The sequence below is a fragment of the Bombina bombina genome, chromosome 1, assembly GCF_027579735.1.
Source record: "Bombina bombina isolate aBomBom1 chromosome 1, aBomBom1.pri, whole genome shotgun sequence".
In the NCBI taxonomy this organism is placed as follows: domain Eukaryota; kingdom Metazoa; phylum Chordata; class Amphibia; order Anura; family Bombinatoridae; genus Bombina; species Bombina bombina.
In genome coordinates, this window is record NC_069499.1 from 1,183,177,708 (window position 1) to 1,183,321,886 (window position 144,179).

Sequence of the window (144,179 nt, forward strand, 5' to 3'; positions counted from 1 at the left end):
ATAGATATACTGTATAGTCCTCTCATACATGTTCTGTACAGTCCTCTCATGAATATATTGTACAGTCCTCTCATACATATACTGTACAGTCCTCTCATGCATATACTGTACAGTCCTCTCATACATATACTGTACAGTCCTCTCATGCATATACTGTGCAGTCCTCTCATGCATTTACTGTACAGTTTTCTCATACATATACTGTGCAGTCCACTCATGCATATACTGTAGAGTCCTCTCATGCATATACTGTACAGTCCTCTCATACATATACTGTACAGTTCTCTCATGCATATACTGTTCAGTCCTCTCATACATATACTGTACAGTTCTCTCATGCATATACTGTACAGTCCTCTCATACATATACTGTACAGTTCTCTCATGCATGTACCGTACAGTCCTCTCATACATATACTGTACAGTCCCCTCATGCATATACTGTACAGTCCTCTCATGCATATACTGTATAGTCCTCTCATACATATACCGTACAGTCCTCTCATGCATATACTGTACAGTCCTCTCATACATATACCGTACAGTCCTCTCATACATATCCCATACTCTCATGCATATACTGTATAGTCCTCTCATATATATATATATATATACTGTACAGTACGCTCATACATATACTGTACAGTCTTCTCATGAATATACTGTACAGTCCTCTCATACATATAGTGTACAGTCCTCTCATGAATATATTGTTCAGTCCTCTCATACATATACTGTACAGTCTTCATGCATATACTGTACAGTCCTCTCATGCATATACTGTACAGTCCTCTCATACATATACTGTACAGTCCTCTCATACAAATACTGTTCAGTCCTCTGATACATATACTGTACAGTCCTGTCATAGATATACTGTATAGTCCTCTCATACATGTTCTGTACAGTCCTCTCATAAATATACTGTTCAGTCCTCTCATGCATATAGTAAGTCCTTTCATGCATATACTGTTCAGTCCTCTCATACATATACTGTACAGTTCTCTCATGCATATACTGTACAGTCCTCTCATACATATACTGTACAGTCCTCTCATGCATATACCGTAAGTCCTCTCATACATATATTGTACAATCCTCTCATGCATATACTGTACAGTGCTCTCATGCATATATTGTACAGTCCTTTCATACATATACCGTATAGTCCTCTCATACATATACCGTACAGTCCTCTCATACATATACCGTACAGTCCTCTCATACATATACTGTACAGGTTCTCATACATATACTGTATAGTCATCCAATACATATACTGTTCAGTCCTCTCATACATATACTGTACAGTCCTCTCATACATATACTGTAAGTCCTCATGCATATGCTGTACAGTCCTCTCATGCATATACTGTTCAGTCCTCTCATACATATACTGTACAGTCCTCTCATGAATATATTGTACAGTCCTCTCATACATATACTGTATAGTCCTCTCATGCATATACATTACAGTCCTCTCATACATATACTGTACAGTCCTCTCATGCATATACTGTACAGTCCTCTCATGCATATACTGTACAGTCCTCTCATGCATTTACTGTACAGTTTTCTCATACATATACTGTAGAGTCCTCTCATGCATATACTGTACAGTCCTCTCATGCATATACTGTACAGTCCTCTCATACATATACTGTACAGTTCTCTCATGCATATACTGTTCAGTCCTCTCATACATATACTGTAACGTTCTCTCATGCATATACTGTACAGTCCTCTCATACATATACTGTACAGTTCTCTTATGCATATACCGTACAGTCCTCTCATACATATACTGTACAGTCCCCCCATGCATATACTGTACAGTGCTCTCATGCATATACTGTATAGTCCTCTCGTACATATACCGTACAGTCCTCTCATGCATATACTGTACAGTCCTCTCATACATATACCGTACAGTCCTCTCATACATATCCCGTACTCTCATGCATATACTGTACAGTCCTCTCATACATATACCATACAGCCCTCTCATGCATATACTGTACAGTCCTCTCATACATATACCGTACAGTCCTCTCATACATATCCCGTACTCTCATGCATATACTGTATAGTCCTCTCATACATATATATATACTGTACAGTCTTCTCATGAATATACTGTACAGTCCTCTCATACATATAGTGTACAGTCTTCATACATATACTGTACAGTCCTCTCATGCATATACTGTACAGTCCTCTCATACATATACTGTACAGTCCTCTCATACAAATACTGTTCAGTCCTCTGATACATATACTGTACAGTCCTGTCATAGATATACTGTATAGTCCTCTCACACATGTTCTGTACAGTCCTCTCATACATATACTGTTCAGTCCTCTCATGCATACAGTAAGTCCTTTCATGCATATACTGTTCAGTCCTCTCATACATATATTGTACAGTTCTCTCATGCATATACTGTACAGTCCTCTCATACATATACTGTACAGTCCTCTCATGCATATACCGTACAGTCCTCTCATACATATATTGTACAATCCTCTCATGCATATACTGTACAGTGCTTTCATGCATATATTGTACAGTCCTTTCATACATATACCGTATAGTCCTCTTATACATATACCGTACAGTCCTCTCATACATATACCGTACAGTCCTCTCATACATATACTGTACAGGTTCTCATACATATACTGTATAGTCATCCAATACATATACTGTTCAGTCCTCTCATACATATACTGTACAGTCCTCTCATACATATACTGTAAGTCCTCATGCATATGCTGTACATGTTCTCATACATATACTGTATAGTCATCCAATACATATACTGTTCAGTCCTCTCATGCATATACTGTTCAGTCCTCTCATACATATACTGTACAGTCCTCTCATTAACAGATAAACCTAAAATAGTTTTAAAAAAAACAAGAAATTTTAAAAATATTCTGGCACCAAGCACTTTCAAACCCCCAAGAATAAACACCTCAGATGTGGACTTAAATGGACAAAAAATAGAAGGTTATTTCCCGTGCATATCTTGCAAAGCATGTAAATATAGCAGTAAAAAAACAAGTGTAAAATCAACAGTGACACAAAAAGACTATAAAATTAGAGATGTAATAAAGTGTTCTGATAAAAATATTGTATATCTAATTGAATGTCCATGCCATAAACAATACTTGGGGGAGACCTCACGCATGTTGAGGGACAGAATTAGAGAGCATATCCTAAACATAGAACATGGATATGAAAAACATCTGCTCTCTAAACATTTTAAAGAAGAACACAACCAAAACCCTAAAGGCCTAAAATACTGGGGCCTGAGGAAAATAAAACACGACTGGCGTGGGGGAGATATAAATAAAAAACTTTTAAGAGCTGAAGCAGAATTAATTTTTAATTTTAAAACCCTTACCCCTCTAGGCCTAAATGCTGAGTTAGATCTTAACCCTTTTCTATAAAAATGTTTTATGTATTAAATGATTTTATAAAGGTACATGAATTAGTTCTTTATATATTATATATATTTTTTAGATATGATGTATTTTACTACTTCCTCCCATTTATGATTTATTCATTATTATTATGAGCTTTTAAAATGAACTTTTAGAATAGTATTTACATGTTGAGAAAAGAAAAGGTCGACTATAGATGAAAGTAATATATGTTATTCCAGATTAAATAGAGGTTATTTTGCACACACTGGGTATAGAAATATGTATATAGAAACACTAAATCACTTGAAATTTAGGATAAAACCTATTATTTTAGACTATATTTATTATTGAATTTTAAATTTCATAGATTTTGTATTTTATTGAATTCTATTTTACAAAACTAGTGGACTATATAAGTTATTAATTATTAGACAGTTTTGAAAATTTGAATATATAAATATGGATTGAATAGAATTTGATGGAATTTTTTTATTAACATATCTTTCTATTTATATATAACTAGTTGCAATCAATTTTAACTACATATTATTATTTTCAAGATATTCATAGCTTAAAGACTTAGTGCTCAAAAATCATAAATTATAACCACCAGAAAGATCATAAATAAAAGAGAATTGAAAGAAATCAGTTGTCCCTTTAAGAAAAAGAAATATTTTCCCTTTAAGGATTCCGGTATAAAAGACCTTCTGACAGGATGCAGTTCATCTTGATAAAAGCATCTTTGCTGAAACGCGTAGATGACCCAGGACAAGATCCGTTCAGCTGGCCAGCCTTTGTAACGGTGATTTTCCCTGCAATTCCTGTTCAGCAGTACCCTTGGAAGTGTCACTGTGGGTAACGGAACATCTGGGAAAAGGACAAGTTGAAATCTAACCATTGAGGATATTGTGCTCCTGGTAGCACTTTGCAAATATCAAAAGAAATTACATTGCTGTTTTGAAAAAAACACTCACCGGCAACCCGGCACGGCTATTGGAGCGGCCAAGAAGTCACGTGGAGACTTACACGTCACAGCCAGGTAACGGCTGATTCAGGAACGCCGATCGCTGCCGCGAAGAAATAAGCAGGCACGGGGAAAGGTATTACAGATCCATACCCTTTCGTATTCTGGTGAGTGTAGTTATACCTATTTAATTTTGGGACAAAGGATTTGATATTCAGACTTTTATACATTAACAGAGGATACATTGCCAAATAACGGTCAAACCGGCACTTGGTCAATAACTGTCAATTTGAATATAACAGTAATCGCCAGTTTAAGGGGTACCCCGCGAACAACTGACCTTTCAATTGTTTAAAGGTGCACCTTAGTAACATATTGTTTTTAAATGCATGAGCTGTGTAATAAAGTTTAATAGTGTTGATATATATATTTTTTACACTCGTATTGCTTTTTAATTTTTCCATCTGTAAGATATTTGTCCATATTTATTCACCAATAAAGTACTACTTGGCTACAGGTAGAGCTGTTTAGCGCACTCTAATTTTGTATGTTTATTAATATTTCTGTGTGGGCATTTGGGAAACCACACTTTGTAGAGTTGCATATATCTACCTTAAAGGGTCTATACCTTTTGTTTATCCTCTCATGAATATATTGTACAGTCCTCTCATACATATACTGTACAGTCCTCTCATGCATATACTGTACAGTCCTCTCATACATATACTGTACAGTCCTCTCATGCATATACTGTACAGTCCTCTCATGCATTTACTGTACAGTTTTCTCATACATATACTGTACAGTCCTCTCATGCATATACTGTAGAGTCCTCTCATGCATATACTGTACAGTCCTCTCATACATATACTGTACAGTTCTCTCATGCATACACTGTTCAGTCCTCTCATACATATACTGTACAGTTCGTTCATGCATATACTGTACAGTCCTCTCATACATATACTGTACAGTTCGCTCATGCATATACTGTACAGTCCTCTCATACATATACTGTACAGTTCTCTCATGCATATACCGTACAGTCCTCTCATACATATACTGTACAGTCCCCTCATGCATATACTGTACAATGCTCTCATGCATATACTGTATAGTCCTCTCATACATATACCGTACAGTCTTCTCATGCATATACTGTACAGTCCTCTCATACATATACCGTACAGTCCTCTCATACATATCCCGTACTCTCATGCATATACCGTACAGTCCTCTCATACATATACCGTACAGTCCTCTCATGCATATACTGTACAGTCCTCTCATACATATACCTTACAGTCCTCTCATACATATCCCGTACAGTCCTCTAATGCATATACTGTTCAGTCCTCTCATACATATACTGTACAGGTCTCATAAATATACTGTATAGTCCTCTCATACATATACTGTTCAGTCCTCTCATACATATACTGTACAGTCCTCTCATGCATATACTGTTCAGTCCTCTCATACATATACTGTACAGTCCTCTCATTAATATACTATACAGTCCTCTCATACATATACTGTAAGTTTTCATGCATATACTGTACAGTCCTCTCATGCATATACTGTTCAGTCCTCTCATACATATACTGTACAGTCCTCTCATGAATATACTTTACAGTCCTCTCATACATATACTTTACAGTCCTCTCATAGATATACTGTATAGTCCTCTCATACATATACTGTACAGTCCTCTCAAACACATACTGTACAGTCCTCTCATGCATATACTGTACAGTCTTCTCATACATATACTGTACAGTCTTCTCATACATATACTGTACAGTCTTCATACATATACTGTACAGTCCTCTCATGCATATACTGTACAGTCCTTTCATGCATATACTGTACAGTCCTCTCATTCATATACTGTACAGTCCTCTCATTCATATACTGTACAGTCATCTCATACATATACTGTACAGTCCTCCCATACAAATACTGTTCAGTCCTCTCATACATATATTGTACAGTCCTCTCATACATATACTGTACAGTCCTCATGCATATACTGTACAGTCTTCTCATGCATATACTGTACAGTCCTCTCATGCATATACCGTACAGTGCTCTCATGCATATACTGTACAGTCCTCTCATACATATACTGTACAGTCCTCTCATGCATATACTGTACAGTCCTCTCATACATATACCGTACAGTCCACTCATACAAATGCTGTTTAGTCCTCTCATACATATACTGTACAGTCCTGTCATAGATATACTGTATAGTCCTCTCATACATATACTGTACAGTCCTTTCATAGATATACTGTATAGTCCTCTCATAAATATACTGTACAGTCCTCTCATACAAATACTGTTCAGCCCTCTCATACATATACTGTACAGTCCTGTCATAGATATACTATATAGTCCTCTCATACATAAACTGTACAGTCCTCTCATACAAATACTGTTTAGTCCTCTCATGCGTATACTGTACAGGTTCTCATGCATATAGTAAGTCTTCTCATGCATATACTGTACAGTCCTCTCATACATATTATGTACAGTCCTCTCATACATATACTGTACAGTTCTCTCATGCATATACCGTACAGTCCTCTCATACATATACTGTACAGTCCCCTCATGCATATACTGTACAGTGCTCTCATGCATATACTGTACAGACCTCTCATACATATACCGTACAGTCCTCTCATGCATATACTTTACAGTCCTCTCATACATATACCGTACAGTCCTCTCATACATATCCCGTACAGTCCTCTAATGCATATACTGTTCAGTCCTCTCATACATATACTGTACAGGTCTCATAAATATACTGTATAGTCCTCTCATACGTATACTGTTCAGTCCTCTCATACATATACTGTACAGTCCTCTCATGCATATACTGTTCAGTCCTCTCATACATATACTGTACAGTCCTCTCATTAATATACTGTACAGTCCTGTCATAGATATACTGTATAGTCCTCTCATACATATTCTGTACAGTCCTCTCATACATATACTATTCAGTCCTCTCATGCATATAGTAAGTCCTCTCATGCATATACTGTACAGTCCTCTCAAACATATAGTGTAAGTCCTCTCCTGCATTTACTGTACAGTCCTCTCATGCATATACTGTACAGTCCTCTTACATATACTGCACAGTCCTCTCATACATATACTGTACAGTCCTCATGCATATACTATACAGTCCTCTCATACATATACTGCTCTTTCCTCTCATACATATACTGTACAGTCCTCTCATGCATATACTGTACAGTCCTCTCATGCATATACTGTACAATCCTCTCATACATATACTGCTCTTTCCTCTCATACATATACTGTACAGTCCTCTCATACAAATACTGTTCTTTCCTCTCATACATATACTGTACAGTCCTCTCATACATATACTGTACAGTCCTCTCATACATATACTGTACAGGTTCTCATAGAGTACATATACTGTACATTCCTCTCATACATATACTGTACAGTCCTCTCATACAAATACTGTACAGTCCTGTCATAGATATACTGTATAGTCCTCTCATGCATATACTGTACAGTCCTCTCATGCATATACTGTACAGTCCTCTCATACATATACTGTACAGTCCTCTCATACATATACTGTACAGTCCTCTCATGCATATACTGTACAGTCCTCTCATACATATACTGTACAGTCCTCTCTTGCATATAATGTACAGGTTCTCATACATATTCTGTACAGTCCCCTCATATATATACTGTACAGTCCTTTCATACATATACTGTACAGGTTCTCATACATATTCTGTACAGTCCTCTCATGCATATACTGTTCAGTCCTCTCATACATATACTGTACAGTCCTCTCATGCATATACTGTACAGTCCTCTCATGCATGTACTGTTCAGTCCTTTTATACATATACTGTACAGTCTTCATACATATACTGTACAGTCCTCTCATGCATATACTGTACAGTCCTCTCATGCATATACTGTACAGTCCTTTCATGCATATACTGTTCATTCCTCTCATGCATATACTGTACAGCCCTCTCATACATATACCATACAGTCCTCTCATCCATATACTGTTCAGTCCTCTCATACATATACTGTTCAGTCCTCTCATACATATACTGTGCAGGTTCTCATACATTTACTGTATAGTCCTCTCATACATATACTGTACAGTCCTCTCAGACATATACTGTTCAGTCCGCTCATGCATATACTGTACAGTCCTCTCATGCATATACTGTACAGGTTCGTATACATATACTGTAAGTCCTCTCATACATATACTGCACAGTCCTCTCATGCATATACTGTACTGTCCTCTCATATATATACTGTAGAGTCCACTCATGCATATACTGTACAGTCCTCTCATTCATATACTGTTCAGTCCTCTCATACATATACTGTACAGTCCTCTCATAGATATACTGTTAGTCCTCTCCTGCATATACTGTACAGTCCTCTCATGCATATACTGTACAGTCCTCTTACATATAATGTACAATTCATCTCATGCATATACTTTGCAGTCCTCTCATACATATACCATACAGTCCTCTCATGCATATACTGTACAGTCCTCTCATGCATATACTGTACAGGTGTCATAAATATACTGTATAGTCCTCTCATACGTATACTGTCCAGTCCTCTCAGGCATATACTGTTCAGTCCTCTCATACATATACTGTACAGTCCTCTCATGCATATACTGTACAGTCCTCTCATGCATGTACTGTTCAGTCCTTTTATACATATACTGTACAGTCTTCATACATATACTGTACAGTCCTCTCATGCATATACTGTACAGTCCTTTCATGCATATACTGTTCATTCCTCTCATGCATATACTGTACAGCCCTCTCATACATATACCATACAGTCCTCTCATCCATATACTGTTCAGTCCTCTCATACATATACTGTTCAGTCCTCTCATACATATACTGTGCAGGTTCTCATACATTTACTGTATAGTCCTCTCATACATATACTGTACAGTCCTCTCAGACATATACTGTTCAGTCCGCTCATGCATATACTGTACAGTCCTCTCATGCATATACTGTACAGTCCTCTCATGCATGTACTGTTCAGTCTTCATACATATACTGTACAGTCCTCTCATGCATATACTGTACAGTCCTCTCATGCATATACTGTACAGTCCTCTCATGCATATACTGTACAGTCCTCTCATGCATATACTGTACAGGTTCTCATGCATATACTGTACAGTTCTCTCATGCATATACTGTACAATCCTCTCATGCATATACTGTACAGGTTCTCATGCATATACTGTACAGTCCTCTCATACATATACTCTACAATCCTCTTATGCATATACTGTACTGTCCTCTCATGCATACACTGTACAGTCCTCTCATACATATACTGTACATGTTCTCATACATATACAGGTGACCCTCGTTTTACAACGGTTCAATTTACACCGTTTCAGAATAACAACCTTTTTTCTAGTCATGTGACTGCTATTGAAAACCATTGAGAAGCAGTGCATTGATTAAAATAGCCAGTAGGTGGAGCTGTCCGCTTGTGTTGCAGCAAAGCCAAGCAAGCTGAAATTAATCAATTTAACCAGACCTGAGCTATCGAGCAGATTTGAAAGGAACAAGATCTTCCTGTCTATAAATCAGTCCAGATTGGAAAGCATAGAAAGAACTGTTTGCAGAAAAATGCAAGTGAAGTCTGTGTTGTGTGATTATTTTATTAGGTTTATAATGCTGTTAAGCAAATGTTTTTGTTCATTTAACTTAGTTTAATTATATATTCTGTGTTGTGTGAATATTTTATTAGGTTTATAATGCTGTTTAGCATTTAAAGTCTTCATTTCAAAGCTTTAAAAATAATGTATCAGGTGTTACTTATGACAATTTTGAGAGGAGCCTGGAACCTATCTCCCTCACTTCCCATTGACTTACATTATAAACTGTATTTCAATTTACGACGGTTTCGATTTATAACCATTCCTTCTGGAACCTAACCCCGGCGTAAACTGAGGACTACCTGTACTGTACAGGTTCTCATACATATACTGTACAGTCTTCTCATACATATACTGTACAGGTTCTCATGCGTATACTGTACAGTTCTCTCATGCATACACTGTACAGTCCTCTCATACATATACTGTACAGGTTCTCATACATATACTGTACAGTCCTCTCATACATATACTGTTCAGTCCTCTCATGCATATACTGTTATACTGTACAGTCCTCTCATGCATACACTGTACAGTCCTCTCATACATATACTATACAGGTTCTCATACATATACTGTACAGTCCTCTCATACATATACTGTACAGTCCTCTCATACATATACTGTACAGTCCTCTCATTCATACAGGTTCTCATACTAATACTGTACAGTCCTCTCTCAAAAACTCCTTATATATGTTTTTCTCTTTCTCTCAAGCTCCAAGCTATATCTCTTATGTTGCTCCAAGGCACTTATGCATTGTCCCCTTTCTTACACACACGTTACAGCTATGTATTTCTTGTACACCCATCATTCTGTCTTCTCTTTATGCCAAATCTCGTTTTTTTTTTACATTCTTACCTTTATATATTACAGAATGCTCTATGTGTACCTTCCCACTTTACTTGTAAGCTTCCTGCAGGGCTTAATCCTTGTATTACTTAAACCACAGTGCACACTGCAGGTCAGCCATGGTTTTGTGCTTCTCCTCTATTCCTATATAAAAACAACTAGAAACCTGTGCAATTACACAATGGTTAGCAGAGTAATTGCCTATAAATATGTTTGCAAGCAATGCTGCCCTATATATTTTTTTCTAAATATTCTATCAACATAATATTGTTTTTATCCTTGTCTCTGAAACCTGTGATCTAAGTATAAAATGAAGTGGGTGGAATGCAGATGTAAGTTTGAAGTTAACTTGATCTTGAACTTGACCTGCTACATTTTTGCACTGTTTCAAAGCAGACCGATTTTAGAAAAAGGGACATGATGTGTCATGTTTGAAATCACTTTAACTTCACAATGAAGTAAAATATATTTGGCATCTCACCCTTTCTCTAACTATGTGCAGCTGCACAGTGACTTACGCCTCCTCTGTTTTTATAAATACTAATGGCTGTGCGGAAGAGATACTGTAGCCCCCGCAATGATTTTGAGCCTGCAGTAGCCCTATTGGCTTCAGTCTTCCTGTAAACTCAGCCTCTGCTGGGAAATTCTGTGAGCCAGTAAACCAATCAAACACTGAGCAGGGTCATTGTGTGAAAGGAGGGGGGACAAATGTGGGTGGAGTATATGATCTCATCAAAGGGGAGGGAGTCAGTTTTGTGGCAGCTGGACGGAAGAAGCTTGAAAGCCAAGTGAAGAGGGGAGAATGAGAAAACTGGAGGGGTGGTTAGAGGAGACAAGAGTCGTGGAGACTGCTGGGGAGAAAAAAAAACGGTGAGGAGTGTACATGGGAGAGCAGGAAAGCCTGTGAAGACTGGAGTGAAAAAGAAGCCAAGGAAGCTGAAACTTAGGAGAGAAAAACAAAAGAAAGGAAAAAGAAAAGTAGCTGGTAAGCAAGTTTTGGGCCATGAGAAAGAAAGAGGAGTGGCAGTTTGTTAGAAACTGTGTGCAAATGGGGGAGTGTTATACATTTACATCTGAGCTGTGCCCTAATGTAAATAGATAGATGTGTTTACAGTAGTTTAAAAATCCTGTGTGCCAGGGCTTTGGACTCCAGAAATGAAATGCACCATGCCTAGCTCCCAGGAATGACATAATGTGCTTACCCCTGTCTGTATCAGGGTGTGTACAAGTGTTTAGTACACACACAATGACACTATGCATGTGTGTATACATAGGCTTACCATAATTTTTAGAGGTGAAACTGGGACCACCTGGCACTGTGCCAGTGGTGGTGTGGTCAGGGGCGTGGTTAAGGGGGTGCGGCAATTGTCCACCAGAACTAATTTTCCAAAAAACTCACAAATGCATCATTTAATTTCTTTAAAAATAGGCTCTGACTGAAATGGAAGGTATTAATAAGTGGCACTAGATCATTCAGTTATATGAAAGTAGTTAGGGTTGGAAAAGTCAGAAGTTAAAGGAGAAACTACTCAGATGGTGAGGATATGGCTATGCAAATTAGTATTTCTACATATATAGAGGAATTATATTATATTGAATAATATACATGTTGGCATCTGTGTTTGCAGTGTTAATTGTCATTAGTCTGACCAATGCAACAGCATGTTGCACATAAGGAGACACATACAGGCAATTTACAGGGATGGATGTAGGTACCGTGATATGGAAGCATTAAACTGCTGGTCTGTGTTCATGACCAGATTTTAGTAATAAAACTGAATGAACAGTCAGTAGTTGAAGAGCAGGGGCAGAATGCTCATTGATGGGAGGCTACTGCTTGGCCAGTCTGGGGCATAACTAAAGAAACTCTAGGCCCCATAGCAAAATGTAAAAAACTGAGCTCCTACTTTACACCCTTCCCTTTTATTTTTCACCCATATAAAAGAGTAGTCATTTGATCTGTTGCACTTGAATGCTTCATTCGGGGGGACATTTTTAAATCTCTATTAAACCTCTCTGCGTCTGTTGTATAATAGAAGGAGAAGAGACAGAAAAAGATGTCTTATGCTGCTCCATAGTGCTTTGGGAGGGATAACAACTAAATTCCTTGCATCCTAATCGATAAGCCTATAGTAACTAGAAGTCATTAGTGGTTAACGGTTGTGGTTGAGAGGTCAGCGCTAGTCTAGTGATGGGAGGTTAGAGTAGAAGCAGTCGGTAGTGAATTATAACTATTCACAAAGTATTCATGGTAAGCACTGACCCAAACAGTGAAAAGATTACGATTTCACCATTTACTGATGGGAGTTGGAGACTGTATCAGTAAAATAAGAGAGTCTAGTTTTAGGAAATTAAATGAAGTAATTGTTGCTCCCATAAATAAATACCAGTACTGGATAATACTACACCAAGATCCCAGTTGGTTGCATTTATTATTTTATTTCCTAGTTTCAACGGGTCAGTCCTTATTAGACTATGACCCAAATGAATGATATTCACTGCTTGTGGCACAATGATGACTGCCGATTCTGATTTTACCAATTTACCGAACCGATTATGTTGACTCTGAGGGGAGGCATGGTAGTGTGTACGGGAGGTAGCTTGGATATTCCTGGTTTTATTCGCTCCTGTTCTGCCCTGTGTGCCTTGGTGCCACGGTTATGATTAACTCTTTCCTGGTCCTGCTTTGCTTCCGTTACTGACTCGCTCCCTGTCCTGGTTTAGTCTTTTCTTCCATGATTATTACCAGTTCCTTATAGCCCTGGTTCTGCCCTGCACTCAGTGTTTTGACAAATGACACCTTAAATTCCTCTCACGGCAGCGCGTTTTTGGATTGGATGAATAAAGCTATTTGGGCATGTCACTGAGTGTGGCTTTCAATCGGAGGGTTGCGTGGTACTTGCAATTAATTTTGAGTTCAGAGGGGGCATTCGGGGGCCTACACAGTATAGCATTTTGTGATAATACTGCCCATGAAAAAAACGGCTTTTGCATTGCCGGTATTTGTAATGCCGGCACTGGCTGGGACAGAATGAACAATCGGGTGGGACACTGGGACAGCGCCTCCAAACAGGGACAATCCCAGTCAAACTGGGATGTCTGGTAAGCCTATGTATACATGTTTGTATACATAGTAGACAGAAAGAATCTAATGCTAGCGCTGACACAAATATCGGTATTGATTACTGGTTAAGAAAAAAATGTTGCTTGTCTGAAGGGAACAAGTTACTAGTCTCTTCAAAGTTACATACAGGAAGAAGTCTATAATATCAAAGTTGTTTGCTGCAACCCATACCTGACAATCTGCTTGATCGCCTGAAGCAGAGTTGCTTTTTATCTAGTGAAACTTCTCCAGTTCCTACTATAGTCTACAGGCATATTCTATATTATACATAGTACTCACTAAAATATGTATTAAAAATGTATTAGCCAGACCAACCTCTCTTCATTTAATACCCTTGAGATTACACAAATCTCTCTGAGGTTTCCAGTCTGGCCCATCTTTTTCTCCAAAGAAGACCCATTGTCAGTTATAAAGGCCCAAATAACAAAAAAGTATTAGGGTGATGGGTCCACATTAGGGCACCATAATTACCAAATGTGTGGTTAAAGGGACACTGAACCCAAAATCTTTCTTTCATGATTCAGATAGAGCATGCAATTTTAAGCCACTTTCTAATTTATTCCTATTATCAATTTTTCTTCGTTCTCTTGCTATCTTTATTTTAAAAAGAAGACATCTAAGCTGGGTTTTTTTTCATAACTCTGGACAGCACTTTTTTGTTGGTGGATGAGTTTATCCACCAATCAGCAAGAACAACCCAGGTTGATCACCAAAAATGGGCCGGCATCTAAACTTACTTTCTTGCATTTCAAATAAAGATACCAAGAGAATGAAGAAAATGTGATAATAGGAGTAAATTAGAAAGTTGCTTAAAATGCCATGCTCTATCTGAATCACGAAAGAAAAAATTTGGGTACAGTGTCCCTTTAAGGTTACATACACATACAACTTTAACTCCTCCTCATAGTAGACAAACCCCGACACATCCACTGTTTTGTACCACTAAACACCTGTGCTCCTTTATTGCTCCCCTGTTTTAAGTGAAATCATTTTTCTTTGTTTCACCTGAACTGAAAATGAATACACTTTCTTTCCTGTGGGCATCATCTTCGACCAGTAGAGCTGTGTGTGTATGAGCTTCTATCTCACGAACATTGACTTCTTATTTGTTTTAATATAAACAGCTGTAAAACTTCTTTTATATTTTTAAAACGTTTAAATAGTGCTCTTACATATACATGTTTTTTTATCTTTGTTCAATGTACCTTTAAAGGAACGTTAAGGTAATTTAATGCATTATATATATATATATATATATATATATATATATATATATATATATATATATATAGTGGGGCAAAAAAGTATTTAGTCAGCCACCAATTGTGCAAGTTCTCCCACTTAAGAAGATGAGAGAGGCCTGTAATTGTCATCATAGGTATACCTCAACTATGAGAGACAAAATGTGGAAACAAATCCAGACAATCACATTGTCTGATTTGGAAAGAATTTATTTGCATATTATGGTGGAAAATAATATAAATAAATATATATATATATATATATATATATATATATATATATATATATATATAAATACACAGTCGTATGCAAAAGTTTAGGCACCCCTGACAATTTCCATGATTTTCATTTATAAATAATTGGATGTTAATAATAATAATAATTGGATGTTTGGATCAGCAATTTCATTTTGATCTATCAAATAACTGAAGGACACAGTAATATTTCAGTAGTGAAATTAAGTTTATTGGATTAACAGAAAATGTGCAATATGCATCAAAACAAAATTAGACAGGTGCATAAATTTGGGCACCCCAACAGAAATATTGCATCAATATTTAGTAGAGCCTCCTTTAGCAGAAATTACAGCCTCTAGATTCTTCCTATAGCCTGTAATTAGTGTCTGGATTCTGGATGAAGGTATTTTGGACCATTCCTCCTAGCAAAATATCTCCAGTTCAGTTAGGTTTGATGGTTGCCGAGCATGGACAACCCGCTTCAAATCACCACACAGATTTTCAATGATATTCAGGTCTGGCCTGGGGACTGGAATGGCCATTCCAGAACATTGTACTTGTTCCTCTGCATAAATGCAAGAATAGATTTTGAGCAGTGTTTTGGGTCGTTGTCTTGTTGAAATATCCAGCTCCGGCGTAACTTCAACTTTGTGACTGATTCCTCAACATTATTCTCAAGTATCTGCTGATATTGAGTGGAATCCATGCGACCCTCAACTTTAACAAGATTCCCAGTACCGTCACTGACCACACAGCCCCACAGCATGATGGAACATCCACCAAATTTTACTGTGGCTAGCAAGTGTTTGTCTTGGAACGTTGTATTCTTTTGCCGCCATGCATAACGCCCCTTGTTATGACCAAATAACTCAATCTTTGTTTGATCAGTTCACAGCACCTTCTTCTAAAATGAAGCTGTCTTGTCCAAATGTGCATTTGCATACCTCAAGCGACTCTGTTTGTGTCGTGTGTGCAGAAAAGGTTTCTTCCGCATCACTCTCCCATACGCTGAATTGTTGAACAATGCACAGTGATACCATCTGCAGCAAGATGATGTTGTAGGTCTTTGGAGGTGGTCTGTGGGCTGTTTTTGACCATTCTCACCATCCTTTGCCTTTGCTTCTCCGATATTTTACTTTTGGCCTTAACAAGAACTGTGCCTGTGGTCTTCCATTTCTTCACTATGTTCCTCACAGTGGACACTGACAGCTTAAATCTCTGCGATAGCTTTTTGTAGCCTTCCCCTAAACCATAATGTTGAACAATCTTTGTTTTCAGGTCATTTGAGAGTTGTTTTGAGGCCCCCATGTTGCCACTCTTCAGAGGAGAGTCAAAGAGAACAACAACTTGCAATTGGCCACCTTAAATACCTTTTCTCATGATTGGATGCAGCTGTCTATGAAGTTCAAGGCTTAATGGGCTCACCAAATCAATTGTGTGTTCCAATTTATCAGTGCTTGGTAGTTACAGGTATTCAAATCAACAAAATGACAAGGGTGCCCAAATTTATGCACCTGTCTAATTTCGTTTTGATGCATACTGCACATTTTCCGTTAATCCAATAAACCTCATTTCACTACTGAAATATTACTGTGTCCTTCAGTTATTTGATAGATCAAAATGAAATTGCTGATCCAAACACCCAATTATTTATAAATGAAAATTATGGAAAATGTCAGGGGTGCCTAAACTTTTGCATACGGCTGTATGTATATATATATATATATATATATATATATATATATATATATATATATATATATATATATATATATATATATATATATATATATACAGTATCTCACAAAAGTGAGTACACCCCTCACATTTTTGTAAATATTTTATTATATCTTTTCATGTGACAATACTGAAGAAATGACACTTTGCTACAATGTAAAGTAGTGAGTGGGCAGCCTGTATAACAGTGTAAATTTGCTGTCCCCTCAAAATAACTCAACACACAGCCATTAATGTCTAAACCATAGGCAACAAAAGTGAGTACACCCCTAAGTGGAAATGTTCAATTTTGGCCCAAAGTGTCAATATTTTGTGTGGTTACCATTATTTTCCAGCACTGCCTTAACCTTCTTGGGCATGGAGTTGACCAGAGCTTCACAGGTTGCCACTGGAGTCCTCCTCCATGACGACATCACAGAGCTGGTGGATGTTAGAAACCTTGCGCTCCCCCACCTTCCGTTTGAGGATGCCCCACAGATGCTCAAAAGGGTTTAGGTCTGGAACCATGCTTGGCCAGTCCATCACCTTTACCCTCAGCTTCTTTAGCAAGTCAGTGGTCGTCTTGGAGGTGAGTTGGTCATTAAGTTGACCTGAGGAGAGGTGGAGACAACCCCCAGAGCAACAGTTATGGATGGGTGGTATCCGTATTTAGCGAAGAATGGTGACATTTTAGAGGTAGAATTTACAGCATCGTTAAAGGCAAATTCTGCCATGGGTAGAAACTATACACAATCAGATTGGTGATGTGAGCAGTAACAGCGGAGGTACTGTTCTAACCATTGGTTTAGACGTTCAACTTGACCATTGGTTTGCGGGTGATACAGTGTGGAGAAGCGATGATTGATCTTTAACAGCTTACAAAGTTGTCTCCAAAAGAGAGAAGTGAACTGGGTTCCTCTGTCGGATATCAATACGGGTGGAATACCATGGAGCCTTACGATGTGCTTTATAAACAGATCTGCAGTCTCGGATGAAGTTGGAAGTTTGTGATACGGTATGAAGTGGGCCATCTTCGTGAAGTGGTTGATTACAACTAAAATAGTGTTTCGATTTTGTGATATGGGGAGTTCGACAATAAAGTCCATGCCCACATGTTGCCAGGGTTTCTCAGGGATCTGAAGAGGCATAAGGAGTCAATATGGGAGTTGGGTCTCAGATTTAAAGGTGGTACATATGGTACAGGTTCGTATGTACTCTTTCACTGAGGATTGCAATCCGGGCCACCAGAATCCCCTTGTAACCTTTTCCATAGTACGTTTCACCCCTTGGTATCCAGATAACGGGGAGTCATGATATAGCTGTAGAATCCGTGGTCTGAGAATGTTTGGTATATACAACTTGTCATTGTGGTAATAAAATCCATCAGGTTTTATAGTAACTACGTTGTGTGATAAGTCGGTATCATTTTTTTAAAGCCCTTGTTAGCTCCTTGGTTGCTTTCTTAAAAGGTAGGGTTGAGTACAGCGTGTGAGAGATAGATTTTAGGCTGTGGTTATGTTGCAGGGCGAACACAAGAGTATGACTTCTAGATTCTTGACACGCTGGTGCAGAGAAGGTTTCACAGATCCTTGTTCCCGTAATAGTGAAAATTATATTTAGAGGATGAGATAAATCCTAAATTAGATAGTAGTTGCTGTTTGGTGAACAATGCAGTTGTAATCCGTCTGTCAATAGATTCGATACAACCTTCCTGCTCTGGCTCAGCTCCAAGTTTGTCTGACTAAACAAATTACTAAGCACTATGTTTGCAGCTGAGTGAATCCTTTTAAAGAAGAAGGGGTGGGGGGGTGATCTTAAGCTGAATCCTGACAGATATTAAGATGTTATCTTGGAAGGTTTTGTTTCTGGTGGCTATTTCTCTTGTAAGATGTATCGAGTCCATGGATTCATCCTTACTTGTGGGATATTCTCCTTCCCTACAGGAAATGGCAGAGAGAGCACCCACAGCAGAGCTGTCTATATAGCTCACCCCTTAGCTCCACCCCCAGTCATTCTCTCTTCCTGCTTAACTGCTAGGAAGGGCAAAGAGCTATGTGATGACTAAAATGTTAGTTTTTTTACTTCTCAAGCAATAGTTTATTATTTTAAATGGTACCGGTGTGTACTATTTACTCTCTGGCAGAAAAGGGATGAAGATTTCTGCAAGGAGGATGGTGATCTTAGCACTTTGTAACTAAGATCCACTGCTGTTCTCACAAGGCCTGAAGAGTATTGGAAAACTTCAGTTGGGAGAACAGTTTGCAGGCTAAGCTGCATATGAGGTATGTTCAGTCTATATTTTTCTAGACAGACTGTGTTAAATCTAGAAAAGGCTGGCAATATCCCCATGAGGGAAGGGTAAGCTGTATTCAGATACTTTAATAGGAATTTCAGCTTGCTTGAAGGGCTCATTAGTTACTGGTGACACTGTTAGGAAAAAACGTTTTGTTTTTTTATGCATTTATAACGTTTTTTGAAGGGACTAAAGGGGTCATTGTGGCTTGGTTTTGAGTTTTGTAACTCACATGGTTAATTAAGAGACACTTTGGTGTTTCTCTGATAGGCCTCAAAACATCGAGTGAGGTGGGAGGGGCCTATTTTCGCGCCTCAGTCGCGCAGTTTCCTTTCCTTTGAGACATATTACTGCTTCTCCTGTCGTTTCTGCTATGTTTGAGGGTTGTTAAAGAAGTTTTTTTCCCCCACAAATCGTTCTGAAGGGCAGGAAGGAGCCACAGCAGAGCTGTGGCATGGTGCTGAAAGTCTTTTTTTACTGGGTTTAACGTTTTTTCAATCCGTTTTTGCCATTAAAGGGTTAATTGTTAATTTGCATAGCTGTGCAAAGTTACTAAGCCTTTATAATGCTACTGTAAAAATTTTGTTAAGTTTACTGCTTTTTTACACTGTTTTGCAGAACTGGTGCAGCTTTTTTTCTCTTAAAGGCACAGTACCATTTTATTTCTAAGTGTTTTTTACTTTGATTACAGTGTTTTCCAAGCTTGCTTGTTACATTACTAGCCTGTTTAACATGTCTGACACCAAGGAAAATCCTTGTTTAATATGTTTGGAAGCCATTGTGGAACCCCCTCTTAGAATGTGTCCCAATTGTACTGATATGTCTATAAACTATAAAGAACATATATTAGCACTTAAAAATAGAGCAATAGATGATTCTCAGTCAGAAGTAAATGAGGGTTCGCCATCTAGCTCTCCCCAAGTGTCACAACCAGTAACGCCCGCACAAGTGACGCCAAGTACCTCTAGTGCGTCAAATTATTTTACTTTACAAGACATGGCTACAGTTATTAATACAACCCTCACAGAGGTTTTATCTAAACTGCCTGGTTTACAAGGAAAGCGGGACAGCTCTGGGTTTAGAAAAAATGCTGAGCCATCTGACTCTTTAGTAGCCATATCTGATATGCACTCACAATGCTCTGAAGTAGGGGTGAGGGATTTGTTATCTGAGGGAGACATTTCTGATTCAGGAAAGACGCTTCCTCAGACAGATTCTGATATGAAGGCCTTTAAATTTAAGCTTGAACACCTCCGCTTATTGCTCAGGGAGGTATAAGCGACTAGATGATTGTGACCCTATAGTGGTTCCAGAGAAATTGTGTAAAATGTATAAATACTTAGAGGTTCCTGTTTACACTGATGTTTTTCCAGTTCCTAAGAGGATTGTGAATATTATTACTAAGGAGTGGGATAGACCAGGTATTCCGTTCTCTCCCCCTCCTGTTTTTAAGAAAATGTTTCCCATATCTGACACCATGCGGGACTCGTGGCAGACAGTCCCTAAGGTGGAGGGAGCTATTTCGACTCTGTCTAACTATACCTATCGAGGACAGTTGTGCTTTCAAAGATCCTATGGATAAAAAATTAGAGGGTCTCCTGAAGAAAATTTTTGTTCATGAGGGTTTTTTCTCTTCAACCTATTGCGTGCATTGTTCCTGTAACTACTGCAGCCGCTTTCTGGTTTGAGGCTCTAGAAGAGGCTCTTCAGATGGAGACCCCATTAGAGGAGATTATGGACAGAATCAAGGCCCTTAAGTTGGCTAATTCTTTTATTACAGATGCCGCTTTTCAACTGGCTAAATTAGCGGCAAAGAATTCAGGTTTTGCCATTTTAGCACGCAGGGCGTTATGGCTTAAGTCCTGGTCTGCTGATGTGTCAACCAAATCTAAACTTTTGAACATCCCTTTCAAAGGAAGGACCCTATTCGGGCCTGAACTGAAAAAGATTATTTCAGACATCACTGGAGGGAAAGGTCATGCCCTTCCTCAGGATAGATCAAATAGGATGAAGATCAAACAAAATAATTTTCGTTCCTTTCGGAACTTCAAGAGTGGTTCCGTTCGGCTTCCTCTGCTGCAAAGCAAGAGGGGAATTTTGCCCAATCCAAGTCAGTCTGGAGATCTAACCAGGCTTGGAACAAGGGTAAACAGGCCAAGAAGCCTGCAGCTGCCTCTAAGACAGCATGAAGGGGTAGCCCCCGATCCGGGACCGGATCTAGTAGGGGCAGACTCTCTCTCTTCGCTCAGGCTTGGGCAAGAGATGTTCACGATCCCTGGGCTTTAGAAATTGTGTCCCAGGGATATCTTCTGGAATTCAAAGACTCCCTTCCACGGGGAAGATTTCATATTTCTCGATTGTCTGTAAACCAGACAAAGAGAGAGGTGTTCTTACGCTGTGTAGAAGATCTGCTTACCATGGGGGTGATCCGCCCAGTCCCAAAAGAGGAACAGGGACTAGGGTTCTACTCAAACCTGTTTGTGGTTCCCAAAAAAGAGGGAACTTTCAGACCAATCTTGGATCTCAAAATTCTAAACAAGTTCCTCAGGGTTCCATCATGCAAGATAGAGACCATTCAGACTATTCTGCCTCTGATCCAGGAAGGTCAATATATGACTACCGTGGACTTAAAGGATGCGTATCTACACATCCCTATTCACAGAAATCATCATCAATTTCTCAGATTTGCCTTTCTAAACAGGCATTACCAGTTTGTGGCTCTTCCCTTCGGGTTAGCCACGGCTCCAAGAATTTTCACAAAGGTGCTAGGGTCTCTTCTGGCGGTTCTACGACCTTGGGGCATAGCAGTGGCGCCTTATCTAGACGACATCTTAATTCAGGCTTCGACTTTTCAGCTAGCCAAGTCTCACACGGACATTGTGTTGGCTTTTCTGAGATCTCACGGGTGGAAGGTGAACATAAAAGAGTTCTCTCTTCCCTCTTACAAGAGTTTCCTTTCTGGGGACTCTGATAGATTCAGTAGAAATGAAAATATTTCTGGCGGAAGTCAGAAAATCAAAATTCTTAACCACTTGCCGAACTCTTCATTCCATTCCTCGGCCATCTGTGGCTCAGTGTATGTAGGTAATCGGACTCATGGTAGCGGCAATGGACATAGTTCCTTTTGCCCCCCTACACCTCAGACCTCTGCAACTATGCATGCTCAAACAGTGGAATGGGGATTATGCAGATTTATCTCCTCAACTGCATATGGACCAGGAGACCAGAGATTCTCTTCTCTGGTGGTTGTCTCAGGACCACCTGTCTCAGGGAATGTACTTCCACAGGCCAGAGTGGCTCATTGTAACGACAGATGCCAGCCTGCTAGGCTGGGGTGCAGTCTGGAACTCCCTGAAAGCACAGGGCTTATGGTCTCGGGAGGAATCTCTTCTTCCGATAAACATCATAGAACTGAGAGTGATATTCAAGGCGCTTCAGGCATGGCCTCAGCTTGCTGCAGCCAAATTCATCAGGTTTCAGTCGGACAACATCACGACTGTAGCTTATATCAATCATCAAGGAAGAACAAGGAGTCCTCTAGCGATGATGGAGGTAACCAAAATAATCCGATGGGCAGAGGATCACTCTTGCCATCTCTCGGCAATCCACATTCCAGGAGTAGAGAACTGGGAGGCGGATTTTCTAAGTCGTCAGACTTTTCATCCGGGGGAGTGGGAACTCCATCCGGAGGTATTTGCTCAGCTGATTCAGCTATGGGGCACATCAGAATTGGATCTGATGGCGTCGCGTCAGAATGCCAAACTTCCTCGTTACGGGTCCAGGTCCCGGGATCCCAAGGCGGTACTGATAGATGCTCTAGCAGTACCTTGGTCCTTCAATCTGGCCTACGTATTTCCACCGCTTCCTCTCCTTCCACGTCTGGTTGCCAGAATCAAGCAGGAGAGAGCTTTGGTGATTCTGATAGCACCTGCGTGGCCACGCAGGACTTGGTATGCAGACCTAGTGCGCATGTCCTCGGTTCCACCGTGGACCCTGCCAATGAGGCGGGACCTTCTAATCCAAGGTCCGTTCTCACATCCAAATCTAGTTTCTCTGCGTCTGACTGCTTGGAGATTGAACGCCTAGTTCTATCAAAGCGTGGGTTCTCTGAGTCGGTCATTGATACCCTGATTCAGGCTAGAAAGCCTGTCACCAGGAAGATCTATCATAAGATTTGGTGCAAATATCTTTATTGGTGTGAATCCAAAGGTTACCCGTGGAGTAAGATTAGGATTCCTAGAATATTGTCTTTTCTCCAAGAGGGTTTGGAGAAGGGATTATCAGCTAGTTCTCTAAAAGGACAAATATCTGCTTTGTCTATTCTACTACACAAACGTCTGACAGATGTCCCAGATGTTCAAACTTTTAGTCAGGCTTTGGTCAGAATTAAACCTGTATTTCAGCCTGCTGCTCCGCCTTGGAGCCTAAACTTAGTCCTTAGAGTTCCTCAAGGGGTTCCGTTTGAACCTATGCATTCCATAGATATTACATTTCTATCTTGGAAAGTTTTGTTCTTAGTTGCTATCTCATCGGCTCGAAGAGTTTCTGAGCTTTCTGCTTTACAGTGAGATTCCCCTTATCTTATTTTCCATTCAGATAAGGTGGTTTTGCGTACTAAACCTGGTTTTCTTCCTAAGGTTGTTTCTATTAAGAATATCAATCAAGAGATTGTTGTTCCTTCTCTGTGTCCTAATCCTTCATCAAAGAAGGAACGTCTGTTGCACAATCTTGATGTGGTTCGTGCTTTAAAGTTCTACTTACAAGCAACCAAAGATTTCCGTCAAACATCTTCATTGTTTGTTGTTTATTCTGGTAAGCGGAGAGGCCAAAAGGCTACGGCTACCTCTCTTTCCTTTTGGCTGAAAAGCATCATCCGTTTGGCCTATGAGACTGCTGGACAGCAGCCACCTGAAAGAATTACTGCTCATTCTACTAGAGCTGTGGCTTCCACATGGGCTTTTAAAAATGAGGCTTCTGTTGAACAGATTTGTAAGGTGGCGACTTGGTCTTCGCTTCATACTTTTTCCAAATTTTCCAAATTTTATACTTTTGCTTCTTCAGAGGCTATTTTTGGGAGAAAGGTTCTACAAGCAGTGGTGCCTTCCGTTTAAGGTCCCTGTCTTGTCCCTCCCTTCATCCGTGTCCTAAAGCTTTGGTATTGGTATCCCACAAGTAAGGATGAATCTGTGGACTCGATACATCTTACAAGAGAAAACATAATTTATGCTTACCTGATAAATTTATTTCTCTTGTGATGTATTGAGTCCACGGCCCACCCTGTTTATTACGACAGGCATATATATTTTTATTTTTTAAACTTTCAGTCACCACTGCACCCTATGGTTTCTCCTTTTTCTTCCTAGCCTTCGGTCGAATGACTGGGGGGTGGAGCTAAGGGGGGAGCTATATAGACAGCTCTGCTGTGGGTGCTCTCTCTGCCACTTCCTGTAGGTAAGGAGAATATCCCACAAGTAAGGATGAATCAGTGGACTCGATACATCACAAGAGAAATACATTTATCAGGTAAGCATAAATTGTTTTCTTCGGCTCGAAGAGTTTCGGAGCTTTCAGCCTTACAGTATGAATCACCTTTTCTTATTTTTCACTCTGATAAGGTAGTTCTGCGTACTGCCTTGGGTTTTCTTCAAGAGATTGTTATTCCTTCTTTGTGTCCTAATCCTTTTTCTCATAAGGAGCGTTTGTTGCACAACCTGGATGTGGTTTGTGCATTGAAATATTATTTGCAGGCGAATAAGGATTTTTGCCTGTCTTCATTTGTTGTCTTTTCTGGGAAGCGTAAGGGTAAGAATGCTACGGCTACTTCTCTTTCTTGTTGGTTGAGGAGTGTTATTAGCTTGGCATATGAGACTGCTGATCAGCAGCTTCCTGAGAGAATCATGACTCATTCCACGAGTGCTGTTTCATCTTCTTGGGCTTTCAAAAATGGAGCTTCTGTAGATCAGCTTTGCAAGGCTGCGACTTGGTCATCTTTGCATACTTTTTAAAAAATTTACAAATTTGATACTTTTGCTTCAGCAGAGGCTTCTTTTGGGAGAAAGGTTCTTCAAGCAGTGGTGCCTTCTGTTTAGGTTAACTGTCTTGTCCCTCCCTTATCATCCGTGTCCTCTAGCTTGGGTATTGGTTCCCAACAGTAATTAAGATGATCCATGGACTCACTGTGTCATTAGAAAGAAAACATAATTCATGCTTACCTGATAAATGTATTTATTTCTTGACACGGTGAGTCCACGGCCCGCTCTGTTTTTGAGACACTTTTCTTTTCTATGAAATTCAGGCACCTCTGCACCTTAAATTACTTCATTTCTCCTTTCCCTTTGGTCAAGTGATTGGGGATTGTGGGTAGGGGCAGTGGTATTTAACAGCTTTTGCTATGGTGCTCTTTGCCTCCTGCTGGTCAGGAGTGATATTCCCAACAGTAATTAAGATTATCCGTGGACTCACCGTGTCAAGAAATAAATACATTTATCAGGTAAGAATAAATTATGTTTTTTATATATTGCACCAAATTTTCTTTGAACTTTATCACATTTATTATCACATTTTATATTTTTACTGTGAGTTTATTGTATATTTATTATATAACCTTGTTTGAAGTAAGATCTTAAGTCCTGGGTGTTTTTGGACTCTAACAGAAGTTATCTCTCTTTCATCACTACACTAGATATCTGTTGGTAAAGTCATTAGCTGGAGAGGAAAACCTTTTTGTATCCCTATCAGGCAATAAAAGCCTCTGACATTTGACATCTTTATAAGAGGAAAATTTATAGTACAGCCCTTTGATACCTATTATTCATGAGTAATTTTTTTTTTTTCACATCGAATGAGGGATTCAACTGGTAGAAAGCTATAGAAGTACTGGAAGATTTCATGTTGTGTAACTTGAGCGTAACCATTGGGTTGTTTACTACATGTCAGTGGAATATATTTCTGGAAGCATTAAAGTGGTTCCTAAAAATGTAATCCTGTGGGATCGAGCAGATTTCAAAGGAACAAGATCTTCCCTCCAGATTGGAATGCATAGAAAGAACTGTTTGCAGAAAAATGCAAGTGAAGTCTGTGTTGTGTGATTATTTTATTAGGTTTATAATGCTGTTTAGCAAATGTTTTTGTTCATTTAACTTAGTTTAATTTTATATTTTGTGTTGTGTGATTATTTGATACTGTTTATAATGCTGTTTAGCATTTAATTTCAAAGCTTTTAAAATAATGTATTAGGTGTTACTTATGACAATTTTGAGAGGGGCCTTGAACCTAACTCCCTCACTTCTCATTGACTTCCATTATAAACTGGGTTTCAATTTACAACGGTTTCGATTTACAACCATTCCTTCTGGAACCTAACCCCGGCGTAAACTGAGGGCTACCTGTATATGATGATCGGTAAATTTAGTTTATGAGGAGCAGGTGAGTCACATCCTTTGTGACCCTTCTAATTTGGGACTGAATGCTAAATTGAGATGAAACTCTTTATGTTGCATCTTCTTAAATGGTTTACAGTTCCGTTTGTGGAGACTTGTTGCTGAGTTACCCTCTTCTTAAAGGGACACTGAACCCAAATGCTTTCTTTCGTGATTCAGACAGAGCATGACATTTTAAGAAACTTTCTAATTTACTCCCATTATCAAATTTTCTTCATTCTCTTGGTATCTTTATTTGAAATACAAGAATGTAAGTTTGGAAGCCGGCCCATTTTTGGTGAACAACCTGGGTTGTCCATGCTTATTGGTAGATAAATTCACCCACCAATAAAAAGTCCTGTCCAGAGTACTGAACCAAAAAAGCTTAGATGCCTTCTTTGTCAAATAAAGATAGCAAGAGAACGAAGAAAAATTGATAATAGGAGTAAATTAGAAAGTTGCTTAAAATTGCATGCTCTATCTGAATCACACACAAAAATGGGTTCAGTGTCCCTTTAAAGTGACAGCTAGCTGTACAATATACATGCCAGCTGATCTATACTGCCCACACTTTGATGGCTGCAAGACAGAGCACTTCGGTGAGGTCCCTGCCAGTAACAAGCAAGCAATGTAGCAACAGTTAACCTAGAAAATAATATACACATATGCTCTGTCTATCTCATGATATTAAAAATGGAAGTTGACCAACAAACAAAAAATAATGTATTTGTCCTGTGGGAGCTGGGAAAGGTGGGTACAGATATGGCTGATCATGGAGGTGCGATGGTACGCAGGTCAAAGCAGGGGTAAAATTCGGTTGTTCTAGCGAGGCAGGCTTAATTGAAGCAGAAAGGCCCGGAACTAGTACAGAAACTTTCCAGTTAAATTCACATATTTGACACTTTAGCTAATGTATACTGAACTAATAATAGTATAAAAAGAGAGGAAGTCTTATAAGCTTATTGTCCTATAACAGCAACAGCCTATCCCACTAATTGCACTTCTCACAAGGTGCGACAATATAAAAACATAAAAAGAAACACAGATTGTGGGTGGCGCCAAAAGGCAGTCTGTTAACACTATTATGAAATACTTCAAATTCAGCTACGTTTTATAAAATGTGTTACTGACACATAAAATATTATCACATAAAATAAAATTCTAAAGACACTGGTGCCTCAAATTCAATTTTTTTTTACATTAATATTTAGAAAAACATTCGCAATAGGTAGAGTTGTGACCCTTTATAATTTGGAATCTATACATATAGATATTTGAGCTATTGGGAACGGTTACTAGTTGGCAATTTGACATATGTTATTTGTTGATATTAGTTAACAATTCAGCATACAATCTGACAAGTATCTTTGAATGTTGATAACAGTGTAGCTAATTTATCTCACTGAGATCTCATAGATGATTGGGTAAGAAGAAAAACGTACCCCAATGTAACTTCCAGTATCTGAACACAACTCGGTAAAAACGGGGAACGCCAGTAGCGGCGAGACCAACAAACAAGGTGAGCCGAGACCCGCACTAAGAATAACGGAGATAGATACTGAACACATTCTAGATAGAAATAGTTACAGCTGGTAAGGTAAGCTGTCCTAATGCCGAACTAACGAGACATTATCCTGAGCTCCTCAAAAGGTGAGCAATAATCCTTCACACAGTGTGTATAAACCACACGGATAAAACATCTTCACAAGCTTGTTATATGCAATTGAGATATGGATAACTGGATAATATAAACTGTAAATTAACAGATTTCAAATCCATTCTGGACAATAAGTATTGGTCTATTTGGACATAATCTTTTACTAAATGATAATACAATTATAAATAGCTACACTGTTACCAACATTCAAAGATACTTATCAGATTGTATGCTGAATTGTTAACTAATATCAACAAATAACAAATGTCAAATTGCCAACTAGTAACCGTTCCCAATTGCTCAAATGTCTAAATGTATAGATTCCTAATTATAAAGGGTCACACCTGTACCTATTTAGAATGTTTTTCTAAACATAAATTTTTTAAAAAAATTGAATTTGAGACACCGGTGTCTTTAGAATTTTTATTTGTGATATTTTATTTTATGTGTCAATAATACATTTTATAAAATGTAGCTGAATTTGAAGTATTTCATAATAGTGTTAACAGACTGCATTTTGGCGCCACCCACAATCTGAACTAATTATACATTTGAACCAATATCAGAAAAAAAGTATTTTCTATTTAATAATAGCTACCTCAGAAGTCAGTTGTAGGGCAGGTAACTAAAGATAATCTAATGATCTACCAACCTCAGCACCTGTGAGGAAGCAGTGCATGGCAGGGCACCTCCATCAGCTTCCTGTTTATCTTGTGAAACTTTCTAGTTTCACTGTAAAAGCAATTCTTAAGAAATACATATTTAGAGTGTGTATGAGAGTGAAATGGCTTAAAGATAAGGAATATGAAAGGCTGTGGGTGTAATAAACTAAGTAAAGGAGGGGAAAGGAGGCGTTATAGGCTGACCAAAGAACCAGATTTTGAGGAAGCATAACTGGTGATTTGACAGTTTTATGCATAATCCCTGTCCGTGCTATACATCTCCAGATCACAGTAAGCATTCTTTCCCTAGAAAAGGGAAGTAACATTTCAAAATGTGTATTGCCTCTTTTAAAGACTTCATTTAAATATTTTAAATATTTTTCTTATATAATTTTGTGAAAATGTGAGATACTGATTTTGGTTCAAATAACATTTTAGTTTTTTTGAATTCTTCTTATTTTTGTCCCACACTCACTAGAGAGGCCAAAAAACAAAATCTGTCCATTAGGTTCTGAAAATGCTGCAAATTTGCAATGTGTTTTTACCCTCTGTAGGAAAAGTGATGCATTGCAATATTTTTACACGAAGCAAGAGTGAGAACTGAATAGCAGATCAGTGCATTTGATAGTTAAATAGAACCATTTTGGAATATAGATCTTCTTGCAAAAATGATGCTTTTAAATGTTATTACAGATTTTGTGATAACATTTGCTGTGTATGTGAACCACTAAATACAGTGATAGGTTGTGTGCACTCACTTTCTGCTCATGCAATGTTTCTTTAAAGGGACAGTGTACAGTTACTTGTTATATTGGCAGCAGAGTGTATTATTTGTATACCAAATCCCTATACTTAGAGAAAACAATCAGAAATAAACATTTTATTACTTATCTCCTACCATCTCACCTGCCTCCCACTGGGAGTGTTATTTCTTCTGCCGGCTGTGTTTACATAGCTTTTTTATAGCCTATACTTAAGTATACAAACTCAGTATAGGTAGGGATACCATAGACAAATTCAGCTATTTATACTGCTAATATAAAGGTAAAGGAGCTATTTGTTAAGTGTAATACACTTAAGGAGGTAAAATGGATAATTAGGAACAAATTATATGGGAGAAAATGTTAGGGTAAACTGTCCCTTTAAAGAAACAAGCTTTGTAGTTTTCAGTAATCCTGACAGTGCTATATCTACTCAGGCACCAGTCTACTCTGCTTTTTCTGACACATTTCATAACAACAATGCTAACCATAGTGATAATGTATCACTGGTGATAAACATTGTTGTAAAATGTTTCTGTAGCAGCAGTAAAGATAGAATGTTTAAATTTCCGAAACAATGCTCCATTTCTACATATGTCAGTTTTGCAAATATCTTTACTCTTCCCAACTTCATCAATATTTTCTTTATGCAAATGAGGTTGGGAGATACAGACAGAGATTATTTTAAATGCAGCATAACACATTTGCACTGCTCTGCCCATTCCCTTTGTTTGTATCCTGCACTTATACAGGGAGTGCAGAATTATTAGGCAAGTTGTATTTTTGAGGATTAATTTTATTATTGAACAACAACCATGTTCTCAATGAACCCAAAAAACTCATTAATATCAAAGCTGAATAGTTTTGGAAGTAGTTTTTAGTTTGTTTTTAGTTATAGCTATTTTAGGGGGATATCTGTGTGTGCAGGTGACTATTACTGTGCATAATTATTAGGCAACTTAACAAAAAACAAATATATACCCATTTAAATTGTTTATTTTTACCAGTGAAACCAATATAACATCTCAACATTCACAAATATACATTTCTGACATTCAAAAACAAAACAAAAACAAATCAGTGACCAATATAGCCACCTTTCTTTGCAAGGACACTCAAAAGCCTGCCATCCATGGATTCTGTCAGTGTTTTGATATGTTCACCATCAACATTGCGTGCAGCAGCAACCACAGCCTCCCAGACACTGTTCAGAGAGGTGTACTGTTTTCCCTCCTTGTAAATCTCACATTTGATGATGGACCACAGGTTCTCAATGGGGTTCAGATCAGGTGAACTAGGAGGCCATGTCATTAGATTTTCTTCTTTTATGCCCTTTCTTGCCAGCCACGCTGTGGAGTACTTGGACGCGTGTGATGGAGCATTGTCCTGCATGAAAATCATGTTTTTCCAAGAAGGATGCAGACTTCTTCCTGTACCACTGCTTGAAGAAGGTGTCTTCCAGAAACTGGCAGTAGGACTGGGAGTTGAGCTTGACTCCATCCTCAACCCGAAAAGGCCCCACAAGCTCATCTTTGATGATACCAGCCCAAACCAGTACTCCACCTCCACCTTGCTGGCGTCTGAGTCAGACTGGAGCTCTCTGCCCTTTACCAATCCAGCCACGGGCCCATCCATCTGGCCCATCAAGACTCACTCTCATTTCATCAGTCCATAACACCTTAGAAAAATCAGTCTTGAGATATTTCTTGGCCCAGTCTTGACGTTTCAGCTTGTGTGTCTTGTTCAGTGGTGGTTGTCTTTCAGCCTTTCTTACCTTGGCCATGTCTCTGAGTATTGCACACCTTGTGCTTTTGGGCACTCCAGTGATGTTGCAGCTCTGAAATATGGCCAAACTGGTGGCAAGTGGCATCTTGGCAGCTGCACGCTTGACTTTTCTCAGTTCATGGGCAGTTATTTTGCGCCTTGGTTTTTCCACACGCTTCTTGCGACCCTGTTGACTATTTTGAATGAAACGCTTGATTGTTCGATGATCACGCTTCAGAAGCTTTGCAATTTTAAGAGTGCTGCATCCCTCTGCAAGATATCTCGCTATTTTTGACTTTTCTGAGCCTGTCAAGTCCTTCTTTTGACCCATTTTGCCAAAGGAAAGGAAGTTGCCTAATAATTATGCACACCTGATACAGGGTGTTGATGTCATTAGACCACACCCCTTCTCATTACAGAGATGCACATCACCTAATATGCTTAATTGGTAGTAGGCTTTCGAGCCTATACAGCTTGGAGTAAGACAACATGCATAAAGAGGATGATGTGGTCAAAATACTCATTTGCCTAATAATTCTGCACTCCCTGTACATACACACCTAGATTACGAGTTTTGCGTTGTGGTTTTTAACTCTGAAAAAATGGCAATTTCAGCATAAAAGCAGGAACGCACTATTAGGAGTCGTGTCGGTAAAGCTGTACCACAAGCATTTTAGCCTATAACGCAACGTCAATCCTGCACTCAAAAAAATTATGTTTTTGTGTGGAATTTCCATAGCGCCAGTATTACAGGTTGTGCGGTGAGGCTAAAATGCTTGCATTACAGCCTATACCGACACAATCCATACCGCCATCTGAAACCAGTAGCTTCTCAGCTTTTTTGAAGCCTGTTTCCTCTCAGAGTACAGTGAATGTCAGAGGGATGTGAAGGGAGTATCACCTATTGAATGCAATGGTTTTCCTCATGGGGATCTATTTCATAGGTTCTCTGTTATCGGTTGTAGAGATTCATCTCCTACCTCCCTTTTCAGATTGACGATATACTCTCATATACCATTACCTCTACTGATAACTGTTTCAGTACTGGTTTGGCTATCTGCTATATGTGGATGGGTGTCTTCAGGTAAGTATGTTTTTATTACTTAAAGGGACACTGTACTGTAATTCAGAAAGAACATGCAATTTTAAGCAACTTTCTAATTTACTCCTATTATCAATTTTTCTTCGTTCTCTTGCTATCATTATTTGAAAAAGAAGGCATCTAAGCTTTTTTTTGGTTTCAGTACTCTGGACAGCACTTTTTTATTGGTTGATGAATGTATCCACCAATCAGCAAGGACAACCCAGGTTGTTCACCAAAAATGGGCCGGCATCTAAACTTACATTCTTGCATTTCAAGTAAAGATACCAAGAGAAAGAAGAAAATTTGATAATAGGAGTAAATTAGAAAGTTGTTTAAAATTTCATGCTCAATCTGAATCACGAAAGAAAATTTTTGGGTACAGTGTCCCTTTAAGACACTCTCAGCTATGGTTTGGCACTTTATGTATTTATATAAAGTTTTAAATATATGTATTGTACTTATATTTGCCATGATTCAGGTTTCAGTATTTCCTTTTGCAGACTGTCAGTTTCATATCTGGGAAATGCATTTTTTATGGAAAATGTATTTCTTACCTGGGGTGTAGTCTTTTTTCAATTGACTGTCATTTTCAAATTCGTGGGCAGAATTAGGCTCGCGCAGGCGCAAAATGCTAAAGTTTATTGCGTCATTCTTGGCGCGAGATTTTTTTTGGCGCAAAGTTACGTTTTTTGACGCAAATTTGTAATTTCTGGTGTCTTAGTTGACGGCGGTTCCTTTCACAATGTTGCGTCATCTATGATGCAAGTGTGTTGTTTCCGGACGTTTTTGACGCCAAAAAATATTTTTTCTGTTTGTTGTGCGTCATACTTGGTGCCAAATATTTTCATTATTTAAGTCCCCATTCTTTTTTGCCTCCTGCCTTTTTCTGTGTCAGAGGGCTATGCTGTTTGCATTTTTTCCATTCCTGAAACTGCCATATAAGGAAATTGATAATTTTGCTTTATATGTTGTTTTTTTCTCTTACATTTGCAAGATGTCTCAATCTGATCCTGTCTCAGAAATCACTGTTGGAACCCTGCGGCCTGATAACAGTTCTACCAAAGCTAAGTGCATTTGTTGTAAACTTGTGGAGGTTATACCTCCAGCTGTGGTTTGTAATAGTTGTCATGATAAACTTTTATATGCAGAGAATGTATCCATCAGTAGTAGTTCATTACCTGTTGCTGTTCCCTCAACATCTAATGCACAAGATATACCTTTAATTTTAAAAGAATTTATTTCTGATTCTATTCAGAAGGCTTTGTCAGCCATTCCGCCTTCTAATGAACGTAAAAGGTCTTTTAAAACTTCTAATAAGGTTGTTGAAATTTCAAATGACCAGCAACATACTGAATTATCCTTCTCTGATGAGGATCTATCTGATTCAGAAGATCCTGCCTCAGATATTGACATTGACAAATATAAATAAATTGGAAAATATTCGTTCTTAGTTAAAAGAAGTGTTGATTACATTGGATATGGAGGAAACTAGTCCTCTTGATATTAAAACTAGTAAATGTTTAAATTCTGTTTATAAACTCTCTGTGGTTATTCCAGAGGTTTTTTCAGTTCCTGATGCTATTTCTGATATGATTTCTAAGGAATGGAATAAGCCTGGTACTTCTTTTATTCCTTCTTCAAGGTTTAAAAAATTGTATCCTTTGCCAGAAGTTAGATTGGAGTTTTGGGAGAAGATCTCCAAGGTTGATGGGGCTATCTCTACTCTTGCTAAACGTACTACTATTCCTACGGAAGATAGTACTTCTTTTAAAGATCCTTTACATAGGAAACTTGAATCTTATCTAAGGAAAGCTTATTTATATTCAGGTCATCTTCTTAGGCCTGCAATTTCTTTGGCTGATGTTGCAGCTGCTTCAACTTTTTGGTTGGATACTTTAGCACAACAAGTATCGGATCATGATTTGTCTAGCATTGTTAAGTTGATTCAACATGCTAATAATTTCATTTGTGATGCCATTTTTTATCAAAATTGATATTAAATCTATGTCTTTAGCTATTTTAGCTAGAAGAGCTTTGTGGCTCAAATCTTGGAATGCTGATATGACTTCTAAGTTCAGATTGCTATCTCTTTCTTTCCAAGGTAATAAATTATTTGGTTCTCAGTTGGATTCAATAATTTTAACTGTTACTGGGGGGAAGGGAGTTTTTTTGCCTCAGGATAAAAAACCTAAGGGTAAATTTAAAGCTTCTAACCATTTTTGTTCCTTTTGACAAAATAAGGAACAGAAACCTAATCCTTCCCCCAAGGAATCTGCTTCGGATTGGAAGCCTTCTTCAAATTGGAATAAATCCAAGCCATTTAAGAGATCAAAACCAGCCCCCAAGTCCGCATGAAGGTGTGGCCCTCATTCCAGGGGCAGATTTAAATTTTTCAAAGATGTTTGGATCAATTTGGTCCAAAATCATTGGATTCAGAGTATTGTCTCTCAGGGGTACAGAATAGGATTCAGAGTAAGACCGCCTGTGAGAAGATTTTTTCTCTCACGCATTCCGGTAAACCCAGTAAAGGCTCAGGCTTTCCTGAAGTGTGTTTCAGACCTGGAGTTATCAGGGGTAATCATGCCAGTTCCGTTTCAGGAACAGGTTCTGGGGTTTTATTCAAATCATTCATTGTCCCAAAGAAAGAAAATTAATTCAGACCAGTTTTGGATCTAAAGATTTTAAATCGATATGTGAGAGTACCAACTTTCAAAATGATGACTATAAGGACTATTCTGACTTTTTTTTCAGCAAGGGCATTATATGTCCACAATAGACTTACAGGATGCATATCTTCATATTCCGATTCATCCAGATCACTATCAGTTCTTGAGATTCTCTTTTCTAGACAAGCATTACCAATTTGTTGCTCTTCCTTTTGGCCTAGCGACAGCTCCAAAATCTTTTCAAAGGTTCTAGGTGCCCTACTTTCTGTAATCAGAGAGCGGGGTATTGCGGTATTTCCTTATTTGGACGATATCTTGGTACTTGCTCAGTCTTTACGTTCTGCAGAATCTCACATGAATCAACTAGTGTTGTTTCTTTGAAGACATGGTTGGAGGATCAATTTTCCAAAAAGTTTTTTGATTCCTCAGACAAGGGTTTCCTTTTTAGGTTTCCAGATAGATTCAGTGTCCAAGACTTTGTCTTTAACAGACAAGAGACTTTGAAATTGGTTGCAGCCTGTCGTAACCTTCAGTCTCAGTCATTCCCTTCAGTGGCTATGTGCATGGAAGTTTTAGGTCTCATGACTGCAGCATCGGACGGGATCCCCTTTGCTTGTTTTTTTTTTTTTTTTTTTTGTTTTTTTTTTTTAAATAAATTTTTTATTGAAGTTGAAATAAGTATTAACAAACAAGATTCACCTTTAGAGCAATATTACATCAAATAGAGTTTTACATTGTCTGTAATCTAAGTTTGGTGACAAAACAGTATTGGCATATAATAAGAGAGTTACGTATATTCATATTTTAACATGGTGCTAGACAAAAGTGCAGGTGAAATAGAATAGAACTTCATTTTATATTATATTGTTGGCTAGTGATCTCCACAGCACAATGGAAAACGCTTCATAGCATATCTGAGTCAGAGCTTCAGTCTGTGGAGAGTTAGTATGTGTGTTGGCCACTCTTGGGCCAAGCTACGTAGGGGGGAAGGGGATAACAGCGGGCAAAAAGCCGCTCAGATAGAAAAGGGGGGAAATGGAGGGGCGGAGCCTTCTAATCAATGTTGTGGAGCTTATAATATAATTAAGTATGGGTTGGTTTCCTCTTCTATTAAACAGATAAGTTATACCGGGCCGTGCCTTCCCAGTTAGCACAGCCCGGCAGTATCTATAGCAACTGAGAGGTGGAATTATATGCTCTAGGGTGGGGCTAACGTGAAATAAGGGTGTGCCTTCTTCTGGGTATAGATGTTTACAATACACTCAAGCTTATCAGAGGAGCATCATGTTAAAAATGTTTTAACAAATTAGATATATCAGTTACAGCTGCACAAGCATATTTAAAGTCTCATTTAAAATGTTAACAGGTTGCATAGACAGTGTTAAACTAGGCACACAATGCAATCCTGAAATACAACAATGTAGAGTATAAACAATACGGGGAAAATCTGATATTATTCTAGAGTCACATAGTCAATGCAATACAAGCAGTGAGGTGAGGTTTACATCAGAATATGTGACTGTGGTAGACTCTATGGTTATCCATGTGTAAACACGTGTACACTTTAAATAATCTTAATAGACAGGGATTAGTGTGTACTGGTGAAAGAGGGCAACAAAGAGCAGAAATCATTAGGGGAAGGATGAACTAGGCCCTTTGTGGAGAAAAGTTATGGTTAAAATAGAGAGGGCGTGATAAGGTACCTAGTATAACATGAAGAGTGCCTGTATCCGGCCTGTATACATTGAACTTAGAACATAAGAGGAAGGAATAAGGCAGTCTAGAGCTTCTGATTAGGATGAGATAAATAACTTAATTTAGGACTATTGAACCATATATAACTGTGAGGAGAATGTGAAAGTACATACCAATATCAGAAACAGAAGGGATTTAAGAGTGTGTATCATTACTCTAATATAAGGTACCTTTGTAAGGTATACATATGTTAGCTATAAGGTTCTACAAGGAATAGCTATGTAGATAATCCCCAGTGTATATGTGTAAAGTAGTTATCATCCCTATGTTAAGGAAACATAGCTGTACAGAGGCAACACTTAAGGGTAAACACAGCTACTATGGTGCATATCACAGGATAACTGCCTAAGATGTTACAAAATGAAACGGACCAACACAGCTGAGAAAGGAAAAGAAACTGGAAACATGTAAAAGCCATTAGCCTATCAACTTAAATCCCTAGAACATATAACATTTTTTATCTCGGTAAACCTGAACATATAACAGAAATCCAAGAGTCCAGTATGCAAGGCAAGCAGGTAAGTCTATTGTCCGGCAAAGTGGTATCTCTCTATATGATTAAGCGTTCTCACCCCACTCCAGACTTTATATAACTGCTTAAGGGCAGGAAGGACACAGGCTGTTGTGCGTGTCTGTAAGGCTTGCAGGTATCGGGAGAAGGGATGTCATCTAATGGGACAGTGCGATGCTGAACAGGTCCTGCGTGGATGTCCAATGGCCGTATGGCGCTGTACTGTTCATAGGTATTTAACAGAGCTACCGTCCCAAGTATGGGGTTCCCTTGTCTCCTCTTGCGCACCGCTACAATGATCTGAGGCTCACCTCTGCTCCAATGCGGCAAACTCGACTCATGTAGCCAGGGAACTTGGACTGCCACTACAGTTAGTGAAGTGTTCTCTGCATCCTGAGGTGGAATGGTTTCTTTGATGAGGGATCGCTCCGGTGTCAATTCAGCGAACTGTGTAGAAGATAAGTGTCCGGCTAGGCTCAGTGTCATACACCGCTGCGAGGAGGGAATCTTACACTCCGACCTACTCGGTGAGAGCGGAACTGGGAGCTCCTGATGAGAAGGCAAAACCTTCATGAGCGGGCCTCCGGGTAGAAGTGTCGGCGACACTGCAGCTTCACTCTCAGCAAGTGTGGTTATTGAAGGGCAGTGAACCGAGATGTCCTCCAGTCCCTCATCCACTTGTCTCAGGATTGATCCGTGTGAGGGGGTCTCTGGGGTTTCCGGTGTCCTGTATGTAGATGTAGCATAGCTCCCGGTTTTCTGACCTAGGCTATATCTTTCAGCGGCTTGAGGTGGTGGTGATATGAAGGCAGAGAGCAGTAGTTTTATATCTTCCTGCATGCTCCGATGGTACTTCTCCAGGAGTTGTTGAGTGCGTTGCTCCCATGCATCTAGTATTTCCATGTTGATCAGACTTTTGGGTATGAGTGCTGTAATTGTGCGTGGCAAGGCCTAAAAAGCGTTATCAATGTTAGAATCCACTAAAAAAGTATCTTTGGTTCCTTGATGTGTAGGGCTAGTCACGTCTGTTGTCTATTAAATCTTAATATGAATTTGAGCTCTTTTAGTGTGAATTTATCTGTGAAATTATAACTAAGAGCTCAGAGCTGAGGAAAACACGTCTGACTGCCTTAGTAGCTGGCTCCGCCCCCCCCCTTTGCTTGTTTTCATATGAGACCTCTCCAGCTTTGTATGCTGAACCAATGGTGCAGGGATTATACAAGGATATCACAATTAATATCCTTAAATCCCAATGTTCGACTTTCTCTGACTTGGTGGTTAGATCACCATAGTATAATTTTAGGGGATTCTTTCATCCGTCCAACCTGGACTGTGATCACAACAGATGCAAGTCTTTCAGGTTGGGGAGCTGTTTGGGGATCTTTGACAGCACAAGGGGTTTGTCAATCTCAAGAGGCGAGATTGCCAATCAATATTTTGGAACTCCATGCGATTCTCAGGGCTCTTCAGTTTTGGCCTCTGTTGAAGAAAGAACCGTTCATTTGTTTTCAGACAGACAATATCACAACTGTGGCATATGTCAATCATCAGGGTGGTACTCACAGTCCTCAAGCTATGAAAGAAGTATCTCGGATACTAGTTTGGGCGGAATCCAGCTCCTGCCTAATGTCTGCGGTTCATATCCCAGGTATAGACAATTGGAAAGAGGATTACCTCAGTCGTCAGACTTTACATCCGGGAGAATGGTCTCTCCACCCAGATGTGTTTTCCCAAATTGTTCAGATGTGGGGGCTTCCAGAAATAGATCTGATGGAATCTCATCTAAACAAAAAACTTCCCAGGTACCTGTCCAGGTCCAGGGATCCTCAGGCGGGAGCAGTGGATGCATTGACACTTCCTTGGTGTTATCAACCTGCTTATATTTTCCGGCCTCTAGTTCTTCCAAGAGTGATCTCCAAAATCATCATGAAGCAATAGTTTGTGCTGATGGTAGCTCCAGCATGGCCTCACAGGTTTTGGTATGTGGATCTTGTTCGGATGTCCAGTTGCCAACCTTGGCCACTTCCACTAAGGCCAGACCTTCTATCTCAAGGTCTGTTTTTCCATCAGGATCTCAAATCATTAAATTTGAAGGTATGGAAATTTAACACTTAGTGCTTAGGTTTCTCTGACTCAGTAATTAATACTATGTTGCAGGCTCGTAAAACTGTTTCTAGAAAGATTTACTTTCGAGTTTTCAAGACTTACATTTCATGGTGTTCTCATAAATTCTCTTGGCATTCTTTTAGAATTCCTAGAATTTTACAGTTTCTTCAGGATGGTTTGGATAAAGGTTTGTCTGCAAGTTCCTTGAAAAGACAAATCTCTACTCTTTCTGTTTTATTTCACAGAAAGATTGCTAAACTTCCTGATATTCATTGTTTTGTGCAGGCTTTGGTTCGTATCAAGCCTGTCATTAGATCAATCTCTCCTCTTTGGAGTCTTAATTTAGTTTTGAAGGCTTTACAGGCTCCTCCGTTTGAGCCTATTCATTCTATGGACATTAAACTACTTTCTTGGAAAGTGTTGTTTCTTTTGGCCATCTTTTCTGCTAGAAGAGTTTCTGAATTATCCGCTCTCTCTTGTGAATTTCCTTTTCTGATTTTTCATCAGGATAAGGTAGTTTTGCGGACTTCATTTAAATTCTTACCTAAGGTTGTGAATTCTAACAACATTAATAGAGAAATTGTTGTCCCTTCCTTGTGTCCTAATCCTAAGAATTCTTTGGAGAGATCCTTACATTCTTTGGATGTGGTAAGAGCTTTGAAATATTATGTTGAAGCTACTAAAGATTTCAGGAAGACTTCTAGTCTATTTGTTATATTTTCTGGTTCTAGGAAAGGTCAGAAGGCTTCTGCTGTTTCCTTGGCTTTGTGGTTAAAGCTTTTGATTCATCAAGCTTATTTGGAGTTGGGTCAAGCCCCGCCTCAGAGAATTACAGCTCATTCTACTAGATCAATCTCCACTTTGTGGGTTTTTAAGAATGAAGCTTCAGTTGATCAGATTCGCAAAGCAGCAATTTGGTCTTCTTTGCATACATTTACTAAATTCTACCGTTTTGATGTATTTGCTTCTTCAGAAGCAGTTTTTGGTAGAAAAGTTCTTCAGGCAGCTGTCTCAGTTTGATTCTTCTGCTTATGTTTTAATTTTTTTTTTTCATTTATGAGAATAAACTTATATTTTGGGTTGTGGATTAATTTTTTTCAGCATAAAATAGCTGTTTTTATTTTTATCCCTCCCTCTCTAGTGACTCTTGCGTGGAGTTCCACATCTTGGGTATTGCTATCCCATACGTCACTAGCTCATGGACTCTTGCCAATTATATGAAAGAAAACATAATTTATGTAAGAACTTACCTGATAAATTAATTTCTTTCATATTGGCAAGAGTCCATGAGGCCCACCCCTTTTTTATGGTGGTTATGATTTTTTTGTATAAAGCACAATTATTTCCAAATTCCTTTGTTGATGCTTTTTACTCCTTTCTTTATCGCCCCACTACTTGGCTATTCGTTAAACTGAATTGTGGGTGTGGTGAGGGGTGTATTTCAGTGATATGTAGTCACTAGAGGTAGACGAGGCAGGGCTTCACCTCTCATATGGGCAAAAATATATTTTTTTATTGGCTTTAAAAAAAAAAAATATTGCAATTTTTTTTTTCCAGCATTTTTTTTCCTCACAGCTACATGTTGTGGAATGGAGAGGTACAAGCAAGTCTGCCCTCCATTACACAACATGCTGTGCCACCTACTGGATGAAAGTGGTTAAGATCATTCCATAGCCTATAAGTGCTTATTTGAGGCAGGCCTCTTTGGGGCTGACCCAATCCAGTGAGAGTTATCAGTCAGGGGAACTTAGGGTTGGGGCTGGATGTTAAATCATATCAAACAAAACAAAAATGGAAAAAAAATACTTTCATTTATTTTGTCAGCTTTTATTCAATAAAAAAGAGAGTTTTGTACTTCCCCTCCAAGTGCAGTGGAATGTTCCACTGTCACTTCCTTACAGAGCAGGAAGAGATGCAGACTTGCAGAGAGCAGTATTTTAGCCACATTTTATTGAAGTAAGTTCTGCAACCTTAGATTTTGCTGAAAGGGATTCTGTTAGTGAAAATGATAATTTAATGAATGTGGTTTAGTGTTTTTTGTTTTTTACTCTTTTACAGCAGTTTAAGGATCGTTTTGTATTTTGTTTACTCAAACTTTACACCCACTCTCTTACTGATTTATGAACTCTCTGTAGCTCTGCAACTGTGTTTTCTCACATCTTCCTATGATGCTGTTTGTATGGATGAGTTGTTTCTTGACAAGAGTAAGCTAGACCAAAAGCATGGTAATGTAAAATGAAACCAAGCAGTTTAGAATGAGTTATAGCAAATATTCTCCATGGCTCCTGTAGCTATAGTATTTCATTTAAACCAGGGATACCTTAGGTGTATGTTGGACAACCCTGATGTAAACAACAAATAATAATTTATTAATGCTCCCATTCATATGTGCTGTTCTGTTTCAGATATTTAAAATAGTTTGTAGACTATTAGCATTTGATAGTCGCTTAAAATATTACTTCAGTTGTGTCTCCCCCATTTCAGTGTTCCCGCTCTCCCCATTTATGTGTCTCTCTCCTCCCTCTGTCTCCCTCTCTCCCCCTTCTGTCTCACTCCCCTCTGTCTGTCTCTTTGTCCCCTCTGTCTCTCTCTCTCTCTCTCTCTCTCCCCTCTGTCTCTCTCTCTCTCTCCCTTCTGTCTCTCTCTCCCCTCTGTCTCTCTCTCTCTCTCCCTTCTGTCTCTCTCTCCCCCCTCTGTCTCTCTCTCTCCCCTCTGTCTCTCTCTCCCCTCTGTCTCTCTCTCTCTCTCTCTCTCTCCCCTCTGTCTCTCTCTCCCCTCTGTCTCTCTCTATCCCCTCTGTCTCTCTATCCCCTCTGTCTCTCTCTTCCCTCTGTCTCTCTCTCCCCTCTGTCTCTCTCTCTCCCCTCTGTCTCTCTCTATCCCCTCTGTCTCTCTCTATTCCCTCTGACTCTCTATTCCCTCTGTCTCTCTCCCCCTGTGTCTCTCTCTCTCTCTCCCCTCTGTGTGTCTCTCTCTCCCCTCTGTCTCTCTCTCTACCCTCTGTCTCTCTCTCTCCCCTCTGTCTCTCTCTCTCCTCTGTCTGTCTTTCTCCTCTGCCTCTCCTCTCTCTCTCTCTCTCCTCTGTCTCTCCCTCTCTCTCTCCTCTGTCTGTCTCCCCTCTGTCTCTCTCCCTGTTGTCTCTCTCTCTCTCTCCTCTGTCTCCTCTCTCTCTCTCTCCTCTGTCTCTCTCTCTCCTCTGTCTCTCTCTCTCTCTCCTCTGTCTCTCTCTCTCTCTCTCTCTCTCCCTCCTTTGTTTCTCTCTCTCCCCTCTGTCTCTCTCTCTCTCTCCCCTCTGTCTCTCTCTCCCCTCTGTCTCTCTCTCTTTCTCCCCTCTGTCTCTCTCTCCCCTCTGTGTGTGTCTCTCTCTCTCCCCTCTGTGTCTCTCTCTCCCCTCTGTCTCTCTCTCTCTCCTTCCCCTCTGTCTCTCTCTCTCCCCCCTCTGTCTCTCTCTCCCCCTCTGTGTTTCTCTCTCTCTCCCCTCTGTCTCTCTCTCTCCCCTCTGTCTCTCTCTCTCCCCTCTGTCTCTCTCTCTCCCCTCTGTCTCTCTCTCTCCCCCCTCTGTCTCTCTCTCCCCCCCCCTCTGTGTCTCTCTCTCCCCTCTGTGTCTCTCTCCCCTCTGTTTCTTTCCCATCTGTGTGTGTGTGTGTCTCTGTCTCTCTCTCCCCTGTGTGTGTCTCTCTCTCCTCTCTATGTCTCTCTCCCCTCTGTGTGTGTGTCTCTCTCTCCCCTCTGTGTGTGTCTCTCTCCCCCCCTCCGTGTGTGTGTGTGTGTCTCTCTCCCCTCTGTGTGTCTCTCTCTCTCTCTCTCTCCCCTCTGTGTCTCTCTCTCTCTCCCCTCTGTCTCTCTCTCTCCCCTCTGTCTCTCTCTTTCCCCTCTCTTTCTCTCTCTCTCCCCTCTGTCTCTCTCCCCTCTGTGTCTCTCTCTCCCCTCTGTGTCTCTCTCTCCCCTCTGTGTCTCTCTCTCTCCCATTTGTCTCTCTCCTCTCTCTCTCTCTCTCTCTCTCTCTCTCCTGTCTCTCTCTTTCTGTCTCTCTCTCCTCTGTCTCTCTCTCCCCCTCTGTGTTTCTCTCTCTCTCTCTCCCCTCTGTCTGTCTCTCCCCCCTCTGTCTCTCTCTCCCCCCTCTGTCTCTCTCTCCCCCTCTGTGTCTCTCTCTCTCCCCCCTCTGTCTCTCTCTCCCCTCTGTCTCTCTCTCTCTCCCATCTGTCTCTCTCCCCTCTGTGTGTGTGTGTGTGTCTCTCTCTCTCCCCTGTGTGTGTCTCTCTCTCCCCTCTATGTCTCTCTCTCCCCTCTATGTCTCTCTCTCCCCTCTGTGTGTGTCTCTCCCCTCTGTGTGTGTCTTTCTCTCCCCCCTCCGTGTGTGTGTGTGTCTCTCTCCCCTCTGTGTGTGTCTCTCTCTCTCTCCCCTCTGTGTGTCTCTCTCTCTCTCTCTCTCCTGTCTCTCTCTTTCTGTCTCTCTCTCCTCTGTCTCTCTCTCCCCCTCTGTGTTTCTCTCTCTCTCTCCCCCTCTGTGTTTCTCTCTCTCTCTCCCCTCTGTCTCTATCTCTCTCCCCCCTCTGTCTCTCTCTCCCCCCTCTGTCTCTCTCTCCCCCCTCTGTCTCTCTCTCCCCTATGTCTCTCTCTCCCCTCTGTCTCTCTCTCTCTCCCATCTGTCTCTCTCCCCTCTGTGTGTGTGTGTCTCTCTCTCCCCTGTGTGTGTCTCTCTCTCCCCTGTGTGTGTCTCTCTCTCCCCTCTATGTCTCTCTCTCCCCTCTATGTCTCTCTCTCCCCTCTGTGTGTGTCTTTCTCTCCCCCCTCCGTGTGTGTGTGTGTCTCTCTCCCCTCTGTGTGTGTCTCTCTCTCTCTCTCCCCTCTGTGTCTCTCTCTCTCTCCCCCCTCTGTCCCTCTCCCCTCTGTCTGTCTCTCTCTCCCCCCTCTGTCTCTCTCTCCCCCTCTGTGTGTGTGTCTCTCTCTCCCCTCTGTCTCTCTCTCTCTCCCATCTGTCTCTCTCCCCTGTGTGTGTCTCTCTCTCCCCTGTGTGTGTCTCTCTCTCCCCTCTATGTCTCTCTCTCCCCTCTGTGTGTGTCTCTCCCCTCTGTGTGTGTCTTTCTCTCCCCCCTCCGTGTGTGTGTGTGTCTCTCTCCCCTCTGTGTGTCTCTCTCTCTCTCTCCCCTCTGTGTCTCTCTCTCTCCCCCCTCTGTCCCTCTCCCCTCTGTCTCTCCCCCTCTGTCTGTCTCTCTCTCCCCCCTCTGTCTCTCTCTCCCCCTCTGTGTGTGTGTCTCTCTCTCCCCTCTGTCTCTCTCTCCCCTCTGTCTCTCTCTCCCCTCTGTCTCTCTCTCCCCTCTGTCTCTCTCTCCCCTCTGTCTCTCTCTCCCCTCTGTCTCTCTCTCCCCTCTGTCTCTCTCTCCCCTCTGTCTCTCTTTCCCCTCTGTCTCTCTCTCTCCCCTCTGTCTCTCTCTCTCCCCTCTGTCTCTCTCTCCCCTCTGTCTCTCTCTCCCCTCTGTCTCTCTCTCCCCTCTGTCTCTCTCTCCCCTCTGTCTCTCTCTCTCCCCTCTGTCTCTCTCTCTCCCCTCTGTCTCTCTTTCCCCTCTGTCTCTCTCTCCCCCTCTGTCTCACTCCCCCTCCGTGTGTGTGTGTCTGTCTCTCTCTCTCCCCTCTGTCTCTCTCTCCCCTCTGTCTCTCTCTCTCCCCTCTGTCTCTCTCTCTCCCCTCTGTCTCTCTCTCTCCCCTCTGTCTCTCTCTCCCCTCTGTCTCTCTCTCTCCCCTCTGTCTCTCTCTCTTCCCTCTGTCTCTCTCTCCCCTCTGTGTGTCTCTCTCTCTCTCCCATTTGTCTCTCTCTCTTTCCTGTCTCTCTCTCCTCTGTCTCTCTCCTGTCTCTCTCTTTCTGTCTCTCTCTCTCCTCTGTCTCTCTCTGACTCTCTCTCTCCTCTCTCCTCTGTCTCTCTCTCTCCTCTGTCTCTCTCTCTCCTCTGTCTCCTCTGTCTCTCTCCCCTCTGTCTCTCTCTCCCCTCTGTCTCTCTCTCTCCTCTGTCTCTCTCTCCTCTGTCTCTCTCTCTCCCCCCCTCTCTCTCTCCCCTCTGTCCCTCTCCTCCCTCTGTCTCTCCCCCTCTGTCCCTCTCCTCCCTCTGTCTCTCTCCTCCCTCTGTCTCTCTCCTCCCTCTGTGTCTCTCTCTCTCTTCCCTCTGTCTCTCTCTCCTCTGACTCTCTCTCTCCCCTCTGTCTCTCTCTCCCCTCTGTGTGTCTCTCTCTCTCTCCCATTTGTCTCTCTCTCTTTCCTGTCTCTCTCTCCTCTGTCTCTCTCCTGTCTCTCTCTTTCTGTCTCTCTCTCTCCTCTGTCTCTCTCTGACTCTCTCTCTCTCTCTCCTCTCTCCTCTGTCTCTCTCTCTCCTCTGTCTCTCTCTCTCCTCTGTCTCCTCTGTCTCTCTCCCCTCTGTCTCTCTCTCCCCTCTGTCTCTCTCTCTCCTCTGTCTCTCTCTCCTCTGTCTCTCTCTCTCCCCCCTCTCTCTCTCCCCTCTGTCCCTCTCCTCCCTCTGTCTCTCCCCCTCTGTCCCTCTCCTCCCTCTGTCTCTCTCCTCCCTCTGTCTCTCTCCTCCCTCTGTGTCTCTCTCTCTCTTCCCTCTGTCTCTCTCTCCTCTGACTCTCTCTCTCCCCTCTGTCTCTCTCTCCCCTCTGTCTCTCTCTCTCCTCTGTCTCTCTCTCTCCCCTCTCTCTCTCTCTCTCCCCCCCCTCTGTCTCTCCCCCTCTGTCCCTCTCCTCCCTCTGTCTCTCTCTCCCCCCTCTGTGTCTCTCTCTCTCTTCCCTCTGTCTCTCTCTCTCTCTCTTCCCTCTGTCTCTCTCTCTCTCTCTTCCCTCTGTCTCTCTCTCTCTCTCTCCCCTCTGTGTCTCTCTGTTTCTCCCCTCTGTGTCTCTCTGTTTCTCCCACCTGTCTCTCTCTCTCCCCCTCTGTGTCTCTCTCTCCCCTATGTCTCTCTCTCCCCTCTGTCTCTCTCTCTCTCTCCCCTCTGTTTCTTTTCCATCTGTGTGTGTGTGTCTCTCTCTCTCCCCTGTGTGTGTCTCTCTCTCCTCTCTATGTCTCTCTCCCCTCTGTGTGTGTGTGTCTCTCTCTCCCCCCTCCGTATGTGTGTGTCTCTCTCTGCCCTCTGTGTGTGTCTCTCTCCCCCCCCCTCTGTCTCTCTCTCTCTCTCTCTCTCCCCTCTGTCTCTCTCTTTCCCCTATCTTTCTCTCTCTCTCTCCCCTCTGTGTCTCTCTCTCCCCTCTGTGTCTCTCTCTCCCCTCTGTGTCTCTCTCTCCCATTTGTGTCTCTCCTCTCTCTCTCTTTCTGTCTCTCTCTCCTCTGTCTCTCAATCCCCCTCTGTGTTTCTCTCTCTCTCTCTCCCCTCTGTCTCTATCTCTCTCCCCCCTCTGTCTCTCTCTCTTACCCCTCTGTCTCTCCCCCCTCTGTCTCTCTCTCCCCCCTCTGTCTCTCTCTCCCCCTCTGTGTCTCTCTCTCCCCTATGTCTCTCTCTCCCCTCTGTCTCTCTCTCCCATCTGTCTCTCTCCCCTCTGTGTGTGTGTGTGTGTCTCTCTCCCCTGTGTGTGTCTCTCTCTCCCCTCTATGTCTCTCTCTCCCCTCTGTGTGTGTCTCTCCCCTCTGTGTGTGTCTCTCTCTCCCCCTCTGTGTGTGTGTGTGTGCCTCTCTCTCCCCTCTGTGTGTCTCTCTTTCTCCACTCTGTGTCTCTCTCTCTCTCTCTCCCCCCTCTGTCTCTCTCCCCTCTGTCTCTCCCCCCTCTGTCTGTCTCTCTCTCCCCTCTGTGTGTGTGTCTCTCTCTCCCCTCTGTCTCTCTCTTTCCCCTCTGTCTCTCTCTTTCCCCTCTGTCTCTCTCTTTCCCCTCTGTCTCTCTCTTTCCCCTCTGTCTCTCTCTTTCCCCTCTGTCTCTCTCTTTCCCCTCTGTCTCTCTCTCTCCCCTCTGTCTCTCTTTCCGCTCTGTCTCTCTCTCTCCCCCCTCTATCTCTCTCCCCCCCTCTGTGTGTGTCTCTCTCTCTCTCTCTCCCCTCTGTCTCTCTCTCCCCTCTGTCTCTCTCTCCCCTCTGTCTCTCTCTCTCCCCTCTGTCTCTCTCTCTCCCCTCTGTGTGTCTCTCTCTCTCCCCTCTGTGTGTCTCTCTCTCTCCCCTCTGTGTGTCTCTCTCTCTCTCTCTCATTTGTCTCTCTCTCTCTCCTGTCTCTCTCTCTCTCCTCTGTCTCTCTCCTGTCTCTCTCTTTCTGTCTCTCTCTCTGACTCTCTCTCCTCTCTCTCTCTCTCTCTCCTCTGTCTTTCTCTCTCCTCTGTCTATCTCTCTCCTCTGTCTCCTCTGACTCTCTCTCTCTCTCCCCTCTGTCTCTCTCTCCCCTCTGTCTCTCTCACCCCTCTGTGTCTCTCTCTCTCCTCTGTCTCTCTCTCTCCTCTGTCTTTCTCTCTCTCCCCTCTCTCTCTCTCTCTCTCTCTCTCTCTCTCCCCTCTGTCTCTCTTTCCGCTCTGTCTCTCTCTCCCCCCTCTATCTCTCCCCCCCCCCCTGTGTGTGTGTGTCTCTCTCTCCCCTCTGTCTCTCTCTCCCCTCTGTCTCTCTCTCTCCCCTCTGTGTCTCTCTCTCTCTCTCATTTGTCTCTCTCTCTGTCCTGTCTCTCTCTCTCTCCTCTGTCTCTCTCCTGTCTCTCTCTTTCTGTCTCTCTCTCTGACTCTCTCTCCTCTCTCTCTCCTCTGTCTTTCTCTCTCCTCTGTCTATCTCTCTCCTCTGTCTCCTCTGACTCTCTCTCTCTCTCCCCTCTGTCTCTCTCACCCCTCTGTCTCTCTCTCTCTCCTCTGTCTCTCTCTCTCCTCTGTCTTTCTCTCTCTCTCCCCTCTCTCTCTCTCTCTCTCTCTCTCTCTCTCTCTCTCTCTCCCCTCTATGTCTCTCTCTCCCCTCTGTGTGTGTCTCTCCCCTCTGTGTGTGTCTCTCTCTCCCCCTCTGTGTGTGTGTGTGTGTCTCTCTCTCTCTCCCCTCTGTGTGTCTCTCTCTCTCTTTCTCCACTCTGTGTCTCTCTCTCTCCCCCCTCTGTCTCTCTCCCCTCTGTCTCTCCCCCCTCTATCTGTCTCTCTCTCCCCCCTCTGTCTCTCTCTCCCCTCTGTGTGTGTGTCTCTCTCTCTCTCCCCTCTGTCTCTCTTTCCCCTCTGTCTCTCTCTCTCCCCTCTGTCTCTCTTTCCCCTCTGTCTCTCTCTCTCCCCTCTGTCTCTCTTTCCCCTCTGTCTCTCTCTCCCCCCTCTATCTCTCTCCCCCCCTCTGTGTGTGTGTGTGTCTCTCTCCTCTGTCTCTCTCTCTCCTCTGTCTCTCTCTCTCCTCTGTCTCTCTCTCTCCTCTGTCTCTCTCTCCCCTCTGTCTCTCTCTCTCCCCTCTGTGTGTCTCTCTCTCTCTCTCATTTGTCTCTCTCTCTCTCTCATTTGTCTCTCTCTCTCTCTCTCATTTGTCTCTCTCTCTCTCCTGTCTCTGTCTCTCTCCTGTCTCTCTCTTTCTGTCTCTCTCTCTGACTCTCTCTCCTCTCTCTCTCCTCTGTCTTTCTCTCTCCTCTGTCTATCTCTCTCCTCTGTCTCCTCTGACTCTCTCTCTCTCCCCTCTGTCTCTCTCTCTCCTCTGTCTCTCTCTCTCTCTCCTCTGTCTCTCTCTCTCTCCCCTCTCTCTCTCTCTCTCTCTCTCTCTCTCTGTCTCTCTCTCTCTCTCCTCTGTCTCTCTCTCTCTCCCCTCTGTCTCTCTCTCTCTCCCCCTCTGTCTCTCCTCCCTCTGTGTCTCTCTCTCTCCCCTCTGTCTCTCTTTCCGCTCTGTCTCTCTCCCCCCTCTATCTCTCTCCCCCCCTCTGTGTGTGTCTCTCTCTATCCTCTGTCTCTCTCTATCCTCTGTCTCTCTCTCTCCTCTGTCTCTCTCTCTCTCCTCTGTCTCTCTCTCTCTCCTCTGTCTCTCTCTCTCTCCCCTCTGTCTCTCTCTCTCTCCCCTCTGTCTCTCTCTCTCCCCTCTGTGTCTCTCTCTCCCCTCTGTGTGTGTCTCTCTCCTGTCTCTCTCTTTCTGTCTCTCTCTCCTCTGTCTCTCTCCTGTCTCTCTCTTACTGTCTCTCTCTCTCTCTGACTCTCTCTCCTCTGTCTCTCTCTCTCCTCTGTCTCTCTCTCTCCTCTGTCTCTCTCTCTCCTCTGTCTCTCTCTCTCCTCTCTCTTTCCCCTCTGTCTCTCTCTCCCCTCTGTCTCTCTCTCCCCTCTCTCTCTCTCTCTCTCTCTCTCTCTCTCTCTCTCTCTCTCTCTCTCTCTCCCCTCTGTCTCTCTCTCTCCCTTCTGTCTCTCTCCCTTCTGTCTCTCTCTCTCCCCTCTGTCTCTCTTTCCGCTCTGTCTCTCTTTCCCCCCTCTATCTCTCTCCCCCCCCCCTCTGTGTGTGTGTCTCTCTCTCCCCTCTGTCTCTCTCCCCTCTGTCTCTCTCTCCCCTCTGTGTCTCTCTCTCCCCTCTGTGTGTGTGTGTCTCTCTCTCTCATTTGTCTCTCTCTCTCCTGTCTCTCTCTTTCTGTCTCTCTCTTTCTGTCTGTCTCTCTCTCTGTCTCTCTCTCTCCTCTGTCTCTCTCCTATCTCTCTCTTTCTGTCTCTCTCTCTCTGTCTCTCTCTCCCCTCTCTCTCTCTCTCTCCCCTCTGTCTCTCTCTCTCCCTTCTGTCTCTCTCTCTCCCTTCTGTCTCTCTCTCTCCCCTCTGTCTCTCTCTCTCCCCTCTGTCTCTCTCTCTCTCTCCTCTCTCTCTCTCTCTCTCCCCTCTGTCTCTCCCCCCTCTCTCTCTCTCCTGTCTCTCTCTTTCTGTCTCTCTCTCTCTCTCTCTCCTGTCTCTCTCTTTCTGTCTCTCTCTCTCTGACTCTCTCTCTCCTCTCTCTCTCCTCTGACTCTCTCTCTCCTCTGTCTATCTCTCTCCTCTGACTCTCTCTCTCCCCTCTGTCTCTCTCTCTCCTCTGTCTCTCTCTCCCCTCTGTCTCTCTCTCTCCCCTCTGTCTCTCTCTCTCCTCTGTCTCTCTCTCTCCTCTGTCTCTCTCTCCCCTCTGTCTCTCTCTCTCCCCTCTGTGTGTGTCTCTCTCTCTCTCATTTGTCTCTCTCTCTCTTTCTGTCTCTCTCTCTCTGACTCTCTCTCTCCTCTCTCTCTCTTTCTGTCTCTCTCTCTCTCTCTGACTCTCTCTCTCCTCTCTCTCTCCTCTGTCTCTCTCTCTCCTCTGTCTATCTCTCTCCTTTGTCTCCTCTGACTCTCTCTCTCCCCTCTGTCTCTCTCTCCCCTCTGTCTCTCTCTCCCCTCTCTCTCTCCCTTCTGTCTCTCTCTCTCTCCCCTCTGTCTCTCTCTCTCCCCTCTGTCTCTCTTTCCGCTCTGTCTCTCTCTCCCCCCTCTATCTCTTCCCCCCCCCCCCTCTGTGTGTGTGTGTCTCTCTCTCTCCCCTCTGTCTCTCTCTCTCCCCTCTGTCTCTCTCTCCCCTCTGTGTGTGTGTCTCTCTCTCTCTCATTTGTCTCTCTCTCTCCTGTCTCTCTCTTTCTGTCTCTCTCTCTCCTCTGTCTCTCTCCTGTCTCTCTCTTTCTGTCTCTCTCTCTCTCTGTCTCTCTCTCCCCTCTCTCTCTCTCTCCCCTCTGTCTCTCTCTCTCCCCTCTGTCTCTCTCTCTCCCCTCTGTCTCTCTCTCTCCCCTCTGTCTCTCTCTCTCCCCTCTGTCTCTCTCTCTCCCCTCTGTCTCTCCCCCCTCTGTCTCTTCCCCCCTCTGTCTCTCCCCCTCTCTCTCTCTCTCCTGTCTCTCTCTTTCTGTCTCTCTCTCTCCTCTGTCTCTCTCCTGTCTCTCTCTTTCTGTCTCTCTCTCTCTGACTCTCTCTCTCCTCTCTCTCTCCTCTGTCTCTCTCTCTCCTCTGTCTATCTCTCTCCTCTGTCTCCTCTGACTCTCTCTCTCCCCTCTGTCTCTCTCTCCCCTCTGTCTCTCTCTCTCCCTTCTGTCTCTCTCTCTCTCCCCTCTGTCTCTCTCTCTCCCTTCTGTCTCTCTCTCTCCCCTCTGTCTCTCTCCCCTCTGTCTCTCTTTCCGCTCTGTCTCTCTCTCCCCCCTCTATCTCTCTCCCCCCTCTGTGTGTGTGTGTGTCTCTCTCTCTCTCTCTCTCTCTCTCTCTCTCTCTCTCTCTCTCTCTCTCCTCTGTCTGTCTCTCCCCTCTGTCTCTCTCTCTCTCCCCTCTGTGTGTCTCTCTCTCTCTCATTTGTCTCTCTCTCTCCTGTCTCTTTCTCTCTCCTGTCTCTCTCTTTCTGTCTCTCTCTCTCTCCTCTGTCTCTCTCCTGTCTCTCTCTTTCTGTCTCTCTCTCTCTGACTCTCTCTCTCCTCTCTCTCTCTCCTCTGTCTCTCTCCCCTCTGTCTCTCTCTCCCCTCTGTCTCTCTCTCCCCTCTGTCTCTCTCTTCCCTCTGTCTCTCTCTCTCTCTCTCTCTCTCTCCTCTGTCTCTCTCTCTCCTCTGTCTGTCTCTCTCCCCCCCTCCGTGTGTGTGTGTGTGTCTCTCTCCCCTCTGTGTGTCTCTCTCTCTCTCTCTCTCCCCTCTGTGTCTCTCTCTCTCTCCCCTCTGTCTCTCTCTCCCCTCTGTCTCTCTCTCTCCCCTCTGTCTCTCTCTCTCCCCTCTGTCTCTCCTCCCTCTGTGTCTCTCTCTCTCTCCCCTCTGTCTCTTTCCCCTCTGTCTCTCTCTCTCCCCTCTGTCTCTCTTTCCGCTCTGTCTCTCTCTCCCCCTCTATCTCTCCCCCCCCTCTGTGTGTGTGTGTGTCTCTCTCCCCTCTGTGTCTCTCTCTCTCCCCTCTGTGTCTCTCTCTCCCCTCTGTGTGTCTCTCTCCCCTCTGTGTCTCTCTCTCCCCTCTGTGTCTCACTCTCCCCTCTGTGTGTGTGTCTCTCTCTCTCATTTGTCTCTCTCTCTCTCTCCTGTCTCTCTCTCTCTCCTGTCTCTCTCTTTCTGTCTCTCTCTCTCCTCTGTCTCTCTCCTGTCTCTCTCTCTTTCTGTCTCTCTCTCTGACTCTCTCCTCTCTCTCCTCTGTCTCTCTCTCTCCTCTGTCTATCTCTCTCCTCTGTCTCCTCTGACTCTCTCTCTCCCCTCTGTCTCTCTCTCCCCTCTGTCTCTCTCTCTCCCCTCTCTCTCTCTCTCCCTTCTGTCTCTCTCTCTCCCCTCTGTCTCTCTCTCTCCCCTCTGTCTCTCTCTCTCCCCTCTGTCTCTCTCCCCTCTGTCTCTCTCCCCTCTGTCTCTCCCCCCTCTGTCTTTCCCCCCTCTGTCTCTCTCCTCCCTCTGTCTCTCTCCTCCCTCTGTGTCTCTCTCTCTCTCTCTCTCTCTCTCCCCTCTGTCTCTCTCCCCTCTGTCTCTCTCTCTCTCTCCGTCTCTCTCTCTCCCCTCTATGTCTCTCTCTCTCTCTCTCTTCCCTCTGTCTCTCTCTCCCCTCTGTCTCTCTCTCTCTCTCTCTCTCTCTCTCTCCCCTCTGTGTCTCTCTGTTTCTCCCCTCTGTGTCTCTCTGTTTCTCCCCTCTGTGTCTCTCTGTTTCTCCCATCTGTCTCTCTGTCTCTCCCCTCTATTTCTCTGTCTCTCCCCTCTGTGTGTGTCACTCTCTATCCATCTCTCTTTCTCTATCCATCTGTCTCTCTCTCACTCCCTCTGTCTCTCCTTATGTGTCGTTCTCCCCCATGGTTTCTTTCTCTCTCTGTCTCTCTTCCTCACCCTCGGACTCTTTCATCCCTTATGTGTCTCTCTAACCCTCTGTGTGATTGTGTCTCTCTCTCTTTCTCTCTAACCCTCTGTGTCTCTCTCTCTCTCCCTCTTCCCCCGTCTCTCTCCCTCTCCCCCCGAGACTGTGTTTCGGTCTACCTTTTATTTATTTAATTAATGAATTGGTGGTGCCATCTGAGGATGTGGCTTTATTTAAAGGGGTGGGGTCAAGCGCCCCACCATCTTTAAATTTCACCAGCTGCCACTGGATCAAGACATTTTTATATTTACTGAATAATGAAGGAATCTATAAGCATAATTTGCAGCATTAAAGTAAAAAGTATGTTTCAAACATATTTTAATGGGCCTGGATTTCTAGATCTCATAATCAGAGCAAGCATTTTGTTATCTGGCAAGAGTTTCTGTTACAATCCTTTAAACTAAAATAAGATGTTTACTAAGTTGACCAGTTTTCCAAGACACCATTTAAAGGGACATGAAACCCATATGTTTTCTTTCATGATTTAGAAAGAGCATGCAATTTTAAATAACGTTCCAATTTACATCTAATATCTAATTTTCTTCATTCTTTTGATATCCTTTGTTGAAAATCATATCTAAATATACTCAGTAGCTGCTGATTGGTGGCGGCATATAGATACCTCATGCGATTGGCTCACCCATGTGCATTGCTATTTCTTCAACAAAGGATATCTAAAGAATGAAGGTGTATCCTAGCCACTGCCTCACCAGCCTCTGACGTCACCGCACGTCACTGGTGTATTTATAAACATTTTAAGGTTTGGGAAACTTTGCCCCTCCTGGTAGGATTGTATATCCCATACGTCACTAGCTCATGGACTCTTGCCAATTTGAAAGAAATTAATTTATCAGGTAAGTTCTTACATAAATTATGTTATTTAACTATATTAACCCCTAAACCGCCACTCCCCGACATCGCCGTCACTATAATAAAGTTATTAACCCCTATTCCACCGCTCCTCGAGATCGCCGCCACTAAATAAAGTTATTAAGCCTTAAACCTCTGACCTCCCACATCTCCGCCACTAAATAAACCTATTAACCCCTAAACCGCTGCCCCCCCCCACATTGCAAAACACTAAATTAAACTATTAACCTCTAAACCTAACGCCCCCCTAACTTTAAATTAAAATAACAATATAACTATCTTTAAATAAATAAAAACTTACCTGTGAAATAAAAATAAACCTAACATTAAACTATAAATTAACCTAACATAACTATTCTAATAAAATAAAAAAATCTACCAATTAAAATATCTAATTACAAATTTAAAAAAAACTAACACTACGAAAAAAATAAAAAAAATCTAAATTACAACTAAAAAAAAAAATCCTACGAATAATTTAAAAAAATCTAAGTTTACCAAAAATAATAAACACTAAAATCACGAAAAATAAAAAATACTACGATTACAAAAAATAAACGAAATAATCAAAATTAAACGTCAAAACAGCCCTTGGATTTTGTGCGGTATGGAGCTTAACGCCACCATATTGCACGCACAAGGAGACATTTCAATAACTCGAAATGGCAGCGCTATGGAGAGTGAAGTAACGCAACTTTTTGTTGCGTTCGTTTCGCACCCTGTTTAGTGCAAAACTCGTAATCTAGGTGTATGTAAGATATAGGAAGGCTGTGATCCCTGTACTACTCTATCTCTCCCTTACAGTGGAGCAGTTGCCACCCACATGACTCATCCGTCCACGTGACTCATCCATACAGCTGAAGCTGGGAGAAACGCTTGTTCCACTTGCTTGCAAGAGACTTTTACAGTCTCTGTGCCATGTAGTAGTGTTTTGTTTCTAATATTTTAAGGAATGGTACTGCAGAGTGTGTATTTTGTGCAGTTTCAGTCAGAAGCCATGAGCATGTGGGAACCATGATAGGAGTGAAGGTAAATATTATACAGAAGTGGGGAAGATCAGAATAACTTCTATCATCAAAGCCAAATCATGTTGAGAATTCATTTAGTTGTACTTTGTACTTATGCTATCTTACCATTTATCTAACTATTTTGTATTGTTTCTAAGTGTTAAAGGGACACTGAACCCAAATTTTTTCTTTTGTGATTCAGATAGAGGATGCAATTTTAAGCAACTTTCTAATTTACTCCTTTTATCAATTTTTCTTCATTCTCTTGCTATCATTATTTGAAAAAGAAGGCATCTAAGCTTTTTTTTTTGGTTCAGAACTGTGGACAGCACTTTTTTATTGGTGGATGAATTTATCCACCAATCAGCAAGAGCATCTCAGGTTGTTCAGGCTGGCATCTAAACTTACATTCTTGCATTTCAAATAAAGATACCTAGAGAATGAAGAAAATTTGATAATAGGAGTAAATTAGAAAGTTGCTTAAAATTGCATGCTCCATCTGAATCACAAATGAAAAAATTTGGTTTCAGTGTCCCTTTAAAGTTAGTAAATTAATAAACACAATATGATAACTTTTTTCACTGCTTTGTGGATTTTCTGTATTCTTATATGGTGGGGGTAAGGGGTTCATACAGTGCCAAAAAACTAGTAATAAAATAAATCGCTCATGTCCAGCTATATATATATATATATATATATATATATATATATATATATATATATATATATATATCCCCTATATATTACTCTTTATAGGTTATGAACGTTAATGCTGTGTGCGATATCCCCAGAGGTCATTACAACTATGACTGATTAGTTAGGCCCTCTGGTTGAAGAGCTAACATGCTAAACATTATGCTTTACAGTACATTTTTAAACAAGGGAAGAGTGACAGTGTGTGTGAGGGGGTGGGGAGGCAGTGGAAGTAGGAGAAGGGGAGGGACAGGAGCAGGATAGGGAGAAGTTACTGGCAGCGTTTGGAGAGCTTCCACACACAAAACGAAAGTAACTTCTTACAGTCTAAGCGAGTTGGTTTACAGACAGACTGGAGTTTCAGTAGGTGATCTTGCATGTAAGTGTTTCATTCCCTGTAAAGTTTACCTATTTACAAGTTGTATGTGCCTACATGTGTGTTTGCCATGCACAAGCGATCGATCAGTCTTTAGCAGTGTACATTAAGGGTAGCAAGCACATTTTAGAAATACAATAAATTGGGAAAACAACATACCTTACTATCATATCAAAAGTAATATTCCAATTATAATAGCAGTTCTAAAAGTTTTGTCTCTCCTTCACACACAAGCCTATCTAAATATGATATATAAAAATGTGTGTACTATTTCAGGGTACAAGTAGTGCATGTCACATGCCTGCTCTCTTCCTGCAGAGTCAGGGATCTAGATGTAATTGCCTGCAAGCACTGTTACTATGTACTCATTTATAGAAAAAGAAATGTGTTGTATATGCACCATATGTATAATATTATGAGGTTATTTCTCTATTCTTCCAATTAATGTTATATACTGAGCAATTAATAAAATGCATTACCTATAAAGTTACGGTGTTGTAAATACAAAATTACCCACTATAAACTTTCTACTTATTGGGTATGTGCTTGTTTTATGTAAATGTTGTTAACCGTGTGAGAATTTGCCTTAAAATATTGATATCAAACCTAGTAGCCAATCAGACAATTGAGGGGACAGTCAAGTGGTTTTGTATGTTGTTATTTGCAGAATAATCTAAAACATTAGGAACCTATGGTAAGATTCAAGGACTGACAATAAAATATTGAACATTTTGGTAACTGCATTACAATCCCAAAGAGGATTTATTTATTTTTTTCGTAGAAAACTGAAAATGATTATCTTTCTTAAGATTCTGGATTTGCAAAACAAGAAATAGCAAAAATACACATTTCATCATTCGCATTGTAGGAAAAACACGTCACGTGTGAGAAAATATATAAACCTTGTGAGGCAGCTAGATATGTCTGATAAATGGTTCAGGGCCTTTATGCACATACATTTATAATTATGAAAAAACATTTGTGGTGTCAATAGGAACACTTTAAGAACTCTATGGGTTTCAGACAGGATGAAACCTGGTAGATCGGCGTGGGAGCATTTTTTTGAGTGGAGCTATCGTCTCTGAGTTCAAAGAAATATAGAGAGTGTGGCCAGACGGTTCAGTGCCAAAGAGTATTATGAGATGTGCCAAATGGTCCGAGCTGCAATAAAGCAGGTGTGGTGATTCACAGTGAGCATATGATTAGCTGTACATTCACTGTATAATTATCAAATTGGGAATTTGTGTGACATGATGAGTAAGTGGAAGTATGTCACTGTGGGTCTCTGACCTGTGAGTAGGTAGTGTGTGATGTGCTAGTGAGCAGTCTGTTCAGTGTGCAACTGCAGTGGTGCAAACATCAGCTACTGGAGCTTACCAAAATGTACCCATATTCCAAATCCTGCATCACAGAATTCTCCCCCCCCCCCCCCAATTTCACCTCCTATTTGTTTGCAGGTGAATGGATAGTGCATTTGTAGATAGCTTAAAGGATAGTAAACCGGAAAAAAAAAATGTTTTTGGCTAGAGTTTCCCATCCGTCTAACTTCCCCCATGTCCATCTCCAAGAAAAGGCCATAGCCTTATTAGATACATAATGCCTTATTTGTAAATAAGTGTATAAATCACGATGCTCTAAGTTACATTTTTGCTTTAGTATGTCAAATGATTTAATGTTATGCAAATATTGGTCTATAAATTGATGTCAAAAGATCAGGCCCTTTTTCTGCCAGTTACGAAATAAAAAGTCCTGTGTGCCATTTTTGAACTCAGGGTTGCCTAAGACTGTCTGATATTTAGGTATTTTTAGGTTAATGCTAAGCAGTTTTCCAATTTTTTTCCAGGCCTGTATAACAAAATAGATAGACTTAATTTGCTTGACCTGGACACTTGTACTCCTGGTGTATAAGAGCTGTGGGTAAGAAAGGGTATAGTATATTTGACTCTAAACTATTGTTTGTAAAATAATCTACATTCGATATCCAGTCAATCGCAATTCTACCCAGAAAGACAAGATTATATTTGCTTATATCTGGAAGGGCAAAGCCTCCATGGGCTCTTGGGAGATGCAATTTATTGATCGAGATTCTTGGCCTCTTATTTTGCCAGATGAAAAGTCTAAGTGCTATATTAAGGCCTTTTATATCTTTACTCTTAAGTAACACTGGGAGATTCTGTAAAATATACAATATTTTTGGAAGGAGAATCATTTTAAATAAGGCAATTCGACCTGAAATTGAAATGGGGAGCTTTTGCCAGTTCTTCATATGTTCTTTGATCTTTTTAAAAACAGGTGGGATATTAAGATTATACAAGTTCTGGGGTTGCGAGGAAATATTTATGCCCAGATACTTAAAAGAGTTAGTGACTATCCTGAAAGGTAGGTGAAGAGCAGGATTAATTTGTTCTTTAAGCCACATTAATTCTGATTTTGCCGTGTTGATTCTGTACCCTGAGAATGTTCCAAATTTATAAATCAGATTTAACAATTTAGGGATGTTAACTAACGTGTTTGAGATATATACTAAAACGTTGTCAGCATAAAGTGCTATTTTTAATTCAGTATTTCCTATCTTGATACCTTCAATCTCTCTTCTAATTTTCATAGTTAGTGGCTCTATCGCTATGTCAAATAGAAGCGAGGAAAGGTGGCACCCCTGGTGTGTGCACCTTTCTAAAGTTATACTAGGGGATTCTGAACCGTTAACAAGTAACTTCGTTGAAGAACTATGATACAAGTTTGCAATCAATTTTACAAAATTTTCCTTAAAACCAAAGCGAGAAAGTGTATTTAGTAAGTGATCATAATGTACAGAATCAAAGGCCTTCTCGGCATCTATCGCGATAATTGCAGCATCAGAGTGCACTGAATTTTTACCTTCTAGTGTGTTTCTAAAATAGTCAATGGTCAGAAAAAGCTCCCTGATTTTAGCTGAGAAATTGCGCTTATTTAAAAAGCCTGCTTGGTCAGTATGTATAATGTCTTTTAATTCCTTCTACAGTCTCTTAACTAATATAGATATAAATATTTTATAGTCGGTATTGAGGAGTGATATTGTCCTATATGATTCCTTTCGGGATGGATCTTTTCCTTGTTTGGGAATTAAGGTTGTGAGAGAATCTGCAAAGGATCTTGGTATCTGATTGCTTTATATATAAAAATAATTAAATAAATTAGCTAGATGAGTAGCAATCTTAGGGGCAAGAATCTTATAAAATTAATTTGGGAGGGCATTTGGGCCTGGTGCTTTGTCTGACTGTAATTCTCGAATACATTGGGAAACCTCAGTGTCAGTGATAGGAGCATTGATTCTAACTACAGCCTGGTCATTCAAGGTTGGTATTGAGATGCCTTTCCAGAATTCTTCACTGTTCAACTAATCTGATGCTTTAAGAGCATATAGTTTTGAATAATAATTGTGAAAAAGTTCAGCTATTTCTTCTGGGGTTTTATACTCCTTATCTTTGTCTTTAATTAGGTCAATCAAGGAAGTCTTCTTTTGATTTTTGACTAGGTTGGCTAGTAATTTCCCCGCCTTATTCCCGTGCCTAAAAAACTTTGACTGAAGTTTTAGGTCTATATGGGACATCTTATTTATCAAGAAAATATCTCTAAGTTTTTTTAGCCCTTACATATCTACACCAACTTACTTCAGTGTTTAGAGAGAGATAATGGTTATATGAGTTAACCACTGCTTCCGTAACTTCTCTTTCTCTAATTCTATTCTTTTTTTTAGGCTTGCTACGTAGGAAAGAATTTACAAATACAGTTACATATAAGCAGCCTGTCTGAGCTGCACAATGCATTCTGTTTCACTAGGAAGTCACTAGTTACCAGCTAGTTACATATAAGCAGCCTGTCTGAGCTGCACATGCACAATGCATCCTGTTTAATCAGTAAGTACGTTGTTACCAGCTAGACACATGTAAGCAGCTTTTCTGAGCTGTACATGTACAAAGCATTCTGTTTAATTAAAAAGTCACTAGTTACATATAAGCAGCCTGTCTGAGCTGTACAATGCATTCTGTTTCACTAGGAAGTCACTAGTTACCAGCTAGTTACATATAAGCAGCTTGTCTGAGCTGCACATGCACAATGCATTCTGTTTCACTAGGAAGTCACTAGTTACCAGCTAGTTACATATAAGCAGCCTGTCTGAGCTGCACAATGCATTCTGTTTCACTAGGAAGTCACTAGTTACCAGCTAGTTACATATAAGCAGCATGTCTGAGCTGCACAATGCATTTTGTTTCACTAGGAAGTCACACTAATTACCAGCTAGTTACATATAAGCATCCTGTCTGAGCTGCACATGCACAATGCATCCTGTTTAATCAGTAAGTACCTGGTTACCAGCTAGACACATGTAAGCAGCTTTTCTGAGCTGTACATGTACAAAGCATTCTGTTTAATTAGAAAGTCACTAGTTACATATAAGCAGCTTGTCTGAGCTGCACATGCACAATGTATTCTGTTTCACTAGGAAGTCACTAGTTACCAGCTAGTTACATATAAGCAGCTTGTCTGAGCTGCACATGCACAATGCATTCTGTTTCACTAGGAAGTCACTAGTTACCAGCTAGTTACATATAAGCAGCTTGTCTGAGCTGCACATGCACAATGCATTCTGTTTCACTAGGAAGTCACTAGTTACCAGCTAGTTACATATAAGCAGCCTGTCTGAGCTGCACAATGCATTCTGTTTCACTAGGAAGTCACTAGTTACCAGCTAGTTACATATAAGCAGCATGTCTGAGCTGCACAATGCATTTTGTTTCACTAGGAAGTCACACTAATTACCAGCTAGTTACATATAAGCACCCTGTCTGAGTTGAACATGCACAAAGCATTCTGTTGCACTAGGAAGTCACTAGTTACATATAAGCAGCTTGTCTGAGCTGCACATTCACAATGCATTCTGTTTTACTAGGAAGTCACTAGTTACATATAAGCAGCCTGTCTGAGCTGCACAATGCATTTTGTTTCACTAGGAAGTCACACTAATTACCAGCTAGTTACATATAAGCATCCTGTCTGAGCTACACATGCACAAAGCATTCTGTTTCACTAGGAAGTCACTGTAACCAACTAGCCACGTGCAAAAGCACCAAGCCTTCATCATGATATCACTGAACCACCACTGCTCCTGTGCCAGCATGTTTACAAAGCACGTTTTCCATAGTTGGATTTTTGGTAGCCAACTATTTTATTGTTTCAGGTTAAAAGTGAGGTGAAGGGGGTCATATTATAAAGGCATGTACAGGAGACACAAAACCAAGCCGCCTGCACATGCTTAATAAGTTTCACTCCAAATTTAATTGCACACTGCTAAGGAAAGGCCAGAGATCTTGGCACACGTAATATAAAGTAGAAATAGTGGGGAAAAGTAGATAATTTACTTCATATATGTGTCTGGTCTGCAGGGAGTATTGTCCATAGTGCCCTAATTGACATGAACATGTTATTTAGTGTGTAGTCTGTATGTGTAAGCATTTTATTATTTGACTGTTTGGTACAAGATATGTGACAATATTATGTGTGGGTGTATCTGGTGTGTATGATGTGTTTTGTGTCAGTGATATTACAGGTTAAAATTACTTCCTATATAGTTGCTCTCTGTATGCTGGATTACTGTCTGTATGCCCACTTTGAGATCATTTTATAAATGTATGTCAAGTGTATTTGGGTTTATTATCTGTCCAAACATCTACAACTCTGTATGTATTTAATGTTTTAATGTAGCTGTACAAACTGTATAAATTATAGCGGTGTGTGTATGTATGTATGTATATACACTCACCGGCCACTTTATTAGGTACACCTGTTCAATTGCTTTGTAACACAAACTGCTAATCAACCAACCACGTGGCAGCAACTCAATGCATTTAGGCATCTAGACGTGGTGAAGACGACTTGCTGAAGTTCAAACAGAGCACTAGAATGGGGAAGAAAGGAAATTTAAGTGACTTTGAAGGTGGAATGGTTGTTGGTGCCAGACGGACTGGTCTGAGTATTTAAAAAAACTGCTGATTTTTACGCACAACCATCTCTAGGGTCTACAGAGAATGGTCTGAAAAAGAGAAAATATCCAGTGAGAGGCAGTTGTGTGGATGAAAATGCCTTGTTAATGTCAGAGGTCAGAGGAGAATGGCCAGACTGGTTCGAGATGATAGAAAGGCAACAGTAACTCAAATAACAACTCATTAGTTACAACCAAGGTATGCAGCATACCATCTCTGAATGCACAACATGTCAAACCTTGAAGCAGATGAGCTACAGCTGCAGAAGATCACACCGGGTGCCACTCCTGTCAGCTAAGAACAGGAAACTAAGGCTACAATGCGCATAGGCTCACCAAAATTGGACAATAAAAGAATAGAAAAATGTTGCCTGGTCTGGTGAGTCTCTATTTCAGCTGTGACATTCAGATGGTATGGTAAGAATTTGGCGTAAACAACATGAAAGCATGGATCCATCCTGCCTTGTATCAGCGGTTCAAGCTGGTGGTGGTGTAATGGTGTGGGGGATATTTGCTTGGCACACTTTGGGCCCCTTAATACCAATTGAGCATCGTTTAAACCCCATGGCTTACCTGAGTATTGTTGCTGACCATGTCCATCCCTTTATGACTACAGTGTACCCATCTTCTGATGGCTACTTCCAGCAGGATAATGCACCATGTCACAAAGCTCAAATCATCTCAAACTGGTTTCTTGAAAATGACAATGAGTTCACTGTACTCCAATGACCTCCACAGTCACCAGATCTCAATCCAATAGAGCACCTTTGGGATGTGGTGGAATGGGAGATTCATATCATGGATGTGCAGCCGACAAATCTGCAGCAACTGCGTGATGCTATCATGTCAATATGGTTAAAAATGTCTGAGGAATGTTTCCAAAACCTTGTTGAATCTATGCCATGAAGAATTAAGGCAGTTCTGAAGACAAAAGTGGGTCCAACCCGGTACTAGCAAGTTGTACCTAATAAAGTGGCCGGTGAGTGTGTGTGTGTGTGTGTATATATGTGTGTGTGTGTATATATATATATATATATATATATATATGTTTCCATCTAAAGGGGAGGAGAGTCCATGGCTTCATTCATTACTTTTAGGAAATAAGAAGGAGGAGGCAAACACACCTCAGCCAAAGGCTTAAATACCTCCCCCACTCCCCTCATCCCCTAGTCATTCTTTGCCTTTCGTCACAGAAGGATGGCGGAGAAGTGTCGGAAGATTCGGAGTAGTCTCTTATGGAGGGTAGTACTCTTCAGAATGGGACTGGAGTTTTAAGTAGTCCTGTCAGCCTCTCAGTGAGAGCCTGGGTGAAAGTTAGAGTCTGGAGATGCAGGGAGAGTCTTTCTGCGAAACCATCCACTCATATTCCTCATATATCCACTCAACAGCTCCATAAGCAATCAGCATTGACGAGTTTCGCTGCCTGCTTTCTGCACTTAAGTCCATGTCAGGAGCGATGCTACTAACCTGTCACACTTGAAGGGCCGTGTTCCTGTTCCACGGCATAGATTCTGGTAAAATCGTTTAATTTTATTATATTCATAATGATAACGGAGAAGACAGGGTCACAGTGTGACACCTTTATCTTTATAGAATCAAGGGTTAATATTCCTGGAAGGGGGATTATTGAACAGGGGGGGTTTATACATAATGTTGTTTATTGTGTCATTGCTGTGTTATGTGCGAGATGAGGCTCTGGCAATGGTGGAACTGACAGGTTCTCTTCCGGGAGTATTTGCGCGGCCATTTTGGCGCGTTTTTTTTCCCTAGTGCAGGGGCGGTCCTGCACTCCATGTGACCAGGTGTGGCCTAGGCAACTTCCTCTGCTTGACTGGCGGCGCAAGAGACGAAGCGGTTTCTGTAGTCCGGGTCATAGGAGGTGGTGAGTGCCCCGGCCATTGGAGGTTATAAAGGTGCCCTTTTTATAATTAAAATCTATTCCGTAATAAAAGCGCAAGCTATGGAGGACTCTGACGCGCTAGAGGGTACTCCCTCTTTAACAAAGTCTCATACCTGTGTTTATTGGGAGGAGGTTCTGGTAGATCAGCCTGCTCAACTATGTTCCACATGCCTTGATAATGTTGCAACATCTAAAAATAAGAGGATGTCTAGTACTACTGAGCCGTCCACCTCTGCGGGTTCTCCATCCTGCGAGGTGCATTCCCTGTATCCATCTCATATTGCACATGCAGCGCCCCAGGGTCCAACCATTACTCCTAAGGGAGAGCTTCGTTGGCCATCAGATTTTGCGGATCAACTGCAAACGGCGGTATCGAAGGTGATCCATGCTTTACCATGTTCTGCTAAGCGCAAGCGTAGGACGCACCTTGGCGGTCCAGCCCAGGGGTGCTCTACGCCTATGGAAATATCAGAGGCGTTATCTGCTGATGAGGCCCAATCCAACTCTTCAGAGGAGGCCCCTTCTGGGTCGGAATCTGTGTCATCTAGGCCTCCGGCTATGGAGGAGCCTGACTTTAGGTTTAGGATGGAGAATTTGCGCTTTTTGCTGAAGCAAGTGTTTGCTACTCTGGAGGTTCCGGAACCGTAGCTTCCGGAGGTACCTTCAATTCCTAAGCTTGATAAAGTATACAAGGACAGAGTGGTACCTCAGACCTTCCCGGTTCCTGTTAAGATGGCTAATATTATTAAGAATGAATTGGAGCGATAAGGTTCTTCCTTTTCCCCTTCTTCTTCCTTTAAGAAACTATTCCCCGTTCCGGACTCTCAGCTTGAGCTATGGAGGACTGTCCCCAAAATGGATGGTGCCATCTCTATGCTTGTGAAGCGGATGACTATTCCACTTGAGGATAGTTTGTCATTTAAAGAGCCCATGGATAAAAAGTTGGAAAACATGTTAAGAAAGATGTTTCAGCACACATGGTTTGTTTTTCAACCAGCAGCGGCTGTAGCCGCGGTTTCCAGAGCTGCGACATATTGGTGTGAATCCCTGTGTAATATGGTCAAGGGGGAGACTTACATCAACAAGATACAGGAAAAGATTAAGGCATTGAAGGTCGCCAATTCTTTCATATGTGACGCCAATATGCAAATTATTCGCCTGAATGAGAAGATATCAGGTTTTTCCGTTTAAGCTCGCAGGGCTCTGTGGCTAAAATCATGGTCTGCGAACATGACCTCTAAGTCGAGATTGTTGTCCCTACCTTTTCAAGGAAAGATTTTGTTCGGTCCAGGATTGGATTAGATCCTATCCAGGGTTACGGGAGACAAGAGTGCTTTTCTACCTCAGGATAAGAAGGCTAAGCCTAAAGGTTCTACCTTTCGTCCATTTCGTGCGGACAAGGCCCAACGCCAGCAGCCCGCAGCAAAAGCAGATCAGTCCAAGGGAACTTGGAAGCCAGCTCAGTCTTGGAGTAAGTCCAAGCAGAACAAAAAGCTGAGTCAAAATCGGCATGAAGGGGCGGCCTCCGACCAGTCTCTGGATAAAGTAGGGGGCCGGATATCTCTCTTTTCAGAAGCCTGGTTACAGGACGTTCAGGACCCTTGGATTCTGGAGGTTGTCGCCCAAGGGTACAGGATAGAATTCAGATCACATCCGCCAAGGGGCAGATTCCACTTGTCAAATCTGTCGACAAGACCAGAAAAGAGAAAAGCATTTCTAGAGTGTGTGAGGGATCTCTCTTCTCTAGGAGTTATTGTACCGGTACCCCTGGCAGAGAGGGGTCTAGGGTATTATTCAATCCTTGGTCCCAAAGAAGGAGGGCACATTCCGCCCGATTCTAGACCTAAAGTGTTTAAACAAATTTCTGGCTGTTCCATCGTTCAAAATGGAAACGATCAAATCTATTCTGCCCCTAGTTCAAGAGGGACAGGTCATGATGACAATAGACTTGCTTACCTTCATGTACCAATCCACAGGGATCACTTTAGGTTCCTGAGATTTGCGTTTCTGCACCAACACTTCTAGTTTGTGGCCCTTCCTTTTTGTCTGGCAAAGGCCCCAAGAGTCTTCACAGAGGTTCTGGTTTCGCTACTTGCAGTGGCCAGATCCAGAGGCATTGCTGTGGCGCCCTCTCTGGACAACATCCTAGTCCAGGCTCCTTCATTCAGTCTCGCACAGGATCACTCGAGGGCCCTTCTTCTCCTGCTCCAATCTCACGGTTGGAAGATCAACTCAGGAAAGAGTTCCCTGGTTCCCAGCAACAGGGTGGAGTTCCTGGGCACGATAAAAGACTCTATATCCATGAAGATATTTCTCACAGATCAGCAAGTCCCTTGGTGGCCATATGTATGGAGGTGATCGGACTTATGGTTTCAGCATAGATGTCATTCCATTTGCCAGGTTCCATCTCAGACCTCTTCAGTTGTGCATTTTGAGATAGTGGAATGGCGAACATTCAGCAGATATCCCTGGACATCGGAGCTCCCTCTCTTGGTGGATCCGTCCGGAACAACTGTCCCTGGGCACATCCTTCCTGAGACCGTCCTGAGAGATTGTGACCATGGACGCAAGTCTGGCAGGATAGGGAGCTGTTTGGGGTGCCAGGATGGCACAAGGAAAATGGACCTGGGAGGAGTCTCTCCTCCCGATAAATATTCTGGAACTTTGAGCAATCTACAATGCTGTGAATGCGTGGCCTCCTCTGGGGTCATACCTCGGTGGCTTACATCAACCATCAGGGGGGTACGAGAAGCTCCCTAGCAATGAGGGAGGTGTCTCAGATTTTGGAATGGGCGGAGTCCCACAACTGCTCGCTCTCAGTGATCCACATTCCGGGTGTGGACAACTGGGAAGCGGACTTTCTCAGCAGGCAGTCCTTTCATCCGGGTGAATTGTCTCTCCACCCTGAGGTGTTTGCAAAGATTTGTCTCAGACGGGGAATGCCGGAGATAGATCTCATGGCATCCAGACTCAATTGCATGCTACCCAGATACAGGTCGAGGTCAAGGGATCACCAGGCAGAGCAGATAGATGCCTTAGCGGTTCCTTGGGGATTCTACCTAGCTTACATTTTTCCACTGTTACCGCTTCTTCCTCGTGTAGTGGCTGCATCAAGCAGGCGCGAGCTTTGGCCATTCTGATCGCCCCGTCTTTGCCGCGGAGGATGTAGTTTGCGGATCTTGTAGGGATGTCATCCTCTCCTCCTTGGAGGTTACCCTTTCACAGGGATCTGCTGGAACAGGGTCCCTTTCAACATCAAAATCTAGGTTCTCTGAGGCTGACTGCGTGGAGATTGAACGCTTAGTCTTGGCCAGACGAGGTTTTGCCGGTCACTCATCGCATCTATCATAAGGTGTAGAGGACTTACTTGTCCTGGTGTGAGTTGCATGGATATCCTTGGCATATGGTTAAGGTATCCAGGATTCTTTCCTTTCTCCAGGATGGTCTGGAGAAGGGGCTTGCCGCCAGTTCATTAAAGGGACAGATTTCGGCATTATCAGTCTTGTTGCACAAGAGGCTCGCTGAGCTTCCTGACGTTCAGTCTATTTGTTCAGGCTCTGTCTAGAATCAGGCCTGTCTTTAGACAGTCCGCTCCTCCCTGGAGCTTAAACTTAGTTCTTAAGGTATTGCAGAGGGTTCCGTTTGAACCTATGCACTCTATTGACATTAAGACTCTTTACTGGAAGGTCCTCTTCCTGTTGGCTATTGCATCGTAACTCAGAGTTTCTGAGCTGGCGGCCTTAGAATGGGAGCCTCCTAATTAGGTTTTTCAAGGCTGTTCTTCGCACTGGCTTGGGGTTTCTTCCCAAGGTTGTGTCTGATCGTAACATCAATCAGGAAATAGTTGTTCCTCCTTTGTGTCCTAACCCTTCTTCTCCAAAGGAGAGGTTACTTCATAACTTGGATGTAGTTTGTGCCCTGAAGTTTTACCTTCAGACTACTAAGTATTTCAGACAGTCTACATCTTTGTTTGTGGTGTATTCAGGGAAGCGTAAGGGCCAGAAGGCCTCTGCTACTTCTTTGTCTTTTTGGTTGAGGAGCATGATTCGCTTAGCCTACCAGACAGCTGGACATAAGCCTCCTCAGAGGATCACGGCTCATCCACTAGAGCTGTGGCTTCTTCTTGGGCTTCTTCAAAAATGAGGCCTCTATGGAGCAGATTTGTAAGGCGGCTACCTGGTCATCCTTACATACTTTTACAAAGTATTACAAATTTTACGTTTTTGCTTCTGCGGAAGCGGTTTTTGGGAGAAAGGTTTTGCAGGCTGTGGTGCCCTCAGATTAGGGGGTATTTGTTTCCCACAAGTAATGAATGAAGCCGTGGACTCTCCTCCCCTTTAGATGGAAAACATAAATTATGCTTACCTGATAATTTTGTTTCCATCGTGGGGAGGAGAGTCCACGGCCCCTGCCCATTGCTCCATTGGGCGGACCTAAATTGTATTTTGTTCTTCTGGCACCATTTATACCCTGATATTTCTCCTACTGTTCCTTGTTCCCTTGGCAGAATGACTGGGGGATGAGGGGAGTGGGGGAGGTATTTAAGCTTTTGGCTGGGGTGTCTTTGCCTCCTCCTGGTGGCCAGTTTCTTATTTCCCACAAGTAATGAATGAAGCCGTGGACTCTCCTCCCCACGATGGAAACTAAATTATCAGGTAAGCATAATTTATGTTTTTAATACTGTCTTTGTACTGTTCCTCTATACCAGTGTTTCTCAACCACGGTTCTCAAGTACCCTCAACAGTCCTGGTTTTCATTATAGCTGAACTAGCGCACAGGTGAAATAATCAGCTGATGGGTGAGAGCAGGTTAGTAACCATGGTTACTGATCAGATGATTACTTCACCTGTGCACTAGTTCAGCTATAATGAAAACATGGCCTGTTGGGGGTACTTGAGGACTGTAGTTGAGAAACACTGCTCTATATGATCCCAGACATTCACAAGGAAGAGGACATAGTATAAGGGTGCTATAAAATATTTTATAACACCCTTATACTGAGTCCTCTTCCTAGTGAATGTCTGGTCCTAGTCTAAATTCCATCTGGTGTATCCTGGTTTAAAGGAAATCCCTTAATGATTGATTAATTGGTTAATTAACCAATCAGAATTTAAGAAAAAAATAGGCAAGTCATGTAAATGCTGGACAGTTCTCTTAGCAAAGCTGACTGCTCTAGGAGGACACTTTAAACACTCTAGGACAGTTGACTGATTGAGTGCAAGCAAAGGAGCATGTGCCTTGCTACTTAACTGATTTAGAGCTACAGTGAACAAAGTGATTGGCTATTGTTACACAGATGTTTAAACATTGGAAGCCTATTTCTCTGCATTAAGATTGATAGGTAGTTAATTTATGGTGGCAATAGTTGTATAATCTATATGTAGCTTATTTTAAACAACATAACCTGTGGCTAGCATTGTTTTATCCATATTGTGGTCTTACTGAGGCAGACTGTTACTGTGCTGTTATATAAGGATATGCTTTTTTTATCATCATGGTATGTTCCATGTACCTGATAATCTGCTTTAAAAACTATCATTATTCTGACATATGTATGTTATATTACTGTATATTTCTGTTTAAGGTTTGTTTAAAATGGTGATAGGGTTGCTTAGCAACCATTTTAGGCACTTATGTTTTTTTGTGTTTGTGTTCTAGAATGTCTTAGAAAGGGCTGGATGTCCTGCATTTAACGCTCCCGCTCGAGCTTTATCTGTGCTAGAAGTAAGCTTTTTGCACTTGTTGGGAGTGCAGAAAGCCGAAGATAGAATATCGTGTGCACGTTCACGTAGTCCCCCATAGAAGTCAATGGAGCAAAAAAAGTGGGAAAAAACTAAAACCTGTTTGCATAGTCTCATGTGTGCTAACCTGACATACATATATGAATATTTCACATTCCAATGTCCTTCACATAATAGAATATATTCTATTTATTCATAAATACATATTTCTCCAACATTGGTGTGTCCGGTCCACGGCGTCATCCTTACTTGTGGGAATATCTCTTCCCCAACAGGAAATGGCAAAGAGTCCCAGCAAAGCTGGCCATATAGTCCCTCCTAGGCTCCGCCCACCCCAGTCATTCTCTTTGCCGTTGCACAGGCAACATCTCCACGGAGATGGTTAAGAGTATGTGGTGTTTAGTTGTAGTTTTTTATTCTACTATCAAGAGTTTGTTATTTTAAAATAGTGCTGGTATGTACTATTTACTCTGAAACAGAAAAAGATGAAGAATTCTGTTTGTGAGAGGAAGATGATTTTAGCAGACAGTAACTAAAATCGTTTGCTGTTTTCCACATAGGACTGTTGAGATGAAGTAACTTCAGTTGGGGGGAAACAGTTAGCAGACTTTTCTGCTTAAGGTATGACTAGCCATATTTCTAACAAGACTGTGTAATGCTGGAAGGCTGTCATTTCCCCTCATGGGGACCGGTAAGCCATTTTCTTAGTCTCAAACAGAATAAAGGGCTTAATATGGGCTATAAAACTGGTAGACACTTTTATGGGCAAAATCGATTGCTTCATTTGGGCATTTTATACATGTTTATGCTGGTAATTCACACTTATAAACTTGGGGAACGTTTTTTTAACGTCAGGCACTGTGTTAGACACCTTTTCCAGTCAGGAAGGGCCTTCCCAGTTGTAGGCTGAGCCTCATTTTCGCGCCATTATTGCGCAGTTACTTTTGAGAGCAAGACATGCAGATGCATGTGTGAGGATCTGAAAGTAGTTGGAAAAGTTCCTAGAAGGCTTCATTTGGTATCGTATTCCCCCCTGGGTTTGGTAAAGTCGCAGCAAAGGCTGTAGCTGGGACTGTAGAGGGGTTAAAACTGTAACCGGCTCCGGTTTCGTTATTTTAAGGGTTAAAGCTCTGAAAATTGGTGTGCAATACTTTGTATGCTTTAAGACACTGTGGTGAAATTTTGGTAAATTTTGAACAATTCCTTCATACTTTTTCACATATTCAGTAATAAAGTGTGCTCTGTTTAAAATTTAAAGAGACAGTAACGGTTTTGTTTTAAAACGGTTTTTGTGCTTTATTGACAAGTTTAAGCCTGTTTAACATGTCTGTACCTTCAGATAAGCTATGTTCTATATGTATGAAAGTCAATGTGTCTCCCCCTTCAAAATTGTGTGATAATTGTGCCATAGCGTCCAAACAAAGTAAGGACAGTACTGCCACAGATAATGAAGTTGCCCAAGATGATTCATCAGATGAAGGGAGTAGACATGGTTCTACATCATCTCCTTCTGTGTCTATACCAGTTTTGGCCACGCAGGAGGCCCCTAGTACTTCTAGCGCGCCAATGCTTATTACTATGCAACAATTGACGGCAGTTATGGATAACTCCATAGCAAATATTTTATCCAAAATGCCTGCATATCAGAGAAAGCGTGATTGCTCTGTTTTAAACACTGAAGAGCAGGAGGGCGCTGATGATAATTGCTCTGTCATACCCTCACACCAATCTGAAGGGGCCATGAGGGAGGTTTTGTCAGATGGGGAAATTTCAGATTCAGGAAAAATTTCTCAACAGGCTGAACCTGATGTTGTGACATTTAAATTTAAATTAGAGCATCTCCGCGCACTGCTTAAGGAGGTGTTATCTACTCTGGATGATTGTGACAACCTGGTCATTCCAGAAAAATTATGCAACATGGACAAGTTCCTAGAGGTTCCGGTGCACCCCGACGCTTTTCCCATACCCAAGCGGGTGGCGGACATAGTGAATAAGGAGTGGGAGAAGCCCGGCATACCTTTTGTCCCCCCTCCTATATTTAAGAAATTATTTCCTATGGTCGACCCCAGAAAGGACTTATGGCAGACAGTCCCTAAGGTCGAGGGGGCAGTTTCTACTCTAAACAAGCGCACTACTATTCCTATCGAGGATAATTGTGCTTTCAAAGATCCTATGGATAAAAAATTGGAGGGTTTGCTTAAAAAGATTTTTGTACAGCAAGGTTACCTTCTGCAACCCATTTCGTGCATTGTTCCTGTCACTACAGCAGCGTGGTTCTGGTTCGAGGAACTAGAAAAGTCGCTCAGTAGAGAAACTCCATATGAGGAGGTTATGGACAGAGTTCACGCACTTAAGTTGGCTAATTCTTTTATTTTAGATGCCGCTTTGCAATTAGCTAGATTAGCGGCGAAAAATTCAGGGTTTGCAATTGTGGCGCGCAGAGCGCTTTGGCTAAAGTCTTGGTCAGCGGATGTATCATCCAAGACAAAATTGCTTAATATCCCCTTCAAGGGTAAAACTCTCTTTGGGCCAGAATTGAAAGAGATTATCTCAGACATCACTGGGGGAAAGGGCCACGCCCTCCCACAAGATAGGCCTTTCAAAGCCAAAAATAAGTCTAATTTTCGTTCCTTTCGTAATTTCAGGAACGGACCGGCCTCTAATTCTGCATCCTCTAAGCAAGAGGGCAATGCTTCACAGACCAAACCAGCCTGGAAACCGATGCAAGGCTGGAACAAGGGTAAGCAGGCCAAGAAGCCTGCTGCTGCTAACAAAACAGCATGAAGGAGTAGCCCCCGATCCGGGACCGGATCTAGTGGGGGGCAGACTCTCTCTCTTTGCTCAGGCTTGGGCAAGAGATGTTCAGGATCCCTGGACGCTAGAAATAGTTTCTCAGGGTTATCTTCTGGAATTCAAGGAACTACCCCCAAGGGGAAGGTTTCACATGTCTCACTTATCCTCAAACCAAATAAAGAGACAGGCATTCTTACATTGTGTAGAAGACCTGTTAAAGATGGGAGTGATACACCCAGTTCCAATGGCGGAACAAGGAATGGGATTTTACTCAAATCTGTTCGTAGTTCCCAAAAAATAGGGAACCTTCAGACCAATTCTGGATTTAAAAATCCTAAACAAATTTCTCAGAGTACCATCGTTCAAAATGGAAACCATTCGAACGATTCTACCTACAATCCAGGAAGGTCAATTTATGACTACCGTGGATCTAAAGGATGCGTACCTACATATTCCTATCCACAAAGAACATCATCAGTTCCTAAGGTTCGCCTTTCTGGACAAACATTACCAGTTTGTGGCCCTCCCATTCGGGTTAGCCACTGCTCCAAGGATTTTCACAAAGGTACTCGGGTCCCTTCTAGCGGTTCTAAGACCGAGGGGCATTGCAGTAGTACCATACTTGGACGACATTCTAATACAAGCGTCGTCCCTTTCAAAGGCAAAGGCTCATACAGACATCGTTCTGGCCTATCTCAGATCTCACGGATGGAAGGTGAACATAGAAAAAAGTTCTCTGTCTCCGTCGACAAGAGTTCCCTTCTTGGGAACAATAATAGATTCTTTAGAAATGAGGATCTTTCTGACAGATGTCAGAAAGTCAAAACTTCTAAGCGCTTGTCAAGTTCTTCATTCTGTTCCACGTCCTTCCATAGCTCAGTGCATGGAAGTAGTAGGGTTGATGGTTGCAGCAATGGACATAGTTCCTTTTGCGCAAATTCATCTAAGACCATTACAACTGTGCATGCTGAAACAGTGGAATGGGGACTATACAGACTTGTCTCCAGTGATTCAAGTAGATCAGAAGACCAGAGATTCACTCCGTTGGTGGCTAACCCTGGACCACCTATCCCAGGGAATGAGCTTCCGCAGACCAGAGTGGGTCATCGTCACGACCGACGCCAGTCTAGTGGGCTGGGGCGCGGTCTGGGAATCCCTGAAAGCTCAGGGACTATGGTCTCGGGAAGAGTCTCTTCTCCCGATAAACATTCTGGAACTAAGAGCGATATTCAATGCTCTCAGGGCTTGGCCTCAGCTAGCATAGGCCAGATTCATAAGATTCCAATCAGACAACATGACGACTGTTGCTTATATCAACCATCAGGGGGGAACAAGGAGTTCCCTGGCGATGAAAGAAGTGACCAAAATAATACAATGGGCGGAGGATCACTCCTGCCACCTATCTGCGATCCACATCCCAGGTGTGGAAAACTGGGAAGCGGATTACTTGAGGAGTCAGACATTCCATCCGGGGGAGTGGGAACTCCACCCGGAGATCTTTGCCCAGTTGACGCAATTATGGGGCATTCCAGATATGGATCTGATGGCGTCTCGTCAGAACTTCAAGGTTCCTTGCTACGGGTCCAGATCCAGGGATGCCAAGGCGACTCTAGTGGATGCACTAGTAGCACCTTGGACCTTCAACCTAGCTTATGTGTTTCCACCGTTTCCTCTCATTCCCAGGCTGGTAGCCAGGATCAAGCAGGAGAGGGCCTCGGTAATCTTGATAGCTCCTGCGTGGCCACGCAGGACTTGGTATGCAGATCTGGTGAATATGTCATCGGCTCCACCATGGAAGCTACCTTTGAGACAGGACCTTCTTGTACAGGGTCCATTCGAACATCCAAATCTGGTCTCCCTCCAGCTGACGACTTGGAGATTGAACGCTTGATTCTATCAAAGCGTGGGTTTTCAGATTCTGTGATAGACACTCTGGTTCAAGCCAGAAAACCGGTAACTAGAAAAATTTACCATAAAATATGGAAAATATATATCTGCTGTTGTGAATCCAAGGGATTCCCATGGAATAAGATAAAAATTCCTAAGATCCTTTCCTTTCTACAAGAAGGTTTGGATAAAGGATTATCTGCGAGTTCTCTAAAAGGACAGATTTCTGCTTTATCTGTCTTACTACACAAACGACTGGCAGCTGTGCCAGATGTTCAAGCATTTGTTCAGGCTCTGGTTAGGATCAAGCCTGTTTACAGACCTTTGACTCCTCCCTGGAGTTTAAATCTAGTTCTTTCAGTTCTTCAAGGGGTTCCGTTTGAACCCTTTACATTCCATAGATATTAAGTTGTTATCTTGGAAAGTTTTGTTTTTGGTTGCTATTTCTTCTGCTAGAAGAGTTTCTGAGTTATCTGCTCTGCAGTGTACTCCGCCCTATCTGGTGTTCCATTCAGATAAGGTTGTTTTGCGTACTAAGCCTGGTTTTCTTCCAAAGGTTGTTTCCAACAAAAATATTAACCAGGAGATAGTTGTACCTTCTTTGTGTCCGAATCCAGTTTCAAAGAAGGAACGTTTGCTACACAATTTAGATGTAGTCCGTGCTCTAAAATTCTATTTAGAAGCCACAAAAGAGTTCAGACAAACATCTTCTCTGTTTGTCGTCTATTCTGGTAAAAGGAGAGGTCAAAAAGCAACTTCTACCTCTCTTTCCTTTTGGCTTAAAAGCATCATCCGATGGCTTATGAGACTGCCGGACGGCAGCCTCCTGAAAGAATCACAGCTCACTCCACTAGGGCTGTGGCTTCCACATGGGCCTTCAAGAACGAGGGCTTCTGTTGATCAGATATGTAAGGCAGCGACTTGGTCTTCACTGCACACTTTTGCCAAATTTTACAAATTTGATACTTTTGCTTCTTCGGAGGCTATTTTTGGGAGAAAGGTTTTGCAAGCCGTGGTGCCTTCCGTTTAGGTAACCTGATTTGCTCCCTCCCTTCATCCGTGTCCTAAAGCTTTGGTATTGGTTCCCACAAGTAAGGATGACGCCGTGGACCGGACACACCAATGTTGGAGAAAACAGAATTTATGCTTACCTGATAAATTACTTTCTCCAACGGTGTGTCCGGTCCACGGCCCGCCCTGGTTTTTTAATCAGGTTTGATGAATTATTTTCTCTAACTACAGTCACCACGGCACCCTATGGTTTCTCCTATTTTTTCCTCCTGTCCGTCGGTCGAATGACTGGGGTGGGCGGAGCCTAGGAGGGACTATATGGCCAGCTTTGCTGGGACTCTTTGCCATTTCCTGTTGGGGAAGAGATATTCCCACAAGTAAGGATGACGCCGTGGACCGGACACACCGTTGGAGAAAGTAATTTATCAGGTAAGCATAAATTCTGTTTTTTACATATATCTGATGGTATTTTGGTACATATTTTCATCTACTTAAATGCAAAGGGCTCCAATGCACTTATATATATGTCTATATATGTGTTCATTTGTATTTATGTGTTTAAATGTGTATATATATATCTGTAATTACATATAAATACATATATATACACAAATAGACATGTTTCTCGAAACAGAGCTCTTAAGACACGGTAATCATTCTAGCTTGAGCGCAATCGCGTTTACTTTCAACCCCTTATCGCTCACGTGTAACTATTAGTGCTCCACTTGTAATCTGGCCCCGTCCTTTTACTTTCATCTTTTTACCAACCACAAGTTATGGCACAAGTTTCTGATTGCTATAAAGCAAAGCTGGTGCATGGTACCTGAACCAATAACCAATTATGCTGTACAGTTCTAACAAGTGTTAGGCTTCTTGAGCAGCATTACACTGGTATGATTAAGTCCCTGTTTAAAACCAGACACATAAAGGTGAGGCTCCATCAACCAGATTTGTATATTATTATCCAGAGTCCCTTATCCCATATATTTATATGTGTATGTTTATATCATATATATATACATTTTGTTTTATATATTCTGGTGGCAGAAAAAGCATTACACATCAGATAAAATATGAGGAAGTAAATTCAGACATTCCTCTCCCTATATAACCCGCTCAACCAGCTCCCTGCTAGGAGTACACAGTACACTAACCCACTTGCTTTTTATCAAAAGAGGAACAAATGGTGCATGAAAAAATACAAAAGGAAATGTAACAAGACACTCATACATGTTTAGTGGTTTGTTACCACAAGAAGTCTTGAACAACAATTTGTCATTGTGTTGTTTAATGGATGCAAAAGTGTTTTTTTTCTTTGTAGCGACTACAAATGTTTTTTTTTTTGTAAAACAGATATGCCTGTAAAAAATATTTGTTATACTTGTGTCATATTCCTTCAATAAAGCAGTGGGAATATCAGCCAGTGAGCAATCTGGCCTTAAAGGGACACTGTACTATAAATTGTGTTTCCCTTTAATGTGTTCCAAAGGACTTGTTATACCTACTGCAGAATATTTAATGTATGGTCACCTGTTCCTTCATGTTTTTTGTATTTGAAATAGCTGTTTATGCCTATTAAAGCATACACTTTTTGTTCTCAAGGACATGCCGATAAAAACGGGTTGACCTGGCCTGCAGGTAAAGCAGACCTGTTATCTATGTCTATGCACACAGCATAATAGGTATTTAAATGCTAATTGCGGCTGGGAGGTGGTCAATGAGCACAAGCTGTTTCAGATATAAAAATCTCTCTCCAACTACCAATTGGAGATTAATTAGTGCCTGTATATCATGATTACATAGCTTTTCTACAGAGAATACTTTTATTATTCATATTTTCATTAAAGGTGGCCGTTTCTACGGGGGAAAATCAGCTATTTCAAAAAACTAAATTATTATGAAGGAGCTGTTTGCAAACAATTAAATACACTCCAGCAGATAAAATGGACCATTGGAATCACATAAAAGGGACAGTATACACTAATTTTCCTAAAACTGCATGTAATAGACACTACTATAAAGAATAATATGCACAGATACTGATAAAAAAAAATCTAGTATGAAACTGTTTAAAAACTTACTTAGAAGCTTCCAGTTTAGCTCTGTTTAAAAGGTTACTGGAACACCCACTGCAAGTGGGAAATAACAGACACTCCCCCTTGACTCTTTATACAAACAGGAGCAAGCTGGAGGAGGAATACGTCAGTATTCTCCTAAAACTTCGGGGCTTGGTTAGGAGTCTGAAAATAAGAGCAATGTTATTTAAAAATAAGCAAAACTATACATTTAAAAAAAACAAAAAAACTTTATGGGATATATAAATCATCTACAAAGCATGTATGCAAAGAAAAAATGGGTATACAATGTCCCTTTAAAGGGGATAAAGTTTTAGACTACAATGCCCCTTTAAAGATCAGCTGTACCCAGACATGTACTTCAATAGCAAACCGTTTTATGAAGATATATATTTTTTCATAATGAACAATTGCAATTTTCTATCCAAAAGACTGATTTAACTTTGCATGGAATGATGATTATGCTAACCTTTTTTTAACCTTCAAGACTGGCACCTTGTGCACATTTTTAGTGGTAGTCTAGAGGCATAGGTCGTCCTATGATTGGTGAATGTCCTGTGAATGAGCTGGCCTGTCACTTCATGACACAATTCCAGTTGAAACTTACAGAAACATATTAAAATGTTTTAGCAAGTACATGAAATAGCAACAGTTCAACATATTACAAATATTTATTCTATTAAAAGCTGTTTGAATTTAATTTGAAACAAACAGGAAGTGCATGATTATTTACAAGTGAGCCCTGGAACTGTACTACTTCAAGTTAAAAAATATATATATATAATAATTTGAATATGTATATGGTAAAATATAGACATATGAATGTGTAACTGGAAACAAAATATTCTGAGGAGTTGTTTTATAGGTTTGTGTTTCTCTTCAAGATTAAAATAAAGATATTCTTGTTTTTTGTTACGGTTTTAGACTGATACAAATGTGAGAGATGGCTATAGACTGTCATGAAGACTCACACCAGACCCTGGAGTATACTGGCAAGGTGTATAAAAATGAAGGAACCGTAGAAAAGAAGCCCGTCGAGTCAAATCACGTGGAGCCTCTGCAGAACAAGAAAGTACCTTGGACCAAGTTAAGTCAAGTCTTATACAAAGGGACAGCCACAGAAGAAAGAGAGGGTCTAGCTACTGGAATATCATTCATAGCACAGCCAGAGTGTGAGTACTTTTCTCTATTACTTTTCCTATAGCATTGTATACACTCTTACCATTGCTCTAAATAACATACCCATGCTTCTTTTACTAATGTTTCATAGTGCTAAATAAAGCTCCACTATAAAGTCTATAACTTCTCCTTTTGATTTATCATAATGTCCCATATAACTTCTTCCTATAACTTCTTTCTTTGCTTTGTTTTATTTTGACCTATAACTTTTCATTGTGCTCCATATAACTCTTCCAATTACTCCATATAACCACTCATAAAAGCTCCTCATGCTGTGCATGTGACTTCTTCTATTATTTCATCTCATCCTTTAGTGTAGATCTTCCTACTGGTTCACATAAACCCTCTTTTCATCCTCCCATTTAGACTCTCCTTATATCTTTTTCAGGTGAAAATAACCAGGAGATCTGTCCCAGTTCTCAGGACCCCCAGCGCTATATTACACATTCCAAGCAATACAGGTAATTGTAGGATAGCTAGAATGGAACATTCTCGTGTCTGTTTTTGGCAGAAAAACAGCCATTTCTGTTAGTGTAAAGTAAATATTTATATTGTTATCTTTTTATATGTTATTAATGTTGACCTTTTGTGTTGCATGTTATAAATTCCCAATATGTAGCTACTGCAAGTTTGCTTTTTTTGATTTGTCCACAGCTTGCCAGAGAGCTTTGAGAATATCCCAAACAATGTAGTAAACTCTACTGAAGGCAAGTTTGCTTGGAGGACTCACACTGGAAGGGGCAAAGGAAAGAAGACAAAAAGGAAGAGAACGGTTAACGGTGGTACGTGTAGCCCACCGCATCTGGTACAGAGGATTCCTGAAGAAGGCTGTCGATTGCCTATCCCTGTACAGGTACTAACTAACAACACCACACTGAGTGACACAAAAACTGCCAGGAAACAGCTCACGCAACAGTACGTTATTTCCACTCCCAGGGACAAGGACCAACGAGTGCAGCGGGATATAGTTTGTCCCTTCTTCACTGGGTGACATTAAAGGGACATTCCAGTCAAAATTTAAATGCACATAGATGAAAAACATATTTGTAGTGCACATGTATTGGCAAAAATGCTTCTAGTAAAAGTTATCACTGTTTTAGTGTTAACATTTTTCTCTGCACGTGCATGTGAAGCATAGCAAGATATTCTCAGTGCACCAGTATTTTAAATACTGCAGCTGCTCATAGTGTCAGTGGGGCTTGTGTCATGTCAGCAATTAACAAATTGAGTCATTACCAGCAGATGATACAAGCACTTTAGACTCTCTGAACAAGTGTTGTGTTTAAAATGCTGGTGCACGGTGCATACTTAAATACACTTTTGAAACAGCTATAGCTTTTATTAGAAGCATTTTTGCTAATAAGCGTATATTACAAAAGTGCTTCTATTCAAAACTGAAATGCGTCCATGTGAATTCCAATTTTGGCTGTAATGTCCCTTGAAGTAAGGGATCTGCAGTACGTAGAATCTTCCCCAATGCCTCAGAGACTGACACAGATAAGAGGGAACTCTAAGAAAGAAAATGTTGCCCTGATCTAACCCAGTAATAATCATCAAAGGAAGTAACAGCACCACTCCTTAAAGTGACTGAAAAGTCAAAATTAAACTTTCATGAGTCAGAGCATGCAATTTTTTAAAAAAATACCAGTTTGCTTCTATTATTATTTTTTCTTAGTTTTCCTGGTATCCTTTGTTAAAGAGTAATCCTAGCTGAGCTCAGGAGCGTGCACAGGCCCTTAGCCATCAGGCAAGTGTTTGCAACTATGTATAACATTAAGCATTTTTGCAAACTCGGTTGTTATAGAGTGCCTGTAGCATTATATGGTAGCTGTGTTTGTAACTATGTATAACATTGCTATAAACATTCTTGCACACACTGCTGCCAGATGGCTAAAGACACGTGCACGCTCCTGAGATCACCTAGGAGTATTCTTTAACAAAGGATACCAAGAGAAGAAAGGTGTTTAAAAAGTCGTGCTCTGTCCAATACATGTAAGTTTAAAGGCTATGTTTTAATAAATACTTTATTGATATGTTAACAAACGGTGCTGCTACTTCCTTGGATGATATACATTTATATGGGTTAATGCAGAACCTTATAGCGTGCACCTATTGAGCCTAAAGATGCTGGATACCTCCCCTTAAATCTAAGCCAGTAATAAAACAGAATAAAGGGAACTGTGGGACTTAGAAGCTGTTCATATGTGTATTGCTATACAGTGGCAAATGAAGGAGGAATCTGTGGAGCAGGGATATTTGTCCATTCAGTTATAATGAAACACAGAGAGGAGGAGGATAAAGGATAGATGTTTAACATGTCTTACCTATATTGTCATTCACCTTTCCGTCTGATCTTGTCATAATGTTTGCTCTTTCCTGTGAACCATAGCTTCACTTTTATTGTGGCAGTATATGCTTACTCGGACACTCACTTCACTAATATCATTTAACTTGCTCTTTTTCTCTGGTTGTAGGATGATGAATCCCATCCCTACTTGGCACACAGCAGCATATGGCTTGCAGATGGGAAGAAAGACTTCTCCTCCAGCACACAATATAGTACGATAAATGAGCACAGAAATCTTGAGGACCAGACACCCAAAGATGTCAAAAAAGATCTCTATAAGCTCATCAGTCCATGTCAGTTTAGATGCCATGTTGGAGCCAATAAGCAGTTACCATATTTACCTCTCGAAAATCGGCTTGACCCTTCTCTCGTCTCCCAGAGATTGTTCAAGATTGGGGTATGATGAACCATTTGACCTAGGCTGGGAAAACCTCATCAGCCCAAAGGGGGGCTCCCTCAAGCTGAGCAGCCCTTGCATGGACTCGGAGACCCATTCTGTGGAAGAATGGACCTTGCAAGCATTGAGGGGCAGTGTGAGCATGGGGGAGCCACGAAACTTGTGCACCATGGTCAAAGGCCTGGAAAAAACAAATTTGAAGATAAGGATGTAGGGGACAATGAAGGAGTCCTACTCAATGAGGTACAATCCTATGTAAATGTCTTATGTGTCTTAGTTTCTGTTCTCATTTCCTTTATTTATCTTTACCTTTGTTGCTTAGCACGCAAACCTCCACTTTTCTTATACTTGTTTGTTTTGTTCTTATTTAGGACTTGAAACCTGTTGATTATGAGTACAGGGAGGGTGTCCACTGGGAAAAGTGTGGAACAGTCTTAGGGGTGGGCACGTTTGGCGATGTGTTTCCAGCTAAGGATCTGAAAACAGGATTCAATTTTGCTGCTAAAAAGGTGAGAAAGGGAGCAAAAAAGGTCTATGCTTTTCTAAATGGTTATTTTTCCTTTATACCCTCAAAAAAATAAGCTTAGATATTGTTTTTCCTTTGGTATTTACGTTGATTGGTGGGAGTACCATGCTTTCATCCTTAGGCTTTCAAGGGCTTAGAAATTAACACATGAGCCTACCTAGGTTTAGCTTTCATCAAAGAATACCAAGAGAACAAAGCAAATTTGATGATAAAAGTAAATTGGAAAGTTGCCTAAAATTACATATGCCCTATCTGAATCATGAAATTTTAAAAGGATACTGAACCCAAATTTTTTTATTTCATGATTCAGATAGAGCATGCAATTTTAAGCAACTTTCTAATTTACTCCTATTAATTTTTCTTCATTCTCGTGGTATCTTTATTTGAAAAAGCAGGAAAGCAGGCCCATTTTTTGTTCAGCAACATGGATAGTGCTTGCTGTTGTTGGGTACATTTAGCCACCGATCAGCAAGCACTACCTATGTGGTGAACCAAAGATGGGCCGGCTCGTAAGCTAACATTCCTGTTTTTTCAAAGAAAGATAGCAGGAGGCCGAAAAAAATTATAATAGGAGTAAATTAGAAAGTTGCTTAAAATTGCATGCTCTATCTGAATCATGAAAGAAAAAAATTGGGTTCACTATCCCTTTAATTTTGACTAGACTGTACCTTTAAGGAAAAAGCACTAAAAATAGTGGTTAGAAGACAGGGCCGTGGGAAAAAAAGATAGAGGAAGAAGAGAAAAAGTGGTTGGAATAAAAAATGAGGAGATATTGTCAAATTGAGGGAAGATGGAAGTCATGAGAAGGAGAAATGTTGGAAGAAGACAACCAATCTGTTTCTTAATTCTGTTTCCTCTTTATTCAGATTCATGTAAGCAAATTCCGGTCTGAAGAACTGACCTGCTGTCTTAGTGTCTTGTCCCCAAATATCACCCCAGTGTATGGGGCCATCCGAGAAGGGTGCTGGATAACCGTGTTAATGCACCAAATGAAAGGTACATGGTTAGGGAAGGGCTTGAATGGCTGCAGCACAGATGTATAGCTCCAGATTATATTGATTTAGCCTCAGACATTCTTATCCCCTTCAAGTGAGACCTGTCCCATATGATCAAGCATGTCTGGCTCTCTTCCAGACTAGACCCCTGTCAGCACCCCATCTGTCCTCCCCATGTCTCTCTCCTCCTATAGTGGGGAAATATATAATGTGTTATCTTTATGTTTCAGGAGGGTCTGTGGGGCAGTTAATCAAAAGGGTTGGCTACCTACCAGAGGACAGGGCTTTGCACTACCTGGGACAAGTACTTGATGCCCTAACACATATCCATGCTGCAAACATTGTGCATGGTGATATTAAAGGTATTTCTTTCTGCTTCTCCCAGATTCCACTCTCATTAATTCCTATCATCCCCTCTTAACCCTTCCTTTGACACGGCTTTCTTTTACTTTGTCAATTCTTCACGTACTCCCTCCTCTTTCATCTAATTTCTCTCTCTTTTCCTCTCACAACATAAATATCACTTCCCCTAACCCTATTCCCTCACTAACTTACTTTTCCCTTATGTCTTTTTTCTCTTGCCTCTCCCTATCTTTATAAACTTTTATTCATTGTTTCCAGCTGATAATGTGCTCTAGCAGAAGGGGGCGTGACAAGGTGTACCTGTGCGATTTTGGACATTCTGTGCACCTACCTCATAGTGGTTCCAAGAAGCAGCTACTGACTGGTATTTATCACTTAAATGCAGACGGACACCTATTAATACACAGAGTCTGCAGATATTGTGTACAGTACAGAAAAATCCAGGATATTATTTAAGTAGAACATTTTCAATTTAGTTTTGTGTAAAGTGGTACCCAGTCTATATAAAATATACAAAGAGATACTTCATTTGTATACAGGAGGGAGAAAGTTGATACACAATTTCAAGTTTTTTTTAAGGGTTGTAATTCTTAGGATTTTTTTTTTTAATAGTGAACAGCAGAGAAGAAGGGGTTATAATATCAGGCTGGTGAGTGGCAGATTCAGAAACAATTGCAATTCACTTACAAGATTCCTTTTAAAGGGACATTAAACACTTAACCTCAATACTATGCATTTTAAAGTATTATTCCCCACCTCCCTTTAGTCATGGGTGCCACCATGTTGAAATCTGCCTTTCACTACATTCCAGTCCTGACCTTTTGCACATATGCAGCCACTCTCCTTCAGTTACCTCCTGCAGTGTAACCTAGGTTCCATAATGGCAGCACCCATGATAAGAGGGGGTGCATGAAATGTTTTTAGTGTTGTGTCCTTTTAAATCTATACATTTAAAACAATTGTGTTCATCTGCAGTCCTCTCAGTGACACAAGTGTGTTAGTGAATTCATGCTCATTCTCTTGAGGGCTTCTGGGTAATGTAGTTCACTTTGCAATCTCCTGTTTACACAGTATACACAGCCTAAAGTCTAAGAGATAATACAGATCACTGTAAATCTTCCTCTTTCAACAGCGCACACAACTAGCAAAGCATTTTTAAAGTTATTTCATGTTCACCCTTAATTTAGTTTAAATGGCTAAATAATCTATATAAACATTAAGTCCCCTTATGGTACAGTCATGCATCAATGTATTTTGTGGCTCCACTCACATCATCGTCATCATCATCATATGCACCACTTTTGATCTACAAAACATTATAAAACAGAATGGGTACAAAGAACAAAGAACGGACTATACTATTTTTATAACCTTTCTCATTTTAAAAAGGATAGTAAACACCATTATTTTTTATGCTATGCATAGTAAAACAGCTTTGCAATATACTTTCATTATTTCATTTACCCGTGTTTCATGTAATTTAGCTCTGAAAGTAGTGTGTGGCAGGGGGCTTGTTATTTTTTCTCAAAGCTGAAAAAGCAACATTCAGACTTATCAAGGCTAACCCTGCTACATATTGTTCTCTAGTTGGCTTTAACAGAAAAAACATGTTGCTAGCCTTGTTTACAGCTTCCTGGTGAAGCAAGTGGTGGGTGGAGTTTGGCAACTGAAAAAAATTGCAGCAAACAAGATGTTTGTTTTAAAACTTGTTTAGACTTGATTGATATTCTATATTCTATAGCACAATAACAACGTCTTATTACAAGGCATTCACTGTCCCTTTATGGATAAAAGCATCTTGGCTTTTATCATCAAAGCTATGCAGCCTGCTCTTTAGTTTAGTTCACCTTCATAAACGTAGACACTTCTTCTTTTACAATCATATGTGATAATGTAAATCAAAGATAACTAACAAATAGTCAAATATGGTGCTCTTGTTGTAAAAAAGGGGAAAAAAGGAAATATTATGAGATGAAATGTGTAATAAATAATCTATATGAAAATGCTGAATGTCTGAAAAATAAATGGGTAAGGTCTAAAATCAAATACATAAAGTCTTTAGTTTCCAGAAGTAACCTGGTTATGCCATGTGGCACCCCTTTAATTGTTGATTACATATGTGATAGTGTGCAGAGGTGACCATATTTGCAGATGCATAGGAAAAAGTAGCAATGTTGTATAGAAAGTAGTAAGTATATCAATCTGACTTTTCATTCCTTTCCTAAAACTGCAGCAGACTCTGTCCCTGGCACTGAGACCCATATGGCTCCAGAGATCGTGCGGGGGGATCCGTGTGACGTGAGCCTAGACATATGGAGCTCCTGCTGTATGTTATTGCACATGCTGAATGGGTGGCACCCTTGGATCCGCACACACAAACGACCCTTATGTCTGAAGGTAAGTGCAAATAGAAGCATGTAGTAGAGACAGCAATACGAAGGCTCACAACAGAGATATATGTTACAAGGGAAAGAGAGGACGACGGCACTACTGGTGCTGCGTTCTTATTAGTATTAGTATCTCTCATATATATTAATTATATTGTTAGAGACAATCTAGATATACTTAGGAACTTAGGTGCTGTACACTTAAAGAGAACAACTAGAAAATATCAATTGCTGGGAGCAATTGAAAAGAGTGTACTTACATAGCACTCAGCAGCACAAATTTTAACTAGCTAGGTACCATAGGTGAAGAAGCCCATGAAAGGCAAGTTAAAACTTAACTTTTATTAACTCTATTAAAAAATAAAATTCTAAAAAATATCAGCCAGTGTGACCGAGAGCGAAAGTGATTTCAAGGGGGTAAGATTACCTCCCAAATCGCAATATGTTTAATATGAATACCCCTGTATGATCTCCTAAGGTAATACCCTTAATACAAAGGGAGTAATACAAATGTACCTCTTAAATCTGTTGGTTAAGGTGTGAGTCAATATCACAATAAGAATACCCCTGCTATTATTCTTTATCTGAGTCAGGGGATGTCAAAAGTAAAGTCACACCTTCCAAAATAAATGAATTAGGTACAGTTGTCTCTGGGAGATGTGAGCTTCCAACAATTTAGTATAATTAAATTTGGTATAGGGTACCGGGATAGATAGGGTGCTCTTATTATTTGCCAGTCAATTAATGATTACTAGTGAGATTCCTATTATCCTTTTATTTGTCTAGCATGATATAGTGTCCTGGTATAGCTAGGATTATTGTGTGGGTGGTACTGAAAATACAGTAATCAATTAATAAAGCCTCCAGGATGTGTTGACTCTAACAGTATCCACGCTGTTGCAACAAATTAACGTTATATTGGGGTAAACTATCTGGAGAATTAAGTAGTTCACAGAAATAGAATAATTATATGGTTCCAGAAAATAGCTTCGATTTTACCCTAGTTGTTTTGGTCTCATTCATATATAGGACACTGTTGTGGTATTAGCCAAAACTGCCTTCAGAATCAATAATTCTTATGTGGTAAGTCAATCCCCAATAGTAATACACAAGGATCAATACCCCAAACTTGTTCTGGTAATATATTGTTGACTATTGTAGTGTAATAACATTGAGAGGTGCTTGGTGTGACATACTTGGGTATAGTAAGACTTCAAGGACACTTGCACATTAAGTGCGTATCAATCCCTGTGGGTTTATTGATTGGAAGGTAAAATTATATGATTACCCTAGGAGCTATTTGTAGCAATGGACCGCTATTCCTATAAAACCAGTATTTCCCTTAATCTGATCTGATTGGTTATATATACTGACTCATTCGGTCTTACAAAGTACGTTGCTAATGTAGATAATACACAGACATCTTAGTGCTTTTGTTGTCTCGAGTGTGTTGATTTAACAGATATCTTGCACTTAGTGTCAAAAGACCGTCCCGCGACTTGTGCTATTGTCACTGTTAGATTGAATATATTGTTGTTGTTGTTATTATAATTAGCACAGTAATATCGCTGGGAAAGCAACTTTAAATATTTATCGTAGAATACATTAATTAATTTCCCCGACTTGTAATTTCTGTGGGTACGCTCTATTTGTAACTAATAGTGCAGTTGTCTGGTATGTATGAAGGGAACTGCTCGTTCCTTTTCTTAAATTGGAAATAGCAGTATAAGCAGACCAGTATAAAACTAAGTATAAATGGGTTTCTGCTGGTATATAGTTAGCGGTTTTGAATCCTGGCTATTAATTTGCTTTAAATTGTTTTTCTCCCTTTCCCCCCGGTAACTCTAATATCTTAGCTGCCGCTGGGAGATAGTAGTTGTAGGGATACTTAGGTCAAATCAATTCTTGGGTTGTCTAAAGCGTAAATAAGTTTCAACCAAGCACTCTCACATACATACAGGTTTAAATTAAATTCTAATAAAGCATTCGCTCAACAAGTCACACTGCTGTTTAGTTTAAAAAGGAGAGGTAATCTCCTGTAGCCCTGACATGTTTCGCCTAGAACGGCTTTGTCAAAGGTTACCTTCCAATCAATAAACCCACAGGGATTGATACGCACTTAATGTGCAAGTGTCCTTGAAGTCTTACTATACCCAAGTATGTCACACCAAGCACCTCTCAATGTTATTACACTACAATAGTCAACAATATATTACCAGAACAAGTTTGGGGTATTGATCCTTGTGTATTACTATTGGGGATTGACTTACCACATAAGAATTATTGATTCTGAAGGCAGTTTTGGCTAATACCACAACAGTTTCCTATATATGAATGAGACCAAAACAACTAGGGTAAAATCGAAGCTATTTTCTGGAACCATATAATTATTCTATTTCTGTGAACTACTTAATTCTCCAGATAGTTTACCCCAATATAACGTTAATTTGTTGCAACAGCGTGGATACTGTTAGAGTCAACACATCCTGGAGGCTTTATTAATTGATTACTGTATTTTCAGTACCACCCACACAATAATCCTAGCTATACCAGGACACTATATCATGCTAGACAAATAAAAGGATAATAGAAATCTCACTAGTAATCATTAATTGACTGGCAAATAATAAGAGCACCCTATCTATCCCGGTACCCTATACCAAATTTAATTATACTAAATTGTTGGAAGCTCACATCTCCCAGAGACAACTGTACCTAATTCATTTATTTTGGAAGGTGTGACTTTACTTTTGACATCCCCTGACTCAGATAAAGAATAATAGCAGGGGTATTCTTATTGTGATATTGACTCACACCTTAACCAACAGATTTAAGAGGTACATTTGTATTACTCCCTTTTGTATTAAGGGTATTACCTTAGGAGATCATACAGGGGTATTCATATTAAACATATTGCGATTTGGGAGGTAATCTTACCCCCTTGAAATCACTTTCGCTCTCGGTCACACTGGCTGATATTTTTTAGAATTTTATTTTTTAATAGAGTTAATAAAAGTTAAGTTTTAACTTGCCTTTCATGGGCTTCTTCACCTATGGTACCTAGCTAGTTAAAATTTGTGCTGCTGAGTGCTATGTAAGTACACTCTTTTCAATTGCTCCCAGCAATTGATATTCACAACAGAGATATGTTTGCTTATTTGTCAGGTGGGACATTTTATAGAAAGACAGGGCACAAACATGCTTACATGTATTTCATGCACCAAGCAAGCTGAAAAAGAAACCATGGAAGCACTGATCAACATTTATCTCTTTGTAGATTGCAACAGAGCCCCCACCTCTACAGGAAATCCCTCCAGACTGTCACACCTTAACTCATGAGGTTATCTCTGCTGGGCTAGTAAAAGAACCAGTTGGGAGAGCGACTGCAGCAGAGCTGAGGAAAAAAGTCCATCTGGCACTATGTAAAAGTAAATATCACAACGATAGTAAAGATCCCTCTGTAGCAGTATGACTCATTGGCAGGAGAGACCTGTTTGATGCAGTCTGTCTGTCTGTCCTCTACAGGGTGTCACAGATACGGTATGGGCTATAATGGACATGTTCTGTGCAAATCACACTAAAAGGGAAACACAGTGACAGAAAGTGAAAGGGCCTATTAGATATTAAAGGGACAGTGTACGTACATTTTCATATAACTGCTTGTAATATACAATACTATAAAGAAGAATATGCACAGATACTGATCTAAAAATTCAGTCCTTTTAAAAACCTATTTAGAAGCTCCCAGTTTAGCCCTGTTTATGAGGTTAGGCTGGGACACCTAGTGAAAGGGGCTGGGAAAGCAGGAACAGCAGACACCTCCTCCTCCTCCCATGCATATGAAAAGACAGATTACACAAACAGGCGCAAGAAGACATCTGTAGACTTCAGTCTATATCTGATAATTTGGGGCTTGGTTAGGAGCCCGAAGATCAGCACCACAATGTTATTAAACAATAAGCAAAACTACACATTGTTACAAAAACACCCCCAGATGTGCTATATAAATGGGTAATCTACAAAACATTTATGCTAAGAAAAATCTAGTGTGCAATGTCCCTTTAAGTATTTTCCTGCCCACACAGTTGCACATTTGTCATCATGTCGGGCACATTACTGACATGATGACAAATGGATAGAGACCTAAAGATTCCACAGAACAAATAGTTTGCCTTTTGCCACAGACAGCAGGTCTTATTGGACACGGTAGCCAGTCTGTACAGGATAACACAGTGGCTTATAGTGTCAACAAATTCAAAGTACTCCTTACATAGAAAAATCTCTCCAGTTGCTGTGTTCATCTTATGTGTTTTTTTCACTCAACATTTGAAAAATATCCTCCCGTAGCTTCATAGAATATCATAAACATTGTAGAGATTTTTCTTTGATCACAGAAGAAGCCAGTTAACTTTAAAGGGACATTAAAACACAGAAATGTCTGCAAATTAAAATGTGCATGGGTGCATTTCAGTTTGAAATAGAAGTGTTTTTACAATATACTTCCACTAGTAAAATGCTTCTATTAAAAGTTATTACTGGTTTTCAGTTGCATACGCATATATGTTGTGAGACCTGCACACCAGTGTGCCAGATCCCTTTTTTAAACAAAGCATAGGGGTTGCCTGTACAACCAATCAGATGCTATATTAGCTATCTCTTTGGATGCTGCTGGTCTGTGATTTAAAATACTATGGCCTCTATTTATCAAGCCGTCAACTTACCTGCATTCGACGGCACCAATACGCTCGCCTAACATCACGGCCGCGGACCTGAATACGTTATACAAAATTATCAAAAAAGCTGTCAAAAAGCCACGCACCAAGTACGGTGTGATGAGCAGCAGACTGTTGTTAACGAACAGTCATCGATCTCGCTGCTCTTGGTTTTTTTTACAGCTTTCTTGGTACCCTGACACCCACACTATACTATACTGTTTTACCCCTATCCCGCCACTCCCGGAGCCCACCTCAACTCTAATAAATGTATTAACCCCTAAACCGCCGCTCCCGGAGCCCACCGCAACTCTAGTAAATGTATTAACCCCTAAACCGCCGCTCCCAGAGCCCACCGCCACCTACATTATACATATTAACCCCTAATCTGCCGCCCCCTATACCGCCACCACCTACATAAAGTTATTAACCCCTATCCTGCCGCTCCCGGACCCCGCCGCAACTAAATAAAGTGTTTAACCCCTAAACCACCGCTCCCGGAGCTCACCGCCACCTACATTATATTTATTAACCCCTAATCTGCCCCCCCCTACACCGCCGCCACCTACATTAAATTTATTAACCCCTAATCTGCCCCCCCTACACCGCCACCCCTACACCGCCACCACTATATTAAATGTATTAACCCCTAAACCTAAGTCTAACACTAACCCTAACACCACCTAACTTAAATCTAATTTAAATAAGTCTAAATAAAATTATTCCTATTTAAAACTAAATACGTACCTATAAAATAAACCCTAATACCATAGGAATCACTAATAGTTACATTGTAGCTATTTTAGGATTTATTTTTATTTTACAGGCAATTTTGTATTTATTTTAACTAGGTAGAATAGTTATTAAATAGTTATTAACTATTTAATAGCTACCTAGTTAAAATAATTACAAAAGTACCTGTAAAATAAAACCTAACCTATGTTACAATTACACCTAACACTACACTATCATTAAATTAATTACTTACATTAACTACAATTAACTACAATTAAATAAAATTAAATAAAATTATCTAAAGTACAAAAAATAAAAAACACTAAATTACAGAAAATAATAAAATAATTACAAGTTTTTTTTAAACTAATTACACCTAATCTAATCCCCCTAATAAAATAAAAAAGCCCCCCAAAATAATAAAAAGACCTACCCTATACTAAATTACAAATAGCCCTTAATAGGGCTTTTTGCGGGGCATTGCCCCAAAGTAATCTGCTCTTTTACCTGAAAACAAAAGTACAATACCCCCCCCAACATTAAAACCCACCACCCACACACCCAACCCTACTCTAAAACCCACCCAACCCCCCCTTAATAAAACCTAACACTAACCTCTTGAAGACCACCCTACCTTGAGACGTCTTCACCCAAACGGGCCGAAGTCCTCCACAAAGCCGGGCGAAGAGGTCCTCCAGACGGACAGAAGTCTTCATCCAAGCCGGCCAGAAGAGGTCCCCCAGACGGGCAGAAGTCTTCATCCAGGCAGCATCTTCTATCTTCATCCATCCATCCGGCGCGGAGCGGGTCCCTCTTCAAGACATCCGACGCGGAGCATCCTTCCTGGCCGACGACTAACCGACGAATGAAGGTTCCTTTAAATGACGTCATCCAAGATGGTGTCCCTTGAATTCCGATTGGCTGATAGAATTCTATCAGCCAATCGGAATTAAGGTAGGAAAAATCCTATTGGCTTATGCAATCAGCCAATAGGATTGAAGTTCAATCCTATTGGCTGATCCAATCAGCCAATAGGATTGAGCGCGCATTCTATTGGCTGTTCCAATCATTGGCTGTTCCAATCATTTAAGTTAGGTGGTGTTAGGGTTAGTGTTAGACTTAGGTTTAGGGGTTAATACATTTAATATAGTGGCGGCGGTGTGGGGGGGGGGCGATTAGGGGTTAATAAATTGAATGTAGGTGGCAGCGGTGTAGGGGGGGCAGATTAGGGGTTAATAAATTTAATGTAGGTGGCGGTGGTGTAGGGGGGCAGATTAGGGGTTAATAAGTATAATGTAGGTGGCGGTGGGCTCCGGGAGCGGCGGTTTAGGGGTTAAACACTTTATTTTGTTGCGGCGGGTCCGGGAGCGGCTGTTTAGGGGTTAATAAATATAATCTAGGTGGCGGCGGTGTAGGGGGCGGCAGATTAGGGGTGTTTAGACTCAGGGTACATGTTAGGGTGTTAGGTGTAGACATTCCCATAGGAATCAATGGGATATCGGGCAGCAGCGAACATGAGCTCTCACTGCTTTCCGACTCCCATTGATTCCTATGGTATCTGCCGCCTCCAGGGCGGCGGATTGAAAACCAGGTACGCTGGCCCGGAAAAGTGCAGAGCGTACCTGCTAGTTATTTGATAACTAGCAAAAGTAGTCAGATAGTGCCGAACTTGCGTTCGGAACATCTGTAGTGACGTATGCTACGTCACCAAATTCTACTTTTGCCGGTTTGTAGGGTTTGATAACTAAGGCGAATCAGGCTCGCCACAAATACGCTGCAGAATTCCAGCGTATTTGCGGTTGACGGCTTGATAAATAGAGGCCTATGAGACAAGCTGCTCTCATGCTCAGTGGCCATGCACAACCTGTCACTCAAAAAACAAGAAAATCTACGAGCTCTATTACGGAGTACTCTTTTGTAAGTCTATTTGGGGTATAGTATGGCATCACATTGTCATATATTGTGTGTATTCCCTTGTATCTATGTGCTGTTCTGGGGTATCCCATTTGTTCAAATGAAAAAAAAAAATACATTACATTAAACTCAAGGTTGTTAATATCTGTATAAACATTTGCCAGATTAATATGGCTTTATGTTTAACTGCTATGATCATAATAATTAGACAGTAGAACCATAGTGAGCATTTTAGACATTGGGAGTGAGTGTGAATTTGTTTTTGTCTATCAGCCTGTGGGTAGAACTGATCTTATTTGTGAAATGCTTGTAGGAATAAGCATAAACAAACTGATTATAATTAAGGAGCATTAAACTAAAAAGATAATTGTCTAGATTTAAAGGGGTTTGAAATCTAAATTTCAAAAACTATATTGTACTTATGAAAATGCACTATTAAAATCATGTTAAATTGATATTGAAACTCAACGTAACTGCATGTTTTTGCACAACTAATCTCCAGGGATATACTGCTTACTGACTGAAAACAACATCTCTCACAGCTCTATTGGTGGACAGGGACACCCCCCCACAAGCACAGTTTAGTCAAAACAAATGTTTTAAGGAAAAAATATTGGATAATTATTTGAATATTTAGGCTAATGACAGAAAAACTGGAGCTGCATAATAATCAGTCTATCCCTTTCTTGAATTAGGCCACTTTGACATATATAGAATGAAGCAGCTTGCCATGAAGTCTGTTTCTCCTGTAGGTTGACAGATAAGAGGTGACATGTAGTGTAAAGTCTCTCTTTATAATTGTAACTCTTGTTTTAAAACACTTAATGTCTCCTATATTTTCTTTTCTAGTTGGAGGTTTGAAAACTCCATGGAAATCAGAATATAGAGAACCCCGGAGCTTTCCTACTCAGCCAACCCCCCTCATCCCTACAGAGATATCCAAAGACACATTTCCAGAACCTCAACTGGCCTCACCTAAACCCAGAGCTATGCCAGGATCACCTGGTGAGGAGAAGCCAGGAGACCCCCCTCATAGGAGCACAGAAGAAAGGGGGTCTTTGTTTGACCTGGAAATCCAGCAGTTGGAAAGAGGTGAGATTAAAGGGAATGCATTTGAATTAGGTAGACTGAATGAACTAGCTTATCAACTTTAATAAGGAAGAAGCAAATTTAAAGCTAAAATTAGGACAATAATGCTCACAGACTGCTTTTGGTATTGGGGATGAGTGCCCGGATCAATCTGGTGGGATGATGTTGGTGGATTTGATGTGTTTTAGAGCCCACACGGGTTTCTATTTGTCAGTAGTATGTTAAGAACAGCTCAATTTTGCTAGAAGAGTGTTTTTTACAGACTTTCCTCAGTCATATCAAAGGTTGGGATGGTTTACATTATACTTCTCAATAGAGTATGCTGTAGAGCAACAATTCAGTTAGGCCAGTTTATACCCACAATAAACCACTGCTGTTACTTGCAGATTTGTTTATGGAGAGCCTTTCCCACCCATACTCTCTGGAGGAACAGGAACACATGCTACACTGTCTGAGTGAGAACAGTATGGAACCAAAGACCAGCAAGGTGAGAAATGTTAAAGAACCATAATAGTGGAAAAATGACATTCTCTTATTCATTAGAGCATGTCATTTTAAGACTATCAACCCTGCACTACTGTGTACTTAACCCCCGCCCAGTAGAAGTACAACTCAGGACCCGCAGACCATTGCTGGTCCTGAGCAGCGTTGCTGATACGATCAGTAGTGCTAGTTAGTCATGTGACTAGCACTGCTGATTGGATTTCTCTCATTATCTCATCTCCCTTCTCATATTTGTTCCCTCTGTTTCAGCCCTTTTCTCCAATCTGTTTTTTTTAGCACATTCCTACTACCCCTTTCAGTGTTGAGGCTCCACGCTGATGCTGCTTATCGTTGCATGGTCTTTTGTTGAAGGGCTAAGCAGTATCAAGTAGCAGACAGCCTGTTTAGAGCTTGTGTCCATATCTATTAATTAGCCTTTGAATGAACCTTTAAAAGCTGTTAATTCTACACAAGTGACTGGAGTGATGTTGTATAGAAACACAACTTAAGTGTATGTTATTTATACTTAGGTTGCCTGTATTACTCTCTACTGTTACCATCCTTCAATCTCTTACCTCTGTCTACAGGACTCTGGGATTACTTGGGATACCTTAAGCTCAGGGGTCCACTCTTGGGACAGTCAGATAGACCCACTGAGCTTTAAAAGTGATTCTCTTCTGTTTGGTGGAGGAGACACAATTGCACCCAGTTGTTTCAATGGTATGTTTAAATCACTTTGAGTCAATTGGCTAATTAATGTGTTTGTATATATATATATATATTCTCTTGGGGTTAGCCTGGAGGGAGTAGTTGTGGAAAGGGGCTGAGAAACTTGGAATGATGGTGACTAGAAGGAATAATAAAGTAGTATGTAGGACGTGTAAAAGCAGGGAGAGGAGTAAGAGTGGCTTGGAGATAAGTGTGTTTGAAAGGTAAGAGGGCAATATTCAAGGAGAGAGTGGGAAGTGGGAAAGGGATAGTGAAAAGGAGTTGTAGAAATTTATAATAAATTTTAACAGTAAAGGTAACAGTATCTTAAAGTAAAGGGAAATGGGAAGTATAGAAAATGGTATGCCCAAAGAGAACAAGTTAAGCAATAAGGGTCAATAAGATAATAGCAAAACTAACGAGCATATTATAGGAGTTAGTGGTGGAAATATGATTGACTAGAGAGGGGAGTGATTGGTCTGAGCAGAGGGGTAACTGAAAGAATACAGACATTTCAGAGTAAAAGATAATAAGCAACTGTGTGGATCTGCAAAGATTAAAAAGTACAAAAGCAGTGAAGTGTGGAAGGTGGGAGCAGATGAAACATGACATTGGAAGTTTGGGTTAGGAGGGGGATAAAAGGAGAGATAGTTAGATACACAGAGAGCATATATGAATGGGGGAGGAAAAGGGAAAAACAACACAAAAGGAGAACGATAGGGATAAGGCAAGAGTAAGGAGTAAGGATTTTGATGAGTGACAGCTGAGGATACCCTTTGATTCTTATGTTCTTTACCTCTCCAGGGGTTAAACTTCAGGTGAAAAAGCTTAATGGAGAAAAGTTACAAATCTTGGAGTCAATCTATACGAAGCTGGGAGATCTGGCTGTGGGAATCAGCTTTCAGGTGAGGAATCTTTGCAAGGGCAAACAGGGCCCATAGGGAAACAGAAGTTGACAAAGGTTGTTAGTGAATTAAATGTATAACTCACTAATACTTATCACTATTCTATGCATTCCCAAACAATATGGTACAACAGTTCAGGCTTAAAAAGACAGTCAACACCAAAATTGTTATTGTTTAAAAAGATGGATAACGCCTTTACTACCCATTCCCCAGCTTTGCACAACCAACATTGTTATATTAATATACTTTATAACACTTAAACCTCTAAATTTTTGCCTGTTTCTAAACCACTACAGACAGCCTCTTATCACATGAACAGGGGAGTGCTAGTTCATGCGGGCCATATAGATAACATTGTGCTAACACCCGTGGGTTATGGCAGACACTGCACTAAATGGACAAAATGCAAGCCAATAGATAATAAAATGTCATGTGATCAGGGGGCTTCAGAAAAGGCTTAGATACAAGGTAATTACAGAGGTAAAAAGTATATTAATATGACAGTGTTGAAATCTGGGGAATGGGTAGTAAATGGGTAGTAAAGGGATTATCTATCTTTTGACTGTCCCTTTAATGTGTAATAAGTGCGCTTGTGAGCGAAGGCTTCCTGTCACTATGATCAGATATAATGTACAGGAACCCTTCATCCATTTCTGCAATCAATTTAGATTGTAGCAAAATAGCATATATATATATAACATGTTAGACTATGGAGTGTGCTAAAGGGGGGAACAGCATGGCATATATGGGCCAAACTTTTTAAAGGGATGGCCACATTGAAAATGAGTTCATCTTCCTTCCTCTATAGATCCCATCCCCATCCTTTACCCTGCTGACACCAGAAGGAAACCCTATACCATGGAATACGGAGATGCTAACCTGCTGGAAAGAACTACAATGCTCACTGGCTCCAGATGATGGAAGCTGGATCTGGAGGGTGAATCGTGGCAAGCTGGAAGAGGTTTTTGTGGACAATGTGCATTCATGGAGAGGTGGTAGGCCTGGGTAACTATCCGGTCCCATTAATTGTTTGTGCCTTACATACCATAAGAGGTTGTAATGCCTCTATTTGTATCAGCTCCGTCCCATACAACCTGGTATTTCAGTCTATGGACTCTTCAAGTTTGTTACAAGAGCACTTTGAACAGATTTGTATGGGGCTTTCAAATCCATCTGAACAACTGGTTTTCTATTGTCAGATATGTTACATTAAGGCCCATCACCAGCAATATCTGTCCATTAGAAAGCACTTTTCTCTCAAGTTTTGCATAATGTTTATCTAACTCAGCAGCATAACACTTTTTTGAATATCCATTTTGACCTGTTCTTGGTTTTGGGATATCAATCTCATGTATGCTCAGTTCACTTTTTAACCAACATAATAGTTTCCTAGTTTTATTACAAATATTTATAAAATCACATTTTTAAATGATACAACAAGTTATAGAAAAGGCTTAGCTGCACATTAATTGATATTATTAGTGCATTCAAACCAGTGGCATATTTAGGTTTTATGCTGCCCACTACTGCCCTCCTCTCTCTACAGAAGTCCGTGCGCAGGCTGTAGCCATTTACTGCGCCCAAAATGAGCCTGAAATCACTCCCACGCGCATTGAGCTGCCCCACCCTTACCTGTGTTTGGCCTAAAAGGATCCTGCCGCAGCAGGCCAATCTATAGGTGTGGCTGACAACGACAAATGGCAGCTGTGGTGGTAAGAGGGGGGCGGGCAGGCATGGGTGTAAGTGATGTGAAAAAGTGCCGCCCCCCACATCTGCCACCCTAGGAACAGGCCTTGTTGGCTTAGGCCATAATACCTCCCAAAGTCAAATCAAATTATGGGTACATTTGCCTTATGTTTTGCTGATTGGTGACTAAATTTGGGATTTGTGTCCCTTTAACTATGTGTTTAACCTATTTGAATTAGAGCATTCTCTGCACTTTTATGTCCCTTTAAGCACACTTTTCTAACCTGTTTTGTAAATATGGATGTATTGTACAATTTTTAGATAGATTTATGTCATGTTATTGCAGCAAATGATTTGTTACTCTTGTGTATGCAGTTCCATGCCTGTTTAGAGAAACCAGAAAATCCCTGGGGTATTAAGACTCTCTCTATATGTGCCTTCCTTTTCCACAGATGTTCTGCTGTTAAACATTTGCAGAAATATAAGGTCACTGGTTCATCTTTTTGCTTCTGTTTGAGTGATATGTACTAGTGCAGTGTTTCCCAAACCCAGTCTTAAGGACCATCAATAGGCCAGATATTCATTATAGCTTAAAGGGACAGTATACACCAATTTTCATATAACTGCATGTAAGATACACTACTATAAAGAAGAATATGCACAGATGCTGATCTAAAAATCCAGTATAAAACATTTTTAAAACTTACTTAGAAGCTCCCAGTTAAGCTCTGCTGAAAAGGTTAGCTGGAAAACCCACTGAAAGTGGGTGTAGAGCAAAAAAAAAAACAGACACTTCCCCCTCTCCCCTTTGGGCTTGGTTAGGAGTCTGAAAATCAGTGCAATGTTATTTAAAAATAAGCAAAACTATGCATTAAAAACCCCCCCAAAAAACCTGTATGGGCTTTAAATGGATCGTTGACAAAACATTTATGCAAAGAAAAATCTAATGCATAATGTCCCTTTAACTAGAGCACAGGTGAAATAATCAGCTGATAGGTGAACTGATTGCTTCACCTGGACTATCTGGCCTGTTAAGGGTCCTGAGGACTCGGTTTAGGAGACGCTGTACTAGAGTCTCAAAAATATGTGTGGCAACATTCTGCTAAAATGGTACACTGTCTAAGAGATAAAACTTACTAGGAAGGACTTCATGACCTTATTATGTATAGCTTATGGAAAGGAGAGCGCTGAAAACACCATGGGATTTAATAAAGCTGAGGCTGAAAGCATTTTTCACAAAGAGAACAACACCAAAATAAGAGATCACAATCTCAAGTTGGAGGGGTGAACTGAAGATCTTCAGCTGAGTTATAATTCTGTTAAAAGGTTGATATCAGGCTGTATTCTGACACGTTGTGTGAGCTTAGGTTTTATGGACTGCTCTTATTTGTTTCTTCTTTTGTATGGACCCAAAATGAATGTCTCATAGGCTGTTTAGATGGAGTGTGAGGAAATAGTAATGGTTTACAATAATTGAGAATGGCGGCATATGAAGGCTTCCTTAGAAAGAGCTATAGATTGTGCTGGGCCTAGCTATCATTTTGAGTTGCTTTATGTCTGGTCTCTTCCTGTTTTTCACTATCTTTCATGCTGGTCACATGTACGACTAAAGCATAAGGGAAGGGAGAAGCATGAAGACCAATGACTTACAGATTCTACATTATGCATGTAGGGGCCAAGCTGTTTACCCTTCAGTAATGATTCATGTGCTCTCACAGGGAAATACTTTTTTTAAAACGATATATCTTATGCAGCATACATACAGACAAGCTAATGATGCAGCATACATACAGACAAGCTAATGATGCAGCATACATACAGACAAGCTAATGATGCAGCACACATACAGACAAGCTAATGATGCAGCATACATACAGACAAGCTAATGATGCAGCACACATACAGACAAGCTAATGATGCAGCATACCTACAGACAAGCTAATGATGCAGCACACATACAGACAAGCTAATGATGCAGCACACATACAGACAAGCTAATGATGCAGCACACATACAGACAAGCTAATGATGCAGCATACATACAGACAAGCTAATGATGCAGCACACATACAGACAAGCTAATGATGCAGCATACATACAGACAAGCTAATGATGCAGCATACATACAGACAAGCTAATGATGCAGCACACATACAGACAAGCTAATGATGCAGCACACATACAGACAAGCTAATGATGCAGCATACATACAGACAAGCTAATGATGCAGCACACATACAGACAAGCTAATGATGCAGCATACATACAGACAAGCTAATGATGCAGCACACATACAGACAAGCTAATGATGCAGCACACATACAGACAAGCTAATGATGCAGCATACATACAGACAAGCTAATGATGCAGCACACATACAGACAAGCTAATGATGCAGCACACATACAGACAAGCTAATGATGCAGCATACATACAGACAAGCTAATGATGCAGCACACATACAGACAAGCTAATGATGCAGCATACATACAGACAAGCTAATGATGCAGCACACATACAGACAAGCTAATGATGCAGCATACATACAGACAAGCTAATGATGCAGCACACATACAGACAAGCTAATGATGCAGCATACATACAGACAAGCTAATGATGCAGCATACATACAGACAAGCTAATGATGCAGCATACATACAGACAAGCTAATGATGCAGCATACATACAGACAAGCTAATGATGCAGCATACATACAGACAAGCTAATGATGCTGCATACATACAGACAAGCTAATGATGCAGCATACCTACAGACAAGCTAATGATGCAGCATACAGGGAGTGCAGAATTATTAGGCAAGTTGTATTTTTGAGGATTCATTTTATTATTGAACAACAACCATGTTCTCAATGAGCCCAAAAAACTCATTAATATCAAAGCTGAATATTTTTGGAAGTAGTTTTTAGTTTGTTTTTAGTTTTAGCTATTTTAGGGGGATATCTGTGTGTGCAGGTGACTATTACTGTGCATAATTATTAGGCAACTTAACAAAAAACAAATATATACCCATTTCAATTATTTATTTTTACCAGTGAAACCAATATAACATCTCAACATTCACAAATATACATTTCTGACATTCAAAAACAAAACAAAAACAAATCAGTGACCAATATAGCCACCTTTCTTTGCAAGGACACTCAAAAGCCTGCCATCCATGGATTCTGTCAGTGTTTTGATCTGTTCACCATCAACATTGCGTGCAGCAGCAACCACAGCCTCCCAGACACTGTTCAGAGAGGTGTACTGTTTTCCCTCCTTGTAAATCTCACATTTGATGATGGACCACAGGTTCTCAATGGGGTTCAGATCAGGTGAACAAGGAGGCCATGTCATTAGATTTTCTTCTTTTATACCCTTTCTTGCCAGCCACGCTGTGGAGTACTTGGACGCGTGTGATGGAGCATTGTCCTGCATGAAAATCATGTTTTACTTGAAGGATGCAGACTTCTTCCTGTACCACTGCTTGAAGAAGGTGTCTTCCAGAAACTGGCAGTAGGACTGGGAGTTGAGCTTGACTCCATCCTCAACCCGAAAAGGCCCCACAAGCTCATCTTTGATGATACCAGCCCAAACCAGTACTCCACCTCCACCTTGCTGGCGTCTGAGTCGGACTGGAGCTATCTGCCCTTTACCAATCCAGTCACGGGCCCATCCATCTGGCCCATCAAGACTCACTCTCATTTCATCAGTCCATAAAACCTTAGAAAAATCAGTCTTGAGATATTTCTTGGCCCAGTCTTGACGTTTCAGCTTGTGTGTTTTGTTCAGTGGTGGTCGTCTTTCAGCCTTTCTTACCTTGGCCATGTCTCTGAGTATTGCACACCTTGTGCTTTTGGGCACTCCAGTGATGTTGCAGCTCTGAAATATGGCCAAACTGGTGGCAAGTGGCATCTTGGCAGCTGCACGCTTGACTTTTCTCAGTTCATGGGCAGTTATTTTGCGCCTTGGTTTTTTCCACACGCTTCTTGCGACCCTGTTGACTATTTTGAATGAAACGCTTGATTGTTCGATGATCACGCTTCAGAAGCTTTGCAATTTTAAGAGTGCTGCATCCCTCTGCAAGATATCTCACTATTTTTGACTTTTCTGAGCCTGTCAAGTCCTTCTTTTGACCCATTTTGCCAAAGGAAAGGAAGTTGCCTAATAATTATGCACACCTGATATAGGGTGTTGATGTCATTAGACCACACCCCTTCTCATTACAGAGATGCACATCACCTAATATGCTTAATTGGTAGTAGGCTTTCGAGCCTATACAGTTTGGAGTAAGACAACATGTATAAAGAGGATGATGTGGTCAAAATACTCATTTGCCTAATAATTCTGCACTCCCTGTACATACAGACAAGCTAATGATGCAGCATACATACAGACAAGCTAATGATGCAGCATACATACAGACAAGCTAATGATGCAGCATACATACAGACAAGCTAATGATGCAGCACACATACAGACAAGCTAATGATGCAGCACACATACAGACAAGCTAATGATGCAACACACATACAGACAAGCTAATGATGCAACACACATACAGACAAGCTAATGATGCAGCACACATACAGACAAGCTAATAATGCAGCACACATACAGACAAGCTAATGATGCAGCACACATACAGACAAGCTAATGATGCAGCACACATACAGACAAGCTAATGATGCAGCACACATACAGACAAGCTAATGATGCAGCACACATACAGACAAGCTAATGATGCAGCACACATACAGACAAGCTAATGATGCAGCACACATACAGACAAGCTAATGATGCAGCACACATACAGACAAGCTAATGATGCAGCACACATACAGACAAGCTAATGATGCAGCACACATACAGACAAGCTAATGATGCAGCACACATACAGACAAGCTAATGATGCAGCACACATACAGACAAGCTAATGATGCAGCACACATACAGACAAGCTAATGATGCAGCACACATACAGACAAGCTAATGATGCAGCACACATACAGACAAGCTAATGATGCAGCACACATACAGAACACATACAGACAAGCTAATGATGCAGCACACATACAGACAAGCTAATGATGCAGCACACATACAGACAAGCTAATGATGCAGCACACATACAGACAAGCTAATGATGCAGCACACATACAGACAAGCTAATGATGCAGCACACATACAGACAAGCTAATGATGCAGCACACATACAGAGAAGCTAATGATGCAGCACACATACAGAGAAGCTAATGATGCAGCACACATACAGACAAGCTAATGATGCAGCACACATACAGACAAGCTAATGATGCAGCACACATACAGACAAGCTAATGATGCAGCACACATACAGACAAGCTAATGATGCAGCACACATACAGACAAGCTAATGATGCAGCACACATACAGACAAGCTAATGATGCAGCACACATACAGACAAGCTAATGATGCAGCACACATACAGACAAGCTAATGATGCAGCACACATACAGACAAGCTAATGATGCAGCACACATACAGACAAGCTAATGATGCAGCACACATACAGACAAGCTAATGATGCAGCACACATACAGAACACATACAGACAAGCTAATGATGCAGCACACATACAGACAAGCTAATGATGCAGCACACATACAGACAAGCTAATGATGCAGCACACATACAGACAAGCTAATGATGCAGCACACATACAGACAAGCTAATGATGCAGCACACATACAGACAAGCTAATGATGCAGCACACATACAGACAAGCTAATGATGCAGCACACATACAGACAAGCTAATGATGCAGCACACATACAGACAAGCTAATGATGCAGCACACATACAGACAAGCTAATGATGCAGCACACATACAGACAAGCTAATGATGCAGCACACATACAGACAAGCTAATGATGCAGCACACATACAGACAAGCTAATGATGCAGCACACATACAGACAAGCTAATGATGCAGCACACATACAGACAAGCTAATGATGCAGCACACATACAGACAAGCTAATGATGCAGCACACATACAGACAAGCTAATGATGCAGCACACATACAGACAAGCTAATGATGCAGCACACATACAGACAAGCTAATGATGCAGCACACATACAGAACACATACAGACAAGCTAATGATGCAGCACACATACAGACAAGCTAATGATGCAGCACACATACAGACAAGCTAATGATGCAGCACACATACAGACAAGCTAATGATGCAGCACACATACAGACAAGCTAATGATGCAGCACACATACAGACAAGCTAATGATGCAGCACACATACAGACAAGCTAATGATGCAGCACACATACAGACAAGCTAATGATGCAGCACACATACAGACAAGCTAATGATGCAGCACACATACAGACAAGCTAATGATGCAGCACACATACAGACAAGCTAATGATGCAGCACACATACAGACAAGCTAATGATGCAGCACACATACAGACAAGCTAATGATGCAGCACACATACAGACAAGCTAATGATGCAGCACACATACAGACAAGCTAATGATAATGGTAAACTAATAATTTCCACAGTACGCTAAGATTTATAGATGACAGAACATTAAGTAAAAGTTAGAAATGTTTAAATAATTTTTTTAACAGAACACAGTTGTATCAGTTGTGTATTTCCTACTTATTCACATTGGCTTTTAAGTACTTCCAGCTATTTAAATGCTGTTCTTTATTTCAGTTAGAGCAATTGTCCCTTTCTGCTTTAAAAGGTAATATATATTCCAACAAAGGATTCTATTATTTTTGTTGCCATTGCTATTAATTAACATGTCTAATATGCTGCACATTCCATTTACGCATAGCCTGAAGGAGAGTAGCTTTTGTCATCTATATAAAGAGCCAGGGAAATTACTGTAACTGAATGAAAACTTACACATGCACAAAACACTGCCAGGGCCATAATTCATCACTGAATGAGATATTTTCATACATACCAGAGAATAAGTATAATACAAATATATAATTAACTTGTACAGTTCTATCCTTGCCTTAAGGTGCTAAACATAACACTGATATTGATACAAATAGCATATTTATAGTGTTTAAACTTTTGGAAAGTGACATCAGAATTGAATTCCCCATAGAATGCTTTATTATGCATAGTAAAAAAATATGTCCATGAAATAAATTCTCAAGATATTTTGCAACGCAAATTTAGATGACAAAATCGCACTTTAAAGGGTTTAAAATATCTATGATGCAGAGCTTGATTGCTGATATATATTATGAATATTAATAATATAATATATATATATTATTATAAAATGAGTTTGATGCCCCTTTGACCTATTTGTATTTCACATTATACAGAGGGAATACTGAGTGTCTCATTTTGACCAAAGCATAAAGATAGATTTTGAGGACACATATGCTTTTATGGAAAGTTTTCTCTCGAGTGAAGGAAATGGCGCTGAGACAAAAGCATTAATAGCCAGACATACTGCAACTGTGCATTAATATACAGTGCATTAGGGTTGAGTTGCTGGTCTTTGTAGCGGTGGCCTCCACTCTTTTTTTACAAGTCACTTTATATCATGAGTATGTAAGTTCTATGGGGCAGGACAAGCACGATATGTATAGTACTCTGTAAACTGAGCATGCAGATGAATTAGTACAGTAGATCCGGAGATTAAGGTGCTGTCTAATTATAGTGTGAGGTTTTTCTACATTCAAATTTTCTATCACAATAAAATTGTCAAAAAATCTTGTCATGTTTCTTTATTCCTCCTTAATTTAAGCATTTTGTTTTATATATATAGTATATAAAGGAGACAAATTACTTTGTACTTCACATGTATACATTTTAACACTATCTAAAAAAAAAAAGTTTGTATGCTTACTTGTAGATTTTTTTTTTTTAATAATTTTTATTGAGGTTCAGTTCCAGACATACAATCATTGCATGACAATAAAGAAGAATGTGAAAAAACATTGGATACAAGACATATAACCAATAAAAACAAAAAAGAAAGAAAGAAAAAAATAATATAAATTGCTTTGTGTAAATGACATGTTTAAAGCATATTCGTGTTCATATTGCCTGCCATTTAAACTATATACCTTCTATATGATACACAAGGCCACTCTTGTCCTCCTGACATATTGGGAGAAGAAAGGGTACAGAGGGTAAACTCCAACAAAAGGAGTCTCGGGTCTCAAATAGTGAACCTCATTTTGTTTTTCTTTCAGTGCTACAACCTTGTAGTATCAAGCATACGTAAAAATATAAATGAGTAAATAAGAATACAGTATATAAACTGTTATCATAATACAATATAGAGATCTAATAATATCGACAGATATATCCCTTTGTATGATTCATCATAACGTCAAGTGGTGTCCCTCTTTAAAAAAAACAGCCACTCTTGGACTGCTGACAGCTAAACAATATTAAAGAGGGGAATGTGAGGGGAAAAGCGTGAAAGGGCCACTCGTGGACCCAGTAGCGAAAATGAACAAGTAAACTAATAAGGGAACCATCATTTCTAATATTTCAAAAAATCCTGATGAAGTAAGAGTGAGACTATAATGTCTGTTACACAGTACAGAAGGAGACTATACCACTATCTGTAAATGTCTAGACCTATCTGATCAAAAGTTGTTAGTGCAGACACAAATACTCTATAGAGTGCAGTTATGTATCTATAGTTATATAGTTAATTGTGGAGGAATTGATGGGTGAAATAGTACAAGATACAAGTGAGCAAACGCCTATTACAAATAATGTTAGTGATCGTTAAAGAAAAGACTAAGGTGGGCTATCTCAGCCGCAGACAGGAGGACAAGGAGGAAACTGAAACCAAGTTAACTCTCACTACAGTGTTAAATTATATCTTAGCAGAAACAAAATTTTATTTAGTGTAATATTGGAGTACAATGTGAAAGTTCAGCACTCAAACTTTATATGTTGTGTACAGAGGTCTGCGATAAACTATCAAGTGTGGTCTTACTTAAAGGGACACTGAACCAAAATGTTTTCTTTTGTGCTTCAGATAGAGCATGACATTTTAAGCAACTTTCTAATTTACTCCTATTATCAATTTTTCTTCGTTCTCTTGCTATCTTTATTTGAAAAAGAATGCATCTAAGCTTTTTTTGCTTCAGACCTGGGCAGCACTTTTTTATTGGGTAATGAATTTATCCACCAATTAGCGAGAACAACCCAGGTTGTTCACCGAAAATGGGCCGGTATCTAAACTTACATTCTTGCATTTCAAATGAATGAATGAAGAAAAATGTATAATAGGAGTAAATTAGAAAGTTGCTTAATATTTCATGCTCTATTTGAATCACAATTGAAAAAAATTTGGGTTCAGTGTCCCTTTAAATATAAATGGCAAGTCGGTTGTAGGGAAACAAACCTTATGATAAGATAATATCCATATAATGGGTCATAACAGCATACAACATGTACAGCTCATAATAAAGGTAATTTAAAATGGGTAAGTAACATACACCTAGATTAATAGTTTTGCGCTAGAGAGGGTGTGCGAAACGAATGCAACAAAAGTTGAGTTATTTCACCCTCCATATCGCTGCCATTACAAGTTACTGAAAAAGCCTCCTTGTGCATGCGATATGGTGGCCTTAAGCTCCATACCTCACAAAAGCCAAGGGCTACTTTGACGTACTTGTGCACACTTTCCCCCATAGACGTCAATGGGGAGAGAGTGTTAGACAAAAACCTAACACCTGAAGTGTGGAATGAAAAATCTCCGTAACAGAACCCTATTAATGTCTATGGGGAAAAAAAAGGTAAGTTTAAACCTAACACCCTAACATAAACCCCATGTCTAAACACCCCTAATCCACCGCCCTCGACATTGCCGACACCTAAATAAAGTTAAAAACCCTTAATCTGCTGCTCCCGACATCGCAGACACTAATAAAAGTTATTAACCCCTATTCCCCCGCACCCCGACATCGCCGCCACTATAATAAAGCTATTAACCCCTATACCCCCGCACCCCAACATCGCCCCCCCATAGTAAAGCTATTAACCCCTATTCTGTTGCTCCCCGACATCGCCGCCACTAAATAAAGTTATTAACCCCTAAACCTCCGGCCTCCCACATCTCCGCCACTAAATAAACCTATTAACTCCTAAACTGCCAGCCCCCCACATCGCAAAACACTAAATTAAAATTTTAACCCCTAAACCTAACACCCCCCTAACTTTAAAGAAAAATTACAATATAACTCACCTGTGAAATTAATATAAACCTAACATTAAACTATAAATTAACCTAACCTTACTATTCTAATAAAGTAAGAAAAAACTATCAATTAAAATATCTAAATTACAAATTTTAAAAAATCTAACACTACGAAAAAAATGAAGTCTAAATTACAACTAAAAAAAACAAATCCTACAAAAAGTTTACCAAAAATAACTAACACTAAAATCACAAAAAATATAAAACACTAAGGCCTAGATTTGGAGTTTGGCATTAGCCGTGAAAACCAGCGTTAGAGGCTCCTAACGCTGGTTTTAGGCTACCTCCGGTATTTGGAGTCACTCAAAATAGGGTCTAACGCTCACTTTTCAGCCGCGACTTTTCCATACCGCAGATCCCCTTACGTAAATTGCGTATCCTATCTTTTCAATGGGATCTTTCTAACTCCGGTATTTAGAGTCGTGTCTGAAGTGAGCGTTAGACATCTAACGACAAAACTCCAGCCGCAGGAAAAAAGTCAGTAGTTAAGAGCTTTCTGGGCTAACGCCGGTTTATAAAGCTCTTAACTACTGTACTCTAAAGTACACTAACACCCATAAACTACCTATGTACCCCTAAACCGAGGTCCCCCCACATCGCTGCCACTCGATTAAATTTTTTTAACCCCTAATCTGCCGACCGCCACCTACGTTATACTTATGTACCCCTAATCTGCTGCCCCTAACACCGCCGACCCCTATATTATATTTATTAACCCCTAACCTGCCCCCACAACGTCGCCTCCACCTACCTACACTTATTAACCCCTAATCTGCCGACCGCAAAGCGCCGCCACCTATGTTATCCTTATGTACCCCTAATCTGCTGCCCCTAACACCGCCGACCCCTATATTATATTTATTAACCCCTAATCTGCCCCCCACAACGTCGCCTCCACCTGCCTACACTTATTAACCCCTAATCTGCCGACCGGAGCTCACTGCTATTCTAATAAATGTATTAACCCCTAAAGCTAAGTCTAACCCTAACACTAACACCCCCCTAAGTTAAATATAATTTTAATCTAACGAAATTAATTAACTCTTATTAAATAAATTATTCCTATTTAAAGATAAATACTTACCTGTAAAATAAATCCTAATATAGCTACAATATAAATTATAATTACATTGTAGCTATTTTAGGATTAATATTTATTTTACAGGCAACTTTGTAATTATTTTAACCAGGTACAATAGCTATTAAATAGTTAAGAACTATTTAATAGCTACCTAGTTAAAATAATTACAAAATTACCTGTAAAATAAATCCTAACATAAGTTACAATTAAACCTAACACTATACTATCATTAAATTAATTAAATAAAATACCTACAATTACCTACAATTAAACCTAACACTACACTATCAATAAATAAATTAAATAAAATTCCTACAAATAACTACAATGAAATAAACTAACTAAAGTACAAAAAATAAAAAAGAACTAAGTTACAAAAAATAAAAAAATATTTACAAACATAAGAAAAATATTACAACAATTTTGAACTAATTACACCTACTCTAAGCCCCCTAATAAAATAACAAAGACCCCAAAATAAAAAATGCCCTACCCTATTCTAAATTACTAAAGTTCAAAGCTCTTTTACCTTACCAGCCCTGAACAGGGCCCTTTGCGGGGCATGCCCCAAGAAGTTCAGCTCTTTTGCCTGTAAAAAAAAAAACATACAATACCCCCCCCCAACATTACAACCCACCACCCACATACCCCTAATCTAACCCAAACCCCCCTTAAATAAACCTAACACTAAGCCCCTGAAGATCTTCCTACCTTATCTTCACCATACCAGGTTCACCAATCCGTCCTGAAGAGCTCCTCCGATGTCCTGATCCAAGCCCAAGCGGGGGGCTGAAGAGGTCCATGATCCGGCTGAAGTCTTCATCCAAGCGGGAGCTGAAGAGGTCCATGATCCGGATGAAGTCTTCATCCAAGCAGGAGCTGAAGAGGTCCATGATCCGGATGAAGTCTTCTATCAACGGCATCTTCAATCTTCTTTCTTCCGGATCCATCATCTTCCATCCGACGCGGAACATCCTCTTCTCCCGACGCCTACTAGCCGAATGACGGTTCCTTTAAGGGACGTCATCCAAGATGGCGTCCCTCGAATTCCGATTGGCTGATAGGATTCTATCAGCCAATCGGAATTAAGGTAAGAATATTCTGATTGGCTGATGGAATCAGCCAATCAGAATCAAGTTCAATCCGATTGGCTGATCCAATCAGCCAATCAGATTGAGCTTGCATTCTATTGGCTGATCGGAACAGCCAATAGAATGCGAGCTCAATCTGATTGGATCAGCCAATCGGATTGAACTTGATTCTGATTGGCTGATTCCATCAGCCAATCAGAATATTCCTACCTTAATTCCGATTGGCTGATAGAATCCTATCAGCCAATCGGAATTCGAGGGACGCCATCTTGGATGACGTCCCTTAAAGGAACCGTCATTCGGCTAGTAGGCGTCGGGAGAAGAGGATGTTCCGCGTCGGAGGTCTGCAAGATGGATCCGGAAGAAAGAAGATTGAAGATGCCGTTGATAGAAGACTTCATCCGGATCATGGACCTCTTCAGCTCCCGCTTGGATGAAGACTTCATCCGGATCATGGACCTCTTCAGCTCCCGCTTGGATGAAGACTTCAGCTGGATCATGGACCTCTTCAGCCCCCCGCTTGGGCTTGGATCAGGACATCGGAGGAGCTCTTCAGGACGGATCGGTGAACCTGGTATGGTGAAGATAAGGTAGGAAGATCTTCAGGGGCTTAGTGTTAGGTTTATTTAAGGGGGGTTTGGGTTAGATTAGGGGTATGTGGGTGGGGGGTTGTAATGTTGGGGGGGGTATTGTATGTTTTTTTTTTACAGGCAAAAGAGCTGAACTTCTTGGGGCATGCCCCGCAAAGGGCCCTGTTCAGGGTTGGTAAGGTAAAAGAGCTTTGAACTGTAGTAATTTAGAATAGGGTAGGGCATTTTTTATTTTGGGGGTCTTTGTTATTTTATTAGGGGGCTTAGAGTAGGTGTAATTAGTTTAAAATTGTTGTAATATTTTTCTTATGTTTGTAAATATTTTTTTATTTTTTGTAACTTAGTTCTTTTTTATTTTTTGTACTTTAGTTTATTTCATTGTAGTTATTTGTAGGAATTGTATTTCATTTATTTATTGATAGTGTAGTGTTAGGTTTAATTGTAGGTAATTGTAGGTATTTTATTTAATTAATTTAATGATAGTATAGTGTTAGGTTTAATTGTAACTTAGGTTAGGATTTATTTTACAGGTAATTTTGTAATTATTTTAACTAGATAGCTATTAAATAGTTCTTAACTATTTAATAGCTATTGTACCTGGTTAAAATAATTACAAAGTTGCCTGTCAAATAAATATTAATCCTAAAATAGCTATAATATAATTATAATTTATATTGTAGCTATATTAGGATTTATTTTACAGGTAAGTATTTAGCTTTAAATAGGAATAATTTATTTAATAAGAGATAATTTCGTTAGATGTAAATTATATTTAACTTAGGGGGTGTTAGTGTTAGGGTTAGACTTAGCTTTAGGGGTTAATACATTTATTAGAATAGCGGTGAGCTCCAGTCGGCAGATTAGGGGTTAATAATTGAAGTTAGGTGTCGGCGATGTTAGGGAGGGCAGATTAGGGGTTAATACTATTTATTATAGGGTTAGTGAGGCGGATTAGGGGTTAATAACTTTATTATAGTAGCGCTCAGGTCCGGTCGGCAGATTAGGGGTTAATAAGTGTAGGCAGGTGGAGGCGACGTTGTGGGGGGCAGATTAGGGGTTAATAAATATAATATAGGGGTCGGCGATGTTAGGGCAGCAGATTAGGGGTACATAGGGATAATGTAAGTAGCGGCGGTTTACGGAGCGGCAGATTAAGGGTTAATAATAATATGCAGGGGTCAGCGATAGCGGGGGCGGCAGATTAGGGGTTAATAAGTGTAAGGTTAGGGGTTTTTAGGCTCGGGGTACATGTTAGGGTGTTAGGTGCAGACGTAGGAAGTGTTTCCGCATAGCAAACAATGGGGCTGCGTTAGGAGCTGAACGCGGCTTTTTTGCAGGTGTTAGGTTTTTTTTCAGCTCAAACAGCCCCATTGTTTCCTATGGGAGAATCGTGCACGAGCACGTTTTTGAGGCTGGCCGCTTGCGTAAGCAACTCTGGTATCGAGAGTTGAAGCTGCGTTAAAAATGCTCTACGCTCCTTTTTTGCAGCCTTTATGTGGACTCTCAATACCAGAGTTATTTTTATGGTGCGGCCAGAAAAAAGCCGGCGTTAGCTACGCGGGTCTTTACCGACAAAACTCCAAATCTAGGCTTAAGATTACAAAAAATAAACAAAATTATCAAAAATAAAAACAATTACACCTAAACTAATAGCACTATAAAAATAAAAAAGCCCCCCAAAATAAAAACACCCCCTAGCCTACAATAAACCACCAATAGCCCTTAAAAGGGCATTTTGTAGGGCATTGCCCTAAAAAAAATCAGCGCTTTTACCTGTAAAAAAAAAAATACAAAGTCCCCCCAACAGTAAAACCCACCACCCAACCAACCCTCCAAACTAAAAAAACCTAACTCTAAAAAAAAACCCTAAGCTACCCATTTCCCCTAAAGGGGCATTTGTATGGGCATTGCCCTTAAAAGGAGATTTATTTCTTTTTCAAAGCCCTAATTTAAAAATAAAAAACACCTAAAAAAAAAAAAACTAACACTAACCCCAGAAGATCTAATCATGGTTTCTGAAGTCCGGACATCCATCTCCATCCAGACGGTGAGGTCTTCATTCATCCCAGGGGCGTCTTCTATCTTCATCCCGGCGGCGCGGAGCGGAGCCATCCTGGAAGTTGATCCCATCCTGCTCAGAGCATCCTCTTCATACGGTCACCATGGATGAAGACCTCTGCCTGGATGAAGACCTCGCTGCCTGGATAGAGATGGATGTCTGGACTTCAGAAACCGTGAGTAGATCTTCTGGAGTTAGTGTTAGTTTTTTTTTTTTTGGGTGTTTTTTTTTTATAGATTACGGCTTTGAAAAAGATCTAAATGCCCTTTTAAGGACAATGCCCATGCAAATGCCCCTTTTTGGGCAATGGGTAGCTTAGTTTTTTTTAGAGTTAGGTTTTTTATTTTGGGGGGTTGGTTGGGTGGTGGGTTTTACTGTTGGGGGGACTTTGTATTTTTTTTTACAGGTAAAAGAACTGATTTCTTTAGGGCAATGCCCTACAAAAGGTCCTTTTAAGGGCTATTCATAGTTTATTGTAGGCTAGGGGGTGTTTTTATTTTGCGGGGGCTTTTTTATTTTTATAGGGCTATTAGATTAGGTGTAATTGTTTTTATTTTTGATAATTTAATTTATTTTTTGTAATCTAAAGGCTAGATTACGAGTTTTGCGTTAGGGTAAAAAAGCAGCGTTAAGAGGTCCTAACGCTGCTTTTTTACACCAGCTGGTATTATGAGTCTTGCAGGTTTAGGTGCACCGCACACTTTTTTGGCCTTACCGCAAAACGACTTACGTAAACTTCGTAAAGTCTTTTTTTTTATGGGACTTCCATAGCACCGGTATTACGAGTCTGTCCTGGGAGGCCAAAAAGTGAGCGGTACACCCTCTCCTGTCAAGAGTCCTAACGCATTTAAAAGTCAGTAGTTAAGAGTTTTATGGTACAACACCGTAACATAAAACTCAGAACTAAAGTGCTAAAAAGTACACTTACACCCATAAACTACCTATTAACCCCTAAACCGAGGCCCTCCCGCATCGCAAACACTATAATTAAAATTTTAACCCCCAATCTGCCGCTCCGGAGACCGCCGCCACATACATTATATGTATTAACCCCTAATCTGCTGCCCCCAACATCGCCGACACCTACATTATATTTATTAACCCCTAATCTGCCGCCCCAACGTCGCCGCCACTATATTAAAGTTATTAACCCCTAAACCTAAGTCTAACCCTAAACCTAACACCCACTAACTTAAATATAATTAAAATAAATCTAAATAAATATTCCTATCATTAACTAAATTATTCCTATTTAAAACTAAATACTTACCTATAAAATAAACCCTAAACTAGCTACAATATAACTAATAGTTACATTGTAGCTATCTTAGGGTTTATTTTTATTTTACAGGCAAGTTTGTATTTATTTTAACTAGGTACAATAGTTATTAAATAGTTATTAACTATTTAATAACTACCTAGCTAAAATAAATACAAAAGTACCTGTAAAATAAAGCCTAACCTAAGTTACACTAACACCTAACACTACACTATAATTAAATAAATTAACTAAATTAAATACAATTACCTAAATTAAATTAGCTAAAGTACAAAACCCCCCCACACTAAATAACAGAAAATAATAAACAAATTACAGATATTTAAACTAATTACACCTAATCTATTAGCCCTATTAAAATAAAAAAGCCCCCCCAAAATAAAAAAAACCTTAGCTTAAACTAAACTATCAATAGCCCTTAAAAGGGCCTTTTGCGGGACATTGCCCCAAAGTAATCAGCTCTTTTACCTGTAAAAAAAAAAAAAAAAAACAACAGTAAAACCCACCACCCACACAACCAACCCCCCAAATAAAATACTAGCTAAAAAAACCTAAGTTCCCCATTGCCCTGAAAAGGGCATTTGGATGGGCATTGCCCTTAAAAGGGCAGTTAGCTCTATTGCAGCCCAAAGTCCCTAACCTAAAAATAAAACCCACCCAATACACCCTTAAAAAAAACTAACACTAACCCCCTGAAGATCGACTTACCGGGAGACGTCTTCATCCAAGCCGGGCGAAGTGGTCCTCCAGACGGGCAGAAGTCTTCATCCAGACGGCATCTTCTATCTTCATCCAGGGGGTTGGTTGTGTGGGTGGTGGGTTTTACTGTTGGGGGGGTTGTTTGTATTTTTTTACAGGTAAAAGAGCTGATTACTTTGGGGCAATGCCCCACAAAAGGCCCTTTTAAGGGCTATTGATAGTTTAGTTTAGGCTAGGGTTTTTTTATATTGGGGGGGCTTTTTTATTTTAATAGGGCTATTAGATTAGGTGTAATTAGTTTAAATATCTGTAATTTGTTTATTATTTTCTGTAATTTAGTGGGGGTTTTTTTGTACTTTAGCTAATTTAATTTAGGTAATTGTATTTAATTTAGTTAATTTATTTAATTATAGTGTAGTGTTAGGTGTTAGTGTAACTTAGGTTAGGTTTTATTTTACAGGTACTTTTGTATTTATTTTAGCTAGGTAGTTATTAAATAGTTAATAACTATTTAATAACTATTGTACCTAGTTAAAATAAATACAAACTTGCCTGTAAAATAAAAATAAACCCTAAGATAGCTACAATGTAACTATTAGTTATATTGTAGCTAGTTTAGGGTTTATTTTATAGGTAAGTACTTAGTTTTAAATAGGAATAATTTAGTTAATGATTGGAATATTTATTTAGATTTATTTTAATTATATTTAAGTAAGGGGGTGTTAGGTTTAGGGTTAGACTTAGGTTTAGAGGTTAATAACTTTAATATAGCGGCGGCGACGTTGGGGGCGGCAGATTAGGGGTTAATAAATGTAGGTAGGTTGCGGCGACATTGGGGAAGGCAGATTAGGGGTTAATATATATAATGTAAGTGGCGGCGATGTTGGGGGCAGCAGATTAGGGGTTCATAAGCAGGCCCGCCACTAGAAATTTTGGGGCCCCTGACTTAACCATTGATCAGGCCCCCCCCCCTTGACATGTGCAATTTTTGACCAAGTGACTGAAACATATATGCACTTTATTCTTGAGTGTATATTTAAACTTGGAAATGTTGTAAAGGTAGTAACATACACTGAAACACACACACACACTCACACATAAGGATTCACATATAGACACTCTAGCAGACACGTAAAGAAACTCAGACACAGACACCCAAACAGACACTCAGCACTTGTTTACATTGACCTGACAAGTAATGAGGTAAACTACAGTTTTGTAAAAAAAAGGAGATTTAGAAAACAAAATATGGATTTCTGATTATCTTTTTGTAAAGGAAGATGCCAACTAAATGATGACAACAGCATGCAGTGGCTGAAAGGAAGGGCCCTGAACTGCCTAAACAATAATTTATTGGTTAAATGGTGGATTGGTGACTTCCGTAAAGGTCTCATTAGTCTCAAAGTCTGTAGAAAGATGTGAATAATCAGTAGTAAGGTCAAAATGTCCTAAAAAGGAACAGACAATGGACACACACACAAACTCAAAATTGCACATACACCCAAGGAAACACCAACAGAGACAGCCTCAGAAAACACACAAAGACATACACACACACACAGAGACACCCACAGAAAGGCATACACACACCCTCACAGAGACACCCACAGAAAATACACACCCTCCCAGAGACCTACACAGAAAACACAGAAATACATACACACACACCCTCACAGAGACATCCACAAAAAACACAGACATACACACCCACCCTCACAGAGGCATCCAGAGAAAATACACAAAGACAAATACACGCCCACCCTCACAGAGACACCCATAGCAAAAGCTCAAAGACATATGCACACACCCTCACAGACATCCACAGAAAATGCACAAATACATACACACCCACACTCACAGAGATACCAACAGAAAAAAAAATACATACACTCTCATAGAGACACAAACCAAAGCACAAAGACATAAACACAGACACCCACAGAAACACTCACAGGAGGAAACATTTATGCACCTTGCATCCCCTAAATCAACAGTGTGTGACATGCATGATAAAAAAAAATGCAGCAATTAAGAGATCACTTTTTAAAGAATCATATTTGTAAATGTGCAATCAAAAATAATTCTGTGAATTCAAAATTGTACAATAATGATCTGGGGAGATGGCTAGATGAAGAAAATTACTTTTAAAAGGTTGACATATGTTTGTTTCATATTTTCCCCATTTTCCCCAACCAAGAGCACCACTTCAAATATAGCGTACAAATGTTCCCATCTGACAGCTGTACTTGTGGATTTTGAAAATGCTGTACTCTATATGGTCTTGGTGGAACCATAAGCTGTGGTACTCATACCATTAGATCTGGTTAAATGCAGGATTTAAGCTTGTTGGTATGCATTTCAAAATTAAGTCAGCTGTAGAGTAAACTGAACAGTTTTAAGTTAACCTGTCTCATTTCCAACACTGAGCAATCTAAGTCTGAGAGTATAACATGTTATGCAGATGTAAAAATCTTAGATAAAATGCCTCCTTGTATCTGGAAAGTCCTTGCATAAAGGGGCAGTAAACTGGAATGTAATATATATAATTTGTGTATTGAGGAGGAAACATTTCTGCATGGTTTTAAATATAGAATTTCTACAGCATTGTCAAATAATCATAAATACACTGCTGCTAAAAAAAATGTGTTTTTATGGACCCCTGGCCCCACCATACAACTACTACCACACTAAAGTTACAATCTTAAATTGCACAAAGAAATAAAAAACATTTGCTAAGTAATTCCTACCTCCTCTGCAAATGAAAGTGATCAGCCGTTCTGACTCAGGCACACACTCTACAAACAAAGTGCCAAGTCTGTCTCACACTGTGCATAGCGGTTTAGTGCACACTCAGAAATCCTCTCAAATGCTAATACTTTACTCCTTGTAATAACATTTCCCATGCTCAATTAGTACTCTGCTGTAGTACCCACTGGTGGCTGCCAAAATGTAAAAAAAAATAATTTTTTTTTTTGTTCTTGCCTCATGGGGCCCCCCTAGCCCATTGGGCCCCTGACAGGAGTCACCCCTGTCACCCCCTGATGGCGGCCCTGTTCATAAGCATAATGTAGGTGGCGGCGGTGTCCGGAGCGGCAGATTAGGGGTTAATAATATAATGTAGGTGTCGGCGATGTCGGGGGCGGCAGATTAGGGGTTAATAAGTGTAAGATTAGGGGTGTTAAGACTCGGGGTTCATGTTAGGGTGTTTGGTGTAAACATAACTTTTATTTCCCCATAGGAATCAATGGGGCTGCGTTAGTGAGTTTTACGATGCTTTATTGCAGGTGTTAGACTTTTTTTCAGCCGTCTCTCCCCGTTGATTCCCATGGGGAAATTGTGCACGAGCACGTACGACCAGCTCACCGCCGACTTAAGCAGCGCTGGTATTGAAGTGAGATTTGGAGCAAAATTTTGCTCTACGCTCACTTTTTGTCTTTTAACAACAAATTTCTGAAAACTCGTAATACCAGCGCTGCATGAGCGGTGAAAGAAAACTGCTTTTTAGCACCGCATAGCCTCTAACGCCAAACTCGTAATCTAGTCGTTAGTGTTTTTTTATTTTCGTGATTTTAGTGTTAATTATTTTTGGTAAACTTACGCCTAGATTTAGAGTTTTGTTGGTAAAGACCCGCGTAGCTAACGTTCCTTTTTTCCCCAGCGCACCCTTAAGACAACGCTGGTATTTTGAGTTGTCTGAATGGCTGCGTTAGGCTCAGAAAAGTGAGCGTTGAGCATAATTTAACGCCACTTCAACCCTCAATACCAGCGTTGCTTACGGTAGCGGTAAGCTTGAAAAACGTGCTTGTGCACGATATCCCCATAGGAAACAATGGGGCAGTTTCGGCTGAAAAAAAACCTAACACCTGCAAAAAAGCAACGTTTAGCTCCTAACGCAGCCCCATTGTTTCCTATGGGGAAACACTCTCTAAGTCTACACCTAACACCCTAACATGAACCCAGAGTCTAAACACCCCTAACCTTACACTTATTAACCCCTAATCTCCTGACCCCTGCATTATATTATTAACCCCTAATCTGCCGCTCTGGACACCACCGACACCTACATTATAGCTATGAACCCCTAATCTGCTGCCCCCAACATCGCCGACACCTATATTATATTTATTAACCCCTAATCTGCCCCCCCCAACGTCGCCGCTACCTAACTACACTTATTAACCCCTAATCTGCCGACCGGATATCGCCGCCACTATAATAAATGTATTAACCCCTAAACCGTTGCACTCCTGCCTCGCAAACACTTTAAAAATTTATATTAACCCCTAATCTGCCGTCCCTAACATCGCCGCCACCTACCTACAATTATTAACCCCTAATCTCCCGCCCCCAACGTCGCCGCTACTATAATAAAGTTATTAACCCCTAAACCTAAGTCTAACCCTAACACCCCCTTAAATTCAATAAAATTTAAATAAAACGAAATAATATTCCTTAATTAACTAAATTAATCCTATTTAAAACTAAATACTTACCTATAAAATAAACCCTAATATAGCTACAATATAACTAATAGTTACATTGTAGCTATTTTAGGATTTATATTTATTTTACAGGCAACTTTGTATTTATTTTAACTAGGTACAATAGCTATTAAATAGTTATTAACTATTTAATAGCTACCTAGTTAAAATAATTACAAAATTACCTGTAAAATAAATCCTAACCTAAGTTACAATTAAACCTAACACTACACTATCATTAAATTAATTAAATAAATTAACTACAATTACATGCAATTACATTTATTTAAATAAACTAAACTATAGTACAAAAAAACAGCAAACACTAAATTACAGAAAATAAAAAAAGAATTACAAGAAGTTTAAACTAATTACACCTAGTCTAAGCCCCCTAATAAAATAATAAAGCCCCCCAAAATAAAAAAATGCCCTACCCTATTCTAAATTACAAAGTAATCAGCTCTTTTACCAGCCCTTAAAAGGGCTTTTTGTGGGGCATTGCCCCAAAGTAATCAGCTCTTTTACCTGTAAAAAAAAAATACAACCCCCCAACATTAAAACCCACCACCCACATACCCCTACTCTAACCCACCCAAACCCCCCTTAAAAAAAACTAACACTACACCCTGAAGATCTCCCTACCTTGAGTCGTCTTCACCCAGCCGAGCCGAATTCTTCATCCAATCCGAGCGATGTGGTCCTCCATCCGGGCGAAGTCTTGATCCAAGCGGCAAAGAAGAGGTCCTCCATCCGGGCGATGTCTTGATCCAAGCGGCAAAGAAGAGGTCCTCCATCCGGGGCGATGTCTTCCTCCAAGCGGCATCTTCTATCTTCTTTCTTCCGGCTCCATCTTCAGACCGCCGACATGGAACATCCACCTTCCCGACAGACTAACGATGAATCAGCCAATCGCATTGAGCTCGCATTCTATTGGCTGTTCCAATCGGATTGAACTTCAATTTGATTGGCTAATTGAATTGAGCTCGCATTCTTTTGGCTGATCCAATCAGCCAATCGGATTGAACTTCAATCTGATTGGCTGATTGAATCAGCCAATCAGATTTTTCCTACCTTAATTCCGATTGGCTGATAGAATCCTATCAGCCAATCGGAATTCGAGGGACGCCATCTTGGATGACATCCCTTAAAGGAACCATTATTCGTCGTTAGTCCGTCGGGGAAGGTGGATGTTCCGTGTCGGCGGTCTGAAGATGGAGCCGGAAGAAAGAAGATAGAAGATGCCGCTTGGATCAAGACATCGCCCTGATGGAGGACCTCTTCTTTGCCGCTTGGATCAAGACTTCGCCCGGATGGAGGAGCACATCGCCCGGATTGGATGAAGAATTCGGCTCGGCTGGGTGAAGACGACTCAAGGTAGGGAGATCTTCAGGGGGTTAGTGTTAGGTTTTTTAAGGGGGGTTTGGGTGGGTTAGAGTAGGGGTATTTTTTTTACAGGTAAAAGAGCTGATTACTTTGGGGCAATGCCCCACAAAAAGCCCTTTTAAGGGCTGGTAAAAGAGCTGATTACTTTGTAATTTAGAATAGGGTAGGACATTTTTTTATTTTGGGGGGCTTTATTATTTTATTAGGGGCTTAGATTAGGTGTAATTAGTTTAAACTTCTTGTAATTCTTTTTTTTTCTTTCTGTAATTTAGTGTTTGTTGTTTTTTGTATTATAGTTTAGTTTATTTAAATAAATATAATTGTATGTAATTGTAGTTAATTTAATTAATTTAATGATAGTGTAGTGTTAGGTTTAATTGTAACTTAGGTTAGGATTTATTTTACAGGTAATTTTGTAATTATTTTAACTAGGTAGCTATTAAATAGTTAATAACTATTTAATAGCTATTGTAGCTAGTTAAAATAAATACAAAGTTGCCAGTAAAATAAATATAAATCATAAAATAGCTACAATGTAACTATTAGTTATATTGTAGCTATATTAGGGTTTATTTTATAGGTAAGTATTTAGTTTTAAATATGATTAATTTAGTTAATTATAGGAATATTATTTTGTTTTATTTAAATTATATTGAACTTAGGGGGGTGTTAGGGTTAGACTTAGGTTTAGGGTTTAATAACTTTATTATAGTAGCGGCGACGTTGGGGGCGGGAGATTAGGGGTTAATAACTGTAAGTAGATGGCGGAGATGTTAGGGAGGGCAGATTAGGGGTTAATACAATTTATTAGAGTGTTTGCGAGGCGGGAGTGCGGCGGTTTAGAGGTTAATACATTTATTATAGTGGCGGTGATGTCCGGTCGGCAGATTATGGGTTAATAATTGTAGTTAGGTAGCGGCGACGTTGGGGGGGCAGATTAGGGGTTAATAACTATAATGTAGGTGTCGGCGATGTTAGGGGCAGCAGATTAGGGGTTCATAGGTATAATGTAGGTGGCGGCGGTGTCCGGTCGGCAGATTAGGGTTAAAAAATTTTATTATAGTGTTTGCGATGTGGGGGGGGGCTCAGTTTAGGGGTACATAGGTAGTTTATGGGTGTTAGTGTACTTTGTAGCACTTTAGTTAAGAGCTTTATGTTCCGCGTTAGCCCATAAAGCTCTTAACTACTGACTTTTTTTGTCGGTAGGAGTCTTGTCGGTAGAGGGTGTACCGCTCACTTCTTCCAAGACTCGTAATACCGGCGTTAGGCAAATCCCATAGAAAAGATAGGTTACGCAATTGACGTAAGGGGATCTGCGGTAGCCAAAAGTCACTGAATAAAAGTGAGCAGTACACCTTTACCTACATGACTCTAAATACCAGCAGGCGGTAAAAAGCAGCGTTACGACCCCTTAACGCTGCTTTTGACGGCTAACGCCAAAATCTAAATTTAGGTGTTAGATTTTTTAATTTTTTCATAGGATTTGTTTTTTCTTAGTTGTAATTTAGATTTTTTTTTTAAATTTTGTAGTGTTAGGTTTTTTTAAATTTGTAATTTAGATATTTTAATTGGTAGTTTTTTTTTATTTTATTAGAATAGTTATGTATTTTAATAGTTATATTGTAATTTTAATTTAAAGTTAGGGGGGTGTTAGGTTTAGGGGTTAATAGTTTAATTTAGTGTTTTGCGATGTGGGGGGCCGGTGGTTTAGAGGTTAATAGGTTTATTTAGTTGCGGAGATGTGGGAGGCCGGAGGTTTAGTGGTTAATAACTTTATTTAGTGGTGGCGATCTCGGGGAGCAGTGAAATAGGGGTTAATAACTTTATTATAGTGGCAGCGATGTCGGGGAGCGGGCGAATAGGGGTTCATATATTTAAATAGTGTTGGCGATGTGGGTGGGCGGCAGATTAGGGGTTAATAAATTTATTGAATAGCCGCGATGTGGGTGGGCAGCAGATTAGGGGTTAATAGGGTTAATATCGTGTTTGTGATGCGACAGGGTGGCAGTTTAGGGGTTAATCGGTAGTTTATGGGTGTTAGTGTACTTTGTAACACTTTAGTTATGAGTTTTGTGAAACATTTTTGTTACACAAAATCCATAACTACTGGTCTCAGATGGCGGAATGGATTGTGTAGGTACAGGCTGTAACGCAAGCTTTTAGCCTCACCACACAACCTGTAATACCGGTGCTATGGAAATCCCACTCAAAAACATCATTTTTTTGAGTGCGGGATTGACATTGCGTTACAGGCTAAAATGCTTGCGGTATAGCTATACCGACACGACTCCCAATAGTGTGTTACTGCTTTTATTCAGAAATTGCCATTTTTCAGCGTTAAAAGCCGCAACGCAAAACTCGTAATCTAGGTGATAGTGTATAAAGTGCAACTGCGTTAAAACATATGGGTGTCAATAAGCACTTTATAGCACTAGGACTAAAGAGTAGAGTTTACAAAAGAAAGCATAATGCAGTGGTGGAACTATAAGAGCAGTCTACAACCATTATTAAAGTTCAAGTTATTCTTTTAGAACATAGTAGCTTATTAAACTTTTAGAACTAATATGAACAAGGATGTTTCTGAGCTTAAATGTCATCTCACTATGGTTTCTCTGTAACTCAGCATTAACAGCCGTTTATCATAGAAATTAGTCCTAATATTTGTGTCATATTCAACCGACTCCCAGCCGCACGTCCTGAGGAACTCTCTCTGGACTATAAAGCTCTAAGTAAGAGAATTGCCAGTCCCATGAGTTTAGATTCCAGTGTCTGTCCAGGTTTTACAAGGGACCAGTTTTCATGAACGAGACAATGCTCACCTCCCATTATGTCTCTATCGCCAAGAGTCAGGAGGGGATGAATAGCATAGACCACACTGCTTGGATCAAGATTTACCAGAGCCACTGTTCTAACATAGGCCCCTCTCTGTTTCTTGGGTTTGACCGCTAATGCCGCTCGGAAGCCACATGAAGAAGCAATCACCTCTGTTAGATCGGGTAAGTCCTCCGCTCTCGCTTTGGGTTCTGATACCAACAACACTTGAGTAGCAGATGACTCCGGGTCACTCTTCTGATCTCCGGAGTCCATATGTACCCTCCACTGATGTTCCGGGGGAAGTAGGGATTTGTCGTATGCGTAGCAAGCATAATCTATTTGGCTGTAGGAATGGGAGTCTTTGTACTGGTTGAATATGTCGTGATAGGCGTAGATTCACGGCCATAATTCCTCAGTAGCTTGTCTGTGATAGCGGGTAGTACTCCCTCAGTAGATTTTGGCAGAAGGAAACATTTGTGTAGCTCTTCCTCTAAGCTCCTGTAGGAGTCCTGTCCTGTATGAGCTGAGCCATCTTACTCTTCCATCTGTCTAGGGCCTCCATTTGCCAAACAAATTTCAGATGCCTCTGGTTCAAAAACACTGAACCAACATACTAAGCAAGCAATTTTAAGAGACATCCAATTTACTTATGTTATCAAATTTACTTCATTCTGTTGGTGTACTTAACCCTTTATGTCAAATGGACGTAGGTACTATATCACACAGTACTTTGCCCAGCAACTAGGGGGTACAAGGCATCTGCCTTCGTATGATAAGATAGCACTGATGATGCTCCCTTACTATATGAAACCAGATTGCTGGTTTTTAGAGTAACACTGTCTGTGCCATTCTCTGTAATAATCTGTCACACAGGTGGTGAGAGTCCACGATCCATTACTCCTGGGAATTACTCTTCTCTACCACTAGTAGGAGGCAAATATCTCCCAAACCCCAGGAGCCCTATAAAACCCCTCACACATACCTCAGTCTTTTCTTTGCCTCCACTGGTGGTTGAAAAATGAAAATGTCCATTTGATTCTTCTTAAAAAGGGGTTTTCAGTTCAATTTGAGGCCCGTTTTCCCCCAGAGTCCAGTATTTGTCAGAGGGATGTATGTGGAGTATGGTTTGTGATCCTTTATTCACCTCATGGGAATTGCTTTCATAAACCTTCCATAATCGGTTGCAGTGACTTGTCTTTTTTTTTTTTAAATAATTTTTTATTGAGGTTTTCAAAATATACATAAAATAATAAGGCTTAAACATTCCAAAAATATGTTCCTTTTGGGTCAACCAAAGCAGATGCATTTCCAACAACATGTAAATTGTCAACATTTGTAGTATGGAGTGATATATGAGAAATCACACTAATTTATAGTGAAGTCAGCTGATGGAGAGTGTCATGAAAATAAGTTTTACCATGAAGGATAGTTAAAAGATAATATTGAGCCTATGTAAAGGAAACCTCATTTCTTATAGTATAAATTCTCTTGTGGTGACTATATAATGCTATGTAGTATAGAATAGTATATAGAAGGTTAGGGGTAATCAGCGGGCAAGAGCCGCTCTAAGTAGGGGAAGGGGAGGTGAAAGGTGGGGAGGGCGGGCGTTCTAATTGTTGATATAGTTAGTAGGTATTGGGGGTTAGCATTGAGAACCTGATGACATGAGTATGCTTGTAGACTGGGCAGATATAATTATAGCGTAGTATGAGATATAATAGGTAGTAATTAAGTAGGACACTCCTGGGTTTTTCGTTTAACTTAAGGTGTGTGGGTCATCTTGATATATAAAAAGACAGGCAAATAAAGAGTATGGAAGACCAGACAAATTTGACTTCGGCAAGACTTATCTTAGTGAGCAAGAGGATATTCTGCTATGTGGAGGAGCAACAGATAGTTAATGGGACATACATTAAACCTGACTAGTATGTGTCTCGTAGTAAGCAGAATAGCATCCACATGTAAGTTCAGTAATGGTCAATTGTAGACTATTTAACCCAGAATATATGACAAGGATGCAGATATAGAACTAACCTTAAAAAAGAGTAGGACATACGGTGTAAGTGGATATATTTAAACTATTGGAGATACACCTTTATAGAGTAATTTGCACATAATCAAAATATGAAAGATCAGACTAAGAAGCACGCTAAATGAACCTAGGGGTTGACTTAAGTGTCTTTCTACTCTACTAAAATACATAGGTGAATAATTATAACATATGTCTGAAGTTCCATATAAGATATACATACAAATATATCAACAAGTAATGATAAGGGCTAATAAAGCACCCAAAGAACTCGTAACCTGAGAATAGTTACAAAGATTGCAGTAAGAATGTGATGGGAGTGTGGCTGACGAGAGTTGTGGGTAGTAGAAGCCGGGACCACAGATACATAACTCACACCTGCACATATACTGAGGATGGGACTAATATAAAAGCTATTTATAATATAATAAAATTATACTGTATTGCTGCAATTTGAGTGAGAGATCAGCTCTCTGATGTGTAATGTAGACAGCGTAGAAATATTACCATATCTAGGGTGCATGTAAACCTAAAGACAGGATAATCTGCAAATACACAAGTCATACAATAGTGTTAGTCATTAGTTATTCAGTTTAGGAAAGGAGATTCTAAACTACAATCCAAACTATTAAAGTATATAGAACATGAATTTGCAAACTCCAAACTTGTGGGTGAATGCAAGTTAACTATTTCTACATGCAGAGCTAAGTTTTGGTAGGTAAAAGGAGAGGTAGTGATCTAAATATATGTGTAATAGCTTTCCTCCTGTCACCATTCAAGAAGACTATCCCTGCTCTGTCTCATATGCAACCCTTAGCGTATTCAAGATAGGGCTTTTCAACCTCATGTTCTGTAGGTTTAGGATAGGACCAGCCTAGGCAACATGTAGGTACATAGATATATCGTCCTAAATACACAGGCTAAAAGTAGATTAGCATTACTAAAGGTAACTAACATCAGTGAAAAACGCAACTCACGCTAAATTAAACAGATATATATCAGGCAACTAAGAGAAGCATAGTGGGTTGGACACCCTCATCAAACATAATTGTTCTCATTAAGGTGCCTTAATCTTAAAATCCTGTAAGGTTAGTCCAGGCTGCAATGACTAAGTCTAAGCGCTGGGAATTCCTGTAAGGAAAAATGAGTAAAATTACCCAACGCCTATTTTTGTAATGTTCGCAGGTATGTCTCTTAACAGTAGTGCTTGTGGAGGAACATTAAGTTGATGTCTAACAGACCCCATTACCGTATCCTGGGGTTTTAGTGGTAGCCGGCAGCTAACTGAGCCAAGCGGTGTTTTCATCCGTAGTTCCGGTACAGTGAGCTGGTAGATCAGAGGACCCCATATGTCTCTGGGCTTAAGTGGCTGTACGAGTGTTCCAGGTGTTGCAAGCGTAGCGGAGAGATCCGAATGAACCTTCCTCCGCTCCATCAGACCGACTACTTCTTCTGGTAATACAGTTGCAAAATGGCTGGAGGTAATTACAGTGCTGGGCAGCGTTGTGTCAGAACATCTCCCAGTAATTGCTTTAACAACAGTGTGTTGCGTTTCTTGAAGCCGCTCCGCTGGTGTCTCTTCTCTTGCTGTATGGGTGCAGAAGCTATCTGTACTTGTGCGTAGTGAATGTATGTTGCTTAATAGCTGATTGTATCTAAGATCCATCAACTGCCCCAAGCGTTTGAGAAGTACTACCGCCATAGTGAGATCTTCCTCTAAAGCCTCCTGCTCACATTCTGTTAGGTTACGGCTTGATATTAGAGACATTGTGAGGGTCACTGATGTTCTCTCTAGTGGGTGTCAAGTCTGAATAGTCGAGTAGGTCTACAGCCTGATTGTTACCGAAGTAGTCGGGGTGTAGATGGCGCGTGTTAGGCCTCCGTCAAACATCTAACAGTCTGTACTCACTCCCCCGGGTAGCAGCGTATCAGTAAGAGAGTATATTTCCATTGGGGAAGTTTTAGAAGACAGATTACATGCTTGTACTGAGTGAATTGTACAGATTTCAATAGATAATTGTTGAATTAGGGAATCATCCTTCTGAGCGTTAGTTTGTTCCGTCCACCATGGCTGGCTCTTGGCCACGCCCCCTGCAGTGACTTGTCTTTTACCTCCCTCTATGGATCTACAAAATACTCCTATTCCATAACCTCTGCTGATATATTTCAGCACTGGTTTGGATGTCTGTTGCTTTGCTAGTGGACGAGGGTCTATTGCTAAGTATTATTTATTATTATATATTAAGCTATGTATGGACATTGTTTGTATATATATATATTCTTGTATATTGATCCAGTAGAGAGGCGCACCACAGAGACAATCACTCCAAAGTAAAAGTAACTGTTAGTTTATTGCGGCACATCGTTAAAAGCATATAACAGGGCACACAGGCCCAACAGGCTCACAGGTAAAAACACAACACAGGTGTGTCAGATAGTTACGCAGACATGTTTCGTGAGCATGCTCACTTGTTCACTGCATATGGGACTAGTCTTGCTAAAATTGCATTAAAGGCACTTACGCTATTTCAAATCTTAGGCTCACAGGTATTGGACTTTTACTTTTACATTGTATACAGTTTCACTTTATATTATCTTACAACCTTGCTATAATGGATAATGAAGAAACAGAATGTTATGTACTAAGGGACTTTAATGAGGAGTCCAATGATGCATATGAGGAGGTTGCACACAATATTGACACTTTATTCTTTGAAATTGACTCTCTACGCAAAAAAGATATAAAGTTAGATCTGGACATTAAATCCTTTTTGATCTATAAGAATGATAAGCGTATTCCAAGGGGATTAAGAGTCAAAAAATTCCCATCATTCATTACATATGATACTGAGTTCATTAAAAAATGGAATAACATTTTAGACACATGCTCCTTTGCACTAATTGACCTATTGATAGATTTCAAAAGAAAGCAGAGGAAGGATTTGTTGCAAGAGATAAAAGAAGTGCAAATACAACTGCGAGAATTTCAAAAAGATAAAGAATTTAAAGATTACGATAAAATTAATTTCAGACAGGAGCTTTGGCACTTTAAATCAAATAAAATGTCAAGAGATAGAAAGGACTATGAATTAAACCAAGTATACAAATGGTCCTATGAGGAATATTCAAGAAATATTCAGGTCACATAAATCAAGTAAAAAGAACTTTAACAAGAAAGGATCTGGCAAACAAAAATCAGTCACATTCTCAGACACTGAATATGAGGTAGACTCATCAGATAATGAAAACACAGAAGAGTGTGCTACAGAAACATTTCATTCACTACAAGAACTAGAGCCAGAAGAAGGTACCAGTGAGAAGTCAAAAAACGGGGAAGGTACAATTGCAGGAACAGCAAGAAAAAAACCCATAGAGGTAGAAGAGGCAAAAGTAACAACAAGAAAAACAAAAATAAAGCCCAAAATGACCGGTCAGGGCAACCAGGGATACAGGGGCAAGTCCTTCAACAAGAAATATGTGACAAGATCACAGGGACAGAAACAACAGACCTGAATTTAAATGTCATAAATTTATCTACTGTTTCTTTAAGTAAAACTCAAATCTCTCTCTTATCTAAAGGTCTCAATTTTGTTCCCTCCGCACACTTCAACTTATTTGAAACTGTGTTAGATGTGAACCGGTATGTACGCAAACTCACTCTACAGAAACACTTTTATGGGATGAGTGAGCAGGAGTCAAACAAAACTGAGACCAAAAGAGCAACAGAACATGAAATTTCTGGTAATCTTTTTTCTTTTTCTGAAATGTGTACCATAAATGACTTGAATGAATTGATTGGGGAGGGTGATACATACAATAATGATATTTCTAAAGAATCAGGTGTGAGGTGTGATCATGTAAAGAAGAAAAGCTCCTTTTACCCTGTACATGCCCGTCCAAAAGCGTTGGACATTTTTCAGAAAACAATAGAGGAAAAACTGACTGTGCTCAGTGAAAAAAAAATATGTCTAATCTAACAGCTAATGAAAAACAAGCATTGAAAAGTTTATCTGAAAATGATTCAATCCTCATTAGACCCTCAGACAAAGGAGGAAATGTAGTTATTCTCTACAAAACAGATTACATAATGGAGGCTAAGAGGCAACTGGATGATAAAGAGGTATATAGCAAACTTCAGACTAATCCCACGAAGTTATACAAAAATGAATTAATGGGTATTGTTCTGTTTGCTAAACATAATAATATAATTAGTGCTTCCACTAAAGATGCACTTGTACCCTCTCATCCGGTTGCCCCTATCTTCCATTATTTCCCAAAAATACACAAAGATCCTGTGTGCCCACCAGGACGTCCCATTATTGCAGGGATTGGTTCCCTAAATGAACCTTTGAGTGATTTGATTGACACTTTTTTACAACCTCTGGTTAGAGGACTCTTAACCTATATACAAGATACAACTGCTATTCTAACTAAACTGGACAAAGTGAGATGGGAACCTAGCTTCAGATTTTTAGTGGTGGATGTCACCTCTCTATACACCTGTATACAAAACAATAAAGGTATGACTGCCATAGAATTTTTCCTTGATACATACAGTGATCGGCTACTAAGAGTTTTATTTTAAGAGCTATAGAGTATCTCCTAACGCATACTTTTTTTATGTTTGGCACTGAGTTCTTTCTCCAGAGACGTGGAACAGCTATGGGTGCAAAGTTTGCCCCATCCTATGCCAACCTCTTTATGGGGTGGTGGGAGCTGTTCCACGTCTTTGGAGAAAGAAATCCTTTCAGAAATAAGATAAAGCATTTCTATAGGTACATTGATGACCTGTTTTTTGTATTTGAAGGAAGTGAATCGGAAGCAGTTTCCTTTTGTGAATTTATGAATCATAATGCTGATGGAATTAGGTTTGTAGGAGAGAATAATGCAGAAACTATCAACTTTCTAGACTTAAAGATCTCTGCCAATGTGATTGAGAATAAAATAGAAACTAGCCTTTACAGAAAGCCTACTGCAGGCAATACTCTTTTGTCATTTAAATCTTGCCATCCCACACATGTACTCAGGGGCATCCCAAAGGGAGAGTACATTAGGGCTAAAAGAAACTGTACAAATGAAGAACAATATGAGGAAAACAGCTCAATAATCACTAACAGATTAAAGCAGAGAGGCTACACTGATAACATACTAGATGCCGCCAAAGAAAGTATAAAGGATATACCCAGAGAAAATGTTCTCAAGTATAGAGAGAAAGAAAACAAGCAATCTTTGACTACTACACCAAAATTCATAACTACCTATAGTACAGACTACTACAAAATCTGTGATATAATAAGGGAAAGTGTTCCCATTTTGTACACAGATCCTATTCTGAAAGAAATAGTACAGTAAGGAATTAATTTCATACCCAAGAGAGGCAAAACCCTAGCCAATCATCTATCACCTTCTGATATGATGAATAAAAACAATACCAATTGGTTAAAAGGAAAGAAAGGTTTCTATAAATGCAGAAGAAAAGACTGCACAACTTGTGAACATGTACAAGAGGGTGACACGTTTCACTCCAGTACAACACAGAATGAACACAAGATAAATGTTTTCATTAATTGCAAGACCACTCACGTGGTCTATCTCCTGACATGCAGAATTTGCAATTGTCAGTATGTAGGTAAAACGAAGCGTCCCATCAAAGACAGGTTCTTAGAACACTTACGGTCTGACACTCCTATCTCCAGACACTTTAAAAGTCTACATGATTCTGATATGTCAAGCTTAACTTTACAAGGGATTGATCATGTACCCCACTGGAGAAGAGGGGGCAACAGGGAAGACAAATTAAACAAACGAGAAGTCTACTGGATCTTCTCACTAAAGACAAGTAACCCCCAAGGTCTAAACATGAGAAGGGACCTAGATTTGTTTACTTAAACAATTGCATTTCTTCTTTACATGTGATCACATATTGTCAAAAAACTTGCCCTCCCCACATACTTATAGGATATATGTATACCTATTTTCTTTATCTGTTTCTCATTCTTAAAGCTTTAAAAATTAAAAATAAGGTTGTTTTCTCCATATCTACTATTTTAAGTGAAACAAAGTCATTATAGTCTTATGGCATATATAGTGCTTTACAGTCATAAAACTGCATATTGTTGCAAATATTACCTTTCTAACACTTGACAGTACTAAAACAATACGTATGAAAGGAAATACTTCTAATTGTTTAAAATTGTTGCAATGCAATAATTGCAACTTAAGCACTATATGTCTTTACTTTTACCATTTATATGGTTAAAGGATAGCTATAAGACAATTTTTGATTTATTAATTTCTCTCTACATATAAAGTATTAAGAAATAAAAGTATACTATTTAGAGTCCATTGTTAACTTGTACCACTTTAAAATCTATACTGTGTCTTTAAATCTGTGGTATAAGTATAGGTGTGTCAGACTAGTCCCATATGCAGTGAACAAGTGAGCATGCTCACGAACATGTCTGCGTAACTATCTGACACACCTGTGTTGTGTTTTTACCTGTGAGCCTGTTGGGCCTGTGTGCCCTGTTATATGCTTTTAACGATGTGCCGCAATAAACTAACAGTTACTTTTACTTTGGAGTGATTGTCTCTGTGGTGCGCCTCTCTACTGGATCAATTTGCATTTACTTTTAAGTTGGCAGACTTAATTTGGGGCCGCATAACAGGACTTTCCATATTTGCACCCACTCTCCTTTGAGCCGACAGGAGGATTTGTTTCTCCACCCCCTGCAGCAATCACGTTGGGAGTGAATCGAGCGCTACACACACAGAACCTCTCGTGTACTATATTCTTGTATATATGGCCCTGGGGAAGATTATATTACATTATTCCCTTGTGCATGTCGGGTAAGTGCATGTCCCTTTCATTTACTATGGTTGTTTATCGTGCTTCGGTCGAGTTACAAGAGTTTTGGCACTCAAAAACCCTTATAGTTGACAGTATTTTTAGTGCACGTTTTTCCTTGCTGATGTCAAAATATTTCCTGCTAAATTTTGCAGTTTAGCTTAGAGCACAGTTATTAAGATACTTAGGAGAGGTTAAGTTATTTCTATTCCTAAATAGCTTTTTTAGGGGGGCTATAGTGTTTTATTGCATTTACTTTGTTTAATGTCATAATGGAGCTATCTGATTCTGTCCCTAAATCTACCCTAGAAACTGAGTCCACTGATCACCTTTCTACCATTAGGTGTGCTTATTGTAAAAAGACTGAAGTATCTTCCCCAGGTCATATATGTTGCTCATGTTTAAATTTGTTAATGCAACCTTTATCAAAGATGCAGTTTCTGAGGCACTGGCTGCTCTCGCGCCTTCAAATAATCGTAAAAGGTCAGTCCAGATTTTACCTTTTACCAGAACTATGTGCCCTGAAGCCAGGGATACTGTTATGTCTTCAGATGGTGAAGTCTCCTCTGGTGATGAAGAGGAACCTGATATTTCTTCCTTTGGAAGACAGTACTTCTTTTAAGGACCCTCTGGATAGGAAATTAAAGTCCTTCCATAGAAGGCCTTTTTACAAGCAGGTTGTTTACTTAGGCCAGCTATTTCTTTAGCTAATGTGGCTGCTGCCTCTACTTTCTGGTTATCCAGCCTTTCAGAACAATGTTTTGGTGATCCTGTCAGTGGAGATATTTCGGGTTTCCTTAAGAATGCTAATTATTTTTGTTTGTGATACTACATTTAATATTATGAAAATTAATATCAAAAACATGTCTTTGGCAGTCCTTGCAAGGAGAGCTTTATGGCTTAATCTTAGTCTGATATGGTCTCAAAATCCAGATAATTGTCTTCAGGGTAAGAAATTGTTTGGTTCTGATTTAGATTCCATTATATCTACTGTTACTGTTGGTAAAGAAGCTTTTCTTCCTAAAGGTTTAGAGCTTCCAATAGTTTTTGTTCCTTTTGTCAGAATAAGAAACACAAGGTTGACTCTTCTGCTCAAAAGCGGGTCACCTCTGGTCCAGTCTGGAGGCCCAGTGGTTACTGGAACAAATCTAAACAGGCTAAGAAATATATCCCTACTATCAAGACTGCATGAAGGTGCAGCCCCTGATCCAGAGGTTCTGGTAGGGGGCAGGTTGGGCCTCTTTCAGGAGGCTTGGTTTCAGTCTGTTCCATATATCTGGGTTCGGGGCATAGTTTCTCACAGGTATTAATTAAGATTCAGAACAAGGCCTCCCAGAAGGAGGTTTTTTTTGTCCAATGTCCCAAGGAATCCTTTTAAAGGCTCAAGTTTTTTCCAGTCTGTCTCAGATCTGCAAGCTATGGGAGTGATTGTACCAGTACCTTTTCAGGAACAGGGGATGGAATTTATTCAAATCGCTTAATTTTTCCAAAGAAGGATAGTACTTTCAGACCAGTTTTGGATTTAAAAACTCTGTTTCATCTTTCAAAATAGAAACTTTTTGGACAATTCTGCCTTTTGTTCAAAAAGGACAGTTTATGTCCACAATAGATTTAAAGGATCTTTACCTTCATGTACCTATTCACAAGAGAACACTACCAATTCCTGAGGTTTGCCTTCTTCGATAAGCATTTTCAGTTTGTTGCTCTACCATTTGGTTTGAAAATAAATGTGATACCGGATGTCAAAAAAGACAAGTATAATAAAGTTTTCAATAAGAGATCCAAAGATCTATAAAATATTCAAAATATAAAGGATATGTCCAGTAAGTGATGTGATCAAATCCAATGGTCTTGAAAAAATCCTTAAAGTGAAAAAAGAAAAAACAATATATAGTGTAACTCTGTGATGTACCCAATGGTAAAGAGAATGTGTTTAGACGGGAGTGGTCTATTCATCAGGATATGTATCAGATTGTGGATATTTGGGGTCTCACAGAGATGGATTTGATGGTCTTTCGTTTGAACAACAAACTTCCCAGATAATTTGTGAGGTCCAGGGACCCTCAAGCAGAGTCAGTGGATGCTCTAGTACAGTGATTTTCAACCACTGTGCCGCGGCACACTAGTGTGCCATGAGAGATCATCAGGTGTGCCTCCGTGAATTGGTCTCTTCTTACTTAAGTGCACTCCTGAAGCGGAACAGAAGCCGGTAGCTGCTGCTACCCTACGCACTCATCCGGACACGCAGGGACTCTCTCAACTCCCACACAGTTCTCGGGAGGGTCGGGGCTCGGCTCCAGAGATTTCACCCGCCTCAGCTGCATTACAAAAGTTCCTATCAAGGAGATTTGAGCAAGAGAAGACACGTCAAGCCAGTGCGCATTTGGGTGGCGGCGCATGTATTTGAAGGCATCTGCTATCTGCTACGATAGCCACTAGGACTACTGACAGATCTAATAAAAAGATATACGACACTCCGGAGGTTCGGGGCTCCGCTCCGGAGGTCAAGCAAACAGCTGCAGTCCTTTTTTCTTCTCCCCCTCCTGTTGCAGAAGCCTGTTAGTGCCGGGGGTTGACAGCTCACATATCACCGCGGCCTACTCTGAGGCCTAGGAGCCTACATTCACTTGTTCCCAAGCTTTCGAATGGGGTAACTGGGAAGGAGGTATGTGTTACTTACCAGAGTCCGGATTGATAGTCACCTTGAAGAATAGAGGAGAGTGGGCCGAAGTGTCGGGAACGGTCACCATTTTCTTTCTGTGTCTGCGGAGGTCTTTTGATCAATTGCAGCCTACACACTCTGACAGTCACAGTTTTACAGATCCAATTACCTCCCCTTCCTGGATTCTCAAGCTCAGGGAGAATTGCCCTGGATATTAATTATATTGTTCCAGCATAGAGAAGACATCTGCTTTAACTGGGTGAGACCTCTCTGTTTACCATCATATGCATTTTATGCCATTTGCCCTCCTGGCTTAACTTTTGTAATTTTTCAGTTTGCTCTCATCATTGCCTGATTGCCAAGCCCTGATGCTCTTTTGTGGGCCCAATATTTAGGCTTATTCTACCCTGATTGTGAAACTCTTATACTGGTGCCCCCAAGGCTTAGGGACGTTAACAGTAGGATCACTTGGGTCCCAGTAGTCTCTGCTTTTAGGTTCAATACTTGTGCACTGCTCACTGCCTTAACAAGCGGAACTTTTACTTGCATGGAACTACTGCATATCACCTAAGAATTTATTTTCATCACTGGTACCCCCCTAATAGCCTCAATACGTGGAACTTTTGATTGTTATTATTGTGCCTCTAGCTCTGGCAATACAGTTGTAGTGACTGTCGTGCTAATAAAGCTTAATTGAATTGAATTGACTAAAATTGTTTTTATATATATATATATATATATATATATATATATATATATACACTGCTCTAGTAGGTCATTAGTTGCTTCAGCTTGCTTATCTGTTTCCTCCACTGGTACTCCTATCCATAGTGATTTCCAAGATAAGTCTAGAAAAGTCTTCTGTGATCCTGATTACCCCAGCTTGGCCTCGCAGGATTTGCTTTACAGATCTAGTTCAGATGTGTAGTTGTCCTCCTTGGCCTCTGCCTCTAAGGTCAGACCTGTTTCAAGGTCCTTTTTTCCATCTGGATAAAGTGTCTCTGAACTTGATGGCATGGAAATTGGACAGTTACTGCTTAGACACAGAGGTTTCTCTGATTCTGTGATTACATAAGCCTGTGCACCCTTCCCTTGTTCCCAGTTTGTTTGGATTTGAGAGCTTGATGTGGTACCTGGGCTTGTCCCATTTGGCCAGATGCGGTAACTAACCTTTCCATTTTTGCTTTTAAATCTTAGCTGAGAGCTTGTAAGTGAGTGCTGGACTTTCTCTGTGTGTTGTATTAATTTGTTTTGTAATTTTCCCTATGGTTCTTGCTCCCAGACCTGTCTGGGGTTAACTGCCTGTAACTCTGGGGACAGCACAGCTTCCTGTGAGTGCCCGTGAGCACCCAGGGCTGAGCATGTTGCAGGGTCATGGGATGTATACCCAGTCCGGTATGAGAGTGCAGTCCCCTTCTGTGTTTTGTATATGTCTAGGGTGATTTCATAAGCCTGTGCACCCTTCCCTTGTTCCCAGTTTGTTTGGATTTGAGAGCTTGCATTGTGTGGCTGTTTTAGGGTCCCAGGTATTGGAAAGGATCTTGAAGTGGTACCTGGGCTTGTCCCATTTGGCCAGATGCGGTAACTAACCTTTCCATTTTTGCTTTTAAATCTTAGCTGAGAGCTTGTAAGTGAGTGCTAGACTTTCTCTGTGTGTTGTATTAATTTGTTTTGTAATTGTTCCTATGGTTCTTGCACCCAGACCTGTTTGGGGTTAACTGCCTGTGACTCCGGGGACAGCACAGCTTCCTGTGAGTGTCCATGAGCACCCAGGGCTGAGCATGTTGCAGGGTCATGGGATGTGTACCCGGTCCGGTATGAGAGTGCAGCCCCCTATCATGTTTTGTATATGTCTAGGGTGATTACATAAGCCTGTGCACCCTTCCCTTGTTCACAGTTTGTTTGTATTTGAGAGCTTGCATTGTGTGGCTGTTTTAGGGTCCCAGGTATTGGAAAGGACCTTGACGTGGTACCTGGGTTTGTCCCATTTGGCCAGATGCGGTAACTAACCTTTCCATTTTTGCTTTTAAATCTTAGCTGAGAGCTTGTAAGTGAGTGCTGGACTTTCTCTGTGTGTTGTATTAATTTGTTTTGTAATTTTCCCTATGGTTCTTGCTCCCAGATCTGTCTGGGGTTAACTGCCTGTGACTCTGGGGACAGCACAGCTTCCTGTGAGTGCCCATGAGCACCCAGGGCTGAGCATGTTGCAGGGTCATGGGATGTGTACACGGTCCGGTATGAGAGTGCAGTCCCCTTCCATGTTTTGTATATGTCTAGGGTGATTACATAAGCCTGTGCACCCTTCCCTTGTTCCCAGTTTGTTTGGATTTGAGAGCTTGCATTGTGTGGCTGTTTTAGGGTCCCAAGTATTGGAAAGGACCTTGACGTGGTATCTGGGCTTGTCCCATTTGGCCAGATGCGGTAACTAACCTTTCCATTTTTGCTTTTAAATCTTAGCTGAGAGCTTGTAAGTGAGTGCTGGACTTTAGCTGTGTGACTTTAGCTGTGTGTTGTATTAATTTGTTTTGTAATTTTCCATATGGTTCTTGCACCCAGACCTGTCTGGGGTTAACTGCCTGTGACTCTGGGGACAGCACAGCTTCCTGTGAGTGCCCGTGAGCACCCAGGGTTGAGCATGTTGCAGGGTCATGGGATGTATACCCGGTCCGGTATGAGAGTGCAGTCCCCTTCTGTGTTTTGTATATGTCTAGGGTGATTTCATAAGCCTGTGCACCCTTTCCTTGTTCCCAGTTTGTTTGGATTTGAGAGCTTGAATTGTGTGGCTGTTTTCTGGTCCCAGGTATTGGAAAGGATCTTGAAGTGGTACCTGGGCTTGTCCCATTTGGCCAGATGCGGTAACTAACCTTTCCATTTTTGCTTTTAAATCATAGCTGAGAGCATGTAAGTGAGTGCTAGACTTTCTCTGTGTGTTGTATTAATTTGTTTTGTAATTGTCCCTATGGTTCTTGCACCCAGACCTGTCTGGGGTTAACTGCCTGTGACTCCGGGGACAGCACAGCTTCCTGTGAGGGCCCATGAGCACCCAGGGCTGAGCATGTTGCAGGGTCATGGGATGTGTACCCGGTCCGGTATGAGAGTGCAGCCCCCTTCTGTGTTTTGTATATGTCTAGGGTGATTACATAAGCCTGTGCACCCTTCCCTTGTTCCCAGTTTGTTTGGATTTGAGAGCTTGCATTGTGTGGCTGTTTTAGGGTCCCAGGTATATATATACACTGCTCTAGTAGGTCATTGGTTGTTTCAGCTTTCTTATCTGTTTCCTCCACTGGTACTCCTACCCATAGTGATTTCCAAGATAAGTCTAGAAAAGTCTTCTGTGATCCTGATTACCCCAACTTGGCTTAGCAGGATTTGGTTTGCAGATCTAGTTTAGATGTCTAGTTGTCCTCCTTGGCCTCTGCCTCTAAGGTCAGACCTGTTTCAAGGTCCTTTTCTCTTGTAAGATGTATCGAGTCCACGGATTCATCCATACTTGTGGGATATTCTCCTTCCCTACAGGAAGTGGCAAAGAGAGCACCCACAGCAGAGCTGTCTATATTGCTCCTCCCTTAGCTCCACCCCCCAGTCATTTTCTTTGCCGGCTCTAACAAGATGGAAGGGTAAAGAGATTGTGGTGACAAAATATTAGTTTGTATTTCTTCAAGCAAGAGTTTGTTATTTTAAATGGTACCGGTGTGTACTATTTACTCTCAAGCAGAAAAGAGATGAAGATTTCTGCATGGAGGATGATGATCTTAGCATTTGGTAACTAAGATCCATTGCTGTTCCCACAGAGGCTGAAGAGTACAGGAAACTTCAGCTGAGGAACGGTTTTGCAGTCTCTACTGCACTGAGGTATCTTCAGTCAATTTTTCTGGAAAGACAGGATATTTCAAGAAAAGGGCTGACATTATCCCCATGAGGGGAAGGGTAAGCTTTAATCAAACACTTATGGTAGTATTATAAGTTTGCATAAGGGCTAAGTTACTGCTGGTTGAAACTTATATGTTTAAAACAGACGTTTTTGATAGATTTGAGAAAAACGTTTTTTTGGGACTTTTATTTAGGGGTTCATTTGGCTTATATTGGAAGGTTTTTATACCACATGGCTATGTTTTTAACACTTGAGGTGTTAATTTAAGGTCCTGTGAAAAAGTGAAGTTAAGCGCTCAAAGCACGGGTATATCTAAGAGATGTGTATTTAAATAAAGGGACCAGTGTCCAGTATGTAATCAACGAAAAAATATATTCATCAAAGTATTTATATGTAATAATATATAGGAAGGAATATATATATATGTACCAGAACAGAGACAGAGGCGTAAATATAGTTCAAATGGAAAATTTCCAAAGGCAATTTATTATACTAATAAAACAGAGGTGTCAAGATGTTTAAAATGATACAAAATGATACAATGTAAAACAAAGGGACGTCTCCCTTAATAAATGTATAGATACATAAAATAAGCATAAAAGAACAATAAGAAAAAGTACTTGCGCTTTAGCGAAAAATGTACTGATGTCCCAAGATATTGACTTGCCAAGTGACAAGAAAGTAACTGTCCAGTTGTAGGCTTAAATTGCCTGTATATGGTGGTTGGCGTTACTGGATGAGAGAAAAAGGGCGCCTTTTTGTGTAAAGGTGACGTGACGTCACGTTTTAAAATGGTAGGTGATGTTGCCGTGGCAACCCCTATTCCTAAATCTGTAAGGAAATCCTGGGGGATCTAAAGATAATCTTTGCGTTCACGAAAGATGATAGCTTTGTTGTCGTGAGGAAAGACTAGCAGGATCTTGAAATTTAGAAATGGGTCTTTGCGGTCGCTAGTAGCGACTAGTTTATCCTTTGTTGAAGGACTTGGCGGTCGCAAACAGCGACTAGGAGAAACATATAGATCCTTCCAGTTGAAGATAAGGGGGTCGTTAGTAACGACTTGAGGATCTTTTAAGAAGTGTAGGTTGGTCTTTGCGGTCGCCGGTAGCGACTGGTTTATCCTTTGTTGAAGAACTTGGCGGTGTCGAGATTCCCTCTGTCTATGCACACACATTTATACTCACACTTTAGAGAAAGCCATCAGAATAATCTGAAGCATTTCAGATTCTGGGGCCTAGCCAAAGCTAAACTTAATTGGAGGGGGGGGTAATCTGGAAAAACAACTCCTAAAACTAGAAGCTAAATTGATCTATGATATGGACACCCTTCATCCAAAAGGACTTAACTCAGAGTTAGATATCTCCCCGTTCCTATAGTCTATTACTTCTTCTCTACCCTACATTGATTCAGCATAATTCGTTCAAAGGATTTACCCTTCCCTATCCACATATATGGGTCTTTATGTAACATCTATGATATATGTCTATAGATAACACCTTAGCATCATATAACAACGTCGTATATATTCCCTTTATCCCTGCTATAGGATTACTCCTGTTATATTACAACACCATAAATAAGAAGTAGTTTCTCATTGACTGGATAAAGAATTCCACCTTAAATATCCAAACACCCTATTCACACGTTCCACCTTTAATTAATTGTCTGAGATAGCCAATCAGATTAACTGAAGGCATTTAAATATTCTCATAGCAGCACAGACTAACATGTCTTGATAAAGCCTGTGGGCGAAACGCGTTGACCTGACACTGTGTTTTATGCTATTGATTTTATCCATCATTATTGTTATCTGTTAACAATTTTATGCTTCAAAGGACTTTCCATTTGAATTTCTATGTGCATGCTGGCACCAACTGACAACTAACTCCACCAACTGCTGTGCCGTTTGGCACCAACCTTGCTACAAAGAAATTCTTAGTCGCTACTAGCGACCACAAAACCGACTGTCTCCTAAGAATTTCCTAGTCGCTCCCTGCGACCGCCAAGTTCCTCAACAAAGGATAACCGCAAAGACCATCTTACTTATCCTAAAAGATCCGCGAGTCGTTACTAACGACCACCTCATCCTAAACCAAAGAATTCCTTAGTCGCTACTTGCGACCGCCAAGTTCTTCAACAAAGGATAAACCAGTCGCTACCGGCGACCGCAAAGACCAACCTACACTTCTTAAAAGATCCTCAAGTCGTTACAAACGACCACCTTATCTTCAACTGGAAGGATCTGTATATTTCTCCTAGTCGCTGTTTGCGACCGCCAAGTCCTTCAACAAAGGATAAACTAGTCGCTACTAGCGACCGCAAAGACCCATTTCTAAATTTCAAGATCCTGCTAGTCTTTCCTCACGACAACAAAGCTATCATCTTTCGTGAACGCAAAGATTATCTTTAGATCCCCCAGGATTTCCTTACAGATTTAGGAATAGGGGTTGCCACGGCAACATCACCTACCATTTTAAAACGTGACGTCACGTCACCTTTACACAAAAAGGCGCCCTTTTTCTCTCATCCAGTAACGCCAACCACCATATACAGGCAATTTAAGCCTACAACTGGACAGTTACTTTCTTGTCACTTGGCAAGTCAATATCTTGGGACATCAGTACATTTTTCGCTAAAGCGCAAGTACTTTTTCTTATTGTTCTTTTATGCTTATTTTATGTATCTATACATTTATTAAGGGAGACGTCCCTTTGTTTTACATTGTATCATTTTGTATCATTTTAAACATCTTGACACCTCTGTTTTATTAGTATAATAAATTGCCTTTGGAAATTTTCCATTTGAACTATATTTACGCCTCTGTCTCTGTTCTGGTACATATATATATATTCCTTCCTATATATTATTACATATAAATACTTTGATGAATATATTTTTTCGTTGATTACATACTGGACACTGGTCCCTTTATTTAAATACACATCTCTTAGATATACCCGTGCTTTGAGCGCTTAACTTCACTTTTTCACATTGCTTTTGCCACTTTGTATTCTTGGAGGGGAATTCACTAGTTAAGCTGGGTACTGTCCTTTAGCGCCTATAATTTCCTTTTTCTACGTGTTAATTTAAGGTCCCTCAGACATCATGTATGAGGTGGGCGGGGCCTAATTTCACGCCTTAGTTGCGCATTTGTTTTAACTTCTGGATAGCAAGCTTCAACACAGGAGGGTCCTGAAGCAGTTTTGGAGCCAAAATGAAGCTTTATTCCCCCAATTTCAACCCCTAAGGGCAGGTAGGCGCCACAGCAGAGCTGTGGCAAGGTGCTGACTGTATATTTCCGTATTTTTAGACTTTTGTCAATCCGGTTTGGTAACTAAGGGGTTAATTTCATTCTTACTAGTGGTGCAACCTTACTAAGGCTTACTACATATGCTGTAAAAAATTCGTAAGATTTGTGACATTTTTAAGCAGTTTTGCAGAAAGTGTACATGTTTTTTTCTCTTAAAGGCACAGTACCGTTTTTTGAAAGTGTTGTTTTTCATTGAATAAAGTGTTCTCCAAGCTTGCTTGTTGCATTACTAGCCTGTTTAACATGTCTGACATCAAGGAAAATCCTTGTTCAATGTGTTTAGAAGCCATTGTGGAACCCCCTCTTAGAATGTGTCCCACTTGCACTGATATGTCTATAAATTATAAAGAGCATATTTTAGCACTTAAAAATAATGCCATAGATAATTCTCAGACAGAAGGGAATGAGGGTTTGCCATCTAGCTCTCCCCAAGTGTCACAACCAGTAACGCCCGCACAAGTGACGCCAAGTACCTCTAGTGCGTTGAATTCATTTACTTTACAAGACATGGCCACAGTTATGAATACAACCCTCACTGAGGTTTTATCTAAACTGCCTGGTTTGCAAGGAAAGCGTGACAGCTCTGGGTTAAGAACAAATGCTGAGCCGTCTGACGCTTTAGTAGCCGTATCTGATATACCCTCACAATGTTCTGAGGTAGGGATAAGGGATTTGTTATCTGAGGGAGAAATTTCTGATTCAGGAAAGACGCTCCCTCAGACAGATTCTGATATGACGGCCTTTAAATTTAAGCTTGAACACCTCCGCTTATTGCTCAGGGAGGTATTAGCGACTCTAGATGATTGTGACCCTATAGTGGTCCCAGAGAATTTGTGTAAAATGGACAAATACTTAGAGGTTCCTGTTTACACTGATGTTTTTCCAGTCCCTAAGAGGATTGTGAATATTGTTACTAAGGAGTGGGATAGACCAGGTATTCCGTTCGCTCCCCCTCCTGTTTTTAAGAAAATGTTTCCCATATCTGACACCATGCGGGACTCGTGGCAGACAGTTCCTAAGGTGGAGGGAGCTATTTCTATGCTGGCTAAGCGTACAACTATACCTATCGAAGACAGTTGTACTTTCAAAGATCCTATGGATAAAAAAATTAGAGGGTCTCCTGAAGAAAATTTTTGTTCATCAAGGTTTTCTTCTCCAACCTATTGCGTGCATTGTTCCTGTAACTACTGCAGCTGCTTTCTGGTTTGAGGCTCTAGAAGAGGCTCTTCAGA

General features: G+C 40.6%; 1 protein-coding gene across 1 annotated transcript; it reads left to right on the forward strand.

Moving 5' to 3' along the window:
• The first annotated feature begins 11,773 nt into the window (after positions 1-11,773).
• On the forward strand, positions 11,774-99,201 carry MAP3K14 (mitogen-activated protein kinase kinase kinase 14). The gene is given in 19 exon segments (XM_053699802.1): positions 11,774-11,976; positions 78,989-79,236; positions 79,632-79,704; positions 79,898-80,096; positions 81,718-81,949; positions 81,951-82,181; positions 82,184-82,230; positions 82,359-82,496; positions 83,380-83,509; positions 83,739-83,870; positions 84,130-84,142; positions 84,144-84,235; positions 86,105-86,268; positions 89,536-89,686; positions 94,469-94,711; positions 95,095-95,195; positions 95,779-95,911; positions 96,704-96,804; positions 97,613-99,201. Coding segments are annotated over 18 exon segments (2,610 nt in total). The 5' UTR covers positions 11,774-11,976; positions 78,989-79,007; the 3' UTR covers positions 97,814-99,201.
• The last annotated feature ends 44,978 nt before the right edge of the window (positions 99,202-144,179 follow it).